Below are 144179 nucleotides of genomic sequence, written 5' to 3'. Positions count from 1 at the left end.
TGAGTTTTAAAAATTCTCTCAAAGTAAATATTCAATACACAAAGTAATTATTCAATACACAAAGTAAATGTTCACTAGTGACTGTACACAGACACTTACAGGACACTTTAGAAGTCCTTATATAACTTTGAACTGTAGTAACTTTGTATAAACACTGGCAATGCCTAACATTTTTCTAGGATAGACTTAAACATAACTGCAGCATTATATTATCCATCTGTCAACATTATTTCTCAATCCATTATAAATACACAGCATACCATTTGGGCTGCTGAAAGGTTTTATAAATTGAATCCCTCATTTAATGAACACGGAACGAAAGTTTTATAAACAAATGCTCCATCACACACATGCAAATAGATAACATATGTATTCCTGCTTATTTTATATTTGATCTGATAATGGAATCCCACAATTATCACTAAAAAGAGCAGTGTGTGACCTGGAATCCACATTCCCTTGACAGGTGTTATAGCAATGTGGTGCCACAGCAGTTACAGAGCTTCTTCTTGAGATGACCTGGAACTTCACATTTGGCAAAATGTCTCTAGGGCCACTACATGGAGGCCAGAGGCAAATCTGGGTCTCTGAAGGAGTCAGCTGCCTTGCAGGACCTATAGAACATACCTCACAGGTACACAGTATTCCTCAACCATGCTGACATGTCCCTGCCTCACATATTTCAGATTCACGTGCCTTTTCAGCTGTTTCAAGTCTTACTGACAATTCAACTATTGGGTGCTGATTTTTCAAAACATTTCATGCAGATAAGGAAAAAAAAAAACCCACTCTGGATGGTTTATTAGGTTGCATGGAACTTATAAATAATCCTTATTTAAAGAAAAGGTCTTATGTACTTAAATTACAAATGTGATTAAAATAAGGAGAATATCTTGGATTATCCAGTGGGGTCCTAGTTGCCTTTATGAGCATCCTTATAAGACAGCCTTTATGAGTGTCTTTATAAGAGAGAGGCTAAGAGGTACACACAGAGGAGAGAGAAGGGCACGTGAAGACGGAGAAGCCACTAGAAAATGCCTGGGCTTTGGTTCCATCCCTTGTGGGGGGCATGCTGGAGGTGGCCGGAGTGATGATTTTCTCTCATCATTGATGTTTCTATCTCTCTCTCCCTCTTTCTTCCTCTCTGCAATCATTAAAAATAAAATAAAATAAAATAAAATAAAATAAAATAAAGGAGTATGACTTTTGATTGATATTTTTATGTTTCACACTTTGAAAAAGGAGATAAAGGTAATGCATCTATCACTCTACACCCTCCACCAACACCCTCCAAATTGTTGGATCTAAAAATCACCCTCACATGAAGTAGATAATAGTACTTTTGGGGACATTTCCAAATGGAAGCATATGCACCAAAATGCTTCACACATTAATGAAATATCTGTCATCACACTATTTTCATCTAAAGGTTTCAAAACACTTGGAGCACAGATTATGAAATGACATGTAGGCTGAAAAAAAAAATGTCATTTTTAAGGACATTTTACATTTCTGAGGACACCCTACTGATTAAAACTAAAGGAAGAAATGCTTTATACAAGCCTAAAATGCAGCTGCAGGGTTTCAGCAATCTGTCTTTTTCTCATCGTGTTGCTCTGATTTTTTTTTTCTTCTTGCCATCTGAAGCATGCATGAAATGACAATATGAAAATTGAATTGTTTTATCCTTGAATCTGACAAGAAGCCAAAGTCACACTGTTGCTCACACAATCATGCAAAACTCATAGGACATTTTAACAACTTTGAAAAACATTGACAAGAAATCAGAAAACTTAATTTAAATTTGCACATAATACATGTTCAATAAATACTTGTTGATTTATATTCTAAAAACAAAAATGCTCTTGCTGGTTGGTGTGGCTCAGTGGTTGAGTGTCAACCTATGAACCAGCAGGTCATGGTTTGATTCCTGGTCAGGGCACATGCCCAGGTTGCGGGCTCAATCCCCAGTGTGGGGTGTGCAGGAAGCAGCAGGTCAATGGTTCTCTCTCATCATTGATGTTTCTATCTCTCTCTCCCACTTTCTCTCTGAAAACAATAAATATAAAATGAAAACGAACTGCACTTGAGGAATGCATTTTCACTGTATTTTTTGAAGTGAGATTACATATAGAAACAAGTATGAAGGAAACATCTTTTTTGGCTACTTTGGAATTAACAATATCAAAAAATGTATCTTGATTTAGCAATATTTAGTAGTATGGAAATTGATTCATTCTATCTCCATTATAAGATTGAAACCTACCAGAGTTAAAATTTTTAAAAGACTAAAATTTTAAGATTATTAATCCATAATTGACTCCAATTTACCACTTTGTCATCACTACATTTTTAAATAGACATTGAATCAATATCTGATAGCCCACACTAAAGTATCTATATATATAAAAGGCTAGGTGACCAGCTGACCGACTGACTGGTACATATGATGTGCACTGACCACCAGGGGACAGATGCTCAACGCAGGAGCTGTGGAGCTGAGGTGACTTGGCAGTGGCGGTTCTTGGGTGACACACCCTGGAACCAGAGAGGAGGGAGCCTGATGCCTCGCGAGGCCACATGATTCCACCTTCAGCCATGGGTTATGTTGTTGCTGGGGCACTGTTGGCCCTGAATCTGGTTTACTGCAGAGCTGCGGTAATTAATTTCCTTTCAATGTGCATGAATCTGTGCACCGGGCCACTAGTAAAATAAATAAATTGATATAAAGACTATTTAAAAATTATGTCCAGGAACACTGAACAGGGGGAAAAAAACAAACTGCTACTGTTAAATGGAACTTGGTTAGTAAAAGAGGTAAAATAAGATCTGAAAAAAAAAAGTTGTGGGGGTTTTTTTTGGTTTATTTTTGTTTTGTTTTTCAGAATGGGGGACTGTCTTTATAGTAGTGGCTATTTTCCTTTTGGTTACAATGTCTTTCTTGAGTCTCTGCATTTTTAGTCAATGGCATTTGTGACATATACACTCAAATCACACCCTTTTACTTACTTTAGTGAAATAATTCCTCTACTAGAAATCATTGTGAAAATCATAAAAAAATCACCAAAATTTCCTGGAATTGGGGACTCCTACTTTAAGTTTTTACTTTCAATGTTAATTTAATAGGCATGCTTGGCTAAGTTATTTAATTGTTCAAAATCCAGCTTTCCCATCTGTGAAATTAATAATAAAGTGATGGTGATGCTGCTGCTGCTGCTGCTGCTGCTGCTGCTGCTGATGATGATAAATTTCAGAATAAAATCCAACTCTGTACATCAGGTAACACTGCTCTCCCACCCCCGTCCCCACCCCCTTACCTCACCTGGTCTTTTTATCTGTCACGCCTGTATTATCTCAGACATAAAAATGGGCTCTAGCCAGACAAAGAAATTCATCAATCCTTGAGTCTACCCTGAAGTTTGTTGACTCTGGTGCTCTAACCTCATGTATTCATGACGGTCTAGACCAGAGAGCCTCAATCCCGGCACACGTTAGGATCCCCCAAGGGGCCTACATCCCACCCCCAAACCATTTCTCTAGACATCAGCATTTTGTAAAAATCTCTTCAATTTGCTTCAAAATCCTAACATAATATAGAGAGTGTGGGGTTGTGTAAAGGTATAGGTGAGACCAGGTTAGCTCTGCCTAAATAATTGTTGAAATTGGATGATGAGTACAATGGGGTTCCACATTGTACTGTGTAAATGTTTGAAAATTTTCCATACTGAAATGTATTTTTACAAATGCTTAAAGGTAAATGAGTAAACAGAATCTGTTTCCTGGTGATCTCAACCTTGTAATAGGAACTATGAAACTAGAATCTTTACTCTGCCTTCTTTTTAACCTCTCTATTAATTAACTATTTCAACAAATGTTTATACATGTTTGTTCTGGGCTGGAATAGTCCTAGCTCCGTGTCAGGTTCTAGAGACCCTTTAAGAGGCTTAGAGTATAGCTAGGTGAGACATATCTGTAAACATCTAGGCTATCAGTCCTGGGATAGGTGTGTTCAAGGGCATAAAGGGTGTGTGTGTGTGTGTGTGTGTGTGTGTGTGTGTGTGTACAGGCCAATTGTACCTTGGGAAAGAATAAAGAACTGCTTCATGGAAAAGTGATTCTGAAGATGAGTTTGGTGAAATCCTATCCATCCTTTAAGATCCAGCTTAAATTCCACTTCCTACGTTTTTCATTTCTGTTATTAAACAAAAATAAACTCTGTTTCCACTCTATGTTGTAATCCTTTGCTTCTACACATTATTTCAGTTATATCAAGCCTCGTGTTCCTATGTTTTCTGAGATTAAGAATTGTTTTACTTTGCATCCTTCGAAATCTTGTAGGAAAGTGACCTGAACAATGTAAGAACTCAATAAAATTATGCAAATTCAATAGATTATCCTTGTACTTCATTGCTATCTTAAGCAATTTTGTCATATCATTTGACATTTGAGTTTACCCAGGTACCTTAATTGGCAATCAATATTTATTTAGGAAAGAGAACTGGTTTAAAAGAAAAATATGTCAAGTTGGAAAGAGACCCCTTTCTTTTTATTTATTTATTTATTTATTTATTGCTTAAAGTATTACAAAGGGTATTACATATGTGTCCATTTTATCCCCCCGCCCTAGACAGTCCCCTAGCCTCCCCTATCCCCCAGTGTCTTATGTCCATTGGTTATGCTTATATGCATGCATACAAGACCTTTAGTTGATCTCTTACCCCGCTACTTCCTGCCCCAGAACCCTCCCCGGCCTTCCCGCTGCAGTTTGACAATCTGTTTGAGGCAGCTCTACCTCTGTATCTATTATTGTTCAAAAGTTTATAATGGTCTCTATTATCCATGAATGAGTGAGATCATGTGGTATTTTTCCTTCATTGACTGGCTTATTTCACTTAGCATAATGCTCTCCAGTTCCATTCATGACGTTGCAAATGGTAAGAGTTCCTTCCTTTTTAGAGCAGCATAGTATTCCATCATGTAGATGTACCAAAGTTTTCTAATCCATTCATCTACTGATGGGCACTTAGGCTGTTTCCAGATCTTAGCTATGGTGAATTGTGCTGCTATGAACATAGGGGTGCATATATCCTTTCTGATTGGTGTTTCTGGTTTCTTGGGATATATTCCTAGAAGTGGGATCACAGGGTCAAATGGGAGTTCCATTTTCAGTTTTTTAAGGAAACTCCATACTGTCTTCCATAGTGGCTGCACCAGTCTGCATTCCCACCAGCAGTGCACAAGTGTTCCTTTTTCTCCACATCCTCTCCAGCACTTGTCGTTTGTTGATTTGTTGATGATAGCCAGTCTGGCAGGTGTGAGATGGTACCTCATTATTGTTTTGATTTGCATGTCTCAGATGATTAGTGACTTTGAGCATGTTTTCATATGTCTCTTGGCTTTCTGAATGTCCTCTTTTGAAAGGTGTCTATTTAGGTCCTTTGCCCATTTTTTGATTGGATTGTTTATCTTCCTTTTGTTAAGTTGTATGAGTTCCCTATAAATTTTGGAGATTAGGCCCTTATCAGATATGACATTGGCAAATATGTTTTCCCACACAGTGGGAGAACCCTTTCTTGTTGGTCCAAAATGGACACTGCTCTTTTCAAAGAGCTATAAATACATTCCCTAATTTTTCTGCTCACTGAAAGAGGCACACTGGCTAGCCAAGTGCAGCCTTGAATGTTAATTTTGTTCTATTGAGAGCACCTGGAACTCAAAGGCTTTTCCTGCTCTGGCTTGTACAAGAGCCATTTTATCTGCTGCACAGAATTTAGAATGACCCAATTCTGTCACTTTGGTGGGAACAAATAATTAAAAGAAAGTTGGTTGACAGAGATAAAAGGCACAGAAAGAGAAAAAAGCAAACCACAGGAAAAAATATCAGTGAGGTGCTCTCTTGGCACTTTTGTTTTGAATGAAGTCCTATTCTTGCTTTGGACTTGATAATACAAGACCATTTCTAACGCTTGGCTTAAATTTCTGGCATGGCGAGTCAAGTGCCTGCAGGCTCCCACCAGAGCATGTTAGTAAACCTACAAATTAAGGACGGAACCAGGAATGGCAGTGGCACAAGGAAGGACGCCTCCGCCTTCCTGTTGGGAGACTGACAGATCCTTAACCCTGCTGTTCCTTTACCACGCAAGCCTCAGCATTTGCAGCCATCGCACGGGAGCAAGCAATTTAGAGGTGAACTCTATGAGACATAAACAGAAATTCCTAAATAAGTGTTTCTGCTATCAATTACATCATTTGTGCTTTTTATCTTCCCAACTGCAATGAGGCATAATGGGTCAGGATTCAATATAAGTACATTTACTGCAGAAAAACTTTTAAACATTAGAAAACCGTATTGTTAGAAAAATCACGAGATATCACAAACAGCCACAGGCATTTTAAAAACATACTTTTGTCCGCTTTTTGCTGACTTATGCTCCTGCCAAGAGCAGTTAGAAACACTGGATAAAATATTGCAAAACATCTACTTGAAAACGTCAGAGACCTACCAACGTGGTTATTGTTTAGGGGGCCGAAATCCCAGAGAGGAAGAAAGTACAAGCTGCGAGCCCAACGTGCAGCCAGCTTTACCTCTGCATGCTTGCCAGTTCAAGAGCAGCGTTGAGAAGCTATGAAACAGAACTCCTACCAGCCTGAGGAGACTGCAATTTAAAAAAATGGATGCAGAATCTACTAAGGCGGTCAGACCCAAGTTTCCAGTTGGGATCTAAAACACGCGAACACTGGGGGCAGGAGAAACTGGAGGTGGAGAAGCCTGAATGATGCTCAGCTTTGAAATAGCTCAGTCCGTGATTGGACTAAGCAGTGGTCAGCAAACTGCAGCTGGCGAGCCACATGTGGCTCTTTGGCCCCTTGAGTGTGGCTCTTCCACAAAATACCACGTGCGGGCGCGCATGTACAGTGCGATTGAAACTTTGTGGCCCATGCACGGAAGTCGGTATTTTGTGGAGAGCCACACTCAAGGGGCCAAAGAGCCGCATGTGGCTCGCGAGCCGCAGTTTGCCGACCACTGGAAGGCAATTTGTCCTTACTCTGGTTTCCAGAAGGAAAAGCACCATGGAGAACCTTACATTTTATTTAGATTTTTAAAAAGTATCCAATATCTGACATTCAGTAACAGGAAATAAGATGAAATGACTAAATTCCAAGAGAAAAACAAGACAAAATACAAACTGATTTGGAGTTAGACACAGAATTTAAAACATCTATGATGAATGAATTAAAAAATTTCAGTAGAGGATCAGAATCCTGTATTTATTTATTTATTTATTTATTTTTTAAAATATATTTTATTGATTTTTTACAGAGAGGAAGGGAGAGAGATAGAGAGTTAGAAACATCGATGAGAGAGAAACATCGATCAGCTGCCTCCTGCACATCTCCCACTGGGGATATGCCCACAACCCAGGCACATGCCCTCGACCGGAACCGAACCCGGGACCCTTCGGTCCACAGGCCGACGCTCCATCCACTGAGCCAAACCGGTTTCGGCCAGAATCCTATATTTAAAAAGTCAAAAGGAAATTGTGAAACCAAAAATTTTCAAAACTGAAATTAAGGACTGAATATATAGATCAATAATAAGCAAGCTGCATGGGATAGTGCCTGCGTCTGGGGAATAGGGATGGGTGGTCACGTGGGTACAGGGAGTCTCCCAGTGATATTCTCTTTCTCTTATCTGGTTACATCATGTGCTTACTTCATAATAACCTCTCAAACTATAGACGCATGATTTGTGTTCTGCTATGTATGTGTGTTAACTGGTGAGACCTATATAGAAATAGAAATAGATGCATTTCATGAGGATTCTTTCTTTAAATTCTATTATTAAATAATTTTCTGACTTAAATGAAAACTTGTGCTCTCCCCAAAATGGCCATGCTCTGGCTGTATTGAAATCAAGTGGACCCCTAGTAATCATTTGAAATGTATGCAAATTATATGGATTCATAATACTTAAGGTAATTTTCTGTGGAGGACAGGAATAGAAAATTAAAAGGGATTGTTCTAGTTGACCACTGATTTAACCATAAACTGAGTAAGTAAAATAATTCTTGCCCTTCAAGAAATATTTGTCTAACTGGAATGGCAACAAAAGTCTACCTATATGATTTATTTGTGTCTGAATGTGCTAAACATTTATTGAATGCTGACTAAATGTAGTTTCCTATTTGTAGACACAATTTGATTAAAGGGTTATGGTGAAGGATGGGAATTTGTTCCTCTGGGGCCTTTTGGATTGGGTTAAATTGTCATGTCAAAAGGGGTTTGGGCTACCTCCCACGTGAGGTCAGTAGTAGGGACTAGTACTGCCTGCTGCAACCTTTTCCACACTTTTGCCTCTAGAACTAATGGTGCTAAACTTGTGAAAAACATCAGAGCTTCGTGTTCCAGAAGAAATCGTTTTTATCTTACTCTCTCTTGAAATCCATAATCCATTCAATTAGGGCATTTTAGGTTCTGAGAACATGGATTCAAAGCCTGACTCACCGTTTTTGTTCTGGCTCCCAGCTGCTAAATAACCCTCCAATCAGTAGGTAAAAGGAAGTTTCACTTAATAATTAGGCTTCTTCAGATTCCTGCTGAAAAGAAATCAGGTTCTTGGAAGGGTTCCAAGGCTAGGATCCAAGGATACCATGCCTGGCCCAAGTGGGGGAGACACAGTTTTGGGAACTGGTAACTAACCTCTCTCTCCACAGTTGGGAGGAGGTGAGCTGCTGGGCAAGAAGGAATAATTACCTGCAAATGACTCTCCTGCTGCAGAGAAAGAGGCTGACTCCACCTCATTGCACCAAGAATAGGTCCAAAGCTCTTATTATGCCTAAAAGTCCATATTGCCACCACCTCCAAATCCTCTCTGGCAGCCGTGGGCAAGCTACGGCCCGTGGGCCATATCCGGCCCGTTTGAAATGAATAAAACTAAAAAAAAAAAAAGACCGTACCCTTTTATGTAATGATGTTTACTTTGAATTTATATTAGTTCACACAAACACTCCATCCATGCTTTTGTTCCGGCCCTCCGGTCCAGTTTAAGAACCCATTGTGGCCCTCGAGTGAAAAAGTTTGCCCACCCCTGGGTTAGGGCCACTCTAGCCACACTGGCCTTGGTGCTACTCAAATGAGCAACTCATCCCTGCCTCTGCCTTATCATTTGCTCTTCTCTTTACCTGGCAATGACTTCCTCTAGAGCTGTGCATGGCTCCCGCCTCGCTTTTATCAAGTCTCCTCTCTGATACCATTTCTTCAAAGAGGCCTTCCCTGACCATCTTACTTAAAGTAGCTCACAGCACCCTACCCTCATCACTCTATTTCCTTATGCTGCTCTATTTCAATGTACCTATCCTTCAATTCTTACCTGTCTATTTGCTTATTTTCTGGGTCCCCCACTTGAGAGTAAGGTTCATGAGGACAGAACTTGATACACGCTGTTCCCCAGCACCTCAAACACTTAGTAGGTACACCATAATTATTTATAGAATTAATGAGTATTATCTTATTAGCTCTTAATTTTTGTTTGCATCAGGTAGGTATTTCATATGCACAGCAGTCTGATAGGGTGAATTTAAAAAGCTGAATTGTGGAAAAGTCTTAAAACCCAACCTGGGGTCATCAGAATCGATACTACAAAATCTGAGCCTCTGCGTTTCTGAAACTACACAAGGAAATGACTATGTATTAGTTTCCGATGGCTGCCACAACACATGACCACAAGCTAGGTGGCCCATACAACAGAAATTCATCCCCTCGCTGCTTTGGAGGCCAGAAGTCCAAATCCAAGGGGTTGGAAGGGCTACTTTCCCTCTGGGGCTCCAGGGAAGGGTCCTTTCTCTGCCTTTCCAGCTTCTGGTGTCTGTTGACATTCCTGACTCCAACCTCTGCCTCCATCTTCACATCACCTTCTCTTACATGTCTGTCTCTCTTCTATTCAGACACTTATCTTTGGATCTAGGGCCCACCGGGATAAACCAGGATGATCACCCCATCTAAAAACCCAAATTTAACGACATCTGCAAAGACTCTTTTTCCAGTAAGTTAACATTCACAGGTTCTGGGGAGCAAGACCTGGGCATCTTGGGCCCACTACAGATAATAAAGCTAAAATCAGAGTTCAGTGTTTCTGCTTTATAGCGAGACTTACTAACTCTGTGATTCCCATTTAGACGTCAGTATTTCAAAAGGAAACATAAAGTGCCTTAATCTAAAAGGCATGGCACAAATATAACTTGGCATTTGACCAATTGGGGATAAACTTAAACTGACTTTTCACTGTGCATACTGAACAATCATTCGAAACCAAACCAGGTTTCTGGCAACCACCATAAACGTGGAAGAAGCAAGGAAGGATCCTACCCTACAGGTTTCCAGGGAAGCATGGCCCTGCTGATGCCTTGATTTCAGACTTCTAGCCTCCGGAACTGTGAGACAACAGATGTCTGCTGTTTTAAGCCCCCAGTTTATGGTACTGTGTTGTGGTAACCCTAGCAAACAAATGCAAGTCCTAACCTACTATATATTATCTCCTTTCCTTTAGCACACAGAATTCAGTCTCATCCTGCCCCTGCCCCCTAGTTGCTGCCTGGGCTTCAGTTCAGTTTCAGTACTGATGAGGCTTAGAACAATGCAACAAAAGCCTAATTATTTGTTTGAAGCTCCAAAGAAACCTTTAGGAGCATTGCTCCAAAATTTGAGTAATAGCTCAAGATAAGGGCTTATTTGTATAATCTCAAATTAGCTAGTAAATATATTAGTTCATATTAAGAAGCTGCATAATTATTTATTTAAACATTAAGATTTAAAATGATTTCCCAAGAAACTAGAAACACCAATCAGAAAGGATATATACACCCCTATGTTCATAGCAGCACAATTCACCATAGCTAAGATTCGAAAACAGCCTAAGTGCCCATCAGCAGATGAGTGGATTATAAAACTGTGGTACATCTACACAATGGAATACTACACTGCTGTTAAAAAGGAAGGAACTCCTACCATTTGCAACAGCATGGATGGACCTGGAGAGCATTATGCTAAGCGAAATAAGTCAGTTGGAGAAAGATAAATATCACATGATCTCACTCATTTGTGGAATATAATGAACAACGTAAACTGATGAACAAAAACAGATCCAGAGACAGAGAAGCATTGATCAGACCATCAAACCTCAGAGAGAAGGCAGGGGAGGATGGGAGTAAGGGGGAGAGATCAACCAAAGGACTTGTATGCATGCATATAAACCTAACCACTGGACACAGACACCAGGGGGTGAGGGCATGAGTGGGGGTGGGGGTGGGGGGCAATGGGAGGATAAGGACACATATGTAATACCTTAATCAATAAAGAAAATTTTAAAAAAGAGAAAAACTGATGGATACAGAAAAAAAAATTAAGATGATTTAAGAAGAGAGGACTCCTGTTGTGAGAATAATTGGACACTGGGCTAAGTCTGAAGCAACAGATGTATATGAATTTTCCCATCTTCCTCCTCCTCCATTGGTGTGCACCCAGTTTCCCCAAAATGCCCCATTTTTGCTCCTTGAGGTGTGGCATGTCCCATCTCCAGGGGCAGAGAGTAGTAAGAGCCATTGCAATCCCCAGGATGCTGCGGCAGGCTGGGCCCTGTGGTGGGAGGTTCGAGGGCTGCCTGTGTCTCTCACTGAGGAAGGTGCTTTTCAATGAATGGTACTATTTTTTAAAATATATTTTTATTGATTTTAGAAAGGAAGGGAGAGGGAGAGAGAGATAGAAACATCAATGATGGGAGAGAATCATTGATCGGCTGCTGGGGATCGAGCCAGCAACCCGGGCATGTGCCCTTGACTGGAATTAAACTTGGAACCCTTCAGTCCACAGGCCAACGCTCTATCCACTGATCCAAACTGGCTAGGAAAGCTGGTGGTACTATTATGGAATCTCCGCACCACTTTAATCTTATCTAGATGGGAAAAGATGTGTGCACGAAGTGTAATTGGTAGTTCTGTACTATTTTTAACTACTGGGAAGAAAATTCTCCCATTATAACACATTCATCATTGGTATATGGTTATCGAACATATGCATGTTTTCTGATTTCCATCCTATGTGAAAGTAAGATAATAATTCATATTCTTAGGAAAGGAATTGCTTTCCCAGAAATTATATGCAGTTTGCCACGGGCCTTGATCCAAAGACATTAATACTTGTATCTCTTATACTCTGTGGAGATGGTGAGGGTGGATTTTTTTTTCTGGGCAGGAGACTTGCCTGATATCTTGAAGCACACAACAGGATGGCTGCCCACTCTGTCTTTGCAGAAAACTTATCCTGAAAGCTGAACAAGATGGAAGTTCAGCACTGCGTGCAAACTCTGTTGGTCAAACCGTGTGCGGCATCCCAGCTCATGTGAGGAAAGAAGGTCATGCAAAGTTCCCAAGAGGAGCACACGCCAAATCTTTCTGCAGGACGCCAGATGATCACTGCCTCCTGCCTCTGAGACCAGAGCTCCACCATATGCCCCACAGACGTATGACAAGCAAGTGTCATCTTTAGTTACAGTGCTCAAATGTTACTCAGCCATAACTAAGACCATCTTTTGCCAAGTGGTTAAATAAAGGAAGGTACATAAAAAAGTTGTATACTTCTTTTCACAACAGACTATATAATTTCACTGCTCCAGCACTGGGTCAATGTCACCATCTGATGACGAGTGCTGCAAACCATCTCACCTGAAGCTATCCACTGCTTTCCTGACAAATTAGACTAACAAACCCAACTCCTAATTATCTACTTCCCCTCAAGTGCCAGCATTCTCAATGAAGAGAAAGAAAAAATTGGCTTCAAATTTTCCCTTTTTTATTTAGCATATTGTAATAATATTTTCCATTGTTGATATACAACATTTTAGGTTAAATAATTTTAATTTTATGTTAAATCAAATCTTTGAAGGCGATTCTGATTATATACTTTTCGTGCATAATATTGTTTCTATGGGTAAATACGTTTATAGTTTCAAGCTATTGAATTATTAGAATTGGACTTTTAGTTTATAATCTCCATATAATTTGGAAGAAAATACACACACCACCACCACCACCACCACCACATAAGTATTTTACTTCAGGATGCAAAATGCATTATTTTCTTTCACTCTTTAAATAAAACATAATACTTCCCAATTTTCCATCTTGTTGTAATTGTGAGAAATTCAGTCTTACTCTTTACTAGATTCCCTTTCCCCAGTTCGAACGGGTTATTCAAGGGTCCAAGCAGTCTTCCTTAGGCCTGGCCATAAATGAGAGCTCCTGGTCTTTGGTCTCCGTGGTCAATGCTGATTGTAATGGCAGCACATAGAAGACAAATGGTTCTGCCGGTCTTATCAACAAAGGGGCAGAGAGGTTTCTGCCAAGTCCTGAGGTTCCCTCCCCAGGGCCTAGCGGATCTGGGTGCACCAGACAGCTCTTCCCCCTCCAGGAGTCCTGCCACTTCTCCAGAGTGTTCTTTCCTTGTTCTCCCACCACACAATGCCACCTGCCCAGGTGGGGAGGGTCCCTGTTCCTCCATCAGACCCCCATCTGCTTTCCTGGTCAGAGTGAGCTCAGTTCAGGGCACCCTGCACCCCGCAAACCCAACCGCAACCCCACAGACCTCTATTCCTCATCCACAACCTCCATTCCTCATCCACCACCTCCATAAACCTGACATTTAACAAGTTTTAAATTCTGTGCTGGGAGTAAAGGAAGACACAGGACTTCTGGGCCTAAATCCTTGTTTGTCACCAAGGTTGGGATGTGGGGGAAAGACAGATATTCATTCGTCCTTCTTTCTGCTTCTTCCATAGGCAAACAAAATGGGAACCAAGCAAAAGTAGCAGCGAAAACAAACAAAAAGCCCCACAAAATTATTATCTTAATAAACTGCCCATCAACATATGTGTACTTGCGATTGAACTTGGATTTTCTTAATCTTGTAAGGTGTTGTCCATACTCTGGGCGGTTAAATGTCACACTTTATGAAACTGTCATTGAGTCTTTGAAACGGCTAATGGTAAATACTGTCTGGATTGTTTTTTGACTCTAAAGAAATATGCCATTCTAATTTTTTAAATTGAGATTATTTTAGATTTATGTAATATGTACACTCAACTCCAAAATATTTGAAAATAATTTTTGAGGTGAAAGGCCAGGCTTACTGGCACAGTGGCAGGTACTCTTACCCGATGCTTCCCAGGGAAAGGGAATGAGCCAGTACTAACTTTTCTTGCTTCCCTCTCGATGAGTGCCTCTCTCTGGAGTCATTAGCATAGTCAGAAAAGTTTAAACAGCCATGAGGAACGAATCTATTATTTATTTTCCTTCAAAGAAAATTATTTCAGGCTAAAGATATGAATGCTGAATAATACATCTCAGATTTGAATAAATCTGAGATAAAATCAAATAAATAAATTTGATTTTCGCAATGCCTTTTATCAGATACTTTACTGGCTGTGACTGGTAGAACAGTGAGTCTGCATCTGAACAGTGTGGGGATGAGGTGACTCTGCTCCTGAATCACCCCATCTGCCCACAGGGACCACCTTAATCCTCCAGCAGCTCTGAGTGACCAGAGCCAATCACATGTGATAAAGGAGGAGGCTGAGGCCCTTCACCCATTCACCACCCTTGTCCAGGACCCACACCTGAGCCATCCTGTGGAGCTGGGGAAAGTCCACATCTCCTCCTCAGCCTCTGGGGGCTGAAGAGGCACTGAAAGAGTGTGACACACCGGGACCCAAAACACTAGTGGGAGTGGGAATCAATGAGCAAGGTTAAGTGCATCTCAGCATTGTTTAAAATAACTAAAGTAGAATAGAGAAGAGACAGAGCTAAAGCTGTGTCCATCTGGTATAGTAGCCTAGGAATTATTTTAAGAAACTTCTGTGTCATGCATTCACACAGAAACAAAAGCATTCAAAAGCCTTTGTGAAGTCTTAAAAGGCAAATGCCTTTCTCTTAGTCATTGTCCTAGCTTTGACAAATAATAAAATTCATAATGAAGAATGTAGCCTTTAAGAATGTATTTTTTCAGTTATTGGATTTTAATTTGGACCCTGAGTCTTTTAAGAAAAAGATATTAGGACAAATTCAGAATATGATGGCAGAGGTAGCAAAAATGAGAAACCTGTAATGTGCTTTGTCCTTGCCCATGAAATGTCAGGACAATGGACGTCATGAGAGAACTTTAGGTACATACTTCCTATACACATGATGTCTTCAGGCTACAATGCTATATAAGCAACGATTATGCTGCAATTGTTGCTACTGATGCAACTACTTCAGTAGCTGAAACAAAAAAAATACTTGAAATCTACTCAAATCATAAATCTTGGGTAAAAGTTCCCTCTTGAGAATATGTTACCAAAAAGTATGTCCTGGATTTCATTGCCCTGGATCCAGAATCAGTAACCCCCTTCAATGAGTCTACTGAGAGGGGCCATGTTCATCGTGCCACTATTCACAAGAGTCAAGATCTGGAAACAATCAAAATGTCCATGGAAAGATGAATGGATGCCAACAATATATATACAAATGGAATATTATTTAGCTTTTAAAGGGGGATTCTGCATTATGCAACAACATGGATGAACTCTGAGAACATTATGCTTAAGTGAAATAAACCAGTCATAGAAAGACAAATAAGGCATGCTTCTACTTATATGAGGCATCTAAAATAGTCAAACTCATGGAATCAGAGGAAGTAATGGTGGTTGTCAGGAGCTGGGGGTGGGGGAGGCGTGGGAGTTGTTGATCAATGAGCATAGACTTTCAATTAATCACGATGTATAGTAAGTTCTAGAGATCAGCTGTGCACCGCTGTATCTTTGGTTAACAATACTTTATTGTACACTCAAAATTTTGTTAAGAGGGTAAATCTGGTAAGTGTTCTTACTGCAATAAAATAAATTTTTAAAAAAGAAAAAGAAAAAGGGAGAATTGGGGAGGACATGCAGACACAGAGGAAACAATGGAGAGGGAAAGAGAGGGACATAAATAGAGAGTCCCTTCTGTGGGAAAACCCAGAGAAAAGCTTGGCCTCCCGAAGAGGAACAGGCAGTGATGGATGTCATCAGAGAGGCCAAGCAGGGAGAGGGCAGGACACAGACAGAAGGGCAGCGAAGATCAAGGGAGGGGAACCGAGGGTTTGAAGTTGTGCGAGCTCACAGGATTATGGGTAGTGTGAAGGGAGAAATAGGGACAAAATAAGAGCCTTGTCCTGTGAGTGGTAGGCAATCAAGGGGATCAGTCCACAGTGACAGGGCACAAACCCTGCGCTGAGATCCCACCAAACTTCAGCCTTCAGCGTGAGCTCTAGCGCATAAGACTGTCTAGGATGCTCCCCACTCCCCGCCATCCACCCCCCACCCCCCTCCCCCCTCCCCCGGCCACAGGCCCATTAGAAAGCTCAGTGCTGCCAGGGTAATTTATGGTTTGTTCTAGCTGACACCTGCTGACAGGCCCCTGACTTCCCTTTCTTAAAGCAAAATGCTTTTTTCTTTGAAAACTAACTTCCTTCAGTTGTTTTTCTGTTTGGTTGGGGTTTTTTTTAAGCCTGCAGAGCTAGTAATGATAAATCCAGCCTTTGACCAGCTTTGCATGTGTTGGAGGTGCTGATGTAGTTTCCTTTTTTTTAGTTCTTTCAGGGAATCGAGCTCATTTAAATTTCACTATTTTAAAAACACACACAAACCAGTGCTGTTTCATGTTGGTTGAATAATTCACGAACAGGCAGATGGATGTGCGCATATAGCTACAAACTGAGTGTCCCCATATAACCATCCTTCTGTTAACTGTTCCCTGCTCCGTTCCATCATGGCTAAAGCACTCCATGGGAGAATTCAGCAAAATCAGCTTCTCCACATTTAAATGGATGTATTAGAAACTTCCTAGCAAAGCACTATGTCTCCAATATCTTACAAAACAAGGACAGAGTAATTAGAATCCAGGCATTGTACTACCAAATAAACATCCTGTCAAAGAATTGTGCTCCTGGTTCTGCGTTTCTTTATTTTAAAAAACTTTTTAAAAATACAGTAACTGCTTTACCTGTCCAAAAGCATAAGCAGGAAAGCAGTACTCAAGCCATGGGGCCATGTTCTGCTGCGGCTCTCAGCCCCGGCCTCCTGCAGAGCAGCAGCGGGGGCACCTCAGGACTCAGAGAATTAAGCATGAGCTCAGCTTCCAGTCTTTCTCTAATCTTCAGTGACCTTGTGAAAATTACTTCAAGTGTCTGTGTCTCCACCTGCTTTTAAGGTGAGGAGAATATCAGCCTCCTACTAAGAAAGTATGGGGCTAAATAGCAAATGAGCATAATTCAAAATGCATTGCTAATACTATGTGGAGAGCCATGTGGAATGTCAAATGATAACCCTACTCAGTCAGGGTGAGCGGAAGGTGTGATGACAAATAGCCTGCTGTATTTTAGCCACCCTGTAGCTTGGAAGCTGTTTGAAGACTTAGTCATGGTCTTAAAGGGCATGAATAATTCATCTTAGTCCTAAACAAATGAAACTAGCATTTGCATAATTGGGAGTTTCAACAAGAATTTGGGAGAAATATGTCTACTTCTAGTTTAGTGTAAGATTCTAGAGACCTAAGAAGTCATTCAGCCCAACTTTACCTGGCCCAGTGGTCTAAGAGCCACATCTCTAAGGAGGACCTTTTCCCATGGGAAGACACTCACCCCCCTGCTGGTGATTGTGTGAGGCAGCAATTCTCCCTGGGACTGACTTGGATTCTGATTCCTTATTGTGTTTTTATGTCGGCTCTAGTTCTACTCTCAGAAGAAACAAAATCAGTCCATCCCTTCTTCCATGTGACAGACTGTCACATTTTTGAAGTCTGAACTCCCATTTTTCTTGAGTTTTTATTTTCAGCTAAAATACCTGCCATTTCATTCCTGATATGACATAGTGCTGATAGTGTCTCATCAGCAATGCCATCTTCCTGTAGTCCAGTCTAGCCTGTCATTGTTTTTCTTAAATTGTATTCTTCAAAATGGGTCACTACTTAAGAGGATGGTCTAATAGTTTAAAGCTCAGTGAGGATTCTTTCATTTAAATTTTAATCTAACAAACATTTATTGTTTGATACTATGGATATAATGATGAACAAAATTAACATAATTTTTATTTTTGTTAAGCTTCAATTTGGGAATGGTAGAGATGTGGGAAGAAGATGCCCTCCCAAGAGAAAGTTACAAAGAAATTAATGAAAATAATTCTAAGTCTTTTAAAAAAATTTTATTGTTGACATTATTACAGATGTCCCTCATTGTGGGCAAGCACGGAACTTGGTTGGAAAGTCTGTAAGGAGGATTCTCTGAAAGGTTGGGGGCCTTTAGGGGGAGCTTGTCAAAGGTGGAAGCTCCTGCCTTGACTTTTCCAAACAAGTCTGAGCCCCCAGGTATTTTACTGGAATCTCTATGCTTAGTCTTTAGACACGACCTTGTAGAAGCATGTGCTTTCTCAAGAATACTCACCCTGCTGATTGTAACTAGAGGTTAATTTTAGTTCAAGCTGTTGTTACAATAAAAGCCTAAAGAGGTAGGTGAACGGGGCAGTCTGGTGCCTCTTCCAGGCAGCCCCTTAGTCCTCTCTTTCGCAAAAACGTGTGTCAGAGTAATCATTCATCCATTGCTCAGGGTCTGCTGGTCAGTCCTGGCACTTCATTTCTCCCCATCCATTTTTGCTCTCCTCCATCCAGACCCTGTTCTCCCCTCCCTCTGGCCCTCACCACATTGCTGTCTGTGTCCATTGGCTATGCATACATGTTCTTTGTGTTGTGGTAGATATTGATAATTGGTACTCAGCATCATTCTTCTTTCCTTCCAGTTTGTCTTTCTTTTCTGCATAGCTTCAAAAGCCAATGCTACACTTTTCAGACTCCCTTTTAGGTAGGATTCTGGATGAGAATTAGGTTGAACCAAATAAATGCAACTCAGGTAGGTCGTTGTTAAAAAGTTTTGTTCTAAATGCATTGAAAAGCCATTGAAGAATTTTAAGCAGTATTCAAACATTTATAGCTTTAACACTTTTAAATACTTGATAAGGCTAATATCCTTTTATTTCTTTTTATTATTGAAATGTTTAAGTTAATTTTTCATTCAGTTACTCTTCTAAATGAATTTTAGAATAATTTTATCAATTTAAAAATACCACTGTGGATGATAGCATTGAGTCAATCTTAAAAATTTATTTTAGAGGAAATGATTTAGTTTTTCATCCTTGACATATTATCGCATTTACATACATTTTCTCTATATATATAAGTTGAATAGTAAACTAAGTATAATAAATATTGCTATAATAGGGAATTACTAGAGTACTTATAATACTGGAACCTCAGCTATATTCAGAATTACAAGCAAGTCTTTCTAAAATTGACAGCTCAGTTGTGTCTTAGAAAATGAATAGGAGTTTGTTGGACAGAGAAAGATGTGAGAGAAGATAATTCTCTCTTGTTCAACTTATAGGAAGGTCCAGAAACAAAGAAGAGTATGGGATGGTGCTTCAAAGCACTGAAAAAGTTTAAGATGAGCAGCACAAAAAATCCAAAAGGAGAGGGTGACAAAAATGAAACAATGTAAGTAAGCAATGGCCAAATTATGAAAAGTGTTATAAGCTATATTTGGTTTAGCTATATATAGTTGGAATTTAGATGGCAGAATCAACTTGATGTGGTGATAGAGAATAGGGATTGTGATGGAAAGGGAGGTAGCAAGGAGAATGCCCAGGCTACTAGCTTGGGAATTGGGAGAACTGCAGTACCTTTCACAGAGAATAAGGAAAACAAGAAATTAATTGTATCTGAAAAGAAAATATCATTAATGCACTTTTGTGTGTATTCAATTTGAAGTGCCTGGGTTACCCAAGTGGAAAAGTCCAGGAGACATCTAAATCACAAGCAAAGAATCAAAACCACAAAAGAGCGATGTAGGTGGAGAGATTGATTTTTGAATTATCGAGGTAATTGAAGTCGTGCAAGTGGACAATGCCAGCTAAGGAAAAGTTGAGGATCAAGAAATACAAGCAAACCACATGTAGGTCAGAGATAGAGGAATTAAGAGACTAGTCCTGCATTCTTGGATGAAAGCAAACAGTCATGTGGTAACTGCCATGTGGACATGTGGTAAGGAACTGAGAATGGTCCCTGGCCACTAGCTAGCAAACAAAACAAAACAAAACAACAAAACAAAACTTCAGTCACCTTCATACAGCCACAAGAAAATTAATTCTGCCAATGAGTAGTGAACTTGAAAGAAGACTAAGCCTCAGATGAGAATTGCAGCCACAGCTGACATATTGATTTCAGCCTGGTGAGATGTGACCTGAGCTCCTGGTTACAAAAAGTACGCAGAGTTCTGACCTATAGAAACGGTAGGAGAATGAAGAGATGTTGTTTAAGCTGCTAAAGAAAGAAAGACAGAAAGACAACCTGTAACTTAGACCCTCTGCTCTGAAGCCCAAGGATAACCTCAGGGAAGTTAGAAGTCCCATTACCCTGGTGACTCATACTGCGTTAATATAAACTTCTGCTTCACATAAACTCTAGCTAGGCCACCTAGTTGCAAGTGGCAGATACCCAACTCCAACTAGTTTATAAAAAAGAAAAAAAGAAAAAAGAGCATGGGCTCAAAAAACAAGGAGATTCAAGGAAGATTTCAGACATAAGTGCATTCAAGGGCTTTAGAGCTTATTTCTTACTTGCAGCCTTCTTTAGGGAAGCTCCTTCTACATGGTGGACAAGATGAACCCAATCAATCCAGCTCACAACCTCAAAGCTTAGCACTATCCATGCCAAGAATTTTGTGTTCTTCAAGTGTACATATATTAACCCTAGAGAAGACACCCATTAGCCCTGTCTAGGTCTTTTCTCAACCATAATTCAATTGAGTGGCCAGGATAATGGAGCACCATCATTGGCCAACCTGGATCAAGAGTTACGAGAAAAATTAAAATTCTTGAAATCCACTCCACATCTTCTGAATAAGATTACATACAAAAGAGTCCCAGAAGTTAATATTTTTTTTACAAGGTGCTGGAGTGATTCTTATTGAAGGGACTCACAGATCATGTTTTGAGAAACACTGCAAGCTCTAGAACTGGCTTGGACAGGATGCTGCCTGTGAAGAACTTAGTTCTGTACCCTGTCAGTCTTGGTGAAGTTGGAAAACGTTCAGGCTCTTGAGTACACATGCATGGACTTGGATCATGTCGGGTCTAAGTCATTATCTTAAATGCATGATCAGGCAATTCACTTAACTTTCCTGACATTTAGTTTCCCCCTCTCAACACACAGGGAAAAGATTTACCTAGAGTGGTTGTGCCAGGTGAAAGAAAACATTGGTGAGATCCGGTTGACCAGTAGTTCTCACCATCGCTCAGGCCCCTCAACCTCATGACTAATATCTAGGACTTCCATTCTCAGGGTGTAGGTCCTGACTTCTGTATCATCTACCATTTATTGCTTATGGCCTTATTTCTCTGTGTTCAGTCACTCTATATCCTCCAGGCCGCTAACATTGTACTTCCAGGATGCTAAACTCTGTCTATCCACCTAGACCCTCACTGCCCCACCTTTCACCTGCCATACTGTCTAAGTGCTCCAGTCTCCACACCTTCTAAGTGCTCCATTCCATACTTCTGAACCCAGGCTACAGGCCTGAAATATATTCTTATGTACAGCTTAGTACAAGCAGCATTGTCTTAACATGAAAGCTAATCTGGGCTTTTAGAGAGTGCTAGATTGCAGGAGAAATAGCAATTATTACTCTTTTTCAGGAGAAAACATCTCATATAAAGGACTTGAAAATAGACGGACTCCAGACACACCACCTTGCAGAGCCACACTTAGATAAACATGGACAAAACTCACAAATACCAGATTACATTCTTCATATGTTTGGTCCCTCATCATTTTTTATATTCCTTTTTTCCAGCTGCCATATTGGGAGAAAGAAAAAAGCAGAGAGGACATAGAAAATCAACCTGTAATGTAAAAAGAAAGTGACTCTACTTATGAGAGCCCTGAGGGGTCGACACAGCCCATATCAGAACTGGAACAATGAATAAAATGGTGTTAGCACTCTCTGACCTCACATCACCAGAAAGTGTTTCACCAGGCAAATGGGCAGGCTCCCAGAAGGCCACCACATATGTGCTGAGAAGAGTTTGTATAATTGCCCTTATGTAAGGATGCTGTAAAAGCACAAATTTTTTCAGCTTCTAACTTTCTTGGCTATTAAATGCACTGTGCTGGATTATGCATATTCTGCCCTTCTGTGTGGTTGTTGGGTTGGTGCCAGAAGATAAATTAGTGGAATTCTAACCCAAATCATCCAAAGACTTTTGTTCTATACTTTGTTTTTTATAGTTAAGTGGCATTTTTCTTCTAAGGAAATCAAAGTGACAAGGTATTATTTTGGTATCATCTTCTATTATCCTATTTTCCCCTCTCTATATTTTCTTTGTTGAAATGCCTCATAAGTCTGGCCTTCTTTACCTCCAAAAAGAAGGAGCAGCCCTAGCTGATTTGGCTCAGTGGATAGGGCATCAGTCTTCTGAAATGTATGTAACTGAAGGGTCCTGGGTTAATTCCAGTCAAGAGCCTGGGTTAATTCCAATTAAGTTGTAGTTGCGGTTGCAGGCTTGATCCCCGGCCCTGGTTGGGGCACATGCAGGAGGTAACGAATCCATATGTCTCTCTCACATCAATGTTTCTCTCTGTGTGTCTCTCCCCCTCCCTTCCACTCTCTCCAAAAACCAATGAAAAAATATCCTCAGGTGAGGATTAACAAAAATAAAAATGAGAGAGAGAGGGAGAGAGAAGAAGGAGGAGGAGGAGGAGGAGGAGGAGAAGGAGGAGGAGGAGGAGGAGGAGGAGGAGGAGGAGGAGGAGAAGAAGAAGAAGAAGAAGAAGAAGAAGAAGAAGAAGAAGAAGAAGAAGAAGAAGAAGAAGAATACATTTGGAAATCCTGTTTTTATTTTCTGAGTCCTAAGCCCTGGAGGGAGGAGAAAATTTGTGAGCCCAGGAAAAGTGACCTTAATAAGCATGGTGGGTAATGACTTCACAAGATGAGAAATACTGCCCAGGGCCAAACCTCTGGAGAAAGCGCTGGCACAGCTCACGCCCTGCTTCCTGGTGGTGCCACTGGAATATATGCTCGTTGCCTATACACAGAAACTGCTCCTTCTTCACAAATCCAAAGGCAAGTTTGGGGTCCTCACCTCCAACCAGTGGTGTCTTTGACATGACTGCCCTTTGGGGGCCCTCTCACCTGTCTGGGAGCTTCTTCTACATCTTCTGTGAGTGCTTCTCTCTGTTTTCCCGCCTTTATCCATCTATGTTTTAAAAGGATCTTTTCTGGGCCTCTTCTCTCACTCTTTATTCTCTTCCTAAGTGAAATATCGAATCCTGTGCCTTCAATTATCACTTTAAAAAATCTCATACTGTAATTGGAATCATTCTTATCTTCTTACCTCCTCAACTCACATAACCTGTCTCCAAATCTTTCAAGTCGTCACCCTAGTATTTTAAATCTGTGCACTTGTCTCTCATCTCCATTGCCCAAAACTAACTTTAGACTCATCTCTCACTAAGACTTGTGAGGGAGCCTCCTGGTTGGGCCTAGTGCCTCTTCTCTTGGTTCCTTCTAATCAACATCACAGCCAGAGAGGTCTTTCTAAAAGAGAGGTTGGCCAGCTTTTTCTGTAAAGGGCCAGGTAGTAATTATTTTAGGCTTTGCAAGCCGTATGGTTTCTGTTGTAGCTATTCAGATTTAACTCAGCCATGGACAACATGTAAATAAATGGGTGCAGATGTAATTCTATAAAGTTACAAAATAGGCAGTGGACCAGATTTGGCCTATGAGCCATGGTTTGTTGATTCCTGTTTTAAAACATAAACTTGAACATGTTCTTCCCATTCTCTTAAGGATTAATTAAAATTTCTTGGAAACAGCTCTACTGGTGTTCAGTGGTTGAGCATTGACCCATGAACCAGGAGATCACAGTTTGATTCCCGCTCAGGGCACATGCCTGGGTTGTGGGCTCAATCCCTAGAAGTCAGCCAATGGATGATTCTCTCTCATTGATGTTTCTATCTCTCCTTCTCCTCTCCTCTCTCTGAACTCATTAAAAACATATTAAACTTTTTTTTTCTTGAAAACAGCTTAAAAGCCGAGCCAGACCTCTCACCACCCACTTCCATCACAATCTCATCTCCAGACAGATTGGAAGACTTGCATTGCTGCACTGTGTTTCCATCCACAGCTGACTGGGTAGATTTATTTGGTGCTAGAGGCACAGAGCGATGTAGGTTTGAGTTATAGCTCTAGCCTTAGCACTATTGTGATCTTATGAAAGCCTCAATTTCTTCATTTATGAAAATAAATGGGGATAATTATGTTATCTGGGAATAATATCTGCCTCCTAGATAATTCATCTGCTTATGGTAATCATGAATGCTGTAGTGAAGACAAAAATAATTCATAAATTGTAAAGTGTTATATAAATGTCCATGTTGCCTGCACAGGCTTGGCCAGTCCCCCCTCTCCCCTTCCCCATCTGACTGTCTCAGCTGGTGCTCTCCACATCTATCTTCTTTTTGGCAGTGCCACAGCTCACAGAACCCTGGAGGATTCAAGCCACCTGCATCCCACTCTGATCAACCTACTTGTTCCTTGGCCAGACTGGCTCACTCACATTCCCTGTCCAGCCTCAAGTCTGGTAATGAAAGTCCCAATCCACCCCTCCCCGCGAAGCCCCATTTCTGGAGCAATTACTCACTGCCACAAGGGCCAATTGGAAATGGTGTGTGTGTGTGTGTGTGTGTGTGTGTGTGTGTGTGTGTGTGTTGGGAAAGATGGTAATAGACAAGGAAGAATTAGGCTACTTACTATACCTGGCCTCATTCCCTCACTATTCCATGGAGAGAGGGAACAATACATTTTCAAATAGAAGAATTATGGACTGAGCAGGTGTTGTAAGTAAGAGCAAGTCAAACCAATGCAAATGTCTGAATCATTTGTGAACCTGGGGATTATTTCCACCTACTTGTAGCACCAGACTATAGTCCATACTTAAACATTAAACAGGACCTTTTATTTTAATTTTTTAAAATTGATTTCAGAGATGAAGGGAGAGGGAGAGATAGAAACATCAATGATAAGAGGGAATCATTGATTGGTTGCCTCCTGCACGCCCCCTACTGGGGATTGAGTCCACAACCTGGGCATGTGCCCTTGACCGGAATTGAACCCAGGACCCTTCAGTCTGCAGGCTGATGCTCTATTCATTGAGCCAAATCAGCTAAGGCAGGATCTTTTATTTTTATATTTGTTTTTTAAAGCTGCTTTATACCTTTTAACTTTGGTTGTCTTATTATGTAAAGATTCTCTGACTCATTCAAAGTTCTGTACTTGCCTACTGAAATTTTCTGACAGGCATCAGAAGCACAGGGAATTAATCCTCCACATTCCTTAAAGTTTTGAAGAAACAGCAGTTCTCACATCTGGGCACTGGGATCCATTACACAGGGGGTCAGTATAAGGAAGCAGCAAAGGAAGAGAGCACAGCTGCTTTTCATTTGCTGCCTGGAACTAGTTCAAATTACTTTTTCATGATAGAGAAGTAGAAAATATACATTAAAATGCTTTATAGAGCATTCACCTTTTGGATTACAAAATTACTAAGAGTGTCATGAGAGGCATTTACATAAATAAAATTCATTTGCTGCAAGTGGAGCCTCTTACAAAGAATCCTTTGTATACGCATTGCACATTGTTACATTTTCACAAAGGAAAAACTTCTGAAGGCTTTCTAGAATTGATTTTCGTTTCAGATTTGATTAGAAGTCTATTTCATTCTTACTCATTCTCTTTTTTCCTGTTTTTTTTAATTCTACATTCCTTTATGTAAATAAATTAACTATACAAAAGCTTCTAGACTCTATAGCAACTACTGTGTATATCACAAATATTATGTTAACTTAAACTGGAAAACATAAGGCTACCCAATCTGTTATTAGATTACTTGGGCATCTTGGAAAAAGCTATGGTCCGTTTAAGTTTCTGAATGGATATAGAGAGGCTTCTTTATTAAGCAGGGTGCCAGTTGAATTTTTAAGAGTGGAGGATTTCTGCTGAAACACTGATTGAATTCTTGTTGATGACATTGATGGGACATGTTTTGACCTATATTATGATCCTCCCAATAGGGTGGTCTGATGGCTTTCATGGCTCATGTTCCTGTGTTTGGGTTACACATTACCCAAGGCCTATACCTACTCACAGAGTATGAGACCCCCACTCAGCATAAAGTATCCTCATATATATTTTTTCTTCTTTCAGGGCGTGCTGACAGAGGAGTCTTGTTCCAGCTACACATTGCTACATAATAAACTACTCCAAAACTCAGTGTCTTAAAAAATTTTTTAAATTATATCTCACAATTTTTTGGGTTATGAATTTGGGCAGGAAGCATCAGCTGGTTCATTCTTCTGTTCTACCACCTGACCTCCACTAACCCTACATGGAACAGAAGGATCCTCCAACCAAACTCTGCAGCATTCCTGCCCCACAATATTGAGCCATAATAGCATGGTCTGAAGGTGGTTTCCCTCTCATGTTTTGGATTTTGGGGGAATGGCTAGAAGGCTGGGATTAGAGCAGGAACTATCAACTGGAGTGTCTACATGTTGCCTCCCTGGCTGTGTGACTCAAGGGTAGTCAGATTTACATAACCTCTCAGGGTTATGTAAGAGCCAAGTGTTCCCGTAAACAAGGTGGAAGCTGTGTGGCCTTTTATGACCTAAGCTTGGAAGTCACATAGGGTTCACAGCCACTCCTTTGGTTGAAGAGTCTCCAGTTCCATCCATATTGAAGAGAAGGGGATACAGGCCCCTCCTTTCTATGGCAGGGGTGTCAACAACTATGTGACTCTGTTTTAAAACTGCCTTAAGTTCTTAAGATACTTAGAGATCTTTTCCATTGAACTCAAAAGCTCTTTGACTTTGATGTGTATTTGTCTCATATACTTGCTGTATTTTATAAATACATAACTCTTAGAGATATTAAAACAATTGATTAAATTCTAGATATATTGCATGTCATTGTCTGATGATCTGGCCATGACTTTGAAATATCATTCTACTTGATCAAATGAGCTTTAAAGGTCATTCTAGCTGATGTAATCTCTGATAAGAAAATCTCTGTACTTTATTCACTGAGCCACAGATACTATCTCTTGAAATGTAAGACTGAAAAGTCCTGGTTTTACATTGATGATTTCTTGAAATTTATTAACTGAAAAATGTGCTATGAAAAATATTTCATGTTCTCATGTACTCAATTCAACAAATATAAAATGGGTATTTTCTATAGTAAAGTGCATGTTAAAGGAAGATTGGGGTTTTATTAGATGTTGATGGTTAGGGAATCATTCATGAAGAATGGAATAAGATGAGCAATTGAAGTTGGAAATCACTCAACATCTTTGAGGATGACTATGCTCAGAAAAAAATGCAAGCAGGTCTGCAACCTACTTCAGTCAGGCTCATGGTCAAGTTCTTTTTGTGTCTTCTATCTGCTTAGCTCCTATAAGGATCTTGATCTTAAGTCTACTTTTTAAATAATTTTGTCCATTGCCCCTCAATAAAATAAGAATAAATATTTGTTGACTAAGTGAACAAAGGACCAATTTTCAAATAATTTGAAAATATTAAATCAGCTCTTCACACTAAAATTCAATGCTTGCAACTTATTTTTTTAGGGATAAGAGGAATTTTAGGTCCTCTGGTTATGCTCCTTGGTCATCATTCCAAATAATGTTGTCATTGTTTATCCCAGTCAATTTGTTCTGCTTTTCTGAGTACTTTGATTCTAGATGAAGAGGCACGCGCTATATCTCTCTCCAACTGGCTTTTCTATGTAAATAAGATGATAGAAAATCAGGACTTCGAGAATTCAGAGTGAGCTCACTGATGCACAAATCACCACCACTCCTCTCAGTGGCTACTGTCCTCAAGTAGAAATAGCCTCAGGAGTAGAGCCTTGCTTGGTTCCAGTGAAATGCACTGAAGGGAGCACAATGTTTGATGTGAGCCGAAGGCAAGATCAGATTACAAACTCTCCATCCCCTAAACTCAGCTGGTTCTGTTCTCTCTAAATTCTGTCCTATCGTGTGGGTCTGGAAAGAGATTTGCCTGATCTAACACTGATTTCTATAAAGGTGAAGCATTGTCCTACTTGTCTATTTCATCGATTGGTTCTACCTTCACATGAATCTCCTCTTTAACCTCTAAATACCACATTCTCTCTGCTTTGTCTTACATGCCTGTGCAGCTCTTGAAAATGACCTATTATAGTTAAAGGGGCCCAAGAGGAAAAGCTATCCTGGTGATTTAGTGTGATGATTTCAAATCTCAAATGCCCTCTAAATATAGAGTCTACTTGTTTTTTTTAAGGGCTAGAATGGGATCAGCTTGGCAGGTTTCTTGCTTTTAAGAATCTGAAGGGAATTCTGAACAGAGGGGAGGAATGAAATGTGAAATGAGTTTCATATTTCTGTACCTTGGCAGGCTGAGCTGTGCTACGGTGGGAAGCAATTCAGGGGGAGCAACATGGGCAATTCAGGGGGTGATGTGTTATGTTATTACAGCTAAGTGACTGGAATGTCAGTGTTTCACTGTCGTTTAAAAACAAAAAAGGATTCCTGGTAGGAGGGCCTCTAGCCATTTTGATTTATTACCTAGTTTTTAGACACTTGGAATTAAAAACAACAAGAGGAAACAAAAATGGACAGAGAATAACAGAAGTTCCGCAATTATGAGTCATTCATATAAATAAATAAATAGCATTCTTTTCAGCATTAAGACAAAGTGTGGCCATTTGAGAAACAGCAAGGTTTCTGCTGTCATATTTCCTAGAATTTCATCATTGTACATTGTATATTGTACACTGATAAGATTATACAAACTCCTGGTTATGAATCTTAGCTTTTTTTCCAAACTGATCAATTAGATTTTATTTTTATTTATTTATTTTTTTATTTAAATCTTTATTGTTCAGATTATTACAGTTGTTCCTCTTTTTTCCCCCCATAACTCCCCTCCACCCAGTTCCCACCCCACCCTCTGCACTTACCACCCCCCACTGCCCTCATCCAGAATTTTTGTCCAGTCTCTTCCCACACCCCCCACACCCCTGAGAATAGTCAGTCCACTCCCTTTCTATTCTCTTATATTCACCAGTTTATTCTGTTCATCAGATTATTTATTCACTTGATTTTTAGAATCACTTGTTGATAGATGTGTATCTGTTGTTCATAATTTGTATATTTACCTTTTTCTTCTTCTTCCTCTTCTTAAAGGATACCTTTCAGCATTTCATATAATACTGGTTTGGTGGTGATGGATTCCTTTAACTTTTTCTTATCTGTGAAGCTCTTTATCTGACCTTCAATTCTGAATGATAGCTTTGCTGGGTAAAGTAATCTTGGTTGTAGGTTCTTGGCATTCATCACTTTGAATATTTCTTGCCACTCCCTTCTGGCCTGCAAAGTTTCTGTTGAGAAATCAGCTGACAGTCGTATGGGTACTCCCTTGTAGGTAACTGACTGTTTTTCTGTTGCTGCTTTTAAGATTCACTCTTTGTCTTTTGCTCTTGGCATTTTAATTATGATGTGTCTTGGTGTGGTCATCCTTGGATTCCTTTTTTTGGGGGTTCTCTGCGCTTCCTGGACTTGTAAGTCTATTTCTTGGACCAGGTAGGGGAAGTTTTCTGTAATTATTTCTTCAAATAGGTTTTCAATATCTTGCTCTCTCTCTTCTTCTGGCACCCCTATAATTCAGATGTTGGTATGCTTGAAGTTGTCTCAGAGGCTCCTTACACTCTCTTCATATTTTGGATTCTTTTTTTCTTTTTGTTTTTCTGGTTGGGTGTTTTTTGCTTCTTCGTATTTCAAATCTTTGACTTGATCCTTGCGATCCTCTGGTCTGCTGTTGGAACTCTGTATAATATTCTTTATTTCAGTCAGTGTATGCTTAATTTCTAGTTGGTCCTTTTTCATAACCTCGAGGGTCCCACTAGATTTCTTGAGGGTCTCACTTAATTTATGGGCGGTTTCTAGAAAATTCTTGAAAAACCTTATAAGTTTGGTTTTGAACTCTATATCCAGTAGTTTGCTTTCCTCCATTTCTGTCATTTGTGACCTGTTTCTTTGTCTCTTCATTTTGGCTGCTTCCCTGTGTTGATAGAGTGGCTTTCTGTGCTAGGTGTCCTATAGGGTCCAGCCGCTCAGCCTCTCCAATTACCTGAGGTGGATACTCTTGGTGCACCCCTTTGTGGGCTTTGTGCACAGTCTTGTTGTAGTTGAGCTTTGATTGTTGTAGTTATCACTGGGAGGAATTGACCTCCAGGCCAATTGGCTGTGAGAATCAGCTGTGTCTGCAGTGTGAGAACTTCTGTGCTGGAGACACCCTTCTGGGGCAAGACTTGCTTCAGTGGGGCTTTGGTGCTCACTGAGTCTGCCCCCTGAATGTGTCCCTTATGGATCCGAGGAGTTGTAATCTGGATGGTCCCACTCTGACCACTGGGTACACTGGCTCTTGGATCTCTAAGGAGGTGCTAATTTAGCCTCTGCCTGAGGCAACCCAGCAGGAGCTATCGAGATATCTGCAGATTCCTCTTCTTTGTTTGGGGTTTGGAGGTGCCCAGATGAGGCCCAGCTGTGAAGCAATGCAAGCAGCTCTGGGGCCTTGGGCCTTCTTTTGGATGTTCTGAGTCTCTCTGACCCAGCTGCAGTTTGTTAGGTAATTTTAGATTGCAAAGGGCCAGGCCTTTTTTTATATGCAAAAGCGTCTGTGCACAGCTTGGGTGTGGTGGGGTCTCAGGGGATCAACAGGGCAGAGCAAGCAGCTATGGCTGCTCCTCAGTCCTACCCTAAGAGGCCCCACATCTCAGTGTCCCAGTAATCGCTGCAAGCACCTCTGAGAGAAAGCTGCCCTCGAGTTCTGACCGATGCCAGACAGTCCAGTTTCTCCCCATATGAGTCTGGGTTCCCAGAGACTCACCTGGAACTGGAGTTCAAATCAGTCAGGAGCTTAAGACTCCCTCCCAATTGAAAAAGACAGCTGCGTCCTCAGTTGCCAGCCCTTTCCACGTGCGCCTCTGTATCTCTGTACTTCCGCACCTCCTCTGAGTCTCATTGTGCTTTTCTCGTTCCTTCTAGTTGTAGAACTTCCACTCAGCCAGCCTTCCTGTGGTTCTGGATGATGTCCGTTTTGTCTTTTAGTTGTATTTTTGAAGTGGTTGTGCGAGGCAGCAATTTCTGGTGTTTACCTATGTCGCTATCTTGGTTTCTCCTCTGATCCATTAGATTTTAGTAAATAGTCTTGTGGGGGGTAGGGAATAACACAAAAAACTAAGTTTGAGAAAGGAAGATAGCTGATCTAGTGTGCCTAAACTTGTTTTAAAGTTTTAGTAAAATAACGTTTTATGTACAAAAATTTTAATGCTGATTTGGCATCATTTTCCATGGAATATGAATTTATCTGATTCACCTAATTTTGTCACATTTTTTTAAAAACCCAGGTAATACAGTAATGCAGAAAGATATTTCAAGTAGAATGTTGATAGCATGAGAAGGTTGTTGTAAGGAAGAATATGACCTAAGGGGGCAAAATCTGGCCAATTTACAAGCAGAATTGAGCAAATAGAGTACAAACAATGCTGATGGGATAATAAAATTGTTTCTCACTGAATCATAGCAATGGCTATGGAGACACAGAACAAAGACAAATCAAAGATGGGACCTATAGCATCATTTGTTAAGACCTGAAAAAAATTAAAGTAGTGCTCGGTCCTTTAGCTCTTATATCATAGGTTCATGGCAAGAACTGTGAAGGGTCTGAGACCTTATCCTACTTTCAAGTTAACAGGTTATCATGGACAATGACAGAAGACATGAGACTCCTGGAGCAGAGATAAAGAATATTGTCACCCACAGTAAAAACAGTAGGCAGACCTTAAGGTTCACTTATGTAAGTTTCCCATGCCCCTCAAGTCCCTCAGGGGCAATGCAAAGAGCCCAGGATAGATGCCTGCAGACACACTGAGTTTCATTACAGAAAAAAAACACTGGTCATGCAGAATCTACCACTTAATCTTTTTTTAAAGCCAGTTGACATTTTTTTTTTTTCAGAGAGGAAGGGAGAGGGGGAGAGAGAGAGAAAGAAACATCAATGATGAGAGAGAATCATTGATTGGATGCCTCCTGAATATTCCCCACTGGGGGTTGGGTTGCAACCTCGTCATGTGCCCTAAGTGGGAATCAAACCACAGCCTCCTAGTTCATAGGTCAGTACTCAACCACTGAGCCATGCCAGCAGGGCAGAATCTACCACTTTTATAGGATACTAGGGGCCCAGTGCACAAATTTGTGCACCTTGAAAGGGCTGTGGTGGGCACAAGGGCAAGTCTCAGCCCATCCTCTGCACCCTCGCCTGGCCCCTCCTGCTGCAGCCCCAGGTCCCCTGTCTGCTGGCAGCCACTGCTCTTGCTACCACCGCTCCCACACGCTGACGGCACAGAGTGATTGGGGCCGGTGCCGGCAGCGGTTGTGAGCGAGACTGGTGTTGTCAGTGACTGCGAGTGGTGGCTGCTGCCCCAATTGCCCCTCAGGAGCAGGGGGAGATGGAGAAGCCCTCACGGGAGGTTGGGGCCGCAGCCACCGCTCGCACCTACTGATGGTGCCAAGTGATTGGCAGCGGGTGCAAGCGGAGCCAGTGCCAGGAGCAGGTGTGAGCACCTGGTAGCAAAGAATTTTTGGTAACCACCAGAGGCTCGCCCTAATGACAGCAACCAGGGCCCTGCCTTGGTCTGGCACCCCCACTTACCTGCTCCACCATCCCGCTGCAGCCAACGCCCACCATGGTCTGTGCATGCCCCCTGGTGGTCAGCTCACATCATAGCAACCAGTTGTTCAGTTGTTCCGCCATTCGGTCTACTTGCATATTAGGATTTTGTATATATAGATACTCTTTGTCTGGGGAAGAGGTACCTCATCACTTAAGGTTGCTCCTGCAAACACAGTCCTGAGAATGGTCCAGGTAAAGACAGTCAAGCCTTGCATTGTGGCCATTCTAACAAGGATGTGCAGGAAAGTTCAGGGCCCACAGCAAATCTGCCTCTCCCAACGAGTTTTTGTATCATCATGAGCTGAGAATGGTATTTGCATTTGAACCCCAATTTTCCTTAATTGGGGTTCAAATGCAAGTACCATTTGCCCTACAAAAAAGAATTCTACTCATCTCATTAGTAGACCTCTATTAAAAAAAGTATACTCAATTATTGTTATTAAAATACTTTGAATTTCATCAATAAAAATATCTCTCTTGTTATATAAGTTTCTATAGAATAGCCTCGATTTTGCCTGTTGGCCTGCAAATCCTTTAAACTCTCTGGCTCTTGACAGTAAAAAGTTTGCTGGCTTCTAATCTAGCTAATTGAGAAAAAGTTCACAAAGGATCATGCTTATTTGCCATTTGATCTCATCGCTAAGCTTAGAGGAATGTGGGACTGTTTTGTGCTGGCCTCGGCCTATCAGTACCAATGTTGTGGTTAGACAGGCCCTTGCGGTTCTTATTATAATTGCAAGATGTCCTTCAGCAATAACCACCAGGAAACTTGGAAAAGATACAGGCTTAATACTCACAGGCCCTGGAAATTGCACACACCTTGGGGCCACATAGGGAGGTCATGGAGGGGGAGAGAGGGGGAAGAAAGGGAGGGGGAGGGGAGGGAGAGAGAAGGGAAGGAGAATGGGCTTGGGGTTCTGCTTTGATTGGAGTAGAGGGTGGGGACCTAAGATTTGGAAGGCTCACACTTTATTGGTGAATATAAAAACATAACAGTGGGAATCTGAAGCATGAGAAGCAAAAAAACAGGTGGCCCAAATTGTCAGTTATTGAAATCAACCAAGATCTCTAAAACAAGGAGCCTCAGGCAGGGCAGCTGGCCTGGCTCCTGTGTGTTTACGGAGATAGCCATCCTTGAAGTGGACGCCTGGGCAATCAAAGCTTAAGTCGGGCCCTTGCATTACAAAAAAAGATGCACTCTTTCAGGACTTATACTATACTAACCAAAGTAGTTCAGTTGTCAGCAGATTCTTTTAAAGAGGCAAGCATGTGCATTTCATTTAATTCAAATTGGAATTTCAAAGGCTTCTTTTCAGCCTTTTTCTGCTAGTCAGATTGATCTTTGAAGTCCCCATTACAAAAGCTGAGGTTTATCACTTAAAAACACCTTTGCTTTATATGTAGTCTGATAATAAAAGAGACTAGCATTCTTAAATTAGAGGGATCGAATGCTGCTTATCTCAACTTCTTTTTGTATCCTTTCCCCTTCTTTCTTGTCTGGATTAGTTTTATTTCGTGCACAGTGCAAGTGTCAAACTAGTTAGAGTTGGTGTTTCAGTTCTGTATTGGTGTATAGCAAACTACCTCAAAACTTAGTGGCTTAAAGCAATAATAATGTATTATCGTTTCTCACAATTCTATGGGTTGACCAGGTGGTTGCCCTGCATTCTGTGTCAGCTGGGGTGCTGGGATGGCTGAAAGGGCTAAAATACCCTTACTGGCATTGCTGGCCATTGGTGCTAGCTGCAGGGGGAAGCTCAGTTGTGATTGTCAGCTGGGGGCTTGGCTCTTCACTAATGGGTCTCTGATGTGGTTGCCATGGCTTTTAACTTTGTGGAAGTTGGACTCTAAGGGAGAGCATTCCAAACCCAGTCTAGGAAATTACATACTACCATTGAATTCTATTGGTCAAAATAGATCAGAGAAATGTATCCTGGTTATGTAAGATGTTAGCATTATGAAAAGCTAGGTGAAGGGTAGACAGCAACCCACTGTACTATGTTTGCAACTCTTCTATAAGTTAATATTTAAAGTAAAAGTTTATCAACTAATAAGCCACAGGGTCAGCCCAGATTTAAGAAGAGGGAAAATAGACTCCAGTTATTGATGGGGGAGTGACAAGGTTGTGTTGCAAGAGAGCACGTAGGGTGGGAGAGGTGGTTGCGGCAACCTAGTGGGCTTCTAGAATCTGTTCAGGACATCCTAGCCATGGCATGGCTTGGTATGTGTGTGTTGGGGGGAGGGGAGGTGTGTCTGATTTCTAATGCTTTTCCACTTCAATTTGACAATCTTCCTCTTGCACTTTGGAATCAGCTATTAGGAAGTACTATTGTGTTTATATTGCTATCCACTCCCCCTGGGATCATATTTTCTGAGCATGATCCAGAAAAAATGAGTTGTGTTAGATAAAACTAAGAGGCAGTCACTGACTTGACCACTGTGATGTGCTGACCTCAAGACTGAGAATCAGACATTTAATTCTACTGTATGGAAACTGTAGAGTTAAAGTAGAGAGTACCCCCCCCGCCCCCCCCCCCCCCCCCCGCCCAAAGACCTGGGTCTCTACGTTGCAATCTCTAGAATCTAAATGAACTTCCAATCATCAGTATTTGTTTTATGAGCTAATAAATCACAAAACACCCCCCCCCTTTTTAAAGCCTGGCAGTGATCATCTCCAAGTCGTTGGTAAACCCCTCAGAATTTATTTACAGCTACATTTTAGGTTCTGCCTTGGCCTCCTTTCCTAAAGTTCCAAATTCGACTTGCTGCTTAACCTTCCCTCATACCCCAACATGGGAATTTACAAAAAAAGAGAACGGAAACTGGTATTGTTTTGGAATAGAAGTTGGACCAAAATTTTATTTGTTTAAGAAAGCACCATATTCGTAAATGAAATTGATCTACACTTTATTTTTTGTGTGACCTATACCAGATTTGGCATAAGAGCATGCTAGTTTTCTAGAATAAATGGGAAAGGTTTTCATCTTTGTATATTCAGCAATAATTTAAATAACACCGGAGTCATCTGTTCTTTGGAGAGGACACATCTTTTTAAGGTGGATGTTTGGTAAGTTTTTCAAATTTTTCACTGATAATTGGTCTACTTGTGTTTTCTATTTATTCTTGAGTCAATTTTTAAAATGTATATTTGTATAAAATCAGCAATTTCATTTAGATCTCCCAATTTGTTGGCCAAAAGCTATACATGATACTTTATTATGATCTCCCAACTGTATGCCTATCTGTAGTTTTACTCATTTTTAAATTGCCAACTTTCAAAAAGTTGTACTTTTTATTTTATGTCTTTTCCTTTGTTAATCTTAGCTATTTTTTTCTTTATTGTCTTTTTGGAAGAAAAAGCTCTGATTTTATTTTTTTAGTTCTATGTTTCTGTTTGCTTTCTAATGCAGTAATTTTGTTAATTGATTTGGCTTTGTGAGGACTCTCAATTTACGGGTAAGATCCAGGAACTGAGATGTCTGCATGATAAATTTCCTACATAGATATAAAAGTTGCCCAGCCCTAGCCGGTCTGGCTCAGTGGATAGAGCATCAGCCTACCGACCGAAGGGTCCTGGGTTCGATTCCAGTCAAGGGCATGTATCTCGGTTGCAGGCTCTTCCCTGGACCGGGCCCTGGTCAGGGCTTGTGCAGGAGGCAACCAATATGTGTGTTTCTCTCACATCAATATTTCTCTCTGTCTCTCCCTCTCTTCCACTGTCTCTAAAAAAATCAATGGAAAAATATCCTCAGGTGAGAATTTAAAAAAATAATAATAATAATTTAAAAAGCCGAAACCGGTTTGGCTCAGTGGATAGAGCGTCGGCTTGCGGACTGAAAGGTCCCAGGTTCGATTCCGGTCAAGGGCATGTACCTGGGTTGCGGGCACATCCCCAGTAGGAGATGTGCAGGAGGCAGCTGATCGATGTTTCTCTCTCATCGATGTTTCTAACTCTCTATCTCTCTCCCTTCCTCTCTGTAAAAAATCAATAAAATATATTTAAAAAAATAATAATAATAATTAAAAAATAAAAGTTGCCCAAATTAGTGGCAGGGTACATGGTAGAGAGGAAGGCTGTCAGAGGTGTGGGGGCTTCTGCAGGGTTACTAGGTAAAGCTTGGAATTGTGGGGACTGCCTTTGCTTTTATGAGTGATATGCAAAGATACTTCTTTTGAATAGTTTCTCTGAAGTATAATGAATAATTTAAAAATGTTTAGAGTAAGTGGAGCATAAATGACAGAAAGAAAATAAGATGAGCACATTTAATGATCTTAGGTAGATCTACCCTGTTCTGGCTGCTGTCAAACTGTTTTAAAGCAATGAAGAGCTTCATGACTTCTAGCAGGTTATATTTCTAAATTCAAATTTGTGAAATATCTTGTTACTCAGTGATACTTTTTCTTCCATCAGTGTTATAAATTTCCCACATCATGATGTGGAATCTCTCCCTTCTTGAAACAAAGGCAGATTCCCAGTGAGCAGAATGAACTTCTTTTGATACTTGAAAAGTGAACTATCCTCCTGCCATTTTCAGAACTTAGGGAGACTAACTGAAATTGAATGAGGAATGTAGGGTTCTGTGAATTTGTTGTTTTTGTAAAATGCCTGCAATACATAAATCCTGTTCTGCTAGGAATTCTTACTCTCCAAGAGTTCCCAAGGAATTAAAACTCAAAGGTCAACAATAGTTAGTGAATTGAAGCAACTCTTTATTAACACATGAACAGGTGTCTACTGTCCCAAGCCAGTAAGTACTCCGATGAAGTCTAAGGTTAAAGCACACAGACCAGGCTTGAAATATGATCAGATCGTCTGAATTTGTCTAGAAGGACATTTCTAGAGATAGGAATGATTTTGTATGGAAACAACTTGGAGGGAAGAGCTAGAGTTTAGTTACAAATGTTCAAAGTTTGAGATATCAGTTACTTAAGTGAAGATGTTACTAAGCTCTTTAGTAAGACTTGGGTGTCAGGAAAGGTAATTGCTAGAGATAAAAATTTAAGCATCATTAATTAATAGTTCATATATCTATCATTGGATTGGATGAGATCACCAAAAAAGTATAGATAGATGAGAGATCCCATGATCTCTTACGTTGTTAAATTACTATAGTTTCAGGTGTGCCTGGGGTGGAAAAATGTTGAGGTCACTATAATAGAACCTTTTTTAAGCTCTTACTGTGTCACAGATGTAGTTGGTTAAGATCTTTATTTCAATGTTGAAAAGAGTTGAGGGCCTAGCCAATAAAATGAAATAAAATAGAAATGAGTGAAGAATAACCTAAAGATTAAAATAAAATCCCAAATCCACTATATGTATTGGACATTGTTTCTTACTCACCAACATCCATTCCACCTCAACCAATTAACCTAAACTGACCATAATAATCCCCACCACACCCCAGTAAATAAAGTTTCGATAGTCGCCAGGCCCAGAACAATTTCAGTCAATGACAAGCAAGGAGACGCTTACCAAGGTCATCTGAAAATGAAGTTATGTAGACTCTTTTTTGTTGTTGTTATTTTGTTAATCCTTACCTGAGGATATTTTTCCCATTGGTTTTTACAGAAAGTGGAAGGGAGGGAGCGAGGGAGGGAAGAGAGAGAGGGAGAGAAACATCAATGTGAGAGAGACACATTGACTGGTTGCCTCCTGCACATGCCCCCACTCAGGCTGGGATCCAAGTATATGCTCTTGACCAGGAATTGAACCTGGGCCCTTTGGTCTGTGGGCCAATGCTCTAATCACTGAGCCAAACCAGGTAGGGCTGAAGTTAGACTCTTAAGAGAAAACTATGGGAAGGGAAACTAAGTTTTTTGTCTTTCCCACTGAAGGTAACAGAAAATTCATACTGACACTGTAGATGGCGTAGGGGAGACCTGGGTACTTGTTTGTATCATTGAACTGTGAAATTAAGCAACACAGAAATCTTTCCTACTATGTGAGCTAATAGAAATCCTTATTTTTCAAGTCAATTTCAGTTATTTTTCCTGTTACTAGCTGCTGAAAGTATCCTAATGAATTCATCATGAATGCAAAATGAATTGTCTCTAGCTACTTTAAGACTACACATGATATGCATAACCCATGGACACAGACTATGGGGTGGTGAGGCCTTGAGGAGTGGTGAGAGCGGGCTGGAAGAGGTTAATGGGTGGAAAAGGAAGACCTATGTAATGCTTTCAACAATAAAGATTTTTTTAAAGAAAAAAGAAAGAAAGGAAGGAAGGAAGGAAGGAAGGAAGGAAGGAAGGAAGGAAGAAAAAAAGAAAGAAAGAAAGAAAGAAAGAAAGAAAGAAAGAGAGAGAGAAAGAAAGAAAAGATTACACATGAATGTTACAGAAAAATTTGGACTAATTGCATTATTCATAAAAGGCTATGATGGTCTGCCTAAGAGAACAGTTTTTTTTTTTGTTTGACTTCAGATTATATTTCAAATATCAGTGAATTAGGTTGATTTCAAGAGAAAAAACTCCATAAAAATTTTCTATTCTCTAGTCCAACAGTACAGTATAATGACAAGGGCAAGAAGTGAAGGACAATGCTTCCAAATGAAATAGATAATAAAGACTCAAGAGTGGACAAAATTCAAAGACAATGATTGTCTGATTAGTTCAGGGCCCTATCAGACTCACTTTGTTCCTGAACTCCAAATATCTTCACAGTCTATGCCATTCATTTGACGTGTATGAGATTTCTCAGGATGACCAGTTAATAAGTTACATAATGTCTAATCAGTGGGGTGTACACGCGAAACTAATATAATATTGTACGTCAACTATAATTGAAAAATTTAAAAAAATTTAAGAAAAAGAAATACTTTATAAATAGAATGTTCAGTTTTATTCTACCCAATTTTGCCTTACTCTTTTTTGGTAATAAAATCAAAGATAATAAACAATATATTAAGTGTTTTTTTTAGACTTGGAACATGGTGCATTCATGAAGCTTTTATTTAATAGTCGGGTGAGAACTGTCATGAGTACTTAACATTTAGAAACTATTTTGTTCCCTTAACAAGTAGCAGATAACTTTCTAACTGGTAGATGTAAAATTAGGTGCCAGAAACTCAAAAATAAGTGAAAACACCTTTCCTTCCCCCAGGACACTAACAACACAAATCTAATATATTCACGTGTATGATGCATAGACCTGTAAATTTAAAATTAGAGATAATATGACCAGGCAGTGTTACCTTCATCTCTTCTAACACAGACGCAACCAATTATCAATGTCCTCTTATATTTGCAGTTTTAGATTTTACTGTGAGAGTCTCAGCTTGTCGTAACACTGAAAGGTTTAGAACTTGTCAGATGACAAGATAGCTAACTTAGGGGAAAAAGAGACAGCACATTAATTCCAATCAGTGGGTTGTTTTCCTAGTACATTTCAAAGTGCATTTGGTAAAGGGCATTTTCTTTTACTCAGGCAATAAAATGTGCTTTGGGAAAGTTTTCAGAAAAAAATTTTTTAAATCTACTTTATTTCATTATATTTTATATTTAGTGTTAAAAGTTTTTCAGATTTTTCTAAGGATAGAAAGGGTATACAGAACTCACTGGGATTGATGATGATGATGATATTACTGAGCACTTAGTATGTGTTAGGCATGTGATCTGCCTATTTACATTCATAACCTCACTTAATCTTTACAAAAATCTACTAAGGCATGTACTATCATCAGCCTCATTTTAAAGATGAGGAATTGTACTATAAAGAGCTTAAGCAACTTGTTCAGTTCCTAAATGATGGAGGCGAAGTGGAGAACATTCTGTATCTCATTGGTTCCCATCTTTGTCAGTAAAGGGTCCATTTTCATTTGTTCTCAAGGTAACCATCACATGGACCATTTATAGCAGAATTTTTACTATGAGTGAATGTTTTATTAAGGGAAGACATTGCTAGTCCTTTGCCATATACCTTGGATTATTTACTTCTCTCTTCTTACTTCCTGTCACTCTATAATACCAAAGTATCTCCAGCAGGACTCTGGAACCCAGCTACTACCTCTGGGGTCACTGTGGTGTTGCTCTTTTTATGCAAAACATCCTCCTCTGGAGCCCTGTTCTGCATCCCTGACTCATAGCACATGCTAATGGCTTCAGGTGGCAATGTTGCAACCTGCCTAGTTAATTAGCCCATAGCAGTGAGCGTTGCTGTGGGCGGGAGAGAAAATAACTCTCAGGTGGGAGTGAAATCAAAATGCACACTGTACACTAAAGCAACAGCAAGAACTCAGAGTCTAGCTGTGGAAGGCACCATTATTACTTCCGTAGAGACCTACGTAGTGTAAAAAGCCTATTAAAATATCTTACTCTCATCATCTCATGTCTGAGAGGTATTATGTCTTAATGTTAAAAACAAAAGAAAAAAAAACAAATGGAAAAAACCCTTCTATAATTTGTCAGCTATACATAGTGCAAAAATCTCTTTCCCAGTTTACAGCTTACTAAAGGCCTGCTGCATGAATTTGTGGGGTCCCTCGGCCTGGCCTGTGGGATCGGGCTGAAACTGGCTCTCCAACATCCCCTGAGGGGTCCTGGATTTTGAGAGGATGCAGGCCAGGCCGAGGGACCGCACTGGTGCACGACTGGGGCCTGGGAGAGATGCGGGAGGTTGGCCAGTCGGGAAGGAACCACTGGAGGGCTCCAGGGCGTGTCTGGCCCATCTCGCTCAATCCCGATGGGCCAGACCCTAGCAGCAAGCTAAACCTACCAGTCGGAATGTCTGCCCCCTGGTGGTCAATGCATGTCATAGAGAGCGGTTGAGCAACTTTGGCATATAATTAGCATATTATGCTTTGGTTGAACGGACAAATGGATGAACAGACATGTAGCATATTAGGCTTTCATTATATATCTTATCTTTTCACTTTGTTTATGTAGTCCTTTATTAAGCAAAAGTTACTAATTTTGATGCTGATAAGCATATCATCCTTTACTTTATGAAGTGTATATTTTGCATCTCATTTAAGAAAATCCCTCTGACCTAAAGCCACAAAGATATGTATTTTTTACTAAATGCTTAAAGTTTTATTTTTAATTGTAGGTCTTTAATACACGTAGAGATTTTTTTGTTTATGGTCTGAAGTAGGAATCCAATTTCACATTTTTCTGTATGAATAACCAGTTGTCCTAATACTCCTGACCCTAATACTCCAAAACTGATTAGTATTGACACCTCTGTCAATGTCAATAACCAAATATGTATGAATCTGCTCCTGGGGTATCTCTTCTCTTCCATTTTGTTTTTTCTTGTCACATTGTCTTAATTATTACAGTTTTGAAGTAAGTCTTAATATGGGTATATCTTGATGTAATACAGTACTGTTCTCTATAAAGTTTCTTGGGTTTTCTGTGTAGACAACCATAATATCTCATACTGCTAATACTCATTTATCACGCGAGGGTCTGTGATGTTGTCACTTCGCCAAGATCACACGATCTGAGAGTGGAGCAGCTCAGTTCAAGACAAGATCTGTAGTGCTTTAGATAGAGGCTGTGTTCTTTAGCCATTCAGTTATGCTGCCTCTTCATTACCCCAGTTTCAGTTTTTCTGGTTTGATTTTTTGTTGTTGTTCTTTTTCAATCCTTACATTTTTTTATTCATTTTGTAGTTTTTTTTCTTTTTTAATTCCTATATGTTTCTTCCTGCAGTAGCTAAGACTGCTAGCAGTAGCTTTGACTTGCATTAAAATATTAAATAAAAGCAATACAGTAGACTTTTTTTTATTTGTTCTTGGTTTAAAAGCAATGTCTCTACATTTCTACCACCAGATATACTAATTGCTGTAGATTAATATATATACTCTTTGCTAGTTTAAGAAATTCCCTTCAATGTAAAAATTACTAGAACAGTTTATCATTAATGGAAACTAATTTTTTCTAGTGCTTTCTTTTCTGCATATACTTAGATTTTCCCCCTCTCCAAACTATTATTATGATGGACGTGGTGGATAATAGTAAAAGATTTAAGCCTCAGTTTTTCTCATTTATACACTGCAGAAAATAATCTTTACTTAGTAAGTTTTGGTAAGGATTAAATTAGATCTATGAAGAATTGCCAGGCAGGCACAAATAAAGGCCATGCTCATCAAATCTTTTTGCTGTACCAGATTTCACTCTTCACTCTGGCTTTGTGCCCTAGGACTACATTTTTGGTTGATGGCATCCTTGCTTCTGTCTGTAGTTAAGTTAAGCCAATAGTAGATGGCAGCAAGCTTTTGAAGAACCTGGGCGGGTTGTGGGGTGGGGGGCAGGTTGGAGTATTGATTTTCCCAGCCATCTCCTTGGCAGGTAGCACCAGACCGTTTGCATCCCTCCACTGAAGAGCTCAGTTCCTATTATGTGGCCCTTCCAGACAGCTGCCAGGTCCAGATGCTGCTAGGATATGGATAGGTTTTAAATATATTTTTATTGATTTTATAGAGGAAGAGGGAAAGGGAGAGCGATAGAAACATCAATGATGAGAGAGAATTATTGATCAGCTACCTCCTGCACGCCCCCTACTGGGGATTGAGCCTGCAACTAGGCATGTGTCCTGGCCAGGAATCAACAGCGATCTTCTGGTTCATAGGTGGACACTCAATCACTAAGCCACACCGGCCAGGCTGGATATGGATGGGTTTTATTTATTTATTCATAATGATTATTTTTTAATACTTTTATTGATTTTAGAGAAGAAGGGAGAGGGATAGAGAGATAGAAATGATGAGAGAGAATCATTGATTGGCTGTGTCCTGCACGCCCCCGACGGGGGAGGGGGGGTCGAGCCCGCAACAGGGCATGTGCCCTTGGCCAGAATAGAACCTGAGACCCTTTAGTCCACAGGCCGACGCTCTATCCACTGAGCCAAACCAGCTAGGGTTGGATGGCTTTTAAATCAAGTATTTCTGTTCAGGGGAACATGTATTCATTGTTCTGCATTATTTAAATGATTGGATTAATCATTATGCTCTCAGATGGTATACAAACCGTTTTTTCTATTGTCATCTATTTGGACTATTTGCAGCTTTCAAGTAGAGCCTAGCACAGTGCTTTGAAGCATTATAAAGGCTCTTTTCTGAGAGGAAAAATGAAGGGGGGTGAGGAAAGGGTTTCAGGAGTAGAAATTTAAACCATTTAAATAATTTCCAAGTTCACTGTGCTCTGCAAACTCAATATTACCTCCAATCTGTGATATTCTAATGGAAATTATAGAGAGCATGAATCAGATATAAAAAGCAGACATGGGAAGTGATTTAGCATATCAAAACAGCCACATTTACTCTAAATTTTCTGTTGGGTGTGCTGACAGTCTTTCTCATTTTGGCATGTCTTCCATAATTTTGTGAAAGGTCATAGACTGACATAGTGGGACCAGTAGAGGTTAAGTAAAACCTGAAAAATTGTTCAATAATCATCCTACTCTGTAGCAAACTGTAGCAATCCTTCCTTTGATAATATTCCTACTTATAGTATATTTTGAATTATCCCGGGATAGAAAGGAATTTCAGGTGCCTTTTAAAATCCAAGGTGCTAGAGGCGACAGTTTTCTAGCTCTTTTCCGAGCTTAAACAAATACCTATGAAAAAGGATAATTGAAAACAATAATTCGATGACCCATCTCTTCTTCAGAGTTTAACATTCTGTATTTCATCCGTACCAGTATGACATAGAGTCCCATCTAAAGAACAAGGCAATATAATATTGCTGAATTTAGTTACTTGTAAAAATATTCAAGTTATATAATTTCAAAATAGACCTAAATGTATTTCACATTATTGAACCTCTGAATAGACCATTTTCCTCACCAGTAATGTTAGAGGACATTGACTTGTATTTAGCAAAGTTTATAGAAGCTTTAATAATTACTGTATCCTATCTAATAAATGACAAAAAGGGTAATTGACCGTACCTTCACTATGCTTCCCATTGGCTAATCAGGCTGATATGCAAATTATCCGCCAAAAAAGATGGCGGTTAATTTGCATAGTAGGTTCCAAGTGGTGGAGCGAAGCCAACCGTACCCAAAGCCTGCCGAGCAGCAAGGCCTCACAGCCCCAGGATCAGCGGAGCCGTGAGGCCTCATGGCCCCGGGATCAGCGGAGCAGCAAAGCCTGATGGCTGGGGTGGGGGGCTCTGGCCGGAGCCCAGCCAGAGCGAAGGCCTGGGTCCCGGGTGCCAGCAGCCAAGGGAAGGGAAGGCCTATGGCACGAATCTCTTCGTGCAACAGGCCTCTAGTATGAAAATAAGCCAAATAGAAAAAGAATGTAGAGATTCTCTGAATCGGCTCATTTCACTAATAAATCCTCCCCAATACCATTCTGCTGTGCCTTCCTGTGCTGCAAAACCAGCCACTGCATTTATCACATTCCCCAGTCTCTCTGAAGGCAGAGTTCCAGTTGTAACTCAAGCTCCACCATTCAGAGAGGCTCTACCACTGTGTATGTGACGGCAAAGACAGGCTCTGGGTGCCCGTTTTGCCCACGGAGATCATGGCAGCAGGTGTGTCAGCAGCTGGGACAGCGACTTGCTGATTTGGCAGCTTCCTGTTGTGGAAGAAGCAGCCGCCCCAGAAGCTCACCCCATTCTGCAGCCGTCTCCACAATTCCCTGCGCTGCCTCTGTCCCTTGGAATGACTTACAGTACTGGAGTGGGCTCTGCTGTCCACTTAAAAACCCTACCTAAGGCAGTTCGATGTAAGATATCATTGCATTCTCAGTAGAGCTGAGTTTGATAATAACAGGAAAAGAACGTGACCTTTGAAATACACATTTAAATACGGTTGATTTACTTCCTTTGCACCAGACAGTGTGCAAAGTGCTTGGGGTACAGCCTCCTGAGAATTCCCCTGTGTTTGGAAACATGCATGTAGGGAACATGATGACCAGGGAGGGGCAAGGAGAGATTGACAGGTAAAAACAACCAAATACTAAACATATAAAGCTTGCCATTCTTAAAAGCCTGACACTATTTGAAATCAGAGAATTTAGGAAGGGAGAAAAGAGGAGACAAAAAAGAAGAAAGGAAAGAATAATGATTTCTGACGCTTCATATTATTTGACCTGCATAATGTGCAAACATTATCTTATTTAAAATGTCATTACAATATACCAAATATGTTGCCAATATTGATCCCATTTAGAGGTGAGAAAATAAATGATCAATGTCTGGGATTTAAAACCATGTCCATCATGCAGCTGATGTGGCTCAGTGGTTGAGTGTCAACCTATGAACCAGGAGTGAACCTGTCAGGGCACATGCCCAGGTTGAGGGCTCAGTCTCCAGTAGGGGGCATGCAGGAAGCAGCCCATCAATGTTTCTCTCTTATCATTGATGTTTCTATCTATGCCTCTCCTTTCCTCTCTTTGAAACCAATAAAAATATATTTAAAAACAACAAAAGCACATCCATCTATCCCCAGACCCTACACTGTTTTTAACTTAGTCTAGTGCAATGGGAGTGGGGAGAGATTTAGTAATATTTCTGGTTACCTTTGCAAAGTTGAGTTGAATACCCAATCTCTAGTATGAGACTTAAAACTGTGAGCACATTTTCCCCTTGGACTTTAATTAGAGCTTTACTGGGGTTTTTTCTGCTACATAAATTCAAAATTTTATACTTTGGACACTTACTGGATATATTCCAAATGAGGACTTGAATGTTTCCAGATATTTTTTCCTCACTCCTGAACATTTTGCTGATTTGGCCTGCTAGTTTCTATAAATAACTCTGTGGATGGGGAAGTGTAAAGTCAGGAGCAGCAAGGCTGCTCGAATGAACTGTGCATTCACAACAATACGTAATTCCCTTGGAGATTTTAAGCCAAACAACCATGTAAAAGAATAATCTTTTTAAAGACATATCGCTTCTCGGCCTTTTGGCTAAGATCAAGTGTAGTATCTGTTAAAGACATGCTGCATCGCCAATAGAGTTTATTTATTTTGACAACTGCTTCTAATTACTATTAAACACATTACATGGGTACGAAAAATGCTTAATACTCTGAGACTTCATTGCTATTTCAGATCAAGTGAGAGGTATGTGTATGTATTTACCAGGCATTTGTGTGTGTGTGTCTGCGTGTGTGAGCGAGCATGTGCGTGTCTGTGTGTATGTGTATTGCAAGGATTCATTCAAACAAGGTTGAACTTTAGCTGTAAAGAGAGATTAAATCCCATGTGTAATGTGAAAAGATTCTTCAGTTAGTGAATATTGTCATTCTCAGCTCTGAAACAAACAATGGCTCATTTTATTTTAGGTTAAATTATGTACTCATGCTACACTAAAGCTAACCAATGTCAATCGTTTAGTGGGGGGACCTATTCTATGTTAATCTAGTGCCCCCTTGTGTAATAGTTTTTAATAACAAAGTTTGGAAATCAGTATTTACACACTATGTTTTGGCTTCTAATTCTAAAGGAATATAGTCAGTGGACAGTGGCACTATTTTATCTTCTTTGTGGCTTTTTTATGGCATTTCCAAAGTAAAACATAATAAAAATTATAACAATGGAGGGTACAGGACCTTTTTAAAAAGAAAATCAAATTCACGATCAGGAGGCAAAGGAAAAAATTTTGTAAAACAGGACAATTAGTTCTCATAGATTCTTGCAATTGTATGGCATGAAGAACACGTGGCCCTCTAATGAGAGTGGAATGTGGTTGGCACGTGTTTCTCCTGTGTGAATGCTGCTGTCACCTCGCGGGGCTGGCACAGGCTAAAGGCATTGTTAGTGCTTCATACAAAGCATCATTTGACAATTTTTTAAAAATGTGGTAAAAAAAGCACATCACATAAAATCCCCATTCTTAGCCATTTTTAAGTGTGCAATACAGTAGTGCTAACTACCTGCGCATGTATGAAACAGATCTCTAGAACTTTCTCATCTTGCAAAACTGAAACCCTATAACCACTGCACTACTCTCCTTTTCCCCTTCCTGGCCAATTTTCCTTTTTCAGGAAATCTCATTTGAGAAGGTAGAAGCAGCACTGCTCTACTCAAAGGCAGGGGACGTGGTGGCCTGTCCAGGGGGCCCTGCTCTGGATAGACACTCAGCCTTGTGTCGTCTGTGAACGGCGAGGCTTCCCAGAACCAGGGTTGGATAGTACAGTCAGAAACTTTGTTCTTCCCCACTGTTAAGGGTTAAATTCTGTCCTCCCTCCCAACCCTCCCAACCCTATGCTGAGGTCCTACCCCCAGTACCTCAGAATGCGACCTTCTTTGGAGATAGGATCCCTACAGAGCAATCAGGTTAAATGAGGCCATTAGGAAATTTGTGAAGACAAAGGCAGAGATGGGAGTAATGCTTCTGTAGGCTAGGGATCCCCAAAGAATGCCGGTCAACAACCAGAAGCCAGGAGAGAGGCCTGGAACACGCCCTCTCACAGTTCTCAGAAAGAACCAACCCTGATGATTCATCTTGGACTTCTAGCCTCCAGAACTGTGAGAAGATAAAAGTCTGTTGTTTAAACTCCCCAGCAAACGAATACCCTCCACATTTGCCATCAGTGGCACTGTGGGTTGTTATTGCACAGCCAACACAGACGCAAGGTTTAGGCTGAGTAATTAAAAATCCAGCGAGCCTAATATATGGCGATGGAAGATGATTGGACTTTGGGTGGTGGGCACACAGTGCAATATACAGATCTCGTATCATAGAAATGTACATTTGTAATCTATATGATCCAACTAACCAATGTCACCCCAATAAATTTAATTTTAAAAAATCTGGAGATAGGACAACTTTGTAATATAATGCAATTAAATATTCTATTATAGGACATAATTAACTCAGTAAAAATGTGTTTTCTAATTTCCCATGAAGCGGTTCAGAATATGCCCCTCCAAAATATGCCTTTTTGATGTAAGGATTATCTTGAGCTGCTTATTTTAAAAAAAGGGTAAACTCAGGAGAAGCTCTGAAAACTGAGTAGAAGTTACCCTTTTGTAAGGGACACTTACATTTACAGTAGCCCCCCCTTATCCACAGGGGTACATTCCATGACCCCCAGTGGGTGCCTAAAACCACAGATAGTAGCAAACCCTATATACATATTGTTTTTTCCTATATAAACACTTAATATAAAGTTTAATTTGTAAGTTGTGCACAATAAGAGATTAATAACAACAATAATAAAATAGAATAGTTATAACAATATACTTTGATAAAAGTTTTGTGAATGGCTTTGGGACCATTATTAAGTAAAATAAGGGTTCCATATATCCAGAAGGGGAATTGCTGGTTCTGTTTTTAATTTATTGAGGAATCTTCATACTGTTTCCATAGTGGCAGCACAAATTTGCAATCCCACCACCAGTGCACTAGGGTTCCCTTTTCTCCACATCCTCACCAACACTTGTTGTTTGTTGATTTATTGAGAATAGCCATTCTTGCAGATGTGAGATGCTATCTCATTGTGGTTTTAATTTAAGTTTTATTTTTAGTGACATGGAGCATCTTTTCATGTCTATTAGCTATCTGTATGTTCTCTTTGGAGAAGTGTCTTTTGAGGTCCTTTGCCCAGTTTTAAATTGGATTGTTTGTTTGTTTTTGGTGTTTGTTTTTGGTCTGACTCTTTTATAATTTTGGATATAAACCTCTTATTGGATGGGTCATTGGCGAATATGTTCTGTCATTCAATAGGTTGTTTTTTCACCCTTGCCAGTATTCTCAGTGGTGAGAGCATTAGCCTGAGCACCAAACACTGAAGGGTCGCTGGTTTGATTACTGGTCAAGGGCAGGTATCTGGGCTGCAGGTTCAAGTCTAGGCCACGGGCATGTGTGGGAATTGATGTGTCTCTCGTTGATGTTTTTTTTCTCTCTCTCTCTCCCCCTCCCTCTTTCATTTCCACTCTCTCTAAAAAAATCAATGGGGCCCTACCCATTTGGCTCAGTGAAGGGTCCTGGGTTCGATTCCAGTCAAGGGCACATGCTTAGGTTGTGGACTTGATTCCCAGTAGGGGGTGGGCAGAAGGCAGCTGATCAATGATTCTTTCTCATCACTGATGTTTCTATCTCTCTCTCTCTCCCTCTTCCTCTCTGAAATCAAGAAAAATTGATTCATCAGGGTGGAGCTGGTGGAGTTCGCCAAGCTAATGCAGATTCAGATTTGCTGTGTCGGGGAGCGTTCAACACAGGGATAATGGCATCCATTCCTTCAACTCTCACTCTGAAGCCACACAACTCAGTTTCTCTCTATCTGATTCTGGCACCACCCCCAACCCAGCTTGACTGGAATTCCTTGAAAGTTTTTAAAGAAAGATTGTGACACCAGCCCAGGCAGGTAGAGGCGGAAAGAGCCTCCGGCTGAGCAGAAGTTGGGTAGGGTGGGGTCTCAGGGAGTCATTCGGGTGGAGCTGGTGGAGTTCACCAGGCTAATGCAGAGTCAGATTTGATCGTTTGAGGGGAGGGCTCAACGCAGGAACAATAACAGTCTGCCTTCAGCCCTTGCCCCAAAGCCTCACCGCTCACTTTCTCCCTGTATGTCTCTGGTGCAGCCACTTTCTCTCTGCTGGAGCCAAGGTGAGTGTGAGTGAATTTGTGCACTGGCACTTTAAGAGGATGCTTGGGTTTCCAAAAGCCTTTGGACCACCCTGATAGATGAAATTTACGCTGATTTTTCACAGCCAGATGTTATATGGGCTCCTCTCCCCAGACTGGGGAGTTTAGCATGGGGTTGAGTGCTCAGGGAGGGCATTTTTTTTTTCTTTCTTTTTTTTTTTTTTTATTGCTTAAAGTATTACAAAGGGTATTACATATGTGTCCATTTTATCACCCCGCCCTAGACAGTCCCCTAGCCTCCCCTATCCCCCAGTGTCTTATGTCCATTGGTTATGCTTATATGCATGCATACAAGTCCTTTAGTTGATCTCTTACCCCCCTACCTCCTGCCCCCCAACCCTCCCCGGCCTTCCTGCTGCAGTTTGACAATCTGTTTGAGGCAGCTCTGCCTCTGTATCTATTATTGTTCAAAAGTTTATAATGGTCTCTATTATCCATGAATGAGTGAGATCATGTGGTATTTTTCCTTCATTGACTGGCTTATTTCACTTAGCATAATGCTCTCCAGTTCCATCCATGACGTTGCAAATGGTAAGAGTTCCTTCCTTTTTACAGCAGCATAGTATTCCATCGTGTAGATGTACCACTGTTTTCTAATCCATTCATCTACTGATGGGCACTTAGGCTGTTTCCAGATCTTAGCTATGGTGAATTGTGCTGCTATGAACATAGGGGGGCATATATCCTTTCTGATTGGTGTTTCTGGTTTCTTGGGATATATTCCTAGAAGTGGGATCACAGGGTCAAATGGGAGTTCCATTTTCAGTTTTTTAAGGAAAATCCATACTGTCTTCCATAGTGGCTGCACCAGTCTGCATTCCCACCAGCAGTGCACAAGTGATCCTTTTTCTCCACATCCGCTCCAGCACCTGTCGCCTGTTGATTTGTTGATGATAGCCAGTCTGACAGGTGTGAGATGATACCTCATTGTTGTTTTGATTTGCATCTCTCGGATGATTAGTGACTTTGAGCATGTTTTCATATGTCTCTTGGCTTTCTGAATGTCCTCTTTTGAAAGGTGTCTATTTAGGTCCTTTGCCCACTTTTTGATTGGATTGTTTATCTTCCTTTTGTTGAGTTGTATGAGTTCCCTATAAATTTTGGAGATTAGGCCCTTATCAGATATGACATTGGCAAATATGTTTTCCCACACAGTGGGTTTTCTTGTTGTTTTGTTGATGGTTTCTTTTGCTGTGCAGAAGCTTTTTATTTTGATGAAGTCCCATTTGTTTATTTTCTCTTTAGTTTCAAGTGCCCTAGGAGCTGTGTCAGTGAAGAAATTGCTTCGGCATATGTCTGAGATTTTGTTGCCTTTGGATTCTTCTAGAATTTTTATGGTTTCCTGTCGTACATTTAAGTCCTTTATCCATTTTGAGTTTATTTTTGTGTATGGTGTAAGTTGGTGGTCTAGTTTCATTTTCTTGCATATATCTGTCCAATTTTCCCAACACCATTTATTGAAGAGACTATCTTGGCTCCATTGTATGTTCTTGCCTCCTTTGTCAAATATTAATTGAGCATATTGGTTCGGGCCGATTTCTGGGCTCTCTATTCTATTCCATTGATCTATATGCCTATTCTTGTGCCAGTACCAGGCAGTTTTGAGAACAGTGGCTTTGTAATACAACTTGATATCTGGTATTGAGATCCCACCTACTTTGTTCTTTTTCAGGATTGCTGCAGCTATTCGGGGTCTTTTTTTATTCCAGATGAATTTTTGGAGAGTTCGTTCTAGATCTCTGAAGTATGCCGTTGGTATTTTAATGGGAAGTGCGTTGAATTTATAGATTGCTTTGGGTAGTATGGACATTTTAATGATGTTGATTCTACCAATCCAGGAACACGGTATGTTCTTCCATCTGTTTATGTCTTCCTCTATATCTTTTTTCAACGTCCTGTAGTTTTCTGAGTAGAGGTCTTTTACCTCTTTAGTTAAGTTGATTCCTAGGTAGCTTAATTTTTTTGGTGCAATGGTAAACGGGATTGCTTTTATAATCTCTCTTTCTGAAAGTTCACTGCTGGTGTATAGAAATGCCTCAGATTTCTTGGGGTTAATTTTGTATCCTGCTACATTGCCAAATTCATGTATTAAGTCTAGTAGCTTTTGGATGGAGTCTCTGGGGTTTTGTATGTATAATATCATGTCGTCTGCAAATAAGGACAGTTTTACTTCCTCTTTTCCAATTTGGATGCCTTTTATTTCTTCTTCTTGCCGAATTGCAATGGCTAACACTTCCAGTACTATGTTGAACAGGAGTGGTGAGAGGGGGCATCCCTGTCTTGTTCCTGTTCTTAGGGGAAATGGTGTTAGTTTTTGCCCATTGAGTATGATGTTGGCTGTGGGCCTGTCATATATGGCTTTTATTATGTTGAGGTATGATCCTTCTACTCCCACCTTGCTGAGAGTTTTTATCAAAAATGGGTGTTGAATTTTGTCAAATGCTTTTTCTGCATCAATTGATATGACCATGTGGTTTTTTTCTTTCAGTTTGTTTATGTGATGTATCACGTTTATTGATTTGCGGATATTGTACCATCCTTGCATCCCTGGGATAAATCCTACTTGGTCATGGTGTATGATCTTTCTGATGTACTGCTGGATCCGATTTGCTAAGATTTTGTTGAGGATTTTGGCATCTATGTTCATGAGGGATATTGGCCTGTAGTTCTCTTTCATTGTGTTGTCTTTACCTGGTTTTGGTATTAGGGTGATGCTGGCTTCATAGAATGAGCTTGGAAGTGTTCCTTCCTCTTGAATTTTTTTTAGTAGTCTGAGGAGGATAGGTTTTAGTTCTTCCTTGAATGTTTGGTAAAACTCCCCTGTGAAGCCGTCTGGTCCTGGGCTTTTGTTTGATGGAAGCTTTTTGATGACTGCTTCAATTTCTTCCATAGTTATTGGCCTGTTGAGATTTTTAGATTCTTCCTGATTGAGTTTTGGAATGTTGTATTTTTCTAGGAATTTGTCCATTTCAGGGAGGGCATTTTTAATACGCATGGCCCTCAAGCACCACAAGTGGCCGCAGCGCCAGCCCATTACGCATCTCTGTTCCTCCTATCAGCCTCAACGTGGTTTTTTCTTTATATTCTTAACTAGGGGCCCAGTGCACGAATTCATGAACCTTGAAAGGAACTGTGGGCCATGAGGCAGCAGTGGGCATGGGGGCAGGTCTCAGCCCATCCTCCATGCCCCGGCCCAGCCCCTCCTGCCTCAGCCCCCAGTTCCCTCTCTGCCGGCAGCCCCACTCCCACACACTGATAGTGCCGAGTGATTGGGGCTGGCGCAGTCACCGGGTGCGAGTGGTGGCTGCTGCCCCGATCGCCCCTCAGGAGCAGGGGGAGGTGGAGAAGCCCTTAGGGGTGATGGCGCTGAACAATCAGGACTGGTGCTGGGCGCCAGCAGCTGGTGTGAGTAATGGCTTTGGCGCCAGCTGCGGGTGTGAGCCAGGCCAGCGCCAGCAGTGGTGGCTCCTGTGCTGGCAGTGGGTGCGAGCAGGGCCATTGCCAGCAGCAGGTGCGAGCACTGGGCAGGAACGCAGCGCATGGGAGCAAATAATTTTCAATAACCACCAGAGGCTCATCTTGATGACAGCTACTGGCGCCCACCTTGGTCTGACACCCCCGCTCACCTGCTCCACCATCCCGCTGTGGCTGATGCCCGCCACACCATGTTCCGTGCCTGCTGCCTACTGCCATTGCTCGCCATGTTCCGCATGTGCCCCGTGGTGGTCAGCTCATGTTACAGTGACCGGTTGTCGGTTGTTCCACCTTTCGGCCTATGTGCATATTAGGGTTTTATATATATACTAGAGGCCCGGTGCACAAAAATTTGTGCACTCGGGGGGGGGGAGGGGGGTCCCTCAGCCTGGCCTGTGCCCTCTCGCAGTCTGGGACCCCTCGGGAGATAACGCCCTGCTGGCTTAGGCCTCCTCCTGGGTGGCAGAGGGCAGGCCCAATCCCTAGGTGCAGCCCCTGGTCGGGCTCAGAGCAGGGGCGATTGGGGACTTGGGGCGCCTTCCCCTGTCATGCACAGAGCAGGGCAGATTGGGAGGTTGCAATGCCACCCTCAGTCATGCTCAGGGTAGGGCCGATTGGGGGGTTGGGGCACCGCCCCCTGTCACACTCAAGGCAGGGTCCATGGGGAGGTTGCGGCGCTACCCCCTGTCATGCACAGAGCAGGGCCAATCAGGGGGTTGGGGCTCCGTACCCTGTCACGCACAGAGCAGGGTCAATAGGGGGTTGGGGAGCTCCCCCCTGTCATGCACAGAGCAGGGCCAATCAGGGGGTTGAGGAGACCCCCCTGTCACTCACAGAGTAGGGCTGATAGGGGAGTTGGGGCACCGCCCCCTGTCACACTCAGAGCAGGGCGGATCAGGGGGTTGGGGCACTGCCTTCTATCACCCACAGAGCAGGGCCGATCAGGGGGTTGGGGTGCCACCACTATCACACTCAGGGCAGGGCCGATGAGGAGGTTATGGCTCTACCTCATCACACACAGAGCAGGGCCAGTGGGGGAGGGGTTGGGGCGCCGCACCCTGTCACACACAGAGCTGCAGGGCGATCAGGGGGTTGGGGAGCTCCCCCGTATCAGGCACAGAGCAGGGCTGATCAGGAGGTTGGGGTGCCTTCCCCTGTCACAAACAGAGCAGGGCGGATAGGGAGGTTGTGGCCCCGCCCCCTGTCACACACAGAGCCGCTGGGCGATCAGAGGGTTTGGGTGCTGCCCCCTGTCATGTTGATCCCGGTGCCGGGAGGCCTCGCAGCTCCGCTGATCCCAGTGCTGTGAGGCATATTACCCTTTTACTATATAGGATAGAGGCCTGGTGCATGGGTGGGACTGGCTGGTTTGTCCTGAAGGGTATCCTGGATCAGGGTGGGGGTCCCCACTGGGGTGCCTGTCCAGCTTGGGTGAGGGGATGATGGCTATTTGCAGCTGGTCACACCCCCTTCAGGGTGGGGGTCCCCATTGGGGTGCCTGGCCAGCCTGGATGAGGGGATGATGGCTGTTTGCAGCTGGTCACACACCCTTCAGGGTGGGGGTCCCCACTGGGGTGCCTGGCCAGTCTGGGTGAGGGGCTGAGGGCTGTTTTCAGGTGGGCGGGTGACTGAAGCTCCCAACTGCTCCTTTTTTTCTTTTCTTTTTTATTCTGGGCCAGCTTTAGCTCTGGCTCCAGCTCTGAGGCCTCTGCTGCTGAAAGCAGGTATCTGGTTTGTTTGGGTTCTATAATCGAAACAATGTGTAACTCCACCTCTGAGATCCTGGCTGGCTGAAAGCAGGTTTCTGGGGTTTTGTTTAGCTTCTATATTTGTAATTATGTTTCAAACTGCAAGCTCAGAGGTCGGCAAGGCAGGCGGGGAACGTTGGAGTCCTCCATCACTGAAGCAAGCAAGCCTCATGTTAGCTTCCAGCTGCCTGGCTGCCGGCCGCCATCTTGGCTGGCAGTTAATTTGCATATCTCCCTGATTAGACAATGGGAAGGGTAGCAGTCGTACGCTAATTACCATGTTTCTCTTTTATTAGACAGGATACATCATTGGACTTCTGTTCAGCTAGTCTTCATGGTTATTCATTCAGACAGTGAACTGTTCTATAATTTAGGTGTAATTTTGCTGTGGTCATGGGAGGAGATGAGTATAGTGTCCACCTACTCTGCCATTTGGACCAGATCCCTGTCTTATTCGTTTCTCTTCTCTCAGGGATCACCATTCTTTCTTGCCTGTTTTCCAATATTTGGAAATAGTTGTTTCCAGTAGTAGGGCAATCTTGAATCATTTGCTAATTCATGCTACCCCAACCTTGGCTCAGTGGATAGAGCGTCAGCCTGCAGACTGAAGGGTCCCAGATTCAATTCCAGTCAAGGGCATGTACCTTGGTTGCGGGCACATCCCTAGTAGGGGCTGTGCAGGAGGCAGCTGATCAATGTTTCTAACTCTCTATTCCTCTCCCTTCCTCTCTGTAGAAAATCAATAAAATATATATTAAAAAAAATCCCCATTTGTAAAGTTGCCTTCAGTTGTGTACTACTTGAAAGAGAAGGATGACTACGTTGCTAGAAAGTCTATCAATGCGGAAGGCAACTACTTAAATCTACATAGCAACTTTACCTTTGTTTCTTGTGCTTTGCACAATAACCTCCTATAACTGGAAAATTATTTTTCCCATCCCCATACTCAATTGCTTTCTGAATATTTATTTTTATGTGAAATTGTTTTAAAGTAACTTCCCAGACATCAAAACATTCCACCATACGTATATAAGATGCATCTTTTAAAAATAATAGTGAGCCCTGACTGGTTTGGCTCAGTGGATAGAGCGTCGGCCTGCAGATTCAAGGGTCCCAGGTTCGATTCTGGTCAGGGGCATGTACCTTGGTTGCAGGCACATCCCCAGTGGGGGGGGGGGGGGGGTGCAGGAGGCAGCTGATCGATGTTTCTCTCTCGTCGATGTTCCTAACTCTCTCTCCCTCTCCCTTCCTCTCTGAAATCAATAAAAACATATTAAAAAAAAGAAAGAATAAAATCCAAGGACCAGAAGATTTACTAGTCAGCAAAAGTGTAGAAAATTTATTACAAGCAGATTCAGACTCCCCAGCAGGGCGGGGGCCTAAATAATGGGCTGCCCCCTGGAGCCTTGTAGTCCCAGGATACATATTTTCTACAAGCCTGCTCTGTATCTATTCGTGTCATCACCTGATTGATTCCCTCATTGTTCTTGCCCAGCGTCGGACCTGAACTTTCCCTGTCTCTATGTGTTCTTCCTCTGTTCCTATGCTGAACTTTCTCTGTTTCTATGCTTTCATACACCTTGTTGCTGCAGGCCCTCCCTAGTTTCACATGCCTCTCACTTTGGGTCCAGAAACATTTTATTGTTTCTGCTTGGCTGGTTCCTGTGGTTAGGCTGGCCCAAACTGTCGTGTCTGCCTGCCCCTGCCTATGTTCCACCTACCTTTGTTTTCCACTGGACCCCGGCCCTATCTGCCTGCGTTTCAAGTTAACCCTCTCAAAAGCATTTCCCTAAATAACTAAAATAACATTTTCTCAGTTAAAAATATTGTTTTAAATTTTTTGTATTACCCAATAACTAGTCCACATTTGAATGTCCTTAAATGTCCCTCAAATCACATATAATTACAAAACAGGACCCAATCTGAGATCGCACATTTCAGCTGATTGCTAGTTCTTTTAGTTCCTTTCAGTCTGCGCAGTCACATTCTAATGGCACTGTCCTGCTGAAGAGACTGGCCCACATGATTTATCTGATTGTTGTCTGTGGCGTCATTTACCTTTTTCCTGTAAGTTGGAAACTAGATTTAAAGGCTTGATTAGATTCTAATCAAGACTTTTTGGCTACAATACATCCTAGATGACATGCGTTTACTTCATATTGCATCTCTTCGGAGGACTCATGATATCTGGTTACCCACCAGTGGGATGCTGAGAGAGACTATGGGGTGTGAGCATCATGTCTTAATTCCTCCACTAGTGTTATTGAGGCCCATGTAGGTATCCAGTTCCCCACCAATCATTCTTCTAAGGCAGAGGTCCTCAAACTTTTTAAACAGGGGGCCAGTTAACTGTCCCTCAGACATTCCACACATGCGCACTGCAGGCCCGGGACGAGTCGGCTGCTAAGCAGGACAGGCAGCGGTGGCAAAAACACCCAGCGGGCCGGATAAATGTTTGGGGCAGGCCGCATGTGGCCTGCGGGCCGTAGTTTGAGGACCCCTGTTCTAAGGGGTCAACTCCAGTTCCTTGCCTGAATCAATGATTGGATTGTTTCAGAATTATTACTTTTTAATTTTATCATTTACTATATGTTGATTGGGGCATTCCTCATTAGCTGGGGCTACCTGGTTACCCTTGTAAGGGAGGAAAAATAATTTTACCTCTACCCTTTTAGATTCTTAGCAGAGACCTCCCTGTAATAAAAAGACAGAGCAGCAGGAGAAAAATCAGCAGAAGTATACATGTTAGACATCTAGGAAAATTAGTAACTCTCTAAATCTCCCAAGCCACCACCTTAAAAACTATGTCTAGCTAAAGACAGAGAAGATGTGAAGGGGTGGGGGAAGCCAGTGATGGGAGGTTATCAGGCAAAGTGTAATAAACAGGGTAGATTTAAATAGTTGCCTTCTCCACTGGTAGAATTAGCCACCTTCCTCTTGCTGGTGCAGGAATCAATGTGATAGCCATACTCCCTTGCTTTTATACATAATATCTTGACAATCTCTCCACAACAGTGTATCCCTACCTTTTTCTAACTTCATATATTGAGTTCCCCAATTCAGCATCTTTTTAAAATATATATATATATATGTATATATATATATATATTTATTGATTTTAAAGAAGAAGGGAGGGAGAGATAGAAGCATCATTGATCGGCTGCCTCCTGCACGTCCCACACTGGGGATTGAGCCCACATCCCAGGCATGTGCCCTGACCAGGAATTGAACCGTGATCTCCTTCAAGCATGTCAAACTCGCGGTCAGCAGGCTGTGAGTTTTACATGCTTGTCCTAGTTCATAGTCAGTGCTAAACCACTGAACCATGCTGGCTGGGTTAATCCAGCATCTTTTGAATAGTCTCACCCTGTTAGGGACTGTGTAGTCTCACAAGGATGGATAAGGCCAAGAAAAATGGATTCTCATGTCCTGCCCCCACTTGCAAAATGGTAGCAACAGGGCAAGCAGTAGCATCTGGTGCTCTGTGGGCAGCAGTCATGGTGATGAATCCCTGGCAGGCCCCCTCAAGAGTGACGTTTGGGACCTTGTTCCCAGAGAGCCTTGAGTCTGGCTTTCTAGCCTACCCAACGTTTCTCTGGAATCCTTTAAATAAATGCCTTTTTTTGTGCTACATTGGCCAGAGTGTGCTTTCTTGCTTACAACTAGAAACTCTGACCTAAACATTCTTTATGAAAAAATAATTATTAAACAACGCTAAATATAGTGAGAAAAAGGAGTGTACCATCTGTCCTTCTTTTGTAATAAATTATCTTTGACCCACTCTCTCTTAACTTGTCCTCAATATTTTTTTATCCTCATTTTCTTTTCTTTTTTTTGCTTAAAAAGGTAAAAAAGGGAAGAAAAAAACAGCCAAATTTTGAATTCTGTATTTTTCTTTCTCTTAGTGCACCAGAATTACAATTTGAGATATTAAACTGAAGTTTAGCCCTCTGCCCAGCGCCAGCATTTCCTAGTATACATTATCCTTCTCTCTCTCTCTTTTTTTCTTTTTTGTTAATCCTCACCCAAGGATATTTTTTTTCCATTGATTTTTTTTTCTTTTTTTTAGGCAGAGTGGAAGAGAGAGGGAAAGACAGAGAGGAACATCGATGTGAGAGAAACACATCAATTGGTTGCCTCCTGCACGAGCCCCAACCAGGGTCCCTGGCCAGGGAGGAGCCTGCAGCCAAGGTATGTGCCCTTGATCAGAATTGAACCCCGTGACCTTTTGGTCTGCAGGCTGATGCTCTATCCACTGAGCCGAACCAGCTAGGGTTCCTTCTCCTCATGCTCCGGCAGCAAAGATTGCTCTGTGTATGACTGCACTCAAGCTAAGAATGGTGCAGAGAGGAGAATTAAATTGTTGACTTTTGATTTCTACAGAGATTCTTGTAAATTTCCCTCAGTTATGGAGATGCTAATCTTCAAAACTTTATTTTCTTCTTCCTTTTTTTAAATATTGATTTCAGAGATAAAAGGAGAGGGAGAGAGAGATAGAAACATCAATGATGGGAGAGAGTCATTGATCAGCTGCCTACTGGGGATCAAGCCCACAACCCCGAGCATGTACCCTCAACCAGACTCAAACCCTGGGACCCTTCAATCTGCAGGCTGATGCTCTATCTACTGATCCAAGCCAGCTAGGGCAAAACTAGGTTTTTAATTTCAAAAGCCAGATATTCGAGGCTCCCAAGAAATTTGGTTAGTTGGTATTTAGAAGTCCAAAAATATACTCTAATTATGTAGGGGTGGAAAAACGTCCCCTTTCTCCCTTCTAGGTTCTTTGGCCCGTATAATAATCAAATTGACGTAGGACAGATTAAGAGGAGAAAAACTAATTTAATCACATGTATACAGCAGCCTCACAATGACATGAGATTCCAACGCAGGCAGGTAATTGAAGCTCGCGTGCCACTCTGAGCTGAGGAGAAGGGGGTAGGTCTGGGCTTCAGGGGGAGGAAGACAATGCACAGGAAGATGAGAAGAGCTAATGTTTGGTAAACAGTTATTTGCCTGCCATACAGATAAGTCCTTCTGATTTAAAAAGTTATTTCTAAAAGGGGGACATCTGTAATAGTGTCAACAATAACAATAAAGAAAATAATTTAAAAATAAAAAGTTGTTTCTGGCATAGCTCTCTTGCTAATACAGCCCCCCTCCCCCCACCACCCCACTCCCCAACACACACAATCTAAATTCTTTTAGGCAGTTAAGGCAGGAGGGTCTGCTGGGTCTTAATTGCCTTCAGCTCAAAGTAATCCACATGCCAAAGTGGAACATTTTGGGGTGGCGTATTCTGCTCCCCCTCAAATATCAAGAGCAAAACTAGGAGAACCCACACCCTCATGTTTATGCTAAAACATTGAGCTGAGAGGAGTGAAGGGTGTCATAAGGAGGGGCTTGGGTTTGTCTCCCACTCGGGAAGGAGCTGTGGTTGGGAGGGTGAGTGGACCAGAACCTTGGGTGGTTCAGGGACTAGGAGAGAGCTTTGTGGATCTGGCTGCCCAAGAGCAGAGGGGAGGGCAAGAAAAGTCAACAAGAAACTGTAGGAACAATTAGCATCTGCAGCAAGTGTCCACAGAGAAGTGACCACATGACAGACCCTTGCCTGCCCCTGTCCTTGTTCTGTATTGCTTAGCTCACTGCCTGGAATATGGGAGCTAAGCAATAATGTTGCTCCTGTTGTTATCACTGTTATAGGCAGGAGCACTCCTCAGACACTGCTGACATCAAGCACTTGCCCAATTACCATTGAAAAGAGGGACTGGCTAATTCCCAAGAGAACATCAGTGCACAGAAGGGCTGGGCACACTGAGATCTCCTGGGAGGGTTAGAGTTGGGGATGCAGTGGGACGTTGGATTCTGGGAAGCTGGGAGCCTTACACCTCACTGGTGACTCCAACTGTCTCTGATGTTGAAGAAGCTGCAATCAGGCGCATAGATTCTGGAAAAGGGAGTAGGAACAGGGGTGCTCTGAGCCCTGTGGCCAAGAGAGAAGACTTGGATATTCAGGAATTGTGGAACCCTCAGAGACAGGCCTGGGTAAAGCACAACGTGACCTAGACGAGGCTGGTAACCAGGGACTCAATGTCCTCCTCTTTCTCTGTGCTCTGCTCTAGGAGAGGTCTTGGATGCGTTCCATGACTCCTCCGCTTCTGCCTCCCCCTCCCCCTGAGTCTCATTACTTGTTTTTCATCTCTTGATTCCTCCCCAGCTGTCTGTAAGGCTCAGGCTGCTTGTTGTGGTTAACACACAAGTTTATTTTTTAAAAGTGGGTGGGGATTTGTACTCTTTTCCTCAAAATAGAGTGTAAACTCCGTTGAGACAAGGAGTCCACCATCTACAAGATGCCTTCTATTGAGTACTATGCAAACAGGGAGTATTTTCAAACATAACCGGACTGACATCAATGCTGATGACAGCGCCCCTGGCTCTGCCCTCAGCGTCACAGCTGAAAATGTCAAACAGCACTAGATGTTCCAAATGTGTTTGTTTTTCTTTCCCAAGAGGACTAGCTCGCATTTTCCTAAGCAATGTCACCTCAGTGGCTCACCGAACCACAACCTTATCTAATACATGTCTGGTACCTAAGGTCATAGAAGCTGAAGCTGATAACCTTTCGACAAACCAGGATTTCTGGCTTTCCCTGTTGACTCGAAGTATTGGGAGTGTTTGCTCATGTTTTCTTAGCTTTTTTCCACATTTCATTTTATTGAAACCTTTGCAAGGATTGGCAAATTAATGAGGCTTAATCTGACACTATACGTAAAATACTAATCGCAGCTTTGACACCAAACAAGCTCTCCCAAGGCAAGCTCTTGTCATGACTTGATCTTCAGAGAAGTCACCTTCTTCATTCTTCTCTAATGTAACCACATTATATGAGAGAGCAATGTCTGAGTTGTTGAACATGCCCCAACTATTTCCCCTGCATTTTCTATGTTCTAAAGTGGTCCCATATATTAACACAGGAAGAACTATGTAAAAAGAAACTGCATTCTCTCTTCCATATTCATGGCCTCCATTACCCAGAAAGGACTGGCCCAGGTTCCTGTTTCCTCGGGGACGTTCTGCATAGCCACATTCAGTATGACTATTGGTGATCATGGCCAAGGATATTTTATTCGCCAAATCTAGACATCCACACAATCTTAAAACTTGGTCAGGAAGCTGAAGGCCCTCTTGGAAAATTGATTTGCAAGAAATTTACTGTCTATTTGAGTGGCATGCTCATTCCAAGATATATCTCTAAGCGCCCTATGATGAGACTTATGTCTGTAAAATGCATAGGGGACGATTTCCCATGTTGAACATGCTTCTCCTTCAGCCAAGGAGGTAGTGTTACTCTTCCTACCAGGGAGCTTTAAATGAGGCCCAGCATGCCAGTGTGTGCCTCATCTACAGGTTCTCAAATTTTCATCGATATGAAAATCACTTGGGAAGTATGAGCAAAGTCAGAATCCAGGGCCTCTGCACTCCCAGGTCCTCCCACACACACGGATTCTAATTCACTAGGTCATGGAGGGGGCCTCCGGAATCTGCCTTTTTCCGGTAACTAGTGCACCAGGTGACGCGTTGGCAGGTGGTGCACAGACCACAATCTGAGAAATGCTGGTAAAGTCCATTCACAGCCTCTCATTCAATGAGCATTGACTGGGTGCACAGGACAGAATTGAGCATCCTGAACAAAAACTGTGCGTTAGTCTACTAGAAGAATACAAAACACAGATGAAATAGATTTCAAAGCATGTTCCCATCCTCTCCATGTGAGAAAGGCAGAGTAGCAATTAGTATTTCCATTGCACACACAAAAAAGAATTTAAGTAATTGCCCCAGGTTTCTATGGATACTAGATGACTGACGTGGCTAATATCCAGAATTTTTGACATCTGGGGCTAGAAGGAGGAAAGCTATAATGATAGGTACGCCAACCCCCCTGAAAGACAAGGGCAGGAAGCTGTACTTACACGAATATGCATTGCTATGTTTATCATGGGTAAGAATTGGAAATAAGCTAAATGTTTACCAATAGGGGCCTGGCTTTGGAAAAAACAACAAACATGTATTCATATGATGGAATCTCTTGTACTCCTTCAAAAGGAAAAGGAAGATCTTTGTTAACATAGAAGAAGATTTCCTTTTATGGAGAAAATTATGCATGAGTTGAAAACTCTGAAAGGCCATTTGCTGACTGACAGGGAGAGGAAAGAGAGAGAGAGAGATGAGAGAGAGAGAGAGAGAGAGAGAGAGAGAGAGAGATTGAGCTATAAGAGGTACAGATTCCAGCTACATTTCTTGGCATCCTGGTGGAACACACCATTCAGTGGTGACTTCACTGGACCCTCTGGGGAATAGAGCATTGAGGTGATAGCCATTGGCTGGGCTTTTCTCCTTAGAATCACAACTCTGTTCTTAACCGTAAGTATAATATTTTATTTCCTATAATATAACAGTTTAATATTACTGTATGTATCCAACACAATAATAGAAAAAAGTATTAGTTTATGAGCCTAATATTATAAAAATAAAACTTAATATTTTAAAAACTAATTGTTATATACTTGTCAAAGGGGAAGGCTTTTAGGAATTCTCTTGGAGAAGGTGAATCTTTGAGTCTTGAAGGGCAGGAATTGGACAGAAGGAGGGAAAAAAAAACCCATATATTTGAAAAAAATAAAAGTTTACCAACTCACAACTGCGGTGCACATTAAGCTGATATTTTATTAACATTTCTTATATGCTCTTTAGAGTTGAGTAATGTATATTATTAATATCATTCTACTTTCAACCAAATACTGTGTGCCTCTCTCCAGCAGGCCCTAAGGGGACAAAGATTATAAGACAAACTCCCTGCCCTGGAGAGAACAGTCTTAATCTTTATTTTTCAAACTGCAATAAATTTTGTTCAAAGTAAAGCAAACATAGGTGCATTCCTCAAAATATGGGCCTTCATTTGCAAAAAGGCTCTTAGATGGTAGGCTAGTGTCTTTGGTGTCTGGTTTATTATTTTTAACAAGATAAAATGCTTTTTAGGCTTGCCAATACTGAAATTTATTTTTTTGGAAAACATAAGTCTACTTTTAACCCCCCCCCCCCCGCCCCCAACACACACACACTTTATTAATGAAAACAAACGCCTAAAGGAAAATAACATTTATTCCCATAAGAGTGGCTTGTAACATTTCTAGGTCATGAATCTCTACCCCCCCCCCACCCCTGCCGACCCCACTTCTGTTAAGAATCTGATGAAAGTGAGGAGCTAAGAAAAGAAGAAGAAAGGAAGGAAGGAAGGAAGGAAAGAAGGAAGGAAGGAAGGAAGGAAGGAAGGAAGGAAGGAAGGAAGGAAGGAAGAAGAAGAAAGAAAGAAAGAAAGAAAGAAAGAAAGAAAGAAAGAAAGAAAGAAAGGAAGGAAGGAAGGAAGGAAGAACTTGAGGAGCTGTCCCTTTCATGCACATAGGCCTATGCTCATGAAATATTGCAGACAATTTCAGGAGCTCATAGACTCAAACACATCCATGGACACCCATTATTCAAGCTTGTTCTAGAAGTTCATTCTATGAAAACTTGGCACTATTTATTCAGCAAATATTTTTAGACCACCTAGACTATGCAAAAGCATTGTTAGCAGTGGGGTAGCAATCTGTGTTTACCAAGTCCTCCAGGTGATTCTGATGCACATTAAAGTTTGAGACCCAATGGCCTAAACCAAAATATGCCATAATCAAACCCTGCCCCCTAGATGGTCTGATTTAGCTGTTTTGTGTAGGGGGCCAATCCTTGTGTTTAAATCCTCTCCAGGAAAATTCTCCTAGGCAGGCATAGTTGAGTCTCTGGTTTAAATACTGGAAATGTGTTTTCTGGACCCTAATAAAGATGTATAGTCCCAAAAGGAAGGAAGTTTGTTGGCCACACCGATGTACCTATGGCTCCCAGGAGGTATGGTGGCACCAGGCTGGGAGCTCTAACGGTGAGCAGTATGACCAGGCAGCCTGCTTCGTTCTCGAGGGCCCTCTGCAGGCTATGTTCCAATGCTCCCCCTCCCCGCTGACTTGCTGTTCAAGAGCAGGAGCCCCCCATCCTGTTTTCCAGTTAAGGAATACATGCTAATTTCTCTTTTATAATTGTTTTCATAGAAAAGATAAGATACAACCTCTGAACGTGAAACTAGAGGGTGGGAAATCCACTCTTGGGGTGGAGGCTTTCAACTTCCAATTGCTTTCCTTAGTGACAAATAGATCAATTTTTGTTACTGATCAGCTGCTCTGCTAACAGTTTCTGTTAAGACAGCTATTTCATAAGCAATGGAGAAATCTTTGTTTTGAAGAGTATGTAGGCTTTTGACTCACATGAGAGGTAATATTTGCAAGTCACTATCCTCTGGAATTTCTGCATGGAGTCACTAACGTCACTGCCTTGCCCAATTGAGAGATTTTAATTTAATAATTAAATATATAACTTAAAAATAACGAAGCCCTAGCTGGTTTGGCTCAGTGGATAGAGCGTCAGCCTGTGGATTGAAGGGTCCCAGGTTCAATTCCGGTCAAGGGCACATGCCCGGTCTGCGGGCTTGATCACCAGTAGGTGTGCAGGAGGCAGTCGATCAATGATTTTCATCATTGATGTTTCTATCTCTCTCTCTCCCTCCTCTCTGAAATCAATAAAAATATATTTAAAATATATACATACCAGCTTAGCCCTGGCTAATGTGACTTGGTGGTTCAAGCATTGTTGGCCCGTGCACCGAAGGGTCTCAAGTTCAATTCCTGGTTAAGGGCACATACTTGGGTAGTGGGTTCGATCCCTCCCCTTTCCTCCCCTCCCGCCCAGCCCAGCCCAGTCCTGGTTGGGGCACATGCAGGAGGCAACCAATTGATATGTCTGTCTCACATTGATTTTTCTCTCTCTCTCTTCTCTCTCTCTTTCTCTCTCCCCCTCCCCACTCTTCCACTCTCTCTGAAAAATCAATGGATAAAATATCCTTGGGTGAGGATTAACAAAACAAACAAACAAATACCAGCTTAAGGAAAAAGGAAAGTTTAAAGCAAAAATGATAAAAATAACTTTGGTCCATATTGCTTGTTTTCTCACCACAACCATGGTCCCAAATGTTTAGGCCTAGTTTGACCTGGAAGTGCCAAATTTTCAAGAAAGAGATATTATGCTTGTTAGGATTACCACTTTCTCCATCCACAAATGAGCTTTGATTTTTACATCAATGAATCTTTTTAGAAAATTAAAGTTGTTTAATCTATAAAATATTTATTTGATCAGGTATAGGTAAGAAGAGAGATGCTTAAATTCCGCACACATTATATCTAATGCCACTGTCATTCATTTGCACATTATTTATGGAAAATCAGATGTTAAAATAACTGTTAAAGTCTAATACAGTATTTCTAATAGTGAAGAGGGAAACAATGTAAATATTCATCATTCAAGTAAATTATTGTACAATCATTTGATAGAATGTTGATATCTCTTTAGAAGCAGTCTTCAAAGATTTTCATTAATATGAGAAGTGTTCAGAAAATAATTCTAAGAGGAAAAAACAAGATAGAAAATTGTCCCCAATGAACAAGACATATAAATACAAAAAATATTAGAAAGTAATATAGTTGAATATTAGCAGTATTTACATATGGGGGTAGGGCTGTAGGTAATGTTCATTTTATTCTTTTTTTGTTAATCCTCACCCAAGGACATTTTTCCACTGATTTTTTAGAGAGAGTGGAAGGAAGAGGGAGAGAGAGAGATACATCAATTGGTTGCCTCCTGCACAAGCCCTAACCACAGCCGGGGATTGAGCCTGCAACTGAGATACATGCCCTTGACTGGAATCGAACCTGGGATCCTTCAGTCCAAGGGCTAACGCTCTACCCACAGCCAAACTGGCAAGGGCTCATTTTATTCTTAAAATTTTTTTGCAATGGCCACATATTCATTTTTAAGTAAAAACAGTATTTTGGTCTATCAGCAGGAAGAAAAGTAAAAATTTTAAGGAATCTGATAAATTATCCAGTGAGTAACTAAAAATTGCCTCATTGACATGATAAGTATCCCCAAATCCCCAATCAGTATCATTAGAGATATTCATGTTTGGTTATAAAGTTTTCATGAAAGTATTTCTATTTTATAAAAACAAACACACACACAAACAAACAAAAACCCCACAGGTTGGTCTTAATAATTTTAAGCATAATTTTCTCCAAGCCTTCTCTAGACGAATAGTTTTGCTTGCTTATAATAGCATTATGAGTTCAACTAACAGTACAAGTACATGTGTTTTAGTGAGGCTGTGACTCTTTTCTGTCAATACAGAAAAGAAAGCATCCGACCTTGAACTTGCCTTGAAAACAGTAGGTGCTCCTCCCAGTAGCACAAACCTGCCTGGGTGTTTCCCTGTAACAAAGTTTGGCAATGTAGTCCATGGACATTACACAGTAAATACCACTCATAGTTCTGCTTCCAAATGCTTTGTTGGCAAAAATTTTGAAACTCTGGAGGTACTAGGCTCACAAGTTAGATCTCAGTGGGAATGGAAAGCAATGGTTATTTCCAAATCTGAGAAAATAACAATGTCTATATCCACCTAACTAAGAAACCTCCCTTAACTCATTTAAAAGTAGTGATGACTGCCCTAGCTGGTTTGGCTCAGTGGATAAAGCATTGGCCTGCAGACTGAAAGGTCCTTGGTTCTATTCCAGGCAAGGGCACATGCCTGGGTTATAGGCTTGATCCCCAGTAGGGGACATGCAGGAGGCAGCAAATCAGTGGTTCTCTCTCATCATTGATGTTTCTCTCTCTCTCTCTCTTTCTCTCTCTCTCCCTTCCTTCCTTTCTGAAATCAATAAAAATATATTTTAAAAATAAATAAATAATGAGATAAAAGAAAAACTTAGGTGTAACTATAGGGAGTAGGAAACCATACCCCCCAAATTAATAATATAATAATTAGTACTGAGAATTCATTGACCAGATGATTAAGCTAAAGAAAGAATGATTGAACCAGAAAATAGGTCAGAAGATATTCTTCAGAATGCAACATGGAAAGACAAAGAGAAGTAAATGATAAGAGAATGGAGGTAGAAGGCCTAACATACTTTTAACTTTAATCCCAGAAGAGAAGGAAGAATATGAGGCACAGAATATGAGGCACAAACATATAAAAATGGCTAGGAATTTTAAAAATTGATAAACAACACTCATCCACAAATTCAAGAAGCCTAACAAATCCAAGAAAGATATATAGAACTCCACAGTTAGATACAGCACACCAAAATTACCAAAAAACCAAGGTCAAAGAGAAAAATCGTAAAAACTACTAGACAAAACCCACTTTCCTCAGGAAAAGCCTCAATGGAAACTTAAATAAATTAGTTCCCAGAGCATGAACCAATATATTTATTTTTTAAAAAACCAAAACTATATCACCTCTTAAATTAAGAGACTTCTGGTTTCCCTTAATAATTATAAGACATGATATCCAGTGTCAGTTAATACATGGACACACTAAAACTCAGGAAATAATAAAATTTCCCTTTTAATTTAATTTTCCAGAAAAGTTAGACTTTGAGGGCATCCACCATTAATAAAACAAATCAAAAGAAAGTAATACTGAAATATAAAGTAACCAACTTGGTTTGACTTTCTGGGTTTGGGGAGAGGACATGATGAATTTTGTGCAGATACTTCGTCAAATTTTTAAGTGTAGGGTGCACTCGTCACTCACCAGTTTACATTTCTGAAAGATTCGGAATATCCCTCTTGTCTTTCATAAGCTAAAGGTTGACTGTCTCATTTACAAGAATGACGGAGTCTTGCAGGTGAAGAGGGGTGCCATGAAGTGGGAATAGCATTAGAGGGACCCAAGAAATGTGCATTTCAGTCTCCGTTTCAGGGTCAGTTAGCTGTGTGATGTGTGTAAGCCCCTCTGCCTCAGAGGCTAGTTATTTTATATGCCTGTCACTTCTGTGCCAGGCCGCATATGCCTTTGAGTAAATCTAGATCCCAATGGGCATGCACAGTAGTTCTTGGGTTCCAATCTTTGTTCAGGGCATTAAGCCCCACAATATTTCTAGGTGGCACCCAGAGGTCACCATAGGTACTCATGATCTTAGTGATTTTATTTTCTTGTGACCTATACCTTCCCCTTTTCCCCTATTGACTGTCTTTGGGAGCCTGTAACTTCCAAAAGATGTAAATACCTTCCCCCAACAAGCCTGCAGTTCAGGGACCCATTGAGCATTATATCTCTGGAGACCTCAATGCACCAAAGTGGTGGAGCTCCCCATTTTGAGTTACTCTCTGTCACCTGGCACAGTGCTCCTTGAGCTCCCTATGCTCATACAGAGATCAGGGACATTGCTCGTCCACATCTTGTTTCCTTTTTTTGTTTTTAATATATGTTTATTGATTTCAGAGAAGAAGGGAGAGGGAGAGAGAGATAGAAACATCAATGATGAGAGAGAATCATTGATTGGCTGCCTCCTGCATACCCCCCACTGGAGATGAAGCCTGCAATCCGGGCATGTGCCCTGCCCAGGAATCGAACTGTGATCTCCTGTTTCGTAGGTCCATGTTCAACCACTGAGTCACATCAGCCAGGCCACATTTTGTTTTCTATAGGCTCCACACTCCCAGGAGTTTGGCTGGGTAAAGAGAGAGGAAGGCAAAGAAAGAGGGGGAGGCTATGAGATATAGTCATGAGGTGACATGAGCCAGACACTCATGAGGTGACATGAGACAGACACTCAGAGGGAACCTTCTGTCGTGGCCACCCTCTCTGCTTAGGCTTCTAGCATACCTCACAGGGTTAGGAGAGCTTCTACCCTGAGATATAACTAGGTCACTTACCAGGGATCATTCAGTTTGAACATTTTCATAAACTCAGGTGTCCCAGGAGCAGGCCCATCGTTACTGTATTGGGTTTAGAGTCTTGCCAGTGCACCAAACGAAATGGTTCCCTGGAAGCACGTCATTAAAGATTTAGTCATTTGGATTTTGAGTATTTTCCAGTCCTCTGTAAAAGTGCTAAGAATCCTGGGCTTCTAGCATGTTAGCTGGCTGATAAAAAAAGAAAAGAAAAAGGCCAAGCATTGGAGCCTTAGAAAGAGGTAGAGAGTAAGAGCTACGTCATTTTTTTTGTTCCTCTCATTATACAAGGTATTATTCATTCTTTATTATTGCAAAAACTTCATTGAGGGCTGTTGGCAGCTATATGATGTTCCCCCAAAAGATACATTAAAGTATAATCTCCAGTGCCTCAGATGTGGCCATATGCGGAAATAGCGTCATTGCAGATATATTGGTTAAGATGAGGTCACACTAGAATAAATGCGCCCTTAACCTAATGTGACTTGTGCCCTTATAAGAAGATGGCATGTAAACACAGAAACACAAGGAAAAAGTCACGGGAAGACAGAGGATTAGAGTGATGCCTTTATAAGGCAGTGACACCACCAGAAGCTAGGAAAAGGCAAGGGAGAATTTCCCTGTGTGTTTAAGAAGCAGGGCTCTGCAACACTTTGGTTTCAGACTTCTAGCCTCCAGATGCCGGGGTCCAACCCCAGCAGGTCCAGGGGTTCCCAAAGGCGTAGACGGAGTCGGCGAAGAAGGAAGGACACGAAGACAGCGTTCAGTTGATCAGCAGCCTAGCCAGGATCTCCAGCCAAGTTCTGGTCTCGATCTCCAGAGAGGTTCTGTGTCCATGTTCTCTTGCTAGGTTCTCCAGGTTCTCCAGCCAGGCTCTGTAGCCATGTTCCCTCGCTAGGTTCTTCAGCCAGTTTCTGTCCAGGTTCTCCAGCCAGGTTCAGTCACCAGGTTCTAGTCAGGTTCTCTTGCCAATTTCTGTAGTCAGGTTCAGTCCAGGATCTTTTGCCATGTTCTCTCGCTAGGTTCTGTCTCTAGGTTCTGAGGCCAGTTTCTGTCCAGGATCTTTTGCCATGTTCTCTCCAGCGAAGTTCTTCTGTCTCTAGAGAACGTTCTGTGTAGGTTCTGTGCCAATTTCTGTCTCTCTCTCTGTCTTGTTACATCTGTATTTATACCAGTTGATTCAATCCTATCAATCTCTATTACAAAGGTTAGGGTGTTTCTTATCTCCATTCCAGGGAGTAAAGATTATGTAGCTTAAGCATGATTGTTCGTAGTTAAAGTGATTAATTACCCGCCTGGCACTTAGTTGAGGGGTTTTATTCCCTCCCTAACTTCAGGGGAAAATCCCTTCCTGGGGAAACAACCTTTCTCAGAGAGGAGACCTTGGTTAAAACACATAGTGCCAAGAAGGTGAGCAAACATATTAAGAACAGTATGCCATATATGCCAGGTCCTTTGAAACAGCAAGGATGGACCGGCTCCCAGCATCCAGAAATATGATTTCTGCTCTTTTACATTATCCAGTTTGTGGTATTCTATTATGGTAGCCCTAGGAAACTGATCTAAGGTCCTATGTGCCAATTCTTACTCTAGTGGCTTTGGATCTCAGTTAAATAAGATGTGGTTCCATCCTCAGGAAATGCCAGATAGGGAGGGAGGGAGGAAAGAGAGAAAGTGAGATTGGTTAAGAATTTTTTATTGTTAAAAGAAGGGTTTTTAAAACTCAATATATATACTCTAAAATAAATAAAAAGATTGAGCTGCGATTGAATGACATAAGTAAGGTCATCTCTTCTTACTTTGGGAGTCCTAAAATGACAGCTTTGGGGATTGAAAAGGGTTTATGTTTACAACAAAAAGGAAGTAGGGATCACTAGAAGTCAGCAAGAGTTTACTAAGAACAGGTTCTGTCAGGATCAACTCATCACCTTTGACAGGAAAGTCAGACTGGTAGTTGACAAAAGGTAGCAGACGAAGTGTAGCAGTAATTTATTGACACACCTGGTAATTTTCCTTATGATGTCCTTATGGACAAGATGGAGTGGTTGACTTGGGAACAGAGTGAACAACTGTATCTATGGACTGATGATTAAATTTTTTTAAATCCTCACCCAAGGATATTTTTCCATTGATTTTCAGAGAGTGGAAAAGAGAGAGAAAGACAAAGAGAAATATCGATGTGAGAGAAGCACAATGATTGGTTGCCTCCTGCACACACCCCAACGAGAGTCTGGGCCAGGGAGAAGCCTGCAACTGATGTACAGTGTCCTTGACCAGAATGAACCTGGGACCCTTTGGTCCACAGGCTGAGGCTCTTCCACTGATCCAATCCGGCTAGGGTGATGATTAATTAATGGGTTTATGCCAATCTGGATTGAGGTATCCAGTGGAATGCCAAGGAGCTATTACATAAGTGTTGACCTGTTCACTTTTTATCAGTGTCCCGAAAAAGTCGGCATTACCAAATTTGTCTTTGATGGGCCAGATGACTTCTTCTACACCTGGACATATGCACTTAATTCTGGATGGGACACACAGGGCATAGGGAAACCAGAAAATGTTTTGAAGAGAGTGATTGAGTTGGTAACCTGAAGGAAAGTATCAATCATGTGATACAAGAAACTGATGAGGTTTCTAGGGATATTCAAGCTAAACAATAGAGGACCCAAGAAATCTGAGACAGCATGTTTTACTTGGATTGAAGGGTTGTGGTCAATGGATCAAATAACAGGAAGGCAATATCAGCTTGATATAAGAGGAACTTTCAGATGCTAGAGTTTTTAAAATGCAGGCGATGAGACTTGACCTATGGACAGGAGGTCATGGTTCGATTCCTGGTCAGGGTACATGCCTGGGTTGTGGGCTCGGAGATCGTGCAGGAGGCAGCTGATCAATGATTCTCTCTCATCATTGATGTATTGATGTTTCTATCTCATTCTCCCTCTCCCTTGTTCTCTGAAATCAATAAAAATATTTTAAAAGATAAAATAAAATGCAGACAATGAAATGTGAAAGATAGCAAACATCTATTGATTAATCTATACATTTAGTAAAAATTCTCTACATTTAGTAAAAATTCTAGCAGGATTTTTTAAAATCTGACAACTTATTCTAAAATAGAGTCCCATGACATACATAAAGTCATGATAATAAACCTGTGTGGAATTGGTGCATCAACAGGTAAATAAGCCAATGGAACTGAAGAAGGAGTTCAGTGACAGATTTGTGTATTTAGGAGAACTTGGTATATGAGGAAGATACCACTGGAATCAATAACAGAAAAATGGATGAACTGTTCAATGGGTTTCATTTAGGAAATTGATAAGGGGACTACACAGGAAAAAGTATAGTTGGGGAACTTTCACAGTGTACCAAGATGTATGCAGATGGATTAAAGAAGCAAATGTGAAAGATAAACTCTAAAGCAAATAGAAGAAAATATAGAAACGTGTATTTGTGATTTTGGAGTAGGGAGGATTTATTCAAAATTTCCAGAACACAAAACATGAGGGAAAAATTATTCAGTTGCCTATTTAAAAGTTAAGGATTTGGGGTGATAACATATACAAAGTTATCAGATTACTGACACTTGGGAAAGTTTTTTGCAACATCAGCACCATAAGACAGCAATTTTCAACCAGTGTGCCGCAAAAATTTTTTAAAACATGCAATACCTGACTACTTAGTCAGGGGCACTAACCTATTTTTCTTTAGATTGTCAAATAAAAAAATGACAACAGCCAGCACAACAATAGGTGTCTGGTGTGAATGAATCAAAATTATAGCTTTTTTTTTGTCAGATCGGCAAAAATATATTTTTTGATGTGCCACAACATTTTACTAATTAGTTTATGTGTGTCATGAAATGAAAAAGGTTGCAAATCCCTCCCATAAGTTAGTATCTAGCTATACAAAATACATATACTACAATATACTAAACAATATACTACAAGTAACTATCTAGTAATGCAAGTGAGTCTACAAGTGAAAGATAGGAAGCCTGTTTGGAAAATAGTCCTATTAAACTGGACCTGTGAAACATTGGTTTTCTTGTTCACACATTCTACAAATATTTATTGAGTGCCTATCACATATCAGCATTGTTCTAGGTTCTGGGAATACAACAGACAAAACTCTGTCCAACCTGAAATTTAAATACGCCCCAATGTCCTCTCTTACCAACAGAAAAAAAAGAAAGAAAGAAATTCGTTTCTACTAAGTGAATTTCCCCTCTAAATTACAATCATGTCATTTTCAAGTTGGAAGGATTCATAGGGTGCATTTCTCCTAAATCCGTATTTTCATGGCAATAAAGAACTCCCCTCACAGATCTGGCAGGCACGAGGATCTGACACTTGGCTTGTGCTTCATTGTAAAGCTCAGAGGTTAGGTGGATCCGCAATGCTTAACAGTGAATCATGGCTCTTGCTCTACAACCTGAGTGACAGTTGGCAACCTCTCTGGGCTTCAGTTTCCTCATCAATAAAATGGCATCAAAGATGAGACTTGAGGGGCTTTGGGTGGGGGGCAGGTAAGTGATTTGTATCCGGGTTGCGAGGTGCTGGGAGTCTCCGCTGACCTTGCCGCCTGTGGAGGGGTGGAAAATGGCAGAGTTGCAGATGTTACTGGAGGAGGAAATCCCGTCTGGCAAGAGGGCACTTATAGAGAGTTACCAGAACCTGACCCGGATGGCGGACTACTGTGAGAACACCTACATACAGGCTACAGACAAGAGAAAAGCTTTAGAAGAGACCAAAGCCTATACAACCCAATCCCTAGCTAGTGTTGCTTATCAAATAAATGCATTGGCCAACAATGTACTCCAATTGCTGGACACCCAAGCCTCTCAGCTTCAGAGAATGGAGTCCTCCATCAATCATATCTCACAGAGGGTGGACATTCATAAAGAGAAAGTGGCTCAAAGGGAGATTGGTATTTTGACAACAAATAAGAAAACATCAAGAACTCACAAAATAATAGCACCTGCGAATATGGAGCACCCTCTAAGATATATTCAGAAATGTATTGACTATACAGTTCTGGATGATGTGGGCCAGGGGTGGGCAAACTTTTTGACTTGAGGGCCACAATGGGTTCTTAAACTGGACCAGAGGGCCGGAACAAAAGCATGGATGGAGTGTTTGTGTGAACTATTCAAAGTAAACATCATTACATAAAAGGGTACGGTCTTTTTTTTCAATAGTTTTATTCATTTCAAACGGGCCGGATCCGGCCCGCGGGCCGCAGTTTGCCCATGGCTGATGTGGGCCATGGTGTCAAGCATGGAAATAACCAGCCTGCAAGAATTGGCACACTGTCAAGAATAAATTCTCCTACTCAGAAACCACCAAGTCCTCCCATGTCAGCCCGGGGAACGATGGGACGGAATAGGCCTTACAAAACCCTGGAACCTGTTAAACCTCCAACAGTTCCTAATGACTATATGACCAGTCCTGCTAGGCTTGGAAGTCAGCATAGCCCAGGCTGGGCAGCTTCTTTACCTCAGAGACCGAGGATACACAGTGGAAGTAGTGAGGGAAGTGGAAGTCGAGAGAACAGTGGAAGCAGCAGTATTGGCATTCCCATTGCCGTGTCTACGCCTTCACCACCCACTATTGGATCAGCGGCCCCAGGCTCAGCTCCTGGTTCCAGTGTGGCACAATGACCAGGCAGATTTCTTGACACAACTCTACCACTTCCTTGACATCTTTTGGTGGATACAGACGAACTCCCTCGGTGACTGCTCAATTTTCTGCTCAGCCCCCTGGTAATGGAGGTCCACTTTATTCTCCGAATTCAACTGCTGATAGTCAAACTCCTCCACCACCACTTCCACCAGATAACATTCCCATGTCTGATGACTCTCCACCTCCGCCACCACCACCTCCAGTAGATTATAAAGATGAGGAGGCTGCACTAGTTCATTATAATGACCCATATGCAGATGGGGATCCTGCGTGGGCCCCTAAAAATCATATTGAGAAAGTTGTGGCAATATATGATTATACAAAAGACAAGGATGATGAGCTGTCATTTATGAGGGTACAATCATCTACACTAATGCAAATTGGTGTCACTCCACTATGCCCACCAATCAGAGTGACTATGCAAATTAACCCAACAAAGATGGCGGTTAATTTGCGTACACAGGCATGGAGCAAAGACTGAAGGCTCCGGCTGGAGTGAAGACTGAAGATTGAAGAGGCTTGGTTTCTCCGCTGTGGCTGGACCAAAGGCCTGGGTCCCGGTGCCAGCAGCCAGGGGAAGGAAGGCCTATTGCGCGAATCTTCGTGCAACGGGCCTCTAGTTTATGTAATAAAGAAGAATGATGATGGCTGGTATGAAGGAGTCTGCAATCGAGTGACTGGTCTGTTCCCTGGGAACTATATTGAATCAATCATGCACTATACTGATTAAAATATTTTGCTTTTAAAGTAGGTTCTTATTATTACTCAGTCATACCGTGGGACTATTAATGGTTAACAAAATTGTCTTAAAATGCGCCCACATTTTCAGGACATGCTGTTTTATTGGTACAATTGAACGTCTACCTTGTAAGCATAAATCTTTGGGCAGTTTGTGTATTGCTAAACAGCAATTTATACAAGAGGCTGTCCATAACTGTTTATGCTTATGTACTTACTTACACAATGTTAACTCTATGACCATTTTAAATATTCTGGGGGTCTGGGGTGTAATATTTAACAAATCATGATTCAGATTTACCATTAATGTTTCAGTGCAGCATGGTTACTAATGCTATGTCAGACTAATATTAAAATCAGAAACTTAAAAAAAAAAGATGAGACTTGACATAATGTTGGTACAAGGATTAAATGAGATAATATAAAACAGAACAGCATCTGGCACATGATAAAAACTCATTGTTGGCTGTTTTTAATTCTATATCTTGATTATGATTCCAAAGACTGTTATTTTCCTACTAGAGGACCAGTGCACGAAATTCGTGTATGGGGGTGGGGGTGTCCCTCAGCCCGACCTGAACCCTCTCCAATCTGTGACCCCTCAGGGGATGTCCAGCTGCCGGCAGTCGGACATCCCTCTCACAATCCGGGACCGCTGGCTCCTAACCACTTGCCTGCCTGATCGCACCTAACCACTCTGCCTGCCTGCCTGATCACCACATAACTGCCCTCCCCAGCCAGCCTGATCTTGCCCTGTAACTGCTTGCTCCCCCCCGACCTAATCGCCCCCTAACTGCTTGCTCCCCTGCCGGCCTGATCGCCCCTAACCACCTCTGCCTCAGTCCCCGCCACCGTGGCTTTGTCCAGAAGGAAGTTGGACGTCTGGAAGATGTCCAGTCGACCTGGTCTAGTTAGCATATTACCCTTTTATTAGTATAGACACACCATATTTAAAAATCAGTATGGCAACACCTCCGAGTTATTAATGAGGCAATTAAGATTTCCTTTAATAATAAGCAGAAAAGGAAGTCATATGCTTTCCCTTGTGGTGTAGGATGTGTCTCACTGATTAACCATTAATCCCAGTGTGTGAAACTTGAACTCAGGATTGTAGGGCTTGAAGGGATGTGAGGAGATCATCTTGTCAGTCCCAGCCCTTCACTGACACGGAAGGACTCAAAGTCCTGGAGGAAGTAAGTGCCCTTCCCTGAGTTAGTACAGCTGGAGCCATGGCACCGTTTATGTCATAATGATGACTTCATTAGATTAGAGCGAGTATTATGATTAGGAAATAAAGATTGTGATTAGACAAGGTATTAACACAGATGACTTGTCAAATGGCTGTGAATTGGGGACATGAATAATCTCCCTGAATTACGAACCCAAATTCTTCCACACAGGAAGAACTTGCTGGACTTCCCGTGGACTGTCATTTTTGGTTCAGTAGGTGGAGCCAATCTTCCTTATTAGAATAAGATAAACAGATTCAGCCCAATTATAAGTGGAAAAAATATGTGTCTCCTGTCATTGAGGGTTGCAGACGTTGTGACTGGCTGGAGACCGCGGGTGCAGTGACCAGGAACATCAGAGCATGAGTTCTAAGTCAAAATCCATAGGGGTCATCGGAGCTCCTTTCTCAAAGGGACAGGTGAGTAAACAGCCTTCTTTTGAATAGCTGGGATTATTAGAAAGTTCCAGGCTTTACACTTAGCAAGGTGTGATTTTCTGGTTAGTTAAGTTTCCTGAGACAGCCTGGTCTTGAAATAGTATATAGCTTAAAGTTGTCTCATGGGTTTGCAACATTGTACAGTTATGGTCACAAACCCATTTATTTTTGTGGCCCCTAATCCCAGCCACAGCCAATTTTATTTGAATTTACTACCTTTCCCTCATATTTTTAAAAAGGAAATATTTTTATTTGAATGGAAATGGATTATTTCTGCATTTTAGCTACTTATTTAGATTTCCATGTTGTGGGAACCATGCCAGGTCCCCGGATAGTTAAGGCCGGTGGGAGCACAAAGACCTTGTTACCAATACACCAGAATGACCAAAGGCTGCTCTGGCATGTGCCCTGACGGAATGTTCAAGGACTCTGAGCCTGGAAATCCTAATCATGCCAAGGTACCATGAGTGGGTGCAAGGACACACGGTACACTGTGCCCTTCAGTAGCCAATATTACTGATGCCACTGTTGGCATGAAGCCTTTGCCTAAATGGTATAAAATAAAAGTAAGTTACTGACCAAGTGAGTTGGCTGGAGTTGTCTGAGGATGGAGTGAAAAGTCTGCTGGAGTATGGAGAGAGAGCAGCTAGGATGGAGTGTGTGAAGAAGTCTGCTAGAGAGAGCAGCTGGGCAGGAGAGATAGGAGAAGCTGCTGAGCCAGAGAGCTCAGCTACTGCTACCGTGTGAGGCGGTGAGTCTAGGAGGCAGCGTGTGGCTGCTCAGATAATAACTGTGGGTACAGAGACCAATGCTGCTTTATGGGAAAGATATATGTTCACCAGCCGGTGTCCAGCTGCCTGCCTGTATGAACTTTGCTCTAAAGGATGTTCTTGTCTAATGGCTATATGGCCACTGGCTTCAGCAATAAAGACTCATTCTTTATACCCACAACCTCTCATGGCTTCTCCATCTAAGACCCGGCATCCCAGGAGGTCCAGCCCCAGGCAGAGGGGCTCAGCCCCAACCCCTGTTATTAGCGAGCAGAGGATAAAGGAGGAACTTGGACTACGTTCCCAACCATTAGTACCGAGGGCAGGGGTCAAGCAGGAACCAGCCCTGGCGGATAGGAGAATTTAGGAGAATACAGGGACTCAGAACTCAGACATACTCGGAGCACCAGAGTTCCTGCTGCGTGCTCCGACACCTGTTCTCACTGTTTTTGGTGTTACTGTGTATATATACAGAGAGAAAGACTTTTAAGAAAACACATTTGTTTAGCTATGTAATGAATGCCTAGAAAAATGTCATAGATTGGTGTCAACTTCAGAGTTCTTTTAATTTGGATAACTTCCATATGATTGCTTTATGCATCTTTGTGAATGATTCCTATTTTTAAGGGCCTTAATAATTCTATGCAAGTCTTAGTTCAGGGACCAAGTAAAATCCTTTGTGTATCTTTCTTTGAGGGAGGAAAAAAGAAAGAAAATTTGACTGTAAATTGGTAACGCTGAAAGGACTAATGGACTTATGAAACTCCCAGATTGCCAAACATGCCAGTAACATTGAAATAAAGTATTTTATTTTCCTGCCCTGGCCACACTCATTCTGGTAAATATAATGAGATTGCAGACACCTTAGACTTCAACATGTATCTGTTCTTAAAAGCGGGGCTGGGGGGGAAGCAAATAAGACAAGTGTGAATGGAAACTCCTAAAGTTTTTTGTTGTTGTTGTTGTTTTAAATGGAGTTTCCTGCAGGTTTCTTAGAACTATTTTGCCCACCTGGGTAGTGTTTTATACTCCTCTTAGTTCTTTTTTTGTTTATAATCCTCACCCAGGAGTGAGGATATTTTTTCCATTGATTCTAGAAAGAGTGGAAGGCAAGGGGGAGGAGGAGGAGGCAGAGGAGGAGAGACACATTGGTTGCCTCCCACCGGTGCCCTGACCAAGCCAGGGACGAGGTATGGGTGCCCTTGACCGGGAATTGAATCTGCGATCCTTCAGTCCACGGGCCCACGCTCTAGCCCCAGTACCAAACTGGCCAGGGCACTCCTCCTAGTTTTGAACTCTTGCTTTGCACTCTGGCTTCTTATTGCAAAACCAAGCAGGACAGGTCAGAGGTGAGAGACCCAAATTGCATGTGGACTGTCAGCAAATACAGGTTCACTTTCCCTGGAAACCCTTCAAAGGTCTTTCCCAGAATATGGAAACATGCTGCTGACACACAAATTGCTCCTTTAAATACTGAATTGCAAGCTTCACAATATGCTCACTTATTCTTGGGCAGGTTCTAACAAAGATAGAATTGAAATAACTGACAAAAGAAATGGAGCAAGGGGAAGGAAGGGAGGGAGGAAGGTAGGGAGGGAGGGAGGGAGGGAGGGAGGGAGGGAGGGAGGGAGGAAGGAAGGAAGGAAGGAAGGAAGGAAGGAAGGAAGGAAGGAAGGAAAGGAGGGAGACAGGAAGAAAGGAAGGAAGGAATCAGTGTGAACATGTGCTGGTCCCTGGACCTCAGCAGAAAGCCTTAGGCTGATAACAGCCCCTCTAGGGGATATAGCCTGATGCATTTTCTGTCTTCAGTTAATTCTTTTTTCTTTTTCACTACAGCCCTTCCTCCATTAAAACATGGCCCAGTGATAATGAAGCTTATTGTTTCATGATAATAAGGACACAAAGATATTTTTCTACACTAAGCCATAGCGTAGAGGGAAAAACATGGCCAACATATCAGCATCTGTCCTTGCCTAAAAGAAGTAAAAGTTTGACAGACAAGCAAGGGAGAGGTTTAGAGGGCAAATGACTAGAAGGTTGAGTCTGAGAAAGGACTCTCTCCTACCTCACCCTCTTGCAAGGCAGTGGGAGGTAGGAGGGAGGTAGTGGCAAAAAAATGAGGTACGTTTTATATTTATTTTACAGTTGAGTTAACTAAGGCTCAGAGAGGTTTGGAAATCTGCTCAGGGTCACATAGCCTTGAGTGTGTGATTCCAGACAGGATTGTTTAATCCCGGCGCCTGTGCTCCTGACCTGCATTGAGGCCTCTTTAGATACACATGGGATCTTACCCTTGTGGCCAGTTAGCAATTGAGACTCAGCTTCAAAGTCAGTAGAGCTAACGAGTGATTCCCAATGTGGGCAGGTAAACCAAACAATAAGAAAGGACTAATTGCCTGGCCAACATGGCTCAGTGGTTGAGTGAGGAGGTCATGGTTCGATCCTGGTCAGAGCACATGCCCAGGTTGCAGGCTTGATCCCCCAGTAGGGGGCATGTAGGAGGCAGCCAATCAATGATTCTCTCTCATCATTGATGTTTCTCTCTCTCTCTCTCTCTCTCCCCTCTCTCTCTCTCTCTCTCTCTCTCTCTCTCTCTCCATTCCACTCTGAAATCAATATGTGACTAATCATGAGAAGCAATTTGAATCAAACAAATAAAAAAGAATGCTAGCAAGTGTCACTCTGGAAAAATTTAATAACTGTGTTAGAGCAAACATAGTGTCAACTAAGGGGCCCATAAGATGTGTTCTAATGTTTTTAAAGGAAAGGGGGGAAAATGCCAGGGAATTTTATCAAATTGATAATTTTTTGAGCATCTACTATCAGCCCTACACTACAAAATACAGTGCAGCAGGTAGGTATAAAGAAACTTGGACCGAAATCTAAAAATAAAAACAAACACAAAAAACAGAGGCAAAATTTGAGCCAAGCAGCACTCTATGGGGGTCTAAAGGAGAAGTTATATCTCCTTGATTGTGGTGGGACTGGGGAGAGCCAGGCGAAAATTGAATGGAGTAAAGGAGAAAAATGTGTCAGGCAGAGCACATGGGGTCCCTTGCTGCTCGGGACGGAAATTTGACATCAAGGATTTGCTTGGCAGCCAGGCCAAGTCATCTGCTAATTTTAATTGGGAAGGAATATTTGCTTGGTTTGGTGCCACAGCCCAATCCTAGAGGCAACACATGTGTCTTTGGCACCTCTTCTCCTCTGACAACAGGAAATAACTTTGTATGTAAAAACCTTGTTGGGAGTTAGAATCAGAGCAATACATGAAAGAACTGTTTCTTTAGGGTCACTAATCTGCTAGGATGTAAAAACAGCAAGGCTAGAGTTCTTGTTCACTGTGTTTATTAAGCAGGTCAAAAGTTGAAATACCAGGTTGGTCTTTGTGGGTTCTGTCAACTGCCAGGTGATTTTCCCTGTTGCCTGCTTTGTCCCGTAGAACCCTACCTTACTATTGTGAGGATCTGCACATAGCTGTCTCCCATGCTACCTTCAAAATAATGCCTTTACTGGCCTGGCTGGGGTGGCCGGTGGTTGAGTGTTAACCTATGAACCAGGAGGTCACAGTTACCAAGAGGTCATGATTCAAATCCTGGTCAGGGCAGGTGCCCAGATTTTGGGCTTGATCCCCAGTAGAGGGCATGCAGGAGGAAGCTGATCAATGATTCTCTCTCATCATTGATGTTTCCCTCTCCCTTTCCCTTCCTCTCTGAAATTAATAATTATATATATGTGTGTATATATATATGTATATATACACACACACACATATATCTACACTAATAAAAGAGAAAAATGGTAATTGGCGTACGGCGATACCTTTTTCATTGGCTAATCAGGGCTATATGCAAATTAACTGCCAACTAAGATTGGCAGTTAACTGCCAACAAGATGGCGGCTAATTTGCATATGTAGGCACAATGCAGGGAGGTGAAAGGGAAAGCAGGAAGAAGCCCCCTGCCACTGACAGTGATCTGAAACCCAGGGGGGAGCTAAGAGCTGGGGGGCAGGGCAAAGGCGGCCCTGGGATGATCCCCAGCCATGATCGGAGAACCAGGCGCCTTTGCCGCCCTGGCCAGTGATAGCAGGAAGTAGGGGTGGAGCCAGCGATGGGAGCTGGGCACGGTCGAAGCTGGCAGTCCCGGGAGCTAGGGGTCCCTTGCCTGGGGACTCAGGCCTGGGCCTAAAGCGAAGCCCACGATCGCGGCGCCCCCCGCTGCCACTGCAGGTCCCCACTGCCCCGGGCCGGACGCCTAGGCCAGAGGCGTTAGGCCTGGCCAGGGGCTGAGCCTGCAACCTCGGGGAGCTGGGGGTCCCCTGCCCAGGCCTGACACCTCTGCCGGAGGCCTCAGGCCTGGTCAAGGGGCCGATCCGGTGACTGGTGATCGGAGGGTGATGAGGGTCAACTCCTCTGGCTGAGGCATCAGGCCTGGGTGGGGGGCGGAGCCAGGGATTGGGGGGATATGATGGTCCCCTTGCCCAGGCCTGAAGCCTGGGTCAGAGGCATCAGGCTTGGGCGGGGGGTGGAGCAAGCGATCAGAGGGAGATGGAGGTCCCCTGCCCAGGCATGATTCCTGGGCCAGAGGCCTCAGGCCTGGGTGGGGGCCAGAGCCAGTGATTGGGGGGAGATGGGGGTCCCCTGTCCAAGCCTGACACCTCTGGCGGAGGCATCAGGCCTGGGCAAGGGGCCGATCAGGCGATCGGAGGGTGATGGGGGTCAACGCCTGAGGGCTCCCAGTATGTGAGAGGGGGCAGGCTGGGCTGAGGGACACTCTCCTCGCCCGCCCCCCCCCCCACACCCAGTGCACGAATTTCGTGCACCGGGCCCCTAGTATATATATATATATATATATATATATATATATATATATAATTATTATTGAATGCCTTTACTCAAGCTATTGTTCTGATTTACAAAGTTCCTCCAGCACCCCATCCATCATCCTGAACTCGTGTTGCAACACTACGCTGAAATGTCACCTGCTCCACCTGACACTCTCTGTCCCCGGCAGAGATAGGAGTATCCTGTTTTTGTTGTTATAACATCTTGTATCTACTTTGAAGCAAATCTCCAAGTGCTGTAATTGATGTTAAAAATCCAAATCCCCTCTTAGTTTATGAGTTAATCAAAGACAAAAACCCTCTGCTTTTCATTGTAGTGTCTCCATTCATCAGAGTGCTTTTGCACAAAACAAATGTTCACTAAGTCGGTAGCATGGGGTGATGGGAAGAGGAGACGCAAACTTTGGAATCCAAAGGGCTGGGCTAAGGCCCTAAGGCTCTGCCACTGGTTAGCTGTGTGAGGGAAGGAACATTAGATAACCTTTTTGATTCTAGACCCTTCTATTTGACATAGGAGTAATCCAATCCATTTTGCTGTGACAATTGAATATAAATGCCTGGCTCTGTAGGAACTCAAGAAAATCATGTTACTACTATTCAACTGATTAAATAATGAATTTCCTATTGTGTGCATCTGATGACCAAGATGATGCTGAATCCTTTTTTTTAATTGTTCAGCCGCGAGGAGGAGTGGAAGAAGGCCCCAAAGTGCTGAGAAAGGCTGGCCTGCTTGAGAAGCTTAAAGAACAAGGTAATTTTTAGGTTGAAAGATGATCAGCCCGAAATCTTTCCTGTTCTGAAGGATGCACAGGCTCCTGCTAACCCGGGGAGTGTCTGGAATGACATCTGTACCACAGAATTCAGCGCTGGCTAGAACCTTAGGTGTGCACCCTACACAGAGAACAGTATGTGGGAAGAATGCACAATCAATGTTGCTTATTTACTCAGATATTTTGTCTTTCCAGCCAGACTACAGTGTAAGAGAATGTGTGTGAGTAAGAATTGGGTTGGGTGGGAAGGAAGTTGGGGGGATTGAAAATGGAAGGCAAGGGGCAGCAGCAGAAAGTGCACTACTAGCAAGAGCAGCCCTGTTTGTGAGAGGAAATAAAACAGTAATAGCACCGGGTCTCGGATTGATGTCTCCATTTTCCTTGGCGGGGGTTTGAGGCAACAGAGAAGCTGTGGGTCCCAGGTAGGTCAAGTTTGGACTGGAAAGCGAGCTCCTCGAATGGGTGAGGTGGGGAACCAGGCTCCTAGGGCATGGTTCCCTAAGGGAAGGGGCATTGGGAAGTCCTATGCAGGACGAAGGGGCCCCCAGCCTTCCCAGCTCTCTGAGGAGGAGGAGGAGGAAAGCGGGGTAGTTGCTCAGTCTCAAGGCTTTTCCAAACCCTGTGCCACCTGGAGCCGGTGAACTGAGCTTCCTCAGATCCCAGCCTTCTGTTGTAGCTTCTGAAAACTGGGCCCTGAGAAAGGAGAGGAAATGGGATGGTCCTGGGGCTTCTGAGTCAGTAACAGGTGACTGAGTTGTTTGTTCTGGGGATGTGATACCTGGGGAGTTTTCAGCAGCCCGACCAAAGCCCAGAGGGCTATGCCAATCCCATCTTTCCACACTGTTGAATAATTCCATTAGAACGGCTAGCTACATCCACAAATGCCTACCACAAACATCAGAATGAGCTATTAAGTCAAAGCTTTATTTCCTTCCAGTTTCTGCCTTTCTCTCCAGGCACGTCCTTGAACCAGCTGGAGCAGTTCGCTTCCCTTGGTTGTTGCAAGAACTGCTACTTACTTTTCTCTAAGAGGCGGCCTAAACTCTCTGAGAATGTGCCCATGGAAATTCACTGTAATATCAGAAATAATAAGGGAGTATTAAGTTACACCACTTTTATTAATAAACGTGGAGAATATAAACAAAACAATGCCCCAGTAATAATAGTGTGTATGATTACTCATACTATACACACATACATATTTGCAAATGTGAGCATGCAAAAGAAAAATACTTTGTATTTTAAAAGTACAGCTAAAAAAAAAAACTAAAGCAAAAACAACAAAACAAAACAAAAATACAGCTAAAGTAAGTGTCATCTTTCTATGTAAGACCCTGATAAAGGATCTGGAGCAACTGGAACCCTCAGATATTTCTGATGAGAATGCATAATGATACACAGAGCCACTTTGGAAAGATGGGCAGTTCCTTAAATAAACACACATTTACCTTTTGACCCAGCCAATCTACTCCAAGGTATTTACCCAAAAGAGATGAAAACATGTTCTCACAAGGCCTTGTGTGTACTTGAAGGTATATAGCAGCATTGTTTATAATATTCAGAATATGGGAACAACAGAATGCCTGTCAACTGGTAAATAACTAAAAGGGGCACATCCATCTCATGGGATGCACTGACTCTTGCTGCACAGGGGCGTGAGGGAACTTAGGGGTGTGGAGGTCTTCTAAATCTTGATTGTGCTGGTTGTTAAAAGCCTGTGGATATTTCTAACACTCACTGACTGGCAAACTTAAAATGAATACGTTTTAGTAAATAAGAATTATGCATCATAAATCTAAGAAAAGAAAGAGAGAGACCCCAGTAGAGAACAGGAAGTCTGGGTAAATGAAGTGGACTAGTCGGTCAGTTAACAAGCATAATTTGGCCACATTTAATGTCATATTAAATCTCTTGAAGGCATTACTGAATCACAGATACATACAGACATGAATGAATACAACACACAATGACTGCTTAGTTCAGAACATAGAATTGAGCCCGGATCACCGTTTTACAAGAAGCTCTGTACCTTGAAGCATAATGCATGGCCTTTTAGGAAGTGCACCGAGGTCCTTAGGAACTTTGGGTTACCTTATTGGAAAAGTGTAATAATAAAGTCTTTATTTCCTGGCTTGCTGAAGTGTTAGGACTGATGGTAATCACATACACCTATTGAATTCTGACAATAGCCCTGTGAGGCAGGTACAATGGGCAGAAGAGGGAGCGGGACTGCTTCAGCAGGTGACAGACTGGATTGAAACCGAGGATTGTTAACAAAATAATGGTGTATTTTCTTCTTTTTAAATATGATTTATTTACTATAAATACAATACAGGCTTATTGTAGAAAAGTAAAAAGCACAGAAAGACAATGACATCACCCATTAAATCCAAACCAGGTCAACGTGTTGTGCTTATAGCCTAACTGGTGGGTTCAAGGATTTCCTGAGAACCCAGCATACAGCAGGCACTGGTGGGAGCCCAGGTGAGATGATGTCAGGCAAAAGTAGATGTGGTTTCTACCTTCACAATTTTTAGTCTGTTCAGAGTCTTTCTGCACTTATTCTTTAGAAAATAGACCTGTACATTTAAAATCATCCTGTAGAGACTGTTTTGTGATCTTTATTTAGTAACTTGCAACTTTTAATTTTAACTATAGAGTGTGATGTGAAAGATTATGGGGACCTGCCCTTTGCTGATGTCCCTAATGACAGTCCATTTCAAATTGTGAAGAATCCAAGGTCTGTGGGAAAAGCGAATGAGCAGCTGGCTGGCGTGGTGGCAGAAGCCAAGAAAAATGGAAGGGTCAGCGTGGTGCTGGGTGGAGACCACAGGTACTATTTAACGAAGGGCTATGCGAGATTGGCACAAATGGCATGAAGAAGGTTTAACCAAAAACATGCGAAGAGAGAACATATGGAAGGGAAAGCACTGATCAATAGTTTATAGCAAGTTTCCTGCTTAAAAAATATTACTGGTTACTACTTTCTTTTGGAAACACACTTAGCTCTATTTGAAGTCTTGAGTTATCTTTATTACAGCAGAAAATACATTAAATGTGAATGAATCTCAGTAAAATATTCAGCACAGGGTTACATTTCTAAATAAATAAGCGCTGAGGAAATTTACACTCAACTTATTGTGCTTGGTTGCTGATAATAGGAACAACCCATTTAGGTCAACATTTAAAAGTGTTTTCCATTATAAGAGTTATAATTATAAAGTTTTTTGAAATACACACACATGTAAAAGTAAAAAACAAAAACAAAAACCCAACAACAACCAGTGATAATTGTAGTCTCCTAACAACCATTTCAACCAGAATTCCCCTCAGACATGATTTTAACAATTACGTGTGTGTGTGTGTGTGTGTGTGTGTGTGTATTATCCCGCTGTTCTTAATCCACAGTTGAAATGTCCTTATCTTTACTTCATGATATATAAGCATATTTTTACTGTTGCATAATTTTTCATTGAGGTATTATATATATTGTCCAATATTCAAGTAATTTTCAAAATTACAAATAATGTGGCAAAGAAAATTTCTGGGCATTAGCCTCTTTATTCTTTAAAGACTAGTTTATTTTTTTAGAGAGGCACAATCGCTTCCACTTTGAGAATCGAGAAGTTCACGATTCTCTGAATGGTACTCAAAAACATTCACAGGTGGGAAAATAGGGCATTGTATGGCCAATCCTAATCTTTTAATTTTTGTGTAAGATATTACATAGCTGTTCCATTCAGGCACATTTTCTGGAGCTTGAAGTGCTTGATGTGAACTTGGAGGGGTCTGGACCTGGCTTAGAGTGGGTCCTTAAGGTGTGGCAGGAGAGGAGGAAGTTCAAGCAGGGGATCTGATTGTTTGAATAGAGTGAGCACCTGGGATATGCTCACTCAGGTGGATGTAAGGGCTTCTGAGTCATGCTCTCCAATTGTGTAACAATTGGGTTTTAAGAAAAATGGAAGGGCTCTGTCATGACTCACTGGGGAGAATGAAGTATTTACCTGGAGAAATGAGAGTGCAAAAAATAAGCCTGATTCAACCCTGAAAGTGGAATAGTCTCATGCTAAGAAATTCCTTGTGTGGTAGTGTTTTCACACATTTAGTTTTTGGTGAAACTATAATTTACAATTTTATTAGAAGGTGGTTTTGAAAAGTATCACAAATTACTTAGTGATACCTCTGTGTAACTATAACTTCTTAGTAACTATTAAGTGTAAGGTCTACTTTCTCTGTTACAATTGTTAAATTGGCATCTCTGATTTAAAACTATGAGAAATATCAGCTGCTTTGATTTAAAGGAAAATCAAGCATGAGCATTAAGTGAGTTAATAATATGATGTATGTAAGGCTATTGCAACTCTGACGCTCACACAAACTTTTTCCTCTAAAGTTTGGCGATTGGGAGCATCTCTGGCCATGCCAGGATCCACCCGGATCTCTGTGTCATTTGGGTGGATGCTCACACTGATATCAACACTCCACAGACAACCTCAAGTGGGAACTTGCATGGACAGCCTGTGTCTTTCCTCCTGAAGGAACTTAAGGGAAAGGTAAGAGACTGGTTGGCATTTTATTACAAAACTAGAGGCCCAGTGCACGAAATTGATGCACGGGGTGGGGGGAGGGGGGACCCTCAGCCCTACCTGCACCCTCTCCAATCCGAGATGTCCTACTGATGGCTTGGGCCCACTCCCCATGGTTCTCTGCTCTCTGCAGGGCCTGCCTGCTCCACACCACGGCGATGGGCAAGCAGGCCCTGCTGGGTGCTGCCTGTAGGCCGCGCTTGGCCGCTTGCGGGTCGCCACGGGGACAGGGCCAAGCAGGCCCTGCTGGGTGCTGCCTGCGGGCCTCGTTTGCCTGCTGGGCTCATGTTACCGGGGTGACGCTGCCAGCATCCTGCCCTGGCCGCTATGGGCGCTGCCATCTTTGTTGTGGAGTGACTGTTAATTTGCATGTTACTCTTTTATTAGATAATAATCTTTAGCAGAAGTTCAGGAGGTGGAGGGAAGTAAGAACTCCTCTGCCATCTTATTCTTGGTATAATCTCAAACTCTTTTCTTGGCAGCAGATAAGCAAAAGGGTTGGAGGATCAGGGTGGTGAGGCTTGGTATCTTTCCCTTCCTTGATAGTTTGCAAACTGACCTTGTATCTTCCCTTTTGATTCTTAAACTACCCATTTTAGGTGGAGCAGAGAAAAATACTAAGCAAGTCAGCAAAGGTTCAGACGTTAACCAACTCACCTAAGATCACACACCAGGCTGGTCCCCTGGTGCCAACCTCTTTCTAGTACATGCCACACAGCCTTCCATTGTTACCAAGTGTCCCCTCCACATCATAGGGCCTTTTCAAAAACGGAATTCTTAAAATGCGGCTCACAATGGTTTATTTAACATCTTTACTGTGAGGAGCACATATCTAAACCATAAGCAGAACTTCCTACTTGCTCCCTAGAAACTTACTTTCTAAAAGATATGAGGAAATCCCATATTAAGATTTGACATTGTGGCTCATAATTTTTATGGATATACCTGTAGTATGTCAATAAAATAATTTTTATTAATGTACCTGTAGCATAGTGGTCTTTATGATACCTGGGAATGTTAGGTTTAATGCCCAGAAGTAACGTTTTCTGAAGTGACAACCAACTGATAGGTGTATACACTTGCAATATGTGCAGCTAGCATATGGAAACAGTCAAGCTCAACTCCAGAGCATTCAAAGAGCAACCAAAGGGTTGGGGAAAAATTTTCCTTCAGCCACTCAAAACCATCTTTTGGATTAAGTCCTCACTAAGAAAGAGAAGCAAAGAAGGGATGAAAGTAATGGAAGTACACTGACTTCCTTACAGAAGAGTTCTGGGAAAGCAGGGCCCAATGGAAATGGTGCACAAATGGTTCGGGTTAGGTCTGGGCTACAGGGTGAGGCTGGGTAGGGCCAAAGTAATCAAGGGGACCACTAGGGGAGGCAGGCATTCTCTTGTTTGTTTAGTATCATCTTTTAACGATTCCTAAAAATGTATGTTCTAAATATAAGATATATCCAACAAGTGTACTTAACTTTCCATGTACGATTTGCTCAAGAGAAATATACATAACCAAATGGAAAATTGCAATTTTAGATCCCTGATGTACCAGGATTCTCCTGGGTGACGCCCTGCATAACTGCCAAAGATATTGTGTATATTGGCCTGAGAGATGTGGACCCTGGGGAACAGTAAGTTTATTCCTTGATGCAATTTACCTTCATGTTTGTCCTTTTGCATGCTAGGTGCAGTGACCAAACCTATGGTAAAAAATTATTTTAAGTACCAAATATATATATATTTGTACATACACATATATGTATATATTCAAATGATTCTTATATTGACTTGCTGATAAAAATATATTGATGATATATACATAGAGTTCACAGAACTTAAATATTTTATGTATCTTAGCACATTGATCTTTTCTGAAAAGGAGACGAGAGGGCATAGAGTCAGCCTCCATGTTAATTTTAAGTTATCTTACTATCTCCTCTTTCATAGCTACCTTTTGAAAACTCTGGGTATTAAATACTTTTCAATGACTGAAGTGGACAAGCTGGGAATTGGCAAGGTGATGGAAGAAACACTCAGTTATCTACTAGGAAGGTATGACGCTTGTATATGCAACATAAATATTGTTAAACGAACTAGCTACTGGTACTAATCAATATAAGTTATTAATAAAGCCTTTATGTAAAATCATGGAACTTCACTAGGTTGTTCCTTTTTACAGAGCAAAGTAAGAACTATATTTATCTACTAAACAATAAGCCACCAACTTTAACTTGAATTACTTTCCTTCTTCTTAAAAGAAAGAAAAGGCCAATTCATCTGAGCTATGATGTTGATGGATTGGACCCATCTGTCACACCAGCTACTGGCACACCAGTCATCGGGGGTCTGTCTTACAGAGAAGGTCTCTACATTACAGAAGAAATTTTCAAAACAGGTACGTATAAATCTAAGTGAATAAAGAATCAAGTGTACACATGGCCAATATATACTTACTAGAGGCCTGGTGCACGAAATTCCTGCATTGGGGAGTGGGGGATCCCTCAGTCCAGCCTGTGCCCTCTCACAGTCCAGGAGACCCGCGATCGATTGCCCTAAAGAGGTAGGCCCCGCCCACCTGCCCGGGGCTCCACGATGGATCACCCCAGCAGAGGGAGGCCCCGGCTACCTGCTGCAGCGCCCCGGCCAGGTAGCCTGGGCCTCCCTCTTTGGGGCGATCGATCATGGAGCATCGCCCCAAAGAGGTAGGCCCTGCCCACCTGGCCAGGGCTCTGCAATGATCGCCCCCCCAGAGGGAGTCCCTGCCCACCCGCTGCAGCCGGTCAGTCTGCAGGGCGATTGTGGAGCCCCCTGATTGATCGCCCTGCTGGCCGGTGGCCTGAGTCTCCCTCTGCAGGGTGATCATGGGGAAATGGCCGGGCCCCCGACCAATTGCATTGCACCCGCCTTGGCTGACCTGGCACCAGTGGGTGTCATAGCGTGGTTGTCTGGATAGTCATTCTGCTGTTCAGCTGTTCAGTCGATTTGCATATTATGCTTTTTTATTATGGATACTTCCTGGTCTGAAAATCAAGCCCCTATTGACACTTCCAGAATGCCCATTGCATGATGCAGTAACCGAAGTGGTTTCAGTTGGTTACCCCCCTCATTACATTCCTGAGTAACATTTCAGAGATACTAAATTTAAAATGTCAATTATTTAACAATTACTTTATTTCCACTTGTTGTCGTAGGACTACTGTCAGGATTAGACATAATGGAAGTGAATCCATCTCTGGGGAAGACACCAGAAGAAGTAACTCGAACAGTCAACACAGCAGTAGCAATAACCTTGTCTTGTTTTGGAGTTGCTCGAGAGGGTAACCATAAGCCTATTGACTACCTTAACCCATCTAAGTAAATGTGGAAACATTACGTGAAAATCTCACAGCTTATAACTTAGCAAATCTAATGATTTACTTAAGCTAACGGTTATCCTCTTATAGATTTTGTGTTTCAGGAAAATGTTTTACCTGAGGAAATATTAGTACAATTAGTATAAACTGCATCAATTCCCTCTTGGTGTGAAAGATTTGGAAATTCAAGTTTTTGTAAATTTAAAAAGCTTGTATTTCCCATTTTGGCAAAAGACTTATCCTTAGCAATGGAAGTACATATTAATTTCCAAATAGAAATTTGCTGGCATTAAAAATAAACACACTCCCAGAAGATAGTGGCAAGAAATATGCTAATTGATGGAAAGCAAGAACCTACAACCAAGATTACTCTACCCAGCAAAGCTATCAATCAGAATCAAAGGACAGATAAAGAGCTTCCCAGACAAGAAAAAGCTAAAGGAGTTCATCACCACCAAACCAGTATTATATGAAATGTTAAAGTGTCTTCTTGAAGAAGTAGAAGAGACAAAAATATGAACAATAAAATGGCAATAGACATCTATCAACAATTCAATCTAAAAAAACAAAAACAAAATAAACTAACAAGCAGAACCGAAACAGACTCATAGATACAGAGAATATTTTGACAGTTGCCAGATGGCAGGGGAATTGGGGCAATGGGTGAAAAAGGTAAAGGGATTAAGAAGTACAAATTGGTAGTTACAGAATAGACATAGTGATGTAAAGTACAGCATAGGGAATGCAGTCAATAATATGCTAATAACTACGTATGGTGTCAGAAGGGTACAAGATTTATTAAGATGATCACTTAGTAAGTTATATAATGTCTAATCACTTACTAAGTCATATGTCTAATCACTTAAATTATATATTATCTAATCACTTAATAAATTATATAATGTCTAGTCACTTAGTAAATTATATAATGTCTAACTGGGTGTACACCTAAAGCTAAACCTGAAACTAATATAATGTTGTATGTCAACTGCAATTAAAAAACATTAAATGGCAAAAAATACACACCTACATAGTGGGATTCCTGTTACCAGGAGGTAAAGGTACCACATTTGAAAATGGACCGTATTTCCACGTTGTTCAAAAGATGTGATTTTTAGCCAGGCCAGTGAGGCTTAGTGGTTGAGCATTATTGACCTATGAACCAGGTCATAGTTTGATTCCCAGTCAGGACACATGCCCAGGTTGCAGGCTCGATCCCCAGTGAGGGGTGTGCAGGAGGCAGCAAATCAATGATTCTCTCATCATTGATGTCTCTCTCTCTCTCTCTCTCCTTTTCCCTTCCTCTCTGAAATCAATAAAAATATATATTTTTAAAAAGATGTGATTTTTATAATTCTCTTTATATAAGATACTATCATGTCTACATATTTCTAAATATATGCAAAATACACACACACACACACACACACCCATCCGGCTTAAAACTACTATGAAGATTTTAAAAGCCACAGTGAAATCATCATCCCCCAAACACTGGTGAGACCTTGGTGAAGCTAAACTCTCTGGCTCTGGTTTCTTCATCTGTAAAATGGGTAATCATAAGGCTTGGGCAATCTCCAAGTCCATTAATGACAGATGATCTTTTACTTTTTCTAAACTTCAAGCATAACATTGGTTTGTATTTTAAGCATGGTAGTCTTTTAGGAGGTGGAAGAAAGAAATCAAATGGCTATTATTTCTAAGATCTGCTAAGTTAGACAGAGATTTCATCCAAAATGATCTGTGACTTCCTAACATGCTGCCCTCACTCATGACAATTACAGTGTGTCTCATTTGCTGCAATCTTTAAACATCCTAAAACGCTCATCTTCGCTCTGGAATACAGTGAGGAGGTGGAAAAAATAAATGAGAGTAAACTATAACCAAAACCAAGGAAACAAACTCTTCCCCTTCTCCACAATTTACACAGAACTCACGTGGGCTCTGCAGTGAGGAAGGGCCCATGAAAGGATCTGTATTGTTGTTAAAATAGCCATATGTCACCCAGCTGGTGTGGCTCTGTGACTGAGCGTCAACCTATGAACCAGGTCACAGTTCAATTCCTGGTCAGGGCACATGCCCAGGTTGTCTGCTTGACTCCCAACAGGGGGCATGCATGAGGCAGCCAATCAATGATTCTCATCATTGGTGTTTCTATCTCTCTCTCTCCCTTCCTCTCTGAAATTAAAATATGTTTTAAAAAAACAAACAACTCAGCCATATGTCAGCGCCTCCTCTAACATCTGATTTTTCATATGCAGCTTAGAATTTTTAACTAACCGTTGACATATGCACTTTGTAAGATAAATATTTTACTGAATTGCTTTTAGATAAGAGCAATTATGCTGAATCATGCTTTAGAGTATACTGTCACATGTAATCACATGTAGTTACTTAAATTAAAGCTTAATAAACTTTAAAATTCAGTTCCACATTTCAAGTGCTCAGTAGGCACTTGTGGCTACTAACTACTGTACTGAATAGCACAGATAGTCTTTCCACCACTGCAGAATGTCCTATTGGACTGAGTGGCTTTAAAGGTACTATTAAAAATAAACCTTTAGGATGTAATGAATATAAAGGCATTTTCCCCCTTCAGAATAAATCCAAATAAAGCATCTGCCTTCTATTAATGTCTCTGGTTAATAATAATTCTTTAAAAAACCCATTTGGGGAAAATCATATTCCCCCTTTTTTTAAAAGCTAAAGAAGAAAAAATGAATTGTTAATAAATGAACTGGAATGTACATATCCTTGAAAAAGTGATATTTTCACTTCCTTTATTCTATTTGTATAATACCAGTTCATAATTATTCCCATTTTAGGATCTCAAAGCAATATATTCCTTGAGGTAGTGAGACTATATTGAGACTGTGTTAAGAGAAACACTTGAATTCATTTCTAGCATAAAATTTCTGGAGAATTTTAACAATATTACTAAGAAAAATTACTTATACTATTATATAAATATTAAGCTGAATTGCATGGCAAATAAAGATTTAGTGATTATAAGCCCTGGCCAGGTAGCTCGATATGCCAATGTTGCGAGTTTGATTCCCAATCAGGATACATACAAAAATCAACTCAATGACTGCATAATTAAGTGGAACAAAAAAATCGATGTTTCTCTCTCCCTTCTTTCTAAAATCAACTTTAAAAAATGTAGTGATTATAATAATATGAACCATGAAGAAGGTAAGGTCTAGGACAGCCGTGGGCAAACTACGGCCCGCGGGCCGGATCCAGACCATTTGAAATGAATAAAACTATTGAAAAAAAAGACCGTACCCTTTTATGTAATGATGTTTACTTTGAATTTATATTAGTTCACACAAACACTCCATCCATGCTTTTGTTATGGCCCTCCGGTCCAGTTTAAGAACCCATTGTGGCCCTCGAGTCAAAAAGTTTGCCCACCCCTGGTCTAGGACGATGTATTTGGAAATAAAAAATTGAAGTATAGTTGGTTAAACTTCACTAATTTTTTTTTTTATTATTGATTTTTGAGAGAGAGGGAGAGAGATTTGTTATTCAACATATTTAAATATTTACTTGTTGATTCTTGTATGTGCCCTGTCTGGATATTAAACTCACAACCTTAGGTTATTGGGAAAGTGCTCTAACCAACTGAGCTACCCGGCCTGGGTAGTTCATTTTTATTTTAATCAGTACTAATTTTTTTTAAAATTAGTACCCTTAATACCTAGGTCAATGTCAGATACCAGCTGTACTATACAACTCATGGAAGTAGCCCAGGTCTCTCTCTCTTATAACCCAGCCAACACACTGCTTGGCACACAACAGATGCTCATTCAAATTGAGTAATCAATCACACAATGTATTCATTTAACAGATTTTACTAATTTTTTTGTAGTCTTTTACAATCTTAATGCCATTTCCCTCCAAAATTAACATTAAGTCTCTCAAAATTTAATAAACCCTAAAGAACCAAAATGTACACTGCATTTAAAAAATAAATAATTAAAAATTTTAAGATTATAAAAATTCAAAGAATAACATCATTTGCTAGGTAAGTGTCAATCTGGAAAAGTAATTATTTTAAAAAACAGAGATTGGAGAATCACCATTTAAACATGAATTTACTAAGTTTGTGCATTTCTAGCTATGTTATCTACTTACATAACTTCCAATTCATTTCATACAGTAAAGTTCAAGTCCATAGCAAAGGCAAAAACTTGCCAAACTACCTTGATTAGAAACATTAGCTTATTTACTTGAAAATCTATGATAAAAATTCTAAGCCATTTAAAAAGAATATGAAACTGTTTACTTCTGCAATGCAATGAAATTTTCAGTTCTTTGACAAAAATCTCTTATCCCAAAGACACACCAAAAGAAATTTATATATATAAAAGGATCTGTAATAACTACTACATATGTAGTACCTTTAAAACAATGAATAAGTCATTAATTATAAAATATAAAACCAAACCAATGGCTAGACTAGGAAAGATTGAGAGTATCTAATAAAAGTCTTTTGATCACAGACACCTCAATGTTCCTAGGCAGCTCTAATAAATTGTTATGGATATGAACAATACGTAGTTTATTTGACCTCTTAGAGACGTAAGTGTTCCTAGGCAACTCTAGTAAGTCATTATGGATATGGACAACATATAGTCTACTTGATCTCTTAGAGACGTAAGTATAGACAAGGAGATGGGAGTTATAAAGTGTCAATAGATTCACCATTTGAATCAAAATAAAACAATCTGAACGTCACTGCTCTACTACATCACTATGTAGCAATGATTATGTTCAGATTTAATAGGTTTGAGTCCACTTTCAAAGACAGATGTATTTCCATTGCACCACGGTGCATGCTGACTTCACTGAGTGACTGGTAAAGACACTGGCACCTGGTTAGACTGAGGGGCTGGAGACCCACTATTTATGGCCTGTGGAGGTACTGTAGTTGGTTCCATCTTGCTAATGTGTGTGATGAATCGAAGACGAAGTTTTAAAGCTGGTTTTAAATTACAGATAATCTTCTCTACCTAAAAAATGGAAACACATGAAAAAATATTTTAACCAGAAAACTTTAATTTCCCACCTTTTAAAGAAGTGATTAATATATATCCTGAGACAATATACTAGGGAGTGGGATGGATGAGGAAGTTTATGCTTTGTGTTTTAACAAAAGCAGATAAAATTATTTCTCTCACATGAGAAAAATTGTGTGTTCTTCCTCACACACATTCTATATATGTGTATTTATGTGTATATACATATATCTATGTATATAACCATATGTTTACAAAAACACATATACTTACCTGGCTAGCCAGAAATCCTACTGCCAAAAGCTAGTATAATTTACAATGAAAATATTACACATGCAATAGGTGATCATCCTTTTAAAATGCCATCTTCACAGAAGCATGAAGCACAATTACATTCTGAAGTTCTTTGAATAACATGTTTGTAACATATATCTACAAATCTAATTTTTAAAAATTCTGATTTATACTTGAAATTCAAACTATATATCAGATCTACTCTTACTTAAAACCCCTCAAGGAAATAAATACATCAAGCAGTTTCACAGTTTTCTTTACTCAAATGCTCCTTGACCTTGCCAGGAAAGATCAGCCCATTATTAATTTTTCCTTTCTGTAATTACCTTGTGTCAAAGTGCCTTAGGCCCAAATATTAAGGATATGCTAAATAAAGCATGCCTGAGCCCGGCTGGTGTGACTCAGTGGTTGAGCATCAACCTATGAACCAGGAGGTCATGGTTCGATTTCCAGTCAGGGCACATGCCTGGGTTGCAGGCCTGACCCCCAGTGTGGAGTATATGGGAGGCAGCCAATCAATGATTCTCTCTCATCATTGTTTCTATCTCTCTCTCTCCCCCTTCCTTTCTGAAATCAATAAAAATATACTTAAAAAAATAAATAAATAAAATAAAGCATGCCTGTATTGGTTCCCACTCAACTTTCCTTGACGATTCTGCTGAGGCATACAAGAGTCAACACCCTCCCCAGCTGCAAGGGAAGAATCCAACAGACTAGGATTCATATGTTTTTATATCAGTTTACCTCTGTTGGCCATTATAGAAGGAAGTAACATTGAAGTATGGAGGGGAGATTATTTAATTTCTCCTTCTGAAACAGGCAAGACTTTCCTACAGATAGGAAACTCAGTTACAGCTCAAGGAGGTCCTTTCCATGTTCAGACAGCTCTACTAGGAAGTGGCTCTTCCTATATTGAGTCAGAATGCACCTCCTTCTAACTTCACCAGCGTTTATATGTCCTTTGAAGTCACACAGAACAGATCTAATACTGAATGCAAATGGCAACCCTCCAAATAGTAAGGACATAAACAACTAAGACTTTTAAAGTTCAAATCAAGCGTTCCCAGTTCCTTCAAATGCCCTTCAAGAAATCACTCTCTGGACTCTCCTGGCTTTAGTCTTCTGGTTATGCTGCAAATTGTCTAATGTTCCCATAGCGTATCCTAATCACTGTCCAGAAAAAGTAGGACCTCCTTCACGTAACACGACACCTGTCTGGTCTTTTCAGTAGCAATACTGTACTGTTTCTTCCTAATGAAATCACTGTTAATCAACTCCCCTAGGTCTTTTTCAGATGTCTTGTTGCAAATATCAAGGGGAAAATATAAGAAATTATAACATGTATTTACTTTTACTTTAATATTATATCCCGAATAATATGCTCATGTAGCCTAAAAGAGACTGATATCAACCTTTTCTCCTTAAAAGAAAATAAACAAAACCACTCACCCAAACAAATAAGTATATCACCATATGTTAAGGTTTCTAAACTAAACATCATTAAAAGTAATTAAGTTAACTTACTTGCTCTTTTACGCTGTCACCAGTAAACATATACTTCACATGGTATAGGAAGTCACAGATGGGATCCATGTAATTTAAGTGGGCGCTGCACTGGTCTACATTCAGCAACATGTCATAAAATGCCACACCAATCTAGTTAAAAATGACATAAAATTATTTATGTCAAAAATGGTTCAATAATTCAGCATGATATGCTGGACTCTATTCCAAGACTAGCACAGAGGGATAACAGGTTTATAGAACTGCCACTGACCACACAAACTGTGTGCATGGAAATATGACATGACCTGCATTACAGTGGACTCGATAGTGCTATAAAATGCCCCAACAGGGTATAAATGAAATTTCTCTTTACAGTTTGTTAATTTTTCTTAAAATTAAGAGACAGACGATCCCCTTTCAGGAAACCATACCTCAATTTCTGGGATAATCGCAACCTCAGGGATACTTTAGATTGTACCTTTAGTTCTACTTGGTGGCTTATACTTTAAGGTTCTATTCCTGGCTCATTTTCTTTTCTCTGTACTCGTTATAGGTGATTTTCATCCATTCCCATGATTTTAATTAATTCTTCTTTACTGTAGTGCAGGTTCTCAAATGCATTTCTCCATCCTTAACTTTCTTCTCAACCTTGAAGATGGGTATTTCTCCCTGCACATCCAATTCAACACATCCCACACCAAACTCATCATAGTTATTCTAAAGTCATGGGTACGCTAAGTCCTCCAAAACCACTCTCTGTTCCTACTAAGCTGACTTCAGTCTAATGGATTATGATACGAAGTTTGGAAAACATTCGGAAAAAATCCCAAATAGATATTTTAGAACTTAATTTTATCACAGAAAACCCAGATTATATTTTACCTCTATCATACACCGAGTTCTCTCTTGCTGAAATCTTTGTAAAAATGGTCCCACAAGATGGTACACATAAAGCAATTGGAATTCAGTCTTCACTATAGGAAGAAGTACTTCAGTGAGAAACCTAAAATTTGAAGATAATAATTTATTGTGATTTGAAATCAGTGAATTGTTTGAATTTTGTTAATACAGTCTACTCCAATATTTGCAAAAGTCGTAATAGTTTTTTTTAATTTCTTCAAATTTAATTATTTTTAATTATTCTCATATCTCTCACTGGCTCTTATTTTTATTTGATTACTGGAATAAATTTAGATTAAAGTCATTCTTAAAAATAAAATTACTGAATGACAGAGGTGCATAACCAGTCTTAATATAAATGCCATTCTCAAGAAAGTTGAATCTAGATAATACCATTTTATAGTTAAGGTAAATAATCAGAAAATAGGTTGATATCAGTTATTCAGTTCAAAAGGCAACTTTTGGAATACTTTCTAGGAAAAGCCTCCCTAAATGTAATGGAAAACTAGATACCAAATTATTACTTGCACATACAAATTACATTTTTTTCAAACAATTCTGAAATAAAAGGTTTTCTGATTATTTAGAAATTCTACTTCACTCTTACTTTCCAAGCTGTTCTACTGAATGAGATATATACCTTACATGTACATGAGTTTAAAGAACAAAACAATAACGAAATTACAAAAGTAAAATTTCTTTTAAAAATCATAATACCTACTTGGGAATGAGAGAAAGTTGCCCAATGCTAGAATGGTGCCACACAGCGTGTGCTAGAGCTAACGTGTAGCTACAGCTCATCTCGGAGTATGACTGGTGACAAGCAGTGAAGTCAAAGAGGCGGAAGGGATAGCCAACCCACTCCGTTTCAGATGTCAAGCTGGGACTACTGATGACACTCACAATTTGATCATGAAGGACAATCCAATATGGCTCCTTTAAAACCAGAGGAAAGCCTGATGAAAAATATCACGTATCTAGTATGCCACCCCATATTCATTTTCACACTCCCACCCCTAAAATAATAGCACTTTCTCATTCTTTAATGTTTTCTACTTATCCAGCTTGTGTTTTTGTGTAATGGAGATTTTACAATCAAAAGTGGGTGGCTTCATAATAAGTCAATATTATGCTTGTGAGTTAGAGGGTTCCATAAACGCATCTGCCTGTTCACTTAGTACCTGATATTGACTACACAGTAAATCTACTTTAACAGTATTTACCACACAGACACTACTGATACACATGTGTAACTCAGAAACAAATACATATATTTCGGAGGTGGGTAAGGAAAAAGTGACTTATAGAGGTGCCTAATCAAAGCAGTCTGGAGAGCACAGGGTTAGACAATATTACCGACATTCAAAGATAGCACAACAGACAACCATGTGGTGCTGACTAGACATACGTGGAGGTCACATGAGAAGAGGCTCTCATGGATATTAACAAACTAAGTGTTCAAAATATTTACATTTTAATGTAAAAACTAAGGTTGGATGGGTAAATGGGACCAATGAATGTAGGGATCCAAAAGTCAGGTATATTTCATTAGATTTGATGCAGAAAGCAAATAGTCACTGTAGATTTTTGCAGCAATAATATGAAAACTTTAAAAACATGAAACACTTCATTAGCTGCACAATGTCCTTATATAAAGGCATACTATTCTTTCAACTCACAGGAACAACTGCATTCCATTACTACATACAAATCACAGCTTAACTCACTGGTAGAGCAGTGATGATCAATCCAATTGCATTCATCCATGCTGTAATGTTCTCTCGTGGCACTAACGGCTGACTATGAGTGGGAACAAATAATAAAAATGTGGAATTATAAAAACATTTTATGTGGTTGATAATGAGTCTTTTTTTGAGAACATATACAATTCAGGGGCTGACAACTGACCTATTCCAATAAAACTACAATAGATTTTTATTGAGTAAAAATTTACTATGCAGAAACAAAAGCAAAATAAGAATTTTTTTTGGGTTGTTTCCTTTAACAAATGGGCTGAAGGACTATTTCCATTTATTTATACTTCTTCTCTAATCATTATCCCGTTCTTTATGTTGGTCTTTAAGAAAGGACTCTTCAAAGACAGTCTGTATTGAGAAGTTAACATTATTCCTAAATTAAATGCCAAACAACTAATAAAGAACATAAGTAGGAATAAACCCAGGTCTCCTGACACTGTCTAGGGCTAACTCTACTACACATATATCTTAAGGACAAGATCTGGAACCAAAAGACAGTTACTATCCAGTGTGTATCAGCCTTGGGACAACAGGTTTGTCTGACAGCTCCAAATAAAATATCAATTTCTTTACAAATAGACAATAAATCTTATTGCATACAACAGTATACATACCTTTTCAGCACAACATTTAGAAGAGCATTTCCAACTTCTTTGCCTGAAACAGCTAAGGCCATGAGCTCCACACAAGTAACATGCAGTGCATGGGCTGCTGGATTGGGAAACTCATTGAATCTCCAGTCACAGTTTGGAAATGGACCAGGAGACTTGCCAGCCATCGGTGCAAATGATTAAAGCAATAACTACTGGATCATTTTGAGATTAATGGCTCACATTTGTATAGTACTTCACAGTTTTCAAAATGTTTCACATGTAAACATGTCATTTGATTATCAATTTATCTGATTATGAACCTTCAAGAAGTGATTTATCTGAGAGATTAGAAGGCAAATAATACAAACCAAATACAAATAAACTTGACATGACAAATATATTGATTGCAACCATGTGATCAACTGTAAGATATAAAATGGTTGGTCTTATATAGGTGGGCTTTTATAACTGTGATGTGATAGCTATAGATGCAACCAAAGTACTGTTGTAACTATCAACCTATTCATTCTAATAGTCATAGGACAATTAATAAGAAAGTTACTAGCCCTAGCCGGTTTGGCTCAGGGGATAGAAGGTCCCGGGTTCAATTCCGGTCATGGGCACACATGCCCAGGTTGCGGGCTCGGACCCCAGTAGGGGGTGTGCAGGAGGCGGCCCGTCAATGATTCTCTCTTATCATTGATGTTTCTAACTTTCTCTCCCACTCCCTTCCTCTCTGAAATAATAAACAAAAAAAGAGTTACTTTATATTAAGTAATTCTTTTACTTCACAAAATAAGTTTCTTTGTGTAGGGAAAAAAATCATGACCATTTATATAAAACTGCTCTAAATAGTGACATGGTATATAGACATACTAAGTATAATGTCTATATAAACATACTAAGTATAATGTGCTGATAACTTAAGACATGAAATCAAAATGAGGAAATAAAAATACCAGTATAGTGGCTTTTTTTTAATTAAAAAAGAGAGAAAATAAATTGTATTATTTTCTATTAACATTTTTAAAAAATTCAATTATTTAAAGCAACAAACTTCTATGTTCCTCAATAGCAAACAAATGCATGTACTACAATAGTACATTTACTAGTATTTAGAAATAGGATTGTTTTCTTTGAAACAAATCTTGTAAGGCCTGTTTTTAAATATAAATTTTAATGAAGTGAATTTCTGCCGCTCTGTCACGATGCTGCTAATTTAAGATTTCAAAAACTTTCCAGAAGTAAAAGTAGAAACAATCTTTAGGAAATGTGAAGTTTTAGAATATATAAAAATATTACCTTGAAAAAACAATACAGCTCACGTTCTCACAAATCATACATGCACTTATTTCTACAGAATCTGGAAAATCACAATAAAAAGGATATTATCCACTAGTCGGCCAATCAATCTGCAATAGTAGGAGTCATCTGGGACCCAAGGATTGTCTTCTCGGGCATTCATAGCACACTTCAGGTAAGTGTCACTTAGACACCAGCCCTGCGGTCGATTATCCTTGAGAGAGCCAATGATCGCGTGGACAAGTTTTCGTTTGAGAAATGCACGCTCTCGCAGGTGCATTTCATAATAGTGTAGAGTATTATACAAGTAAGTCACAGGACGATCTGCCAAGAAGAAAACAGATCACCACAATGCGATCTGGTTACCGACAACTGTGAAAAACAAATCCTGTTTTCAGATTACCAAAAATAGCTCAGAAGATTATGAACTTATTTCACAGGCTGGGTAATTAGACAGTGAATATTTTAATTTTAGGACAAGGCAGCAAGCTTCCAATAATATACATAACTGTATTTAAAGATATTCATTACAGTCTGAGGTAGCGATTTCACTTCTGGAAATGTATCCTGAAAAAAATGAAACATATGTGCCAAGGCATTCCTTACTAGAGGACAGGGATGGGACATTTTACGGCATACCCTTCTGCACCATGTGCACATAGCACCTAATCCAAACGGAAAGTGTTTTTAAGGACTTTAACTTCATACCTATTCTGTAGTGCTAAAAGACAAATCTAGCTTCTGAACTGGAGGAAAACATCTTAGATCAAGGTCTAGAAAGAACCGCCCCAGAAAAAGACACATTGTCCCCATAGTGGCTGCCCTGGGACTCCCCTGCTTCTGTCACTGACTCTGCTGTGCTCCAGGACCAGGTTTAACACTTCAGAGTTGTCTTAATTTCTTCTGATAATCTCCCCACAACCAGCTACCCAAGTCCTATTCCTTCTTCCTTGACTATCTGTCCCTTCTTTATCATTTCCAATGCCATCATACTTGTTTACATACTCATCATACACCTGAGCTTTCTGACATAAGGCGTTGAAATGACTTCCTTCTTCCAAGACATGCTGCCAACTAAAACTGAATTTATCTAAAATAAATGTTTTCCACTTATGCTTTCCATGTCATTATCTTACTCAATAACTTCTAGTTGATTCTTGATTACCTGCATTATAAAATCAAACTTCTCAGTCAGGCATTTAAGATGATCTGTCAGGTACAATACATGAATTTTCAATTTAGCCCAATAAGGCTATTGTTTTCAAAGTGTTTTGTTTTTAATACCTTCATGATTTTTCCAGAAGATTCTTTCTGCCTAGCCACCCCCCCACCCTTTCTGTTTATACAAATCACATACACCACAGTTGAAATTCTATCCATCCAAGAAGCTGCCAAAATCCAATTCGTTCCCAGTAACATCGGTCTGTTGTGAACAATTACTTTTCTCCCTCTATACTCTCTGGCAATTAATCACACTCTGTGTAATATAAGGCATCTCTTACATATCACTTTTTTTTCTATTTAATACATTTGCTATGATTACCTATTCATATTTTTATGTCATCTATTTGAGACTTTCTGGTATCAATGCATGGCACTTACCCTCAAAACACTTTAATAAAACAAAATCCTTAGAACAACTGTTGCCCATATGGTCATGCCTAGCCCACTTTTGTTTACTATTAGATGGAATTAAAAGTTAAAAAAGCTCACCATGAAATTTATATAACCCTCCTAGGTGATCTAGGAGAGTCTCCAATGATTTGGAGACTGGAAGCAACTCTAAAAATCTGTGGATTACTATATCAAATACTGGAAGGAATCGGAGACACACATTTCCAAAATAGATGGGCAGATAGGGTGACTGGATCTGCACAGGAGGATCGACCTGCTCCGCCAGACCCTCAAAATACAGCTTCTCTGGATATTTCTGTGGAAATGAGAAAATGGTAAATGTTTAGGGCATCTTTTTTCTCTTAAAAAGGAGTTAAATAAACTTGCCATTTAAAAAAGAACATGAAACCATGTTTGCTCCTACAATGCAATGAAAACAAGAGTCATTTACTTGGTAAAAATCTTTTATCCCAAAAATACACCCAAAGTGATTATGTATAAAAGGGTTTGTAATAACTCTTTTCATTTTGTACTATATGAACCCGTGTCTACAAAAACTGCAATTTTAATTTATTCATAACTTTAGAGATACTCTAGAACCTTGAAGAAATTTAGAGACCAGAGAGAAATAGAACCACAGAAACAACAGCCAAATCAACAGCCACATAAGGCTTAGAAAGGATTAAGGGAAGCACTAATTTGAATTAGTACCTTGTGATAATTCATGTGCTTGGTGTGCCAGTCGTTCTGTAGCCAGTGCTCTGGGGAATTTTCCTTCACAAAGTCACTTACTCGGTTTCGAAAATCATTTGGTTTGAGTAACAGCAACTGAATTATGAAATAACAAACCTGGGCTTCATTTCCTTCATGACTACGCATGGCCTTTGGAGAACAAGAGAAAATTCTGTGAAAATGTCTAACCTATGAAAGAGCATGGCTCTGCCACTTTATCTAAATAAATAAAGTCTTACCATATCTCTATTTTATCCTTTTCTTTTATTGATTTATAGATTTGCATTATTTCCCCTAGTAGATCGTAACATCTTTTTTAAAAGTAGCTTCTTTTAAAAAAATTTGTTTATTTGAGAGAGAGAGAGAGAGAGAGAGAGAGAGAGAGAGAGAGAGAGAAGCATTGATGTGTTTTCCACTTATTTATGCATTCATTGGTTGATTCTTTTATGTGCCCTGACCAGGGATCAAACCTGTAATCTAGGTATATCGGAAAGACGTGGTAGACTATAACCATCTTTATATCTATGCTCCACAGGTAACAGATTAATGCTAACCTATAAGCCACCCCCAATATCACCACTATAGTATTTTTACAAATGTAGCATTCCCCATCCCAATTCAGTATCTTTTTCTTAAGTTTTTACCTGAAATAGAATCGAGTCAATAGAAAAAAACATTTGGGGAATATTGGGTGACTATGAGAGAATTCAGTTCTGACTGTGGCTACCAAACTGTACTAATGGTTATTAGCACCTACAAAGGAATGAAGTGACCTCAACATTCCTGACCCTAGTGGGAAACTTTGAGAATCAGCTCAGGTCTAACTGCTCATATTTTTAGAGCATCATAAGGCCAGGGTCATGTCTGTCTTATTTACTCTAGACAGACATGAGTATCTGCGCATAGAACATAGTATATACTCAATACATACTTACTGAACGAATGAGTAAAGAAACTGGGAAATCTCTAGTTCCTTAGGTAAGTGATAGCAATGCTTAATTATAGTATAAATTTTTTTAAATCCTTAGAAGATCTATCAATCACATACATTGACCCAAAAGAGAATAGACAGCTTAGAAACATTAAGTTAAGCATATTCTTACCAGGCAGAGAATTAATCTGTCCAATGTAACAATGTTGTATTTCCATACCATGTCATTAAGAATTTCAATGCATTTGTTGAGTTGCTGACCCCCAGCTGATGTAGAGAACTCATATACCAGGAAATCTGCAAATGTTCTCACATGGGCTACCAAGGCCCTGGCTCCAATTCTTTCTAATACTCTGGAAAGCAGAGAGTAAAAAATAAATTATATTGCTGTATGGTATAATGGGTTGCCAAATGGAATGCAGATCTAGGTTTGGGGCTTACCTGTAACCAATCTGATTAATATGATCTGTTTCCAAGAGCATTTTCCAGAGAAGACAAAGGAAGAGAGGAGAGCCTTGATTAGAAAAGTGGGCAATGATATTATTTTCATTGCTCATTGACTTCCACTTCCTATACTCCTCCTCCACGTTTTTTTTCAGATTAAAACGGCTTTCCTGAGGTACATTATTTTGTTTGAAGAATGCCTAAAAGATAGACCAGAAGTTTACTTCAATGGTTGTAGTAAAAAGAGCACTGGCTATGGAATTAAGAAACCAGTTCTAGACTTGACTCTGACAGTATCGCACTGTTGGTGCTTCAAGCAACTCAGTAACAAGGCCTGAATTTCTATATTGGGAAAATATGCACACTTGACTAGATTATCTCTGAGACTCCTTTCTTAGATTTCCTAAAGCAAGCCTGAATCCCAAGTCTCTTAATAATCTGTTGATACTTCTATTCACCTTGGAAAAAAAGAAACAGAAATTTATGTGCCCTTTGGTTACATATTTCCCTATCGCTATAAGGAAAATCCATTACATTAGCTCAGTGGTTCTCTGAGTATGGCAGTATCAGCAGCAATCTGTATCTAAACAATCCTCCAGGAGATTCTGAAAAGTTTGAGAGCTACTGGTCTACCCCTATTAGAAGTTATATGTTCATTGTGCCTAAATTTTTCTCTGAAAAGCAGAAAATGAGGTTTTCTTTCTCTGTATTATAAAAGCCAAGTTTATAGTTTTTCTCTCTCTGTGATTTTTTTTAAATGCACTCAAGTGTAGCATGTGTATTCTGTGAAGCTCCATTAAATTATATTTCTCTGCATTTTAATACTATGAGAGAAAAAAACTTTCAGTTAATGTATTAATTCTCACAACTATTAACTAATAAGATAAAACAGTAATAATTAAAATTTAAGAAACATACAGTCCTAGAATAGGACAAGGAACAACAACCCAAGATTTTGGAATAGCAAAGATTTAAAAAAATAATAAGAAAATCTAACGTTTCTTTGGCTGTCACCAAAAGTAACTCTCTAGAATAACATTATAAAGGGGACGAATGATTTCATATATAATTCAAGACCAAATTACCTGTAGTGGGCCTGGAAAACAGCTAAGAGTATGTGAAGCCCAATTATGAGGAGTAAAACTCATAATGGTCTGAAGGATGTCTTTACACCAAGTTCCCTGAATTGAGTCAGAGCCTGTAAAAAAATCTAAACAAAAACAAACAGATATAATCTGATTTAAATGATCATATCACAATTCATGAGATCATAGAGAAAGTCACAATCAACTACGTACACGGAGAGAATTTCACTGCAATGCATTTACTGCTAAACTAGTAATATTCAGCTTAGGACCTAAATATGAATGATATGAACACAAATGAAAAGAAGACTAAAGACAATGGGAATCTTTTTAAGTTACAGAGCATCAATGATGATTGCTGTACAAGTGTACAATGATTGCTCACTTAATTCACTCTGACAATGAGGTATTAGCACACTTTGAGCCAAGAGAACAGAATTAAGAAAGCAGATATTGTGCCTGGCTGGGGTTGCTCACTGGTGAGCATCAACCAATGAACCAGGAGGTCATGTTTCAATTCCTGGTCAGGGCACATGCCCAGGTTGCAGGCTCAATCCCCAATAGAGGGCGTGTAGGAGGCAGCCGATCAATGATTCTCTCTCATCATTGATGTTTCTATCTGTCTCTCCCTCTCTGAAATCAACAAAAATATATATATATTTTTAATATATTTTATTGATTTTTTTACAGAGAGGAAGGGAGAGGGAGAGGGATAGCGAGTTAGAAACATCGATGAGAGAGAAACATCGATTCAGCTGCCTCTTGCATGCCCCCTAGTGAGGATATGCCCACAACCCAGGTACATGCCCTTGAATAGAATCGAACCTGGGACCCTTGAGTCCGCAGGCCGACGCTCTATCCACTGAGCCAAACCAGCTAGGGCTAAAAATGTATTTTTTAAAAAAGAGGGCAAAGTGGTCCTGAGAAAAGCTTAAGAACCACTACTGAAAAGTGGCTGAAAACTGATGCTCACCCTGGTTAAAGTGACAATACACAGAAGAATCTATATCAATGACTGAAATGGTGAGGCTATCAAAACAACTATTTTTTCTTGAACAAATAAAAAGTATCTTTTTAGCATGTCATCCCCTTAATAATCAGTAGAGACATGGCACACTCTAATTTCACTGTTTTGTCAGTGGTGGTGGATTCACTGTACCTGTCACGTGAGTTGCTCTAGCTAAGGTCAATATCAAGGCTCGGTTCAGTTCTTCAGATTCCGCAGACAGCACTGTTTTGGGATCGTTAAGGAAGCGTGTGAACTGTGGCTGTAACTCGGAGCTACCTAAGGCTGTTATAAGCCTAAGTGCAGTGCTCTCAACACTGAAAGGTGGGAGAACAACAACAAAAAAACATGAAAAAGTTAACTTGCATATAACTTTCAGAATTATGGAATTAAATTAATTCTAGGTTAATTAAAATGGGAAAACATGCAAACTATGAATTTCCCTTCTTTAATTTTTTTTCCTTCTTTTTTTTCAATCCTTACCCGAGGGTATTTTTTCATTGATTTTTTTTTTATTTTTTTTTATTTTTTTTTTTAGGGACAGTGGAAGAGAGAGGGAAAGAGAGAAACATTGATGTGAGAGAAACACATCGATTGGTTGCCTCCTGCACGAGTGCCAACCAGGGCCCGGGCTGGGAAGGAGCTTGCAACCAAGGTACGTGCCCTTCGCTGGAATCAAACCCGGGACCCTTTGGTCCGCAGGCTAATGCTAATGCTCTATCCACTGAGCCAAACTGGCTAAGGCTCTTCTTTAATTTCAATAAAAAAATACATAAATCTCTTTTGTGTGAGATGAGCTTTGCTTAATTTTTTTTAAAACCTGAAGTGGCAAATTTTATAGTGAAAACCACCTGACATGCTTACACATTTGAAAACAGTAACCTATAGCCTATAGGACTAAAACATTTCACTTAGATAAACAGTATTTCAAAAATTACATTATTTTTACTTGCAATATATTTTCATTTAGAGCAAAATCAAAATGACATGATTGACACTTTAACCATAATTCAAAGTATGTTTAAATCTAGTATCCTAAAGGGCTAAGTTAGAACATAATGCCAAAGGCCTTTGAAGTACTTATGCTCAGTCCAAAGATCCCAAGGCAAGGACTCAATTATCTTAATAAATTTCTGTTTAAAAAGCTGGACTCTGGGAGAACATATTTGCCAGTGATACATCTGATAAGGGGTTAATATGCAAAATTTATAAAGAGCTTATAAAACTCAACACAAAAACAGACAAACAATCCAATTAAAAAATGGGCTAAGAACCTGAATAGACACTTCTTCAAAGAAAACATGTATGTCCTAGCTGGTCTAGCTCAGTGGGTAAGAGCATTGGCCTAGGGACTGAAGGGTCCCGGGTTTGATTCCAGTCAAGGGTGCATACCTTGGTTGCAGGCTCAACCCCAGTCCTGGCCAGGTCATGTGTGGGAGGCAGCTAACGGATGTATCTCTCTCACATTGTTTCTCTCTCTCTTCTCTCCCACTCCTTTCCATTCTCTCTAAAAATCAATGGAAAAATATCCTTGGGTGAGGATTAACAAAAACAAAACAAAGAGGACATACAGATGGGCAATAGACACATGAAAAGATGCTCAACATCACTAATCATCAGATAAATGCAAAGCAAAACAACAATAACATATCACTTCACATCTGTCAGGATGATTCTCATCAATAAATCAACAAACAAGTATTGACAAGGACATGGAAAAAAGGGAACCCTGTGCACTGCTGGTGGGGAAGCAAACTGGTGCAGCCACTGTAGAAAGGAGTATTGAGTTACCTCAAAAAATCAAAAATGGAGCTGCCTTATGATCCAGTGACTCCACTTATGGGAATATATCTGAAGAAACCCAAAACACTAATTTGAAAGAATATATGCACACCTATGTTCATTGCAGCATTATTTACAATAGCCAAGATTTGGAAGCAGCCCACGTGTCCAATGGTAGATGAGTGGCTAAAAAAATCTGTGGTACATTTACACGATGGAATACTACTCAGCTGTAAAAAAGAAGGAAATCTAACCATTTGTGACAGCATGGATGGACCTGGAGAGCATTATGCTAAGTGAAATAAGCCAGTCAAAGAAAGACAAGTGCCATATGATTTCACTCATATGTGGAATCTAAAGAACAAAATAAATTAACAAACAAAACAGAAATAGACTCATAGGTAGAGAACAGACTGACAGCTGTCAGAGGGGAAGGTGGTTGCAGGGCTGGGTAAAAACGATGAAGGGATTAAGCAGATACAAACAAAAAATAAACAAACAAAAAACCTCATAGACACAGATGACAGTATGGTAATTACCAGAGGGAAAGGGGGGATAGGTAAAAGAGGGTAAAAGGGGGATAAATGGTGATGGAAGGAGACTTGACTTGGGGCGGTAAACACACAAAACAATATACAGATAATGTATTATAGAATTGCACATCTGAAACCTGTATAATTTTGTTAACCAATGTCATTACATAAAATATTGTAAGGCAAAGATTTAAGTTCCCATCTCCAACAAAGTTTCTTATAAATCTTAAAGAAAAACAATCTCCAGTGAGCTCACCAGAGATGAAGCTGGTTCTGATTTGTTTGTGCAACTGCAGCCAAAGTATGAAGATGACTCAAGAGCTGAACTCTGTAATGAGGCTGAATGTGGTGCATCCGGTAGCTGAACATCTCAAGAAGTGTGTGTAAGATGCCCCAGGCATGAGACTTGAAAACGGTTGGCAAAAGCTGACCTTAAGGAACAAGATCATTTAAGACACCAATTAGTAAAAGCTGTGCATTAAAAGACATGCAAGTCACACTGAGTAAAATCTATGTAAAGATTTGATTGTGAATACACATGCACAGAGGCATATATAAGTGCACGTATTTTCCAAATGTTCTCTATAACTTCTACTTTAATTTTAAGGAAAAAATCCAGATCATAGTTAATAATACCAAGTTTGCTTTTTTTCCCCTGCAACTTGACAACTAATAATCAAGTTCATCTGGAAAAATAAAACACAAGGTATGTCTGAAAAGAAAATTATTCTAACCGTTCTCACTTCTCAGTTATTTTCAAAATTATTTTTATGAAATTAAGGTTCCCAATGTTTTGAAGCAAGAGGACTCACTTTTTAACACATAAATTGCATCACACATGCTCTTATTCCCTCCTCCCTCATAAGAAAGTTTTATTCAGATCTCATAGTTACTCTTTTTATCTGGTAAAAAGAGTAACTATGGTTAAAATTAAAATTATATTGTATTGGTGAAAGTTAGAATTACCATGAATCAGAAAAACACTTCCATTCTAGACAGTATTTATTATTCAGAACAACATAATAGCAAACAGATATTATAAGCTGTCCTCTGCAATGCAGGAAAACGCCTTTCATACTGCCAGTCAGATTCAGTATTCATTGCTGTCCCAGGAGCAAACCAGGAAGAAGCAAACAGGACCATGATTCTTGCATGAAAACAATGATCACGTCCTGCTCACTAGTCTAACACCCTTTTCTTACCATAACTTTACATCAAAATCCAACTCACCACCCTGACCCTATCCCTCTTGTTTATTTTATTTTTCTCTATAAGACTTATCACCTGAGCCTGGCCTATGAGCACTGACCATTGACCTATTAGCCAGGAGGTCACGGTTCAATTCCCTGTCAGGTCACATACCTGGATTGCAGGCTCGAACCCCAGTAGGGGGCTGCAGGAGGCAGGCTATCAATGATTCTCTCTCACCACTGATGTTTCTATCTCTCTCTCTCCTCTCCCTTCTTCTCTGAAATCAATAAAAAAATGTATTTTTTAAAAAGACATCATTTGATATACTTCAATTTCATTTATTAGTTTTTTTGTATGTCTCTCTCATTAGCAGTAGTCTCTATGATGGCAGTGACACTGCTGTATCCCCAGCACCTAGAAGAGTACTTGTTGAATTAATGAATAGATCAATGGTTATAAACATCAGAAGGTCCTGGCTTACTGATAAATCCTTTGATGCCCAAAGACTCTATTTCCATATAGACCAATAACCGACTGTAAGTTTCCACTAGGGCTGGAGCCAAGGCCACACTGGACTTTGCATGAGCAAGTTTTATCACTCTGGTAGCAATGCTGTGGATAAGGCTGAGGAGAAACAAAAGGAAAGCAAATAAAACTCCCTATTTTTGACATAAAGTTCCTGTAGGGAACTTGGTATAAATCTGAACTTAAATATATGAATTGAATCAGTCCCACTTTAATCATTTAAGTTGCCAGGACACTGGTAGTGATGCACTGTCCAACCTAAAACCTATTCTGGTTTCCATGGTGCTTCCAATTGCATCAGGATCCCTCTCCTCATGGAAAAGCAGGCTTTGGGTAAACTCACAAGAACATGCTTGAATGGTTACAGTGTGTTTTCTTTTTTAAATATGTAATTAAAACCATTTGAGAAATTTAACTTTTGTTACAGAATTACTTAATAAATCACAGCTAAGCCCCAAACGTTAGGTTCTAACAGTGCTTCCCTCAACTCTGTCATACATGCTCTAAACCAGTGGTCACCATCCGGAGTTCCGAAAGGTTGGCGACCGCTGAGTGTAATTCTATCACAGTGTTTGCTATCTGAAAAAGAGCATGTCTTTTCTAGAACTGAAATCCCACTTAGAGGCCCACAGATGAATTCTCATTCACCTACATAGTATTTAAAGTTTGAGCCAATACTTAAGAGCTGAGCAGCGAGCTATGAACCAGGTCATGGTTTGATTCCCCGTTAGGGCACATGCATGGGTTGAGGGGAGTGCAGGAGGCAGCCGATCAATTATTTTCTCTCATCACTGATGCTTCTGTCTCTCCCTCTCCCTTCCTCTCTGAAATCAATTAAAAAATATATTGTTAAAAAATAACCTCAATGTCCAATGATGTGGAACTGGCTAAATAATCATTTAGAGCCAACCGTGGCTGGGTAGCTCAGTTGGTTAGACCATTGTCCTGATATGCCAAGATTGTGGGTTAGATCCCAGTCAGGGCAAATACAGGAATCAACCAATGAATGCAACAATAAACTGATCTCTGTCAAATCAATCAATAAATAACAACAAAAAAAATTTTTTAATCATTTATAGTCACACAAAAGACTTTGTTGTAGCCATTAAAACAGATATTTTTGAAGAACATTAAACTTAAAAAAGTGTTTGATAGATTATATGGAGGAAAAAAATGGTTATAAAATTGTATTGTAGTAAGAGCCCATTTTGTTAAAAAAAATCCATAAATTCGTATATTCATACATAGAAAAAATGACTCAAAATATACACAAAAACTTTATAATGCTTATTTTTCATGGAGGGATTATGGTAATTATTTTCTTTGGGTTTATTTGTATATTCTAGAAATCCTATAATAAAAAATTATAATTTTATAATAAAAAACCGTAATTACTTTTTTAAAATGTACTTGACCATAAAACACACACATAATCATTAAATCAAGTCTACATTATACTGGTATCAATTACATGACACAGGACCAAGTAAAGAGCCCATACCTCATTTTGGCATGAACTGTCAGTGAATCCAGGAGGTTCATTGGTAAGGGAGTAATAGATGCCGAAGCCAAACAGCTCGTTCCAGGAAGAGGTATCCTCATAATTCCATTTCCATAAATAGTTTCTACTAGAGCTCCCATGGGTAATGTAAAACATTCTGAATTTGTAGAGTAGGCATTACACAGCAGGGCAATCTTATAGTCATTCATCTGTAAACTTTTATTTCTAAGACTCTGCTGTAGGAACCTAAAATTTCAAGTCCCATTAAAGAGGGGAAAAAATGCAAATAATTTCCAGGAAGTTAACTTGCACTTTTAGAAAAGTTTAATTTCATGCAATTATTTACTAATACTATACTTATTCCTACAGGTTTTATAGTTTCTGTCCAAAACGTAAAGTAGAAACACATATAAAAGTATAAGTAGCACTTCAGAAAGAATTTAAGTAATTATAAGTTAATAATTAATGAGTATTTGTAAGTATGTATTACACATACAGCACTAAGATTCAGAAAGGAAGAAATAACTCACAAATTCATGAACTAGGGTTCTATTTATTATCTATCTGCTTAAGCACAATGAAATGCCTTCATTATAGATGTCACTATGTAAAGATGGTTAAGGGGTGTCTCATAAAATGAAAGCGAAATGAAATGTGAAGTCTGACTATCCTATAGTCTCTTATGAAGTCTTTTTTAGAAGTTCTGGGTGGGAAGTTCAGCTATTCCCAATACCTCAGACTGAAGCCCAATCTTATCTAAAAAGGACACCTCTGAGTAACCATAGCTTAGAGAATGACGTAAGGGAGCACACCAGACAGATGAGCTCAATCAGCCCTGGCAGCCCAGGGAGTGAAAGACATCTCAGTCAGATCATGATGAAATCCTAAGTATTAAGAAATTTTGAAACATGTTCACATTATTTTTGGAAATTAAGAACTTTAATTCAAGTAAAACATATAAACATATATGTACATATAAGACATATAAAAGTAAAGTATTTATATGTTTCATATATATATATATATATATATATATATATATATGGTCAATAGGATTAATTTTCTAGTTGTTCTCTATGCAGATATTGGTCACTTTCTCTTGGTATGACATACACATTAAATGTTCGCCCTAACTGCCAATGAATGTGGGGGGATTTCCATCTTTACACAAATACTAAGAATATTATTAGTCTATAATCCACCACTTATAAAATAAAAATAATTAACTGTTCAGCTACAAATACTTACTCATGGTGAAGATTTAGGGAATGAGGTATTGGAATCTGTAGTTTGGAGTTGTCATTTTGGGCTTTTCTATTAAGATGAATCCAAATGCAAGTCATTGCAAAGGCATGAGTTGACTGAGGTTTGTTAATATCAGGAACTGGGATACACTAAAAAATATTTTCAGAAAGAGAAAAATTAACTAATTAAAACTATTTTACTAATCTACTTCTGATATAGGTCTTTTAAAAATATGCTACAGTCCTAGCTGGTTTGGCTCAGTGGATAGAGAATCAGGCTGTGGACTGAAGGGTCCTGGGTTTGATTCCGGACAGGGGCACATACCCAGGTTGCAGGCTCAATCCCCAGTAGGGGGAATTCAGGAGGCAGCCAACCAACAATTCATCATTGATGTTTCTATCTCTCCCTCTCCCTTCTTCTCTGAAATCAATAAAAATATATTTAAAAATAAATAAATAAAAATAATAAACACATGCTATAGTAATTTACTTCCAATTGTTCTTTGATTATTCAGTAATATAAATCAGAAGATAAAACAGCAATGAAACACTGAAACTATTATTACAAAATTGTTCTGACTTACCAAGAAAATAATAAATTCACAGGTGCTTAGCCAAGCTTTTCCTGCTACAGAGGATTCACAATCATGTCTATTCTTTAAAAATTAAACACTATGAAATCTTACTGAATGTGATAAATACACTGAAAACACAAAATTTCTAAAAGTTACATATATACTTTTTGAGAACATAAAACTTAAAATTTTTTTAAAATGTCCAGCATTAACAAGGTAAAAAGGAAAAAAGAAACATATTTCTTAGGAGTTTACTTTCTATTAAATCTACTTTTTTGTGCATTTAAAATTTTCCATAAAATACCCTGGCAGGGAAGCTCAGTTGGTTAGAGTGCCATCCCAATACGCCAAAGTTGTGGGGTCGATCCCCAGTTAGGACACATACAAGAATCAACCAATGAATGCATAAATAAGTGGACCAACAAATCGATGTCTCTTTCTATCTCCCTGTCTCAAAAATCTACACTAACAAAAGAGAAACATGCAAATTAACCATCACTCCGTCACTCAGCCACTCCACTACATCCACCAGCCAATCAGAGCAACTATGCAAATTAACCTGACAAAGATGGCGGTTAACACATTGTATGCGGGAAACATATTTATACGTTTTACTTATACGTTTTACATTGACTGGTAGTAGAGCACGGGACACGTATTAATACGTTTTTTATAGACTAGCGGTAGAATGCGGGTAACGTATAAATACGTAAACTAAAGTTATCGTAATTTTACTGAACGTTGCCATTTGCGCAAAAAATTACAAAAATGGCCCGCGCCACCTGTTAGTGCGCGATAAAAACTACCTGCAAACAACGTGTAAATTTGCACACGCAGGCACAGAGCAAAGGCTCAAGACGACTGAAGATGGTGGCGGCCATGGAGCTGGAGCGAGGAGGCTTGGGTTGCTCCCGGCGACAGAGGAAGCCAAGCTTCCCGCCGGCCCTGTACTCCACTCAAGGAATGGCTGGGGGCCTGGGTCGCCGGGGGCAACCCAGGTTTCCAGCCCGCCCTGGGCTCCGCTCAAGGAGCTGGGGGGGGGGGGGGGGAAGGAGGGGTTGGGAGCAGCCAGAGCAGAGAAGCCAAGCCTCTCTGCTGCGGCTGGACCAAAGGCCTGGGTCCCGGGTGCTGGAGGAAAACCGGTGCCGGCAGCCAGGGGAAAGAAGGCTATTGTGAGAATCTTCATGCAACGGGTCACTAGTCAATAAATGAAAATTTTGGGGGGAAAATTCCCATGAATATCTAAGGAAATGCAAATCAAAACCACAATGAAATATCACCTCATACATGTCAGAATGGCTACTATAAACAACAACAACAAAAAGAAGTAACAAGTGTTGGAGAGAATGTGGAAAAAAGGAAACCCTTGTACACTGTTGGTGAAACTGTAAATTGGTGCAGCCACTAATTTATTCAGAAATAGAACTATATGATCCAGCCATTACCACTTCAGGGTATTTATCTGCAAACACTAATTGAAAAGGCATGTGAACCCCTATGTTCATTGTAGTGTTATTTACAATAGTCAAGATAGGGAAAAAACCTCAGTGTCCATAAATGTAAGAATGAATAAAGACACACACACACACACACACACACACAATGGAATATTATCCTATATAATAAGACTAATATGCAAATTGACCAAACGACCAGTCGCTATGATGCACACTGACCACCGGGGGCAGACGCTCAATGCAGGAACTGCCCCCTGGTGGTCGGTGTGCTCCCACGTGGGGGGGGGGGGGGGGGAGGGGCGCGGCGCTGCTCAGCTAGAAGCCCTGAGCTGGGCACAGCGACGGTGGCAGGAGCCTCTCCTGCCTCCACAGCAGCGCTAAGGATGTCCTCTGGGGAGCGGACCTAAGCTGCCAGTAGGACATCCTCCAAGGGTTCCCAGACTGCGAGAGGGCGCAGGCTGGGGTGAGGGACACCCTCCCCGCTCCCCGAGTGCACGAATTTCGTGCACTGGACCTCTAGTTCAGCCATGAAAAAGAATGAAATCTTGCCATTGTGACAACATGAATGAAACTTGAGAGTATAATACTAAATGAGTCATAAGGAGAAAGACAAATAGCATTTGATTCACTCATGTGGAATCTTAAAAAATAAAATAAAAAATAACCCAACAAACAACATAAAACAAAAACAAACTCATATATACAGAGAACAGAATGGTAATTACAGAAAGGTGGGTGAGAGATATGAAGGGAGTCAACTGTATGGTGATGGATGGAAACTAGACTTTTGGGGATGATTGCTCTGTAGTGTATAAAGATGCTGAATTATAAATGTTGTACACTTGAAGCTTATATAATTAAAAAAGAAAAAATGATGAAAATGCCTAGTATAAGATGTTTAAAAAATGGCAATCATAAGGACATGCCATATTTTACTCAAATACTTTATGTAATAATACACAGAGGGGGACACACTCAATTAGCAAACAAAAGATATTCACAGACACTAATATCATGTGGCCATTCAATGATATGTATAGATAAAAACAGTATAATGCTTTTTAAAATTGTAAACCTACTTAAAATGTAGGGAAAAAATTTGCTATACTAAATGTCCCATTGTGATTTAAGATAAACTTCAAAAATAATTTAGTTCAATTTCTTCATTAGACATGAGTAGGCTAATGATGAGAGAGACCTAATGTCCATCCCATGATTGTGGTTAGTTACAGAACTGGGGTAAGAACTCAGATTTCCAGTTTTCAAATCCAGTGCTCTTTTCACAAAACCACACTAAAATCCTTAAGCATAATTTAGACATAATTCAATCACCACATTGTTAACCATTTAGTAAAACTTACTTCTTTTTCTGGGTACAGAAGGTCAAAGAGTTTCATGACAGGGAGAAAATCAGCTAGTGCGTTTTTCTGAATACTTCCAGAAATGAACTGCAGGAGAACCCACATCAGATGATCTCTGCCTTTGATCAGTCCTCGCCCTGCTAACTGTAAAAGATGGTTAAATACATATCTACACAACTAAGGAGTTGGATGCAACATTTAAAGAAAAAAACAAAAAGAAGAAACCCTGCTTTCAGAATGTTAGCCTCTAACTTTGGCATTTACTAATTACTTAGTCTCAACTCAAGACACACCGTGGAAAGCCTTTTAAATTATTTTAATATAACATATATCTTTCCTTCCTGACCCCCACTAAAACTATACATATCAAAAATTAAATGTTATGGACATAATTAAGTTGATCACATGTGCACGAGAATCAAGTTTAATATGGGATAATTACCAAAAATATCTCATCAAAACATGAGGAATGCTTTATCATACACAAAAAATTTTAATTTAAAATTCTAAGCTTCTCGGCTTTTTTGTCTAAAATCAAATGTAATTTAAAATCCTCAAGGACTGGTTATCAAAAAAAACTTCTATACCTTTCCAAATGATGAACTTGTTACTATGGAAACACTTTCCCAGTTTTTGTTCTTGGCAAATTTCTATTTGTCCTTTAGTGCTAACTAGCTTCAAGATCTCTTTGATAAAGCCACCCCTATGTCTTTAATTGGGGCTCTTCATTCCCTTCAGGGAAACATTATTTCACTATGAAAACTACTAAATTATAATCAAATTGTTTATGTCTCTATCTTTCCACTAGTAAGGAGCTCACTGAGGGTCCTATAGTATCTTTTCCTCTTGTACTCCCTGATCTTTGCACTGCAAATATATAGAACGAATTACAAAACCCAGTGTCTATAATGATAAGAAAATGAAGCTAAGAAATCACATAGGCACTGCGCAGAACATGAGGTAGGACTCAGAACTTCTTCCAGTGCCGGGAGCCGGTCCATGCTTGCTGTTTCAAGGGACCTGGCATATATGGCATACTGTTCTTAATATGTTTGCTCACCTTCTTGGCACTATGTGTTTTAACCAAGGTCTCCTCTCTGAGAAAGGTTGTTTCCTCAGGTAGGGATTTTCCCCTGAAGTTAGGGAGGGAATAAAACCTCTTAACTAAGTGCCAGGCGGGTAATTAATCACTTTAACTATGAACAATCATGCTTAAGCTACATAATCTTTACTCCCTGGAATGGAGATAAGAAACGCCCTAACCTTTGTAATAGAGATTGATAGGATTGAATCAACTGGTATAAATACAGATGTAACAAGACAGCAAGAGACAGAGAGAGAGACAGAAATTGGCACAGAACCTACACAGAACGTTCTCTAGGGACAGAAGAACTTCGCTGGAGAGAACATGGCAAAAGATCCTGGACAGAACCCGGCTACAGAACCTGGCTGGAGACCCTGACAAGAGAACCCGGCTATGATGATCAACTGAACGCTGTCTCCGTGTCATTCCTTCTTCGCCAACTCCGTCCACACCTTTGGGGACCCCTGGACCCGCTGGGGTTGGACCCCGGCATATGGTGCCCAAACAGGGACCCCTAGGTAAGCGCCCCGCACTCGGGACGGATAGGACTCCACCATAGGAAGAGGGTGGATAGTCTTCACCGACTCCGTCCACACCTTTGGGAACCCCTGGAACAGGATTCCCCTAGGTAAGGCCACCTCCCCCACCCCCCATTGAGAACCCCACACTCGGGACGGATAGGACTCCACCAGGGTACTACAGACCCCCCTATAGAGGATAAGTAGGGAAAGAAGGTGGATAGTACAGAACTTAGATTGAGAAGATGTGCCATACTGAGTCCAAAGAAAGAAGACTCTGTATTGATTCTTAGATTGAGAAGATGTGCCATACTGAGTCCAAAGAAAGAAGACTCTGTATTGATCTTTAGATTAAGAAGATGTGCCATACTGAGTCTAAAGAAATAAGACTCTGTATTGATCTTTTAACACATATGCTTGCTAGCAGAGGAATTAAGGTTACTCCTAGTCAGACAGAACGTTTTATACAAGAAGTATGTCCATGCTTTTCTGAGGAAGGAAAGGTAAATGTAAAGGCATGGGAGGAGGTAGGCCCAAGGAGCCTTATCCTTAACCCCACTGCAGCCTTTCCACCCCGGGAAAGTGCAGGATTGGCAAGCTCTCCCTGGGGTGATAGATCAGGACTCAGGTAATAGCAGAAAGCGCCAATCCTACTCTTAAAATGGATACAAGAGAGCATTTGGGGTTTTTCTTTTTAATGCCTGCTTTTAAAAAATAAAAAAGGGGGAATTTGCCGGGAGCCGGTCCATGCTTGCTGTTTCAAGGGACCTGGCATATATGGCATACTGTTCTTAATATGTTTGCTCACCTTCTTGGCACTATGTGTTTTAACCAAGGTCTCCTCTCTGAGAAAGGTTGTTTCCCCAGGTAGGGATTTTCCCCTGAAGTTAGGGAGGGAATAAAACCTCTTAACTAAGTGCCAGGCGGGTAATTAATCACTTTAACTATGAACAATCATGCTTAAGCTACATAATCTTTACTCCCTGGAATGGAGATAAGAAACGCCCTAACCTTTGTAATAGAGATTGATAGGATTGAATCAACTGGTATAAATACAGATGTAACAAGACAGCAAGAGACAGAGAGAGAGACAGAAATTGGCACAGAACCTACACAGAACGTTCTCTAGGGACAGAAGAACTTCGCTGGAGAGAACATGGCAAAAGATCCTGGACAGAACCCGGCTACAGAACCTGGCTGGAGACCCTGACAAGAGAACCCGGCTATGATGATCAACTGAACGCTGTCTCCGTGTCATTCCTTCTTCGCCAACTCCGTCCACACCTTTGGGGACCCCTGGACCCGCTGGGGTTGGACCCCGGCATTCCAGGGCTGACATCACAAGACACTGTCCACGCCAGTCTAAAACATACTCAACAGGCTAAGCTCTCTAACAAAAGATTTAGTACTAACCTTCTGATGAAGAGAAAGGACCATATGTGGAAAACTTGCAAACTGGAAAAGCACAAAGAAAATGAGCTGACTCGAGAGATGCTGCCACAGGAGTTGGCTCGTTCCCCCATCATCAAACTTCTCCTCCGTCTCAGATCGCTCCATGGCGTAGACCACCAGATCCACCAACTGGTCCTCCAGCACAGGGCAGCGCTGCTTTTGCTGTAGGGCAGAGATTAAATACAGTATTCCAAAAGCCTCCTGGTTAGTTTCCCAAGTTTCCAGTTAATGGCCATTATTTGTAACAAGAGGCTGAGAAGCATGAAATGAAGTTGAACTTAAGACAGTTAAGGTTAGATTTAGTCTATTAAAGCTGCATGATGTTATATAATCACAGAGGATGAGTTTCATAAAAAAAATTTTTTTCAGGTCTCATACAAGACAAACTTCCCATTAACTTTTGACTTTCACTATAGACATTATTTCAATTTGACAAACAGCACAGCAGAGTATAAAATTTTGTTATTTATCCTTTGAAAGAAGTTAATTTAAAAGGCATATGAAATGGGGATAGCAGTATTAACTTCGCAATCTAACTCAAAATATGAAAACCCTGGATTTCCAGGAATCAGATATTGTGATAAGAAAGCCAAGAAATGTGTGAATTTAAAGTAACCACCACAAGTTTACTCTAACTTTATACACAGAGGTATACATAAATAGCTGCCAGACTACTCAATATTTGTTTTTCAATGTGTGTCACTGATTCTGATACTGAAATGGAAACTTCCTCAGCAAAAAATAGGTCTCAAAGTTCATCTCTGCTCTTTTAGAAGTCAAACATAATGCAGCTTTAAATGTAAATTAGACTATTTTAAATTCTAAAACAAGAAAAAGAACTGAGTTTAAACACTAAAAATGAAAATGCAACTTCCCTTTCTAGAGGCAAAATGATTTACGCATTTTAAAGTGATTTAAAAATGTATACTTTTACCAAAAGATATATGTTAAGCCATACTTTATGCATTTTCGTATTTCCTTTGTAAAATATATAATATGGCTTAATAGCCAGGCAATTAGATGCCTTTCTAGTGAATACAATTACTAATATACATGCTTTCCTTCTAAACTTTAGATGTAATTGTTCGTCTTTTGCCATGAAAAAGGGATATGATTTCTTTAAATTTAGGGGGGAAAATGCAAAATGGGGATGAATTTGGAAAAAAAAACAAAACATAATGAATAGCATCCCCTCTTTTGCATGCTCTTTGCCAGCTCCAAACTTGTAAAGCTTCAAGATAGCTGCACTTTCTTAAAGCATGCAAGTAAAACAAACGTCTATCCAAAACAGTAAGCATCAATGGTTGTTTCATATTTTTTTCCAAAAACACAATGCCATGTTCACAGTTCAACCACATTACAGTTTACAAAGAGCAATAGTAACACCACCAGTTGAGACTACAGTACTTTTCCTCCAAATGTAATTATCATTATGAAGCAGAGCAAAGTGCAACGGACAACACTACAAACTATTTCTTAAATCAGCATGCAAAACTACTGTGTACAGGGCTTGAAATTCACTAGTTCTGCCAACCACCAACAACCTAAGAAATGTGTCAGACAACACAAATTTAGAGTGAGGTCATTCAAAGTATACAAGAGTCAGAAAAATTTGTGAAAAGAAGTAAAGCCATTATTTCCAGTAGGAATTTTTCCATTAGTGGTGGGAATTTGCTTTTAGTTTGGAAACTAACCAATTTGTCACCTATTCCTCCATCCATGATGGTCTTTCATCAATCTGCTTTAGGAAAAAAGAGAAAACTAAATAAAATTGGTTTTAGCATCTGAGTCATTCAGGAGTTAACCTTTTTAATATGAGCTATTTGGTTTTTTTAAAAAAACTAGATTTTTACCTATATATTTTAGGGGTGTAGTGATGGTCATACAGTTAATGATTTAAGGAGAAAAACCAAAAATATTAAGATTTTGACAAAGAAGGAAATTTAGTTAAAGCTGATGATATGTCCATATATACCACGACTCAAGATGAGATCCAAATTTTCTGTAAAGAATTAAATCACTCAGGAATCTCTATGGTGCCTAACTGGCCCGGTGATGAGGGTGGCAGAACATCTCTCAGGATTAACTCTATATTTCCCAGGTATTTTTGGTTAAAGCCAAGGATATTTCTCAAACCAAGTTTAGGGATAACTTAAACATGTTTGTTTACTTGCCAATTTTAATAATGCCCCCCCCCCCCCCCCCCAATAATCTGTGCTACTACTTTAGAATAGAAGTTTGGCTTTTGTTTTCAATTACTAAGGAAAGTACTCTAAAATTAAGACTCTCCATCACATAGATTATTTTACAAAGTAGAACAAATGAAAATTTGCAAAGCAGTTAAATAATCTGTAAATAAAAGTTAATTATCAGTCACTAGGCTATAGTAATTCTGTAAGCCAATGGACACATGTGTATGGTTACTCATAACTATTCTGAAACTTTTATAAATTTAAGTCTTCATTATGTAAGCATATAAGTTGAATTAGTTTACATTATTTCTATATGCATATTTCAACCTCTTTTAACAACATGAATCTAAATTCAATATTTTAACAATTCACATTCTGCATAATAGCTCAAATTATATTGGAACATTTTAAATTTTCCGCTCTTATTAAAAAGCTTAAGCATTGAGAAACATTAACAGTAACCCTTACCCATGCCCCTGATTCTTTCCCATCATGACTTCAAACAGCAAATGATAAGGCTTTTTTCAGTCCTAAACATATTCTAGCTAAGTAGCCTCTAACATGTTTATATAACAGTTCTGGTACAGCTTTTGTGGTGAAATTTTAACATGTACTTAGGTGGACTTAATTAACTTTAAATAATTATTTCAGTGCTAGAAAACAAATTTTATTTAATCCTCACCCCATAATATTTTTTCCATTGATTTTCAGAGAGAGTGGAAAGGAGGGGGGGGGGGGAAGAGAGAGAGAGAGAGAGAGAGAGAGAGAGAGAGAGAGAGAGAGAGAGAGAAACATGGATGTAGAGAGACAACAATTGATTGCCTCCTCCTGCATGCGCCCCTACCGGGGCCGGGGTTTGAACCTGCAACCCAGATACCTGCCCTTGACTGGAATTGAACCCACGACCACTCCATGTGCAGACCGATGCTCTAACCAGTGAGCAATGCTGGCTAGAGATAGAAAACAATTTTAAAGCAATACCTATTCAGGAACAGCTGGGGGAAAAAATACCCTTTTGTATGTCATTTATTCTCTGCCAATAAGAACTGGAGCGCTGTGCCAGTTAATACCACTTTAAAGGTGCCTTTCAAAGATAAACAGTGATTAGTCTAGTACTTCACTGTCACAGGGTAGCCAGAGTTCATACACCACCACACAAGAACTTGCTCTTATTCAGTAGAAAGAACACAAACTCGTGTAAACACGCAAAACAGTATTCTTCCACTGTGAACATTTCACTTTGCTGGTCACAGAACTGGGCTATTTATGACCTTCTAAATGTAACCAATTTTAAGATAAAATATAGCCCAATTCCTACTGGAAAATGCAATATAGACAGCTCTTTAAAAGTTTCAAGCTTTCATTAATTACTGCATTGCTAGAGAAAGGACAAGAAAGTACAGTGCAGGATATAGTTTTGTAATGATAAAAGACGTGGTAAGATAACTTGCTTATTTTTAATCATATGCTTCTTATACTGTGTGTTCTCATTTTCTTTATTTTCCAGATGGTGAAAATAACATATCAAGTCAATTCAGCACATATCTTCCATCTACAAGTTCACTCACTACAGTTTTCTACAAAACAACTACTGATGAATCGTAAAGTTTTGACAATGTTTACACTTCAGTGGGACCAATAATAATAATGTTCTGTCAGCATTTCCATTATAAACTTTATTTTTTATGGATTTATGTCTTAGTCATAAACTTTTTTTAGGTTGAAACTTGTTATTAAAATGATTGGATCAGAGATACTCTTCTTTGAGTTGTTTTGTCAATTTCTGGTTTGAGAAGAACTGCCCCCAAAAGAAAGCAGCAAATGATAGCTAAGGCTATCTGGGGGAGGGTACCACTGCTGTATTTATCCACCAACTGTAAAAAACTTGAGTTGTTGGATTTAAAGTTCATTGCAAAAATTAGTTTTAAGAAGCAGCATAAAGCATTCTTTCAAGGTTAACTAAATACTTACCTCTAACTCAAGTGAAAGTTGATCAGAATTAATGACTGTGTATTTAAGGTGTTAAATTGACAAATTGATTATATGAGGTAACTGTCATATACTGTGAAGCAGCTTCACTTTTCACATGTACAAAGGCTTGTTCAAACAAGGAAACTTGGTAAATTTTTCAGAAGAAAAAACTTAAAATAATAAGAGAGATACTGCTACCAGGGTGAGGTTTGGCATGCAAAGTTTCAACACTGAGCAAGTTTTATGGCCAAGCTATATGTCCTTAAAAATAGGGCTTTATAAATGGAAGCACTGGCACAACCTTCACTATAGTATTGCAAACAGTAACGCTATTTTATATAGCCTAGACAAGAACGTCTTTTTAAAAGAAAAAAGCTGGTCTATTTTAATATGTTGGGCTCAAAAATTTTTAACAAAAATAATTGGAACCACTATTTTGCTTAAAGTCTCCAAGGTGAAAAGTCCGGGAACAGACTTGGGACTGCATAAGAGTTTGATTTACAAAGTTTGGCCACAGTGTCCTTCTCCCACCTTAGGGGAGCGTCAGCTGAGAGGCGCTCACTCTAGGAGGACACATCGGGCAGAGACTGACAAGAAGGGTGTTCGTCAGGCAGGTGTGGGGTCACCTAAGAGTGTGACATTTCTTAGTCAATCCCCATGTTTCCAAAAAAAATCCTTCTCTGTATAAGGTTTACCACTCCAACTTTTAAAAGTAATGTATCTCTATTAAAGTGCTTTTTCTTTTCTTTGTTTTGTTTTTAATTTTTCTTTTTTAAGACAAAGCAACATAAGTATTTTTATTGATGTTGTTATTTATTTCTGTTTTAAAAGTCTGGAAAGATAAAGGCCACCACAAATCTTTCCATCTCTAAAAATTCCACCAGGCTCGCTTTAGCCCTAAAGTATGAAAAACAGTAAAATGGAGTGGGGAGAAAAACAACCCATCAAAAAAGTGACAGGCTTTATTGTGTGCCAGGTGTTGTCTCTTTGTTAAAAAGAAAAAAAATAAGGAAAAAAAACACCAAAAACCAAAACCAAAAACAATCCACCAAAAACAACTCTCATATCCCAAGAAGAATTTGTTTTAGTGGCCTTGGTCTTAGCATGGTCCTGCCAATTTCAAGCCCCGACCATACATGAATTCTCTAAACGGAATCAGTGGCTACAAAGCGGCCAGCGTATCGTTAGTCACAATACAACAGTAAGGTTGTGAACATACCTGAGCAATGTTCAAGGTCTAGAGCATTGGAGGATGGGCAGGACAAGACAGGACAGAACAAAAATAAAGGAAGAAAAAAAGAAAAGACAAAACAGTGACTATGAGGCCAGCCTCAAGGAACCCAGAGTCAGCACAAACCCTCCCACATGTTAAACCACCAAAAACATATACCCACCCACAAAAAAGTCAGCAATGAGGCCATGCTGAAGATACTATGGGTTATAAAAAAGGACACCCAAACAACAACAAAAATAAAAAATTAGGGTTAAGTCATGTGTAGGTTTCTCTGGCAAAAGGTATACTTGAAACTGGCCTTATAGAAAAAAAAGCAATGCAAAATAAATCAACTTTCAAAATATCTCCTTTTTAATTTAAACATTCTGAAAGCAATATATATATATATATATATATATGATAGGAACAATACATTGTTTAATAAATCATATATTTTTAAAAAATCACCAAATAGTTTTAACTGTTTTGCTCAGTTAGCTATAGCAAAGAAAAGAGAAAAGAATAGTGCAGATTTTACACAGAATTTACTAGGTTTCCATCACAGTACAGTACCTGCTTATTTAAACCTAGCATATTGCAGACCATATCCCTGGAATAAGGCTGCTCCAATACATATCTCAACAAAGCAGTCTGTGGTTCAAACAGATCCTTTAAAGAAAATAAAAAATAATTATTGCTTCAAGATTAAAGTAAATTCAAATAATTTGAAATTGGGATCAAAAAATCCTCTAAAGGCACTTGTTACCTGCACACTGTAGGCAGTATCTAGTAAAAAAAAAAAAAAAAATCATAGGATTTTAGTGCTTGCTGAAATTAATCTATTCCATCCCTTATTTGATAAGGCAGAGGGACTTGCCCGAAGTCAGACAGAGTCTAAACTTAAAAAATGACTTCAGCTGGCCACATGAAAGTCTTACGCTTCACTGTAAGGAAAGGATTTCCTGCTCAGAAATCAAATCAAAGAGAAGTGGAGGCAGTTTCCAATCACCTCACACAAGTGAAAACAAACACTGTTTCCAAATTTGCAGAGGACAAATGACTTGATAGCACAGGGTTTAAGAGTGGAGGTTCTGGCATCATATTGCCTGAGTTCAAATTCTGGTTCTACCACTTCCTAAACATGGGCCTTAGTCAAGTTACTACTCATTTTGTGTCTCAGTTTCATCACCTGTAGAATGGAGATATTAAGATGATAGTTAAAAATAAGAATTTCACAAAGTAAAGTTTTTAGAATACTGCCTGGCACATGGTAAGCACACAATAAATTCATCTGTTTTTGTTATTATTGCTATCATGATGAAAGTGAAAGTAAATTCCATTTAGTTTGCCATATTTTCACGTTCCAAAATTTTCTGACGAATATGCCGAGAGCTCAGATTGTCACCTTACATTCACTATTTAACCCTCCTCCCTTTTGAACAAATTTGCTAGTTACTCTACATATCAGTTTTGACATAAAACATGTACATGAACAATATCCAGCACTCCCCATACCCTGCTGTTATCAATCCAACACCCAAAATAATATAATGATCTATCAAATCTCATTTTAGAATTATGTTTTTACCTCATTTCCTTTCACTAATATTTGTGGATTTTTCCCCTTTGTTTTCTATTCCACTTGTGTCCCGTCCCCCCTTTTTAAAAATCTAACAAATATGAGGCTCTCTCTCCAAATTTTAAAGACATTGCAAATTCATTTTTCGTCCTCCCTTTGTGAAGAATGAATGAAAACAAAGCATCAATTTAAAGTCAGTTTTAATTCTAATTCCAAGTACTTTGCCAGAGGTGGACCACTGGAGCCTAAACATCTGAAATATCACAAACCAGAGTATACTGGAATCACACATTAAACCACACACTATCTTTCATTAAATATTTACTTCTTCAGCCCTGGCTGGGTAGCTCAATTGGTTGGAGCATTGTTCCGATACACCAAGGTTGTGGGTTCGGTCCTCAATCAGGGCACATAGAAGAATCAATCAATGAATGCATAAATAAGTGGAACAACAAATCAATGTATGTCTGTCTCTCTCTAAAACAAAAATCAATAAATAAAAATTTTAAATAAATATTTACTTCTCTAGTCTATGAAGAGATGACAATTTAGCATCACACATATATTACAGGGTGAAGGCTGTTAGGCGAAAAGTTCCATTATATTCAGCAACATACCTTATCATATGGCAGCAGGCCTTTCAAAGGAAAACGAAGAGTTGCAGGATCCAATTTCCATGAATTACACATGGCACCTGAGTTATTTACAACTGGCAGAAGGCTGCAGCGGCCTGTATGTATTACAAAAAAGGTTTTTAAGTAAGTGTTAACACAATACTGGTCCTTCATTCACTCTACAAATATTTAATGAACATCTGTGCCGAACCAGATGCGGGTTTAAAAAATGTTTGAATTGGGTGAAAATTTGGAAATTGTCTTTGATTACTTTTAGTCCAGGTGGCTGGAGACCAATACATAAGATTGTGAACATACTGTGGGCCTGAAGGTATCCACAAAGTCTGATACCAATTTGTACAGGCCTTCCAAACTCAAATATGTTGCATTTGTCCAAGTATCTAGGACAGAGGTCAGCAAACTATAATCCATGGGCCAGTTCCAGCTTGCTACCTATTTTTGTGAAGTTTAGTCAATCGCACTTCCTATGAGCCTGGTGCTATTCTGCAGACTGAAATACAAAAATAAACTAAATAAATGGTTCACTGATGCTTTTGCACTGCCATGGCAGAACTGAGTAGCTGCAACAGATTGAATAGCCCACAGAACCCAAAGTATTCACTGTATCACCATTTACAGAAAAAGTTTGCAGAACTTTCTAGTATAGCGTCAACATGATTGACTTCAAGCATGATGTTCCTAGAGGCCTTAGTTGTAGCATATGACTACCAGCACATATATCTAACTGCTTGACGAATCCTGCCACTTGGATGGCTCATGGGTACAACAAGCTCAACAAGTATTAAATTGAACTCATCATCATCCTTCTCAAACCCGCATTATTTCAATAATTCATTAAATGATATAAATATCCACTCAGTTACAAAAGCTAGAAGCCTGAGAATCATCTGTATGGTGTTTATTTCGTTTATTTTTGAATTTCAGTCTGCAGAATAGCCCCGGCTCATAGGAAGTGCTATTGACTAAATAATGGTCTATATTCCCAGACAGACCGAGGCCAACATGATGTCTAGAAATAATTCAGGAATATATATGCGCACTGCAAACACTGCCAAATCACATGCTTATTTTTAAAAGAAAATCTGAGAATCTAACAAAACATGAAAAAATAGAAAATAAAATAAGTGAAATAGAGAGCAAAGATGTGAATTGAAATGGGCTAAAAGAGCCTGATAGTTTTGTGTATTGTAGACACAGAGGGACAGGTCTGTAATGATATTCAGTTGGGTAGAGATTCCACGATGCTTTACTATCTCTATTCAAAATTCCCTCTAAGCCCCAGGATATACATCTAGGATGGTTCTGTTTGAAGCTTAGACCCAGTCCAGACATTTGCTCTTCCCTCCCTTCATTCAGCACCAAGTACCTGAAAACAAGTCAAAGGCTAGTAAGCTCTAGAGCAGTGGTTCTCAACCTTCCTAATGCTGTGACCCTTTAATACAGTTCCTCATGTTGTGGTGACCCCCAACCATAAAATTATTTTCGTTGCTACTTCACAACTGTAATTTTGCTACTGTTATGAATCGTAATGTAAATATCTGATATGCAGGATGTATTTAGTTGATCCCTGTGAAAGGGTGGTTCAACGCCCCCCCCCCCAAATGGGTCGCGCGACCCACAGGTTGAGAACCGCTGTCCTAGAGTTACAAAATGACAAGCCACCAAGACATGTGTAAGACACTGTCAACTTTGTTCCATAGTCAGATCATTCAAAACCACACACTCTTTAGTATATTTTAAATTACAATCCTACCACAAATGGAGTTTATCCTTGCTGTGGGCCTGAAGGTATCCACAAAGTCTGATACTAGATTTCCAAGTAACTAAAAACCAAACAAAAAAACAAGCAAGTATAAAATCAAGACTGCTCTGAATATAATGATCATTTACATAAAATGAGGTAACGTGTAAAGGTTTAGTATAAAGCCTGGCACATTGGAATTACTCAAAGGTTGGTGTTCTTTTGCTTCCTTCTGAACAATTACTTACCAGTTCCTCTGCCTCTGAATTAGACCAAGTGATACCACAATGTCCTTAGCTTTTTGATAAAGCTATGTATATTTTATCACATGATATATAAACTGTGGCAACAGGACAGCAGAGGAATGAAACAGAAAATAATGATACCCAGCCAGTGTGGCACAATGGGCTATGAACCCACTGAAATTCGACCTATGAACCTGGAGGTCATGGTACAATTCTGGTCAGGGCACGTGCCTGGGTTTCTGGCTCTAACCCCAGTAGGGGGCATGCAGGGGGCAGCCAATCAATGATTCTCTCTCATCATTGATGTTTCTGTCTCTCTCCCTCTCCCTTCCTCACTGAATCAATAAAAATATATTTTAAGAGATATATATATATATATATACATATATATATATATATTGATAAAAAAGACATAGCACCTAAGGATAAAATTAAGCATTTTAAAAATAAGCACAAAAAAGTAAGGTTAACATAACTATTTTTTATAAAAAATGCTATTAAAAATTTGGGGAAATATCAAATTTACCCAGTGTGGAAGTTTTCCCTCAGGATACAGTTTTCTGATCTCTGTGACTGCAAAATAGGCTGGTAACAAACAGGCATTTCTTTCCAAGATATATGCTATAACCTGAGAAAAATAAAAGGGCAATATTGTTATTCTTGACTAGTCCTACAGATGAGCCCTTTAATGCAACAATAACAATATATTAAAAAGTAGACATATTACTTCAGTAATTTATTGGCTTTAAACTATAGCACAAAGGAATTCACTTATATGTGAAGAATCTCTAAAAATGAAGATTAATAAACAATGGAACGACTGCTGATGGTTAGTAAGTAACATTGGAAATGCTTTAAATATTATTAGACTCCAATAGGAGAGCAAGAGACCAATGTAACAATTCTTGCAAAAAGAACAATGAACGTTTACGTGGTCCATAGTCTGACATCTTATAATGGTTGGAAGTACTTTAACATCTATATTACTGTTTTTTATAATTAAAAATCATGAATCAAAATATAAAAAGTAAAATAGCATCCTTAAAACTAAGTGATTTAAGGTTCCCCAGTAGACTTCCAACCAGGGGAGCAATGGGCAGCAGCTAATATCCCCCCACCCCCTGAACCTGTCTCCAAGGCCCCTTTTCTCTTACTTTCCAATGAGCCGAAGCAGCCCGACCAAGGCTCTATCCTTTGCTCCTTCTATCCTAAGCCCTCCCTTGTTTCACTGTCCCCAGCTTTAATAAATGTACTCTCAAAAAAAGGTGATTTTTGTAGAAGTAAACAAATGGAACATTCCACAAGTTACCATGAGTTTTAAAAGCACAGAACTGCACGTAACAATTTTTTGAGGCTATGATCAAGGTTTAAATTACCTCTCTTGCTGTTAGAAGCTGCTGTACAACAGCTGAGCTCACTGTATTGGGAATTGTCAAGATTTTCTCCAAAATCACTTTTAAGAGATCTCGAACACCCTGATATAAGAAAAAATCCATAGGTTAAAATTGAGTAATGTCCCCCTGTGCCAAACATCTAAAGGTTTCAAGATTACACACTCATAAAAAAGTTCCCTTCACATATCAATTCTTCTAAACGAGAGCTAATATTCAAGTCCCTAACATTAACCCAAAGGATAAGTCATGCTCCAAAATAGAATTCTAAAGAATGCCTTATCATATCAATCAACAAAGAAAGTTACTAATAAATAAAAATTAAACTTTCCACACTCTGCTAAACTTGTTTGAGCTTCAGAACAGAAGTTTGTGGTCAAAAAAAGCTTGATTTGGGTTTACAGACAAAAATATATTTGAATAGAACTTGAAAATAATCTGAAAATATGAACAAAAATATTAAACTTTCTGGCAAATGACCCTTTCTGCTCACTCTCTTTGGCATTTCTAACTTTATTCTCCATTCTCATCCATCACATACTCCTTCAAATTACCCTACAAGGTTATTCTGTTAATCATTCATCCCCTTATACTATTACAAGTTGCATTATTTCAGAGCAGAATCTGATACACAGAGAAGAAATTTCATTCAATATACATTTATTGAATATAAACTATGTGATGAATCTTGTAAAAAAGATAAGAGAAAATATATAAATGAGAGAAATCAGAAACCATTATAAAGCGCAGTGTAAATAAAAAGTAAAAACTGCATATTAACCTAAGGAAACTGAAATAAGTAGAAAAATAACCAGAAAAAACTTCTTAGAATAAATTTTGTATTAAATCATAATTCAAATAAATAATTAACTAACTCATTTTAGATTACAGAAAATACAGAAATAAAGCACAGGGTCAGGTGCTGATAATTCTTTCAAAAAGAAAAATAACAGCCTTGGCCAATGTGGATAAATGGTTAGAGCATCGGCCAGCGAACCAAAGGATCTTGGGTTCAATTCCCCCGTTAAGGGCACATACCTGGTTTGCAGGTTTTATCCCCGTCCCATTCGGGGCATGTGCAGGAGGCAACCAATCGATGTCTCTCTCCCTTCCTTCTCCTCCCCTTCCTTCTCCTTCCCTCCCTTCCTTCCACTCTAAAAACAAACAAAAACAAAACAACAAAAATGAAAAGAAAAAAAAAATCAATGGGAAAAATATCCTTGGGTGAGAATTAACAATAAAAAAAAAAAAATGTTGTGTTCCTCCTCACTAGCATGGTAAAGAATTTTAAAAAAAGAGGGGAAAAAAGAGAAAAATAACAAAAGCGGCTTGAATGAAGCAGAATGGCTTTTGCAGCTATTGAAATACTGCAACATGAGACACAGTTAGAAAGCATATGCTGTTGTTGTTGGGTAAGAGCAGAGCGCTAAAGATACCAATGAAGAAAGGGCACCTGTGCAAGGAAGGTCGAGGTCAAGGTGAAGCAGGGCTGGCTCCCTCCCTCCATCAGTTGATGTCTACATCCCTTCTCAGCTCCACACACTGCTCGTCTGTGCTTTCATGTGAAAAGGGCCCCAAATTCCTAAGACCTGTGGCATGAAGAAGCCCAAAGTCTGCTTGGCAACTTCCTGACTCATCATAAAAACATAGTAGCCACCTGCATTTTTATGTTGGGGAGTGCAGGGAGCTGAGGGAAACATTTTAAATCCTTTTAGGAAATGAGCAACACAAAATAGGTTTTGTAAATGCTTCCACTTAATTTCTCCCATCTGAAATTAAGATATTTACAACTGAAAAATTAATCTTGCCTGACAGTGGTTACTTTTTATAATTAGTAAAAAAAAAAAAAAAAAAAAAAAAAAAAGATACCTTATAATCCACTCCACCAATTATTTTCCGAACCAGTTTAAAAGTTAGGGCCCAAAGTTGTGTTCTTTCCCATTCAAGAGTATCAGTGTTTATCAGGGATTCACAAACCATCCTAGGAAAGAAACCAACAACATTCCAATTATAAGACAGAATTTTACAAGTTCTCTAGTAGCCAAGGTCTGTATACTCTGGCTACTATATTTGTCCCAGTAAGTATTTTTCATAAAAGCATGTTATTATTCATGCACACTTTTTAAAAGTATGTACAGTATTTTATAGATTTTACTTGTATGAATGAATAAACACAAAGCAGGACTAAATAGTACTCTGTATTTTTACTAGAAAGAAATCTAAACACAGACGGTTAAATGTTTACCATCTATCAGCTTGCGGCAGACTGTATTTTTCCAAGATGGCTGCAACCTGGCCAGGGTTTAAGGATTGCTTACTGAACCTAACTTCCTACTTCATTTCCTTATCCTTTTACAACAACAATCTCGATCAATTTCCAAACATTAATAAAAAAATAATAATTCTTTGGATTGCTTACACCCACCAATAAACATACCTGGGTGGAAGAAGACCAGTCTCAACTGCCATTGCTAAGCAGTCATAAAGAAAAGAAATTCTTTTAGGACTATGCTGGCCATGAATGAATTTAACGATCCATTGGATGCACTGTACATGAGATTCCTGGAAAATTAGAAAATGATTATATTTTAAGTCTAAAGTTGTATCTTGTAACTAACAAACAACTAATACTACACACCTGAGAGTACTGCATATCAAGACTATGAATGAGATACTCTACTATAAACATTCATTGATAAAGACAATTTAAAAAAAAAATCGGACTTAGCATTTCAGTTATATTAAGCATAAAACCTTACAGTTATATAAATTAAAATTCCCACCATTTTTATTTCATGGGACCTCTAAAAGAAGTAAGATATCATTAACATATTTGTGGTTAACAGAAAACTCTAATACAGATTATAAGCAGTAACCTATTTAATGGCAAATAGAAATATTCCTATCACTGGGGGTGGGGGGGCGGGCAAGGGGGGAAATCATTATGGGTAAATATATCAGCCTCATGAAATTTAGTGTAAATCTAATCCCTAAGAGCCAAAAAATGAATCCAATGACATAGCAAATTTCTGGATTCATATAGCTTTCAATATGATACAGAAATGCAGTGCGATATCAAAGCCTGTCTTCTAGGATATCCTCAAGAATCGCCCATGTCCTGTTCCTCTGCACTACCACTGTCCCTCATACATACTTCTATTGTTGAACATACGCTGATTTAGAAATATCTATTTTCTTCCTGGCTCCCCCGGAAGAATATAATCTTCTTGAAGACAAGGGCCATACCTTAACCTCATACAAGTAAATATACCCTCTAAATATACTTCCAAGAATTTGTTCTGTGTCTGTATATAATATTATTCATTCTGCATTGTTTAAGGTAGGAAAGATAAGAAGCAACTTCAATGTCAGTTAGTAGGAGACTGGTTAAATAAAGGAAGGTACAGCCATAACATAGAATATTATGCTGTAAGAAAGGAGGGCAGAAAACTTAACTTTTAGTGGATTGCTGTACAATTACTTTCTTAAGCAGAATTTTTAAGGGGGAAAAAAGCAAGGTGGAAATGAACTGTGTACATAGTATACGACCAGTCTGTAAAAATGATTCTACATGCACAAAATACTTCTAGAAGGAAACAAACTGAGCACACTGGTTGCAGAGAGAACACTTTTAAGAAATGAATGCATTGCCACCATGTGATCCATGTGTGAGTAGCAAGTCTTACCACCAGCGCCTCAACGGCACACATTTCCCTACCGATAACGACCCATGAGAAGAAAAGGCACTACTGGCACACACTCCTAAAGGACCACAGCTTTTGCCTTTTTCAGGGATACATTTCCTGGTGACTGTTCTTTGTTACTAAGTGTTCCTATTCTTTTCCTCGCTTTTCTTCTATCTTTATATCCCTATTATAAAAGCATGCATCCTGACTGTGGCATTGCTGTATCTTTACTGTACATTAGTGGTAGCTTCATTACACTGTGCCAATTGTTTTGTTGAGAAAATGAAATTTTTAACCTTTATAATCCCTAAAAGGGCTGTTTTCAAAGGCACCAAATACATCAGAACGGGGTGGAAATGGTGTTTACAGATAGCCTAACACGGGGCCGGTTTTTAACATCTCCCGCTGCGCTGGCATCACCTTGGCTTCCCGAGATACAGCTTCTCCCCGGGAAGGACACAAACCGAACAAGCGGGGGCCAGAACGGACAGACGCAGGCTGATGACAATGTTATCGCTCCCTTCCCGGGAAAACCCCAACACCAACATCAAAGGAAATGTAAAAAAAAAATAAGAAGAAGAAGAAGAAGAAGTCAAAAATCCGCAGCAGTTCTCACCGGAGGAAGCCCGCCCCAGAACTGTCTGAAGGCCGCCAGGCAGCTGAGCAGTTTCGTCTTCTCATCTTCGGGAGTGTCCATAAACATCCTAGGAACAAAAGCCACACGCTGACCGCCCGTCCGAAAAGGGTAATCCGACGTAAGTGACTCCGCTACAACAGCGGGTCTGGCAAACCCGCCAGGCGAGAACCACGCCAAACCTTACAGATGCCATCACGTAAAGAACGCCAGAACCTGCCACGCAGATACTCACCCCGGGAAAGCCTCCTCTATAATTTCCGTTTTCTGTAGAACAAACAAACAAAAGAAAACGCTGTGAATTAAATGTAAGAGAACGCACAGGAGGGGCCTCCTCGAGCCAGGGACTCGGGGTAACGCGGGCGAGTCCTCCTCCCGGGCCGCGGCCGAGCGGACCCCCCCCCCCCAGCCCCCCGTCACCGCCGCGCTGGGGTTCCAGGACCCGGAGCCGCTCCGCAGTTGGAGGGTCGCGGGCCCCGCCCGCAAGCACCGCCTCGCCGCCAAGGCGCGGGGGGGGGGGGGGGAGGGCCGCTTCCGGGACCCGCCGCCCCCGGCCCCCGCCTGGCGCCGCCGCCGCCCGGGCCCCCGGCCCTGCACTCACCACCACCTCCTCAAAAATGCTCTGGAGCTGCGTCTCCATCTGCACCATCGCCCCGCCTCCCGCGGGCGCCCGGCTCGCGGCCCGGGATGCGGCCCGAGCTCCGGCCACGGACCCGCAGAGGGCGGAGACGCCGCGGGGATCCGCGGGGAGACGGGCTCGCTTTCCACTCCCGCGCTCGGCGGAATCCCCCGTGGGGCCCAGTCAACCACTGGGGCCGGACGGAAGCGCCAGGAAGTGCCTGGTGTTTGCTGATCACCAAACGCCCAGAAACCAGGGCGCCAGCAGATGGTTCCGCCGGAGGGGAAGAGCGGCTCGCGAGCTAGACCCTAGCGCCCCCCAGTGGAGCCTCGAACCTAAGTCACGCCAAGGTGTTGTGGGCTGAGGCCGCCCCCTCCTGGCCGGAGCGGGAATTGCTCATAGAGCCTACCTTTGCCAGATGGGCTCCAACACTGCCTGCAGAAGGAGCAGCGCCCCTTAAGCTGATTGTACCATTTGATAAGCTGTAATCCTCCCATCCTTGTTAAATAATGATCCCTGCACTATAATTGTGTGATCAAAGACAGCCTTTTGGGACGGTGGGTGGGAGGTGATCAACCAAGGAACTTGTATGTATACATGCATAACCCAGGGACAAAGACAATAGAGTGGTAAAGGCCTGGGGGGGAGGGGGGCAGGGGTGGGCTAGAGGGGTCAATGGGAGGACATAGGTAATACTTTCAACAATAAATAGTTATTTAAAAAAACAACATAAAACAATAAATATTTTTAAAAAGACAAAGACAGCCTTTAAAATATTATTTATTTATCTTTACTTTATAAACATTTATCTTTAATTATTTATACTAGATATTTCCTGCATGGTATGTCTCCTCAGCCATTGTCCACAGGACTCTGAAAAGCTGAAGGAATAAGCAGGTGCAGACTCAAGGCCGGCTTTCTCTCCAACGCTGTGGAAAGAGCAGTACATCAGGGGCAGAGCCCTATGCTCCCCTAGGCCACCTGGGCAGAGCCCTGGGGAGACTGACCTCCCAGGGGTACCCACGTTGGACAGCCTTTCTATTCTCTAGGCCAGCGCTAACTTAGGACCTGATAAATGCTCAATCATATTACCCATTATTTTCACAACCCCACTTGCTTGATCCCTGAGTCAGCCAACCATTGAAATTTCAGTTCCCCCCACTAATCATAAAACAAACCATGTTAGTTTATTAACTAGGGTTAGTCTTGTTAACCCTAGAAACCCATCTCTGACCAACAACTCCTTTTAACTTTTGCCTTTGTAAACTGTCGTATCCCCTCCATTTTGGAATGTATTCTTCGTTTGCACTAAGGGCAAATCATTATCTGAATAAACTCTCTCTAATTTTTTAAAATTTATTTAAGAGAGGAAGGAAGAGGGAGAAAGAGAGAGATAGAAACATTAATGATGAGAGAATCATTGATCAGCTGCCTCTTGCACGCCCCCACCTGGGATCGAGCCCGCAACCCAGGCATGTGCCCTGATTAGGAATTGAACCATGACCTCCTGGTTCATAGGTCAACACTCAACTACTGAGCCATACTGGCCAGGCTAATTTGTTTTCTAAATACAGCCTCAGACTTTTGTTTACAGTGGATATGTATTTTATTTTCAATTTGTAACTATTTTGAGTAAAGTTGTTATGAACATTCTCAACCAAGCCTTCTGTGGACATGTTCTCTTTTCTGTTGGGTAAACACCTAGGAGCAGAATTTTTGGGTCAAATGATAAGTATATGTTTAACTTTGTAAGAAATTGTCAAACAGTTCTTCAAAGTAGTGTTACCATTTTTACATTCTAATGCTACCAATATGTGAGAGTTCCAATTGTCCCACATCATTGTCAACAAACTGGTGTCAACCTTTACACTTGAGTCTTTCTATTGGATATACATTTCCCTAGTGACTAATGATGTTGATATTTTTAGATGTATTCCTTATAAGCTATTCAGATGCCTTTTGTGAAAAGTCTGTTCAAGTCTTTTACTCACTGTTCATCAGGTTAATAAGGTGGTTTCTTATACTCTTATTTATTTGTAGGAATCCTATATAATAAAAAGCTAATATGCAAATTGACCGAATGGCGGAACGACTGCTAGTGGTCAGTGCGCTCTCACAGGGGGGAGCACCACTCAGCCAGAAGCTGGGCTCATGGCTGGCGAGTGCAGCGGCTGTGGCAGGAGCCTCTTCCACTTCTGCAGCAGCACTAAGGATGTCCAACTGATGGCTTGGGCCCGCTTCCCTGAAGGCGCCCAGACTGCAAGAGGGTGCAGGCCGGGCTGAGGGACCCCCCCCACCCCCAAGTGCAAGAATCTCATGCACCAGGCCTCTAGTACTTATATATTGTCAACACAAGTATGTCCAAATCTAGATTTTTCTTTGTTTCAGTCATTTTATTATTTTTTGTAGAGTTTTTATAAAAAATTTATTTGAGTGAAACAGAGGATATACCTGGAAGCCAGATCTAAACAGAAATAAATGCTTCAGAAAGCCCTCACTGGTTTGGCTCAGTGGATAGAGAGCATCAGGTTGAAGGGTCCTGGGTCAATTCTGGTCAAGGACACATGCCCAATTTGTGGGCTTGATCCCCAGTAGGGGGCATGCAGAAAGCAGCCGATCAATTATTCTCTCTCTTCATTGATCTATCAATCCCTCTCCTTCTCCCTTTCTCTCTGAAATATATATATATATTTAAATATATTTTATTGATTTTTTACAGAGAGGAAGGGAGAGGGATAGAGAGCTAGAAACATTGACGAGAGCAAAACATTGATCAGCTGCCACCTACACACCTCCTACTGGGGATGTGCCTGCAATCGAGGTACATGCCTTTGACCGGAATCAAACCTGGGGCCTTTCAGTCTGAAGGCTGACACTCTATCCACTGAGCCAAACTGGTTAGGGCTAAAAATATATTTTTAAAAAATGCTTCAGAGAGTAATAGTTTGCAGTTTCTTTTATGCATTTGAACTTGAGGAATCAGGTGGAGGGGGTCAGTGGGGGGAAAGGGGGCACATCTGTAATACTTTTAACAACAAAAATAAATTTAAAAAAGAAAGAAATTAAGTAGGGAAGATATGAAAGATTATCAGAAGGTGGGAGAAAGCAAGGCTGGGAATCTGGTGACAGAATAGTTAAGATTATGTGCTCTCTTGAGAGTGGGCACCCTTCAGAAGGACGGGTCTGCATTGCTGGTCACATGTGAGAATAAGGTCTGAAAGAGATATTTCCATGGTGTGTCCATCGCACAGAAACAATGGTCAGGGCTTGCTTGAGGCAAAGGTAAGCCTCTAACTAAAGAAATGATATGTCTGGGGCATTGCTCTCCACCGTGACATGCCCAGTTAAGAATGTATGATCAGATCACCCTGTGAGCTTTCTTTTCATGAACCCCTTTTTTTCATCCACAACAGTCTGTACTGTATATGTCTTGTATTAGATATATGTATGGGGAATGCTTTCTTCCTGTCATGGCTTGCTTTTTCATTTCTTTAATGATATCTTTGATTAGTAGAAATTTTTAATTTTGATAAAGTACAATTTACTATTTTAAAACTTTATGGTTATTTTAATAGCCTCTGAAAATGGTAGAATAAATGGACATATTGAATGAATAAATATTGAAATTGTAAACAAAGCCATAGATAGATAGTATAATGGATGCTATGTTCTCAACCGATAAGAAGTTGTCTTATAAAATCATCGATAAAATGAAAATCCTGTTGGCCTGTGGACTGAAGGGTATGGGTTCCACTCTGGTCAAGGGCACGTACCTCGGTTACAGACTCCTACCCAACCCGGGCCCTGGTCAGGGCTCCTGCAGGAGGCAACCAATTGATGGGTTTCTCTCACATCGATATTTCTCTCTGTCTTTCCCTCTCTCTTCCACTCTCTCTAAAAAATCAATGGAAAAATATCCCCAGGTGATCATTTAAATAAATAAATAAATAAATAAATACCGCTGAAATTGTAGAGAATGCAGCCAAAACAGTAATAAACAATGAATGCTCAAAAGAAAAAAAGAAAAAGGGGAAAAATGTTACCTCTTAAGGGACTGTTATGGGCTGATTTGTTTCCCCCAAATTCATATGTTGAATTCCTAACCCCAGCACCCCAGAATGTGACTGTATTTGGAAATAGAGTTGTTAAAAAGGCCATTAAGTTAAAATGAAGTCATTAGGGTGGACCCTAATCTAATATGGCCGGTGTCTTTATGAGAAGAGAACGACTGTGACAGAGGACAGAGACAACCATGTGAAAACAAACCGGCCAGGTGCAAGTCAAGCTTAGAGGCCTTGGAAGAAGCCAACCCTTGATCCTGGACTTCTAGCCTCTAGAACGGTAAGAAAATGAATTTGTGTAATTTAAGCCACCTGGTCTTGGACACCTTATTATGGCAACCCTAGAAAATCTCTATAAGTACGTGTCTGAATCTCCACAGAAAAGTTTATTATTGTCTCCACCATTCCCCTGGCACTTCACTAATATCACTAGTATCGCCCAGATCACATGATATTATGGTTTAAAATGCCTGTTTCTTCTACCAGACTAAAGCTGTTTAGAGTAGATACAGAAAATGAACATTTTTTAAAAACATACTTTTCTTTATTTCAGAGAGGAAGAGAGAGAAACATCAGTGATGAGAGAGAATCATTGATTGGCTGCCTCCTGCACGCCCCTTGCAGGACATCCCCCTACTGGGGATCCAGCCACAATTGAACCCAGGCCAACGCTCTATCCACGGAGCCAAACCGGTCAGGGCAGAAATTGAACATTTTTGCAAGCCATGCTCATCAATCTCCCTGTAGGTTTTTTCTGCCTTTTCCTCATGATGGGTCCTTTTTTGTAGTTGGCCACCTGCCTACCCAA

The 144179-nt window shown here is 40.3% G+C and overlaps 3 protein-coding genes across 9 annotated transcripts; 2 read left to right on the top strand and 1 right to left on the bottom strand.

Annotated features, from left to right (window-relative positions):
• Positions 1–75183: 75183 nt before the first annotated feature.
• On the top strand, positions 75184–76996 carry LOC308521184 (abl interactor 1-like; the record flags this gene model as incomplete). Of its 7 annotated transcripts, XM_081094056.1 has the most annotated exons (5): positions 75184–75300; positions 75469–75627; positions 75843–76232; positions 76340–76621; positions 76877–76996. In XM_081094056.1, the coding sequence occupies 5 exons, from the start codon at positions 75184–75186 to the stop codon at positions 76994–76996; spliced, it is 1068 nt and encodes a 355-aa protein (XP_080950182.1). The 7 variants fall into 7 exon arrangements, with proteins under 7 accessions (XP_080950182.1, XP_080950183.1, XP_080950181.1 ...); XM_081094057.1 differs by lacking the exon at positions 75469–75627 and having other exon boundaries at positions 75184–75468; positions 75861–76199; XM_081094055.1 differs by having other exon boundaries at positions 75184–75627; positions 75843–76199.
• A 1539-nt stretch (positions 76997–78535) lies between these two features.
• Positions 78536–92998, top strand: ARG1 (arginase 1; the record flags this gene model as incomplete). Its single annotated transcript, XM_081094051.1, has 8 exons — positions 78536–78652; positions 84964–85036; positions 87714–87888; positions 89449–89608; positions 91177–91271; positions 91588–91692; positions 91899–92035; positions 92832–92998. The coding sequence occupies exons 1-8, from the start codon at positions 78596–78598 to the stop codon at positions 92996–92998; spliced, it is 969 nt and encodes a 322-aa protein (XP_080950177.1). The 5' UTR covers positions 78536–78595.
• Positions 92999–96834: 3836 nt separating this feature from the next.
• Positions 96835–139556, bottom strand: MED23 (mediator complex subunit 23). The gene is made up of 30 exons (XM_081094049.1): positions 139293–139556; positions 138927–138958; positions 138674–138761; positions 136809–136933; positions 136241–136352; positions 134357–134455; positions 133507–133608; positions 132748–132817; positions 130977–131089; positions 129354–129449; positions 128787–128804; positions 123366–123566; positions 120351–120494; positions 116962–117107; positions 115714–115959; positions 114169–114311; positions 112753–112927; positions 110335–110498; positions 109176–109300; positions 108088–108290; positions 107819–107999; positions 106695–106865; positions 106083–106299; positions 104443–104693; positions 103089–103240; positions 102445–102517; positions 101439–101653; positions 100700–100820; positions 99836–99967; positions 96835–98011 (listed from the first exon to the last, which is right to left on the bottom strand). The coding sequence occupies exons 1-30, from the start codon at positions 139338–139340 to the stop codon at positions 97844–97846; spliced, it is 4131 nt and encodes a 1376-aa protein (XP_080950175.1). The 5' UTR covers positions 139341–139556; the 3' UTR covers positions 96835–97843.
• Positions 139557–144179: the final 4623 nt, after the last annotated feature.

Source organism: Myotis nattereri (assembly GCF_964212035.1).
Source record: "Myotis nattereri genome assembly, chromosome: 6".
Taxonomy (NCBI): Eukaryota; Metazoa; Chordata; class Mammalia; order Chiroptera; family Vespertilionidae; genus Myotis; species Myotis nattereri.
Note: the sequence above shows the minus strand (reverse complement) of the source record. Positions and strands in the feature narration are given on the sequence as shown.

What these genes read in the sequence shown, in the direction of transcription:
- MED23 (XM_081094049.1), bottom strand. Translation starts at nt 139,340, where the DNA reads ATGGTGCAGATGGAGACGCAGCTCCAGAGCATTTTTGAGGAGGTGGTG. An exon ending in AAGGATAAACTCCATTTGTG is followed by an intron (nt 131,090 to 132,747) that starts GTAGGATTGTAA and finishes TAATACATACAG; the next exon opens with GCCGCTGCAGCCTTCTGCCA. An exon ending in TGATCATCACTGCTCTACCA is followed by an intron (nt 101,654 to 102,444) that starts GTGAGTTAAGCT and finishes CTGGTTTTAAAG; the next exon opens with GAGCCATATTGGATTGTCCT.